At 40.6% G+C, this 144,179-nt stretch overlaps 1 protein-coding gene across 1 annotated transcript; it reads left to right on the top strand.

Moving 5' to 3' along the window:
* The first annotated feature begins 35,043 nt into the window (after nt 1–35,043).
* Nucleotides 35,044–133,831, top strand: WLS (Wnt ligand secretion mediator). The gene is made up of 12 exons (XM_033115477.1): nt 35,044–35,426; nt 74,058–74,330; nt 98,612–98,736; nt 103,639–103,800; nt 104,851–104,987; nt 112,390–112,558; nt 113,826–113,923; nt 114,285–114,348; nt 116,316–116,459; nt 117,700–117,783; nt 124,228–124,381; nt 132,892–133,831. Exons 1-12 carry the CDS (start codon nt 35,321–35,323, stop codon nt 132,999–133,001), a joined length of 1,626 nt encoding a protein of 541 aa, XP_032971368.1. The 5' UTR covers nt 35,044–35,320; the 3' UTR covers nt 133,002–133,831.
* Nucleotides 133,832–144,179: the final 10,348 nt, after the last annotated feature.

Genomic DNA, 144,179 nt, shown 5'->3' with positions numbered 1-144,179 from the left:
AATTTATCTTTAATGCTTCTCTCTCCAGGGGGTCCCCTTTTGATGTGTTTCTGCCCTCATCTTCCAATAATTAAACCTAAACTTGTGTTTCTTAGAAAATTCATCATTCTCCTTTGGAGTCTGAGATTTGCAAGCGAGGACCATGGCTCCTGGATATGAGAACCCAGAGTTTCATTCTTAGATCCCACCACCTATTTGTATTTAATAAACCTATCTAGATTATAATCCTTAGATTCATGCCTCTGAGAATTTTATTTTAAATGGCCCTGTCATCCTGCTTGAGCATGTTACATTTAGGTCAGAATCTCTGAAAGGCAAAAAGACATTTCCCCATAGTCTATAAGGGGAGTACGTGAATATTTTTAATGCCATAGTACTTACTCCTATTTTATGACTTAAAAAAACTAAGCTTTTAGATTTTTTAATATAAAAATCAAGTAATATGCCAATCGTCATTTGCAAACCCACTGCTGACCTCTACACCTATTCCTCGCACTCAGTTCACCTCTGACCTCAGACTCCGGTAAGAGGGAGCAAGATGATGATGAACAGAAGAAGAAGCAGTTCTCTTTGGAGGCTTTGCTTTTAGGCAGATAAACCAACCATGGATTGAAAACAGTATTTTTTGTCTTTGCTGTAAATTTAATGGTCGGCTTTTTTGGGTTTCCAAATGCCAAGGAGTCAAAAGTACCCTGTCAAAACACCCTGCTTCATTTAAAGTAAGGTATATTCCCAGCATATTTCATAAAGTAGTAAGACGTTATTGCCTTTCCCTTCATTGATGGAACCCAGAATACTCCATCATGGCATAAAAATTATGCTGAGCTGAAGGCATTTGAGAAGGCTTTTTTTCTTAACTCCCTTATCTGCCTAAAAGCAGAGCCTCCAAAGAGAACTCAATTGTCATAAATCCCCTCCCTAGAAACAACCAGGAAAGCTCAACTCCTATCACTGGCAAATAGAAATCAGCACCACACTAAACAGACATTGTCACAAAATTACATCTCCTATCTATTGTCCTAAGGGCCCATTTATCTTTCCTAAAAGTCATGTTTTCCAGTAAGTGCCTTCTCCCCTCCCCTTCCCCTATTGAGATAGTATATAAGCCACAAATTTTAACCACCTCCTTGAGTCACATTTTTCTGTGAACTCTCATGGGTACATCATACATAGATGAACAAACCCACCTATCTTTTCTCTTGCTAATCTGTCTTTTGTCAGTTTAATTCATAGGCCCCCCAATGACTGACCTTCTGAGGGTAGAGGAAAAGTTCTCCTCCCTGACAGTGTGACAATGAGAATGGAATGGTTGGAACCCTCCCACCCCACCCTGCCCCACTTGCTCCAGAGACTGAAGCTAAGATCTCAGAATCTCTGATGATGAAGCAGGTAAGGGTAAGCTTCCCTTACCAGTCTGTCTCCTGGATTTCTGCTTAGAGTCCAGTTGAATGAGGTGGAAAGAGCTTCTCTTTGTCTTTTCTTTCTAAATTCAGACTGGAAGAGAAAGCACTTGAAGGAACTAGATTTGGGGTATTTTGACTCTTGAGTGACTCTCAGTTTTGACTTCTCTTGACTACAGATCCCTTCCCTCTCTGGGATAGCGATTGTATCCGGTTTGTCTCATTTTGTGTCTTGAGAGGTTGACCTGAATTCAGTGAGAGCATTCTCTTTCTGTTTACACCTGGCAGGGGGTGAAGATGGTAGAGCTGGCATCTGCAGGCTGCCAGCCATCAGGTTAGGGGCCCTAGGAATCTGCAGTCAGCTGAACAGAAATGTGGGAACCTAGGCACCCCATTTGCAGATGGTATCCTACTGACCTTTGCCAGCTAGCTTTCAGGCACTTGTCTATCTTTCCTCATTGCCTGGATAGTGGCAGTGAGGGTCTTCCTTCTTTGGCTATCTTTGGAAGTGGACTTTGGATCATGGGGACTGCATCATCTGCACCTTTTGTGAGGACATCTCTTGCATCCATGATTTAAGCTGTGAAAGGCTTATTGGTTTGAGTCACAATTTCCTGTGAACTCCCACATATACCAATGTGAATAAAAATCTGTCATTCTCATGCTAATCTGTCTTTTGTCAATTTAATTCACAGGCCTCCAGTTACTGAACACAGAAGGAAGAAGAAAAGGTTTTCCTCTCTGACAGCATCATAGTCGCCCAGGGATAGAACACTCACCTAGCTGAAAGCTGCATTTTTCCTTCATTAGGAAGTGTTCTCATCTTCTGACTTTCCAAGAAATTTGCTTACCCAGTTGGCCTTTGAACAACATGGGTTTGAACCACGTCCACTTATATTTGAATTTTTCTCAGTAAATTTAGTCGACCCTTTGTATCCCTGGGTTTTGCAGGGGCAGATTCAACCAACCGTGGATTGAAAACACTATTTTCGCATTCCCAGCCACAGTTTCCCAACCACAGATTCCCAGCTCGTATGAAAAATACTATTTTCAATCCTCGGGTGGTTGAATCTGCGCATGCAGAAGGCTCATTGCAAAGTCAAACGTTATTTGCAGACTTTCGACCGCTCAGAGGTAAGTACCCTTAACCCCCGTATTTTTAGAGCATTTCCACAGATATCATAATGATATATGCACTTGTATTTCTCCCTCATATTTTAATATATGTGTTTTAAAGGCAATGAGAGCAGATCTACCTTAGCTTTGGACTCTCGGTAACACTAACAACAGTGTTTTGTGTATGCAATAGATATTGAGTAGGAATGAAAACTTACCTAATGGCCGCAGCATTGTGGATCTGAAGTTCCTGGAAGGTGGTAAGTTCTTAACTGTGAGCCAGAGGCAAGTTCCTTTCCAAGCTCAGCCTTAGCTTCCTCATTTGTAAAATGAGATTCACAGCACCCATGTGGAAACTTTTATTTCATGGTAATTAGATGAGCTAATTTAATCTAGCTCATTTAAACATCTAGCAGAATGTCTGGGACATCAAAAACACACTGTAAGATGAGTTCCTCTGCTCCCTCACACCTACCTGAACACAGAGGAAGCTCAGAGGTCTTCACATCTGAATCCTATCTGAGTTTCTTTTTCAGGAGCCTGCCATCCCTTCCCCTGCCCAGGTGAAAATTCCCCCAAATAAGAGTTTCTCTTAATAGAAAACAAATGCTGGGCAAAATTTCTTCCAGGGCCATATAGAGTCAAAATGGCAAGACATCTGAAAGCTGCCATGGTCCTGTTCTAGGCACACTGTTAGATTAGCTTACAGTAAGCTTAGTGTCTCTTGTATCAGCTGAGAGAGGGAGATTTGAATGGTGGTGCTGGTGGTGTGATTGTGCTGGTCGAATAGGACTTGGAGGTGGAATGGGGATGGAAGAGGTGACCACATAAGATGTCTGGGAGCAGTAATGAGAACAGTGTCCTCACGTCTCTGAAAATATATATTAATATGTGTGATTTTTGTCCTTTGTGTGAATCAGTGTACTCGTGCTTATGTGTGCAGGAGAATTGTCCAAGAGAAATGCATGCAGCCATTTGTTCATTCATCTGTTCATTTTAATCAAATAAGCTTTTGAAAATCCTCCAGGTACTAGGGGGAAAAAAAGATAAGTAAGATCCTCTCCACCTATAAAGAATGTGGGGACAAAGTCCCAGAGAGCAGTTTCCAGGCTCTCGGCCTCACGTGGAAGGGTTCTGGCTCGGTTATTAGATGGCCATCAGCTGTAATCAGATGGCCATTCACTGTGGCTGAGTGGCCGTCAGCTGTTACCAGTTAGCCATTAGCCACTAATATAACTGTCGTGGCTATGCCAAGGGGTTGGTTGGTAGAGTGGGTTGGCAGAAAACTGGACTGCGGACTGCGGCTAGCAAGTGCTGTTAGTAAGCCAATGGCGGGTTGTGGATCATGTGGATCCTACTTCCTGTGTCTCCCCCAGGCGCCAATGAAACTGGGGTGCAGGAAGACCCCTCGTTGGTGTACTGGCAGATGTTTGCTTTTGTGTCTCGACCAGCCATCGAGAATACAGTGGTATGACTCCCCTATCTATGGCTCCATTGGTGTTCCTTTTTAGCCTCACCATATCTTGTGTTCTTGTGTGGGGAGCAGGAGCTAAGACCCTGAATGACAAGGAATCTGACTACAATTTGTTTACAGTCTGTTGGAGAGAGACAAGTAAGTGCTTTACAAGTGACGGTTAGTAGGAAGTGCTAGGAAGCAGACCAAGGAAAGAGTGCTGGAAAAAGGGAAAGAAGTACTAAGTTGCTTGTTTGTTTTTTCTCCTCTGTGGGTTCTACAAATACATTTAGTTTCATGTATTCTCCCCCCTATTCTCTCCCACCCCATGGGTTTGTTTGGAAATAGAAACAAATTTAATGAGACTCCACCCCACTTTTGACATGTGCTGAAAAGCTAGTACTCTGCAGCATTTCCTCTCTGGTTGCGAGGGCACCCTTTTCCTCCACCAGTTTCAAGTGAGCAAAATAAAAACGTGACATTTAGTTCCAGCATTTCCCCTTATTAGTTGTGGTGGATTGTGAGCTCTTTGAGGTACCAGCACAGGGCCTAGCACACAGAAAAGGCTCAGAAAATGTTCTTTGAATGGTCAGAGAGTGAGTGACTGAGTGAGTGAAGCAAGCTAGTTCTCATTTGTAAAATGGAGATATGTCCTGATTCTCCGGGCTGTCCTTGAGTAGCCTGAAGCTGGGCATGGCACTAGAGAAGCACTTAACACGTGGGCTTATTATAATCATTACCAATACTAATAATTATAGTTAATACCAAAACGGTGAAACTATTTATTTTTGCTTTTAAAGTAAAGAGAGAGATGTGGGGGACAGAGCCAGGAGTGCAGTTTTCCAGGCTCTCAGCCTCACGTGGAAAGTTGCTGGCTCAGGTACTAAATGGTCATCAATTGTGATTGGATGGCCGTCAGCTGTAACCAGTGAGCCATTGGCCACTAATATAACTGCTGTGGCTATGCTAGCAGAAAATGGGGCCTAGCAAGATGGGGGCTGGCAAGCGCGGATTGCAGTTAGCACGGCAGATTGCAGTCGAGTCGAGTTGGTCAGTTGGCAGAAAAGCGGACAGCAGGTTGCACGTCGTGTGAATCCAGCCTCCAGTGAGACTATAGTGGTGTGGACTCCCTTACCTATGGCTCCTTGGGTGTTCCTTTTTGGCCTCGCCACATCCTGCGTTCTTATGTGGGGAACGGGAGCAGAGACCCCGCAGGCCGCCCTGCACGACAGAGAGAAAGAAAGAAAATGCTCAGGCCATAATTGAAACCGTGTGGGGCTATTCCACAGCTCTGTTTTCCAGACCTCCATAAGAGCACTACATATTGTTTCCTCCTCTCAGACAAATTCTAAGATCTAAGAGTTATCCCAGGAGAGAACATATTATTCTGGGCAGTGGCTATTATCTTGTAACCCCTGTTATCCAAACTGTCTTCTTGTCTCCCTTGGATGAGTAGCTAACCATATCTGAGGGTGTCCTGCCATTCATATAAGGTTCCAGTCCCTGGGTCACAGCCTAGTGCTAGAGCAGCCCCGAGCTTCCAAGGGCTTGCCTCACTCAGTGCTTGACTTTCTCTCCTTTGCCCACCACAGAAGTCTCCACTCCCAGAACGCTTGGCAGTATGCAAACCAGTGTGGTTCCCAGGTCTGATCACAACTTCCTTTGCTGAGATCTACACTCAAAAGGCAAAAGGACTGAGTCCTCTGCAAATGCCACCACTGGATTTGTTATTGATAGGGGAAGTGGGTCATTCATTAGCATTTGTGAGAAACATCTGGAATGCCATCTAGACATGGCAGCAGATTTAACTCACTTCAGCTCCCTGGATTTTCATTTCGAAGAGCTAACTTTGTACCTGGCACTACAGTTCTGCTCTCAGTATAAAAATATCCCCACACAGTAAAATATTGTTTCAATTAATGGAGATGTTATTTGGTCTTAACCTGAATGAGGACATTTACCTTGCTTTGCAGGATGGCTAGTCTGTCAGGTATTCAGAAAGAGTACCTCTAAGGAAATTATACCTGGCAGGCAATAAGCACTTTAAAAGGTTTGCTTCACATGGTAAGGCTGGAGGTATAGAGAAAACAGAAGGGCGCATGTGTACATATGTTACCGTATAATTGAAAATCTTTATACATTAAAAAAAGACTAAAGCAAAATGCTAACATAAATTAGCTTTTCGTCTTGTGGGAATATATATATGTACATTCTTTTCTATATTCTATTTCAATATATCCTATATTTTTCAAAATTCCCAGTTAAAAAAAACGCATGTGCCTGGATTTGGTCAACTAGAAGATGTGGATTCACAGGCACTAAAACTCACCAAAAGGCACGAGTGTCTTCTGCTGACTCTTGTTCTTAAAATGTAGGCCAGGTCCTACATCTCTCACAATAAACCTTAAGAGTCAGCCACTGCATATTCATTTTACAAATGAAAAAAAAAAAATGAGGCACAGAGAAATTAGTTAATTAGCTCAAGATCACACAGATATACATGGTTGAACTGGACTTCAAATCCAGCAGCCTGTCTGCAGAGCCCTTCCCTTTAACCGCTTTCATAATGAATTGGACCCACTGAAACTGCCATTCTAGAATGGGGCACCAACAATAGTCCTGTCTCCTGTCTTCTTCCTGGAGTTAAAAACAGCTGGAGAATTTTATGTTTTCTCAAAGACAGTGTTTCTCAACATTTTTCATTATTATCTCCTTCCAAGAGCCTTTTTCAGACATTCTTTTATTTTCCTAACTGCCCCCTCTTCATGAACTTTGAATACCACAAATATTTTGTACGTCTAGCTATGTACTGTGAAGGGTCACAAACCATGTAATATCTGATTTTTCTCGTCCTCTAAGAACTAATTTTCACCTCTTTGGCAATAATATTTTTTCTCCATTAAGAATATGTGTTCTAAGGAAGACAATATCAAGGATTTCTGTAAGACCTTTTATTATACATTGCTTTGTTGCAAAAATATGGTATGAAACAAAAGCTCCCACATAGGCTGAGATCACAGAAAATACAGTAATGGAAGAATTCAGTTTTCCTCCCCAGCTTCTGAGGTTGTATGTTTGAGGGGTGGCTGCTGGTAGGTTTTGAGAGAATGAGGAAAAATAACACCAAAGTACTGCCTTCAGCTGGAGATTCCAGTTGTCCTTATTATACAGAGTCAGTTTCAATTATGTGTGCTAATGAGGACCAGCAATAGGATGGGTAATTGAAATCCACAAAGAATTCCCAACCTCATTAGAAACTATTTCCAAGCTCCTTCTGTGAGCCGGTGAACATGTAAGAACCAGACTGGGACAACTGTTCATTTCCTTCTATTGTTTTCAGCCTCAGATAGAGTGGGGATAACGATCATGTCATGTTCGCTTTTCCTTGGGGACTTCTCCCTAACAGGAGCTTGGTGAGTCCCATTCACAGAGGTGTCCAGTTCAAGACTGAAGGTTCCTTACGGGGTAGGTATCATCCTTTCTATTTTAAAGATGTGAAAAGTGACCTGCTCCAAGTGCTGCCGGTAGGAAATGGCAGAGTCAGGATTCAAACTCAGGTATTTCTAATTCCACGTATATTCCTTTGTGGTATCTTCAAAGCTTATGAACATGCTAGGAAGACCTGGAAAATGTTCAATTCAATTGAATCCAGTGTACTTTGAATTGTTAATCCATTCAAATGTTAATTGCTTGGACTTTAAAGTTAGAGAAACTAGATTTCTTTCTTTCTAATATGTCCAAAAGTGAGTTTCTTATCAGGTCTTGTATTTCACTCATATTCATTCTAATAAGTAAAACTGTGTTGTAGGGAGGATTAAATGAGACAATGTTTTTGAATACCTACTACAGCACCTGCATCAAAACATCCCGTTCCCTGCCCATCCATCAGTGTAGTTCACATATCATTTATTGAGCTTTTGTCCTATGCAGCCCTGTGTTATGGTATCTGTCTGGCCTTCTTGGCTGAATTACAAGAACTTTGGGTCACAAGCTTTTCTCATAAAGGTAGTCCTCAAATTCAATCTTTCAAGGTATGAAATTGTATACATTTTACATTACATTCCAAATAAGACAGTTCTAAGATAATTTTAGATCTCTACATACCACCCAATGAGTAAGCATATGAATTCTCAAATGGTGGTACCTCTTGCCAGAATGGTAACAACTTTTTTTGTTCTATTATATGAAGAGTTTATTACATTTGCTCTTCTAATTTTATAATGAATGAAACACAGTAATAAAAAAAGTGATAAATAAAATTGTGCAGCGATGGAAGATATCCACCCAATGGATAATCAATACCCTCAAATGGATGATTATTGGACTTTAGTCTATTTATATCTGTGTTCAACTTTGAAGGGTAAAAATAAATGAAAGGTCACGCATGAAACATGGGGAGTCTATTTTCTGACTCTTCCTAACAGGAGAGGAGTGGTAGTGGAAGACATGAAGAAATCTTTAGATTGTAAATTGTGATATGTAAAAATCATGCTATCATTCAAATGCCCAGAGGAGTTGAAGGCTGAGAGAGATATTGTCAGGGATAAAGCTCAGATTTCTTATTCAAGGAGAAAATGCCAGACTTCAATTTCCTTTGACAAAAATTTCAAAAAACAAAAGATACCATAAAAATGATCATTGTAAACTCCTTCAATCTCCTATACAATCACATTTGCAAATCCTTTCTCTCCCAATGAAATGATTGTTTTTTTTTTTTTTTTTTCTGTTTACAAGATGCCAATTTTTAGGAAAGTAAGTTCTTCACAGCCAGGAGTATCTGTTTTGTTCACTTATGTGCTCCAAGCACACAATCCAGTACCTGGTACAAAGTAATCACTTAATAAGTATTTACTGAATTTAATTCAAGTAAACTAGTTGAAATAAGTTATTACTTTATAAAATTATTCAGTTTCCTCTGTGTTTAATAATCATGTGAGTCTTGTACGGTCCAGGAGTTTAAGGAAACCTGAAATGGAGAATACAATTAAGATTTTATTACTTTAGCTCTCTCAGGTCCAGAAAAGTTAAGTGTCACGTTCTGTCTTGCATTAAGTGTGTAATAAATGGTTTCTAAACCTCCCTGAACTTAATTTAAGGTAGATAAATAGTAACATATTTATGTAGCAAACTATTTATCTACATATCCACCTCACATAATTAGGACAGCTTATAAGAATACATACAATGAACCAAAATAAATTAATTAAACTGAATAAAGAAATATATAAGTACAGATAAGTTCCAAAGAAAATATCGGTTAAATGAGAAAATATGACAAAGAAAAAAAGCTTCAGGTTTTCACTTGTAAGGAATAGTGCTAACCTCGCAGGTTGATGAGTATCAAATGATTCAATGTGATATTAAACTTGTTAGGGTTAACACATTTTAGACCTTTTAGTTGCGGCAGTTGTTGTAATCGTAATCTTAAAGATGAGTAAGGTAACTTTATGTTTCCTACCCACACATCACTTGTGGCATTAATCTCTCCTCTCCAGTGTAATCTTCACGATGATTGCAGATGTTCAGTGGGTATTTGAGGGTGACACACAGTATGTGGTAGGTGACATGCAGAGATGGCCACCAACAACCGCTCTTATTCTTAATGTCTGGTGGGCCTCTCATCTAGACGTGGAGTGTAGCTCTTTCCTTTAATTCAGAGACGGCCTTGTGACTTGTTTTGACCAAGAGAATGGAACAGAAGTAACACAGCACCAAGCTTTGTGAAGCCCCGAAACTTGTATTTTCACTCTTCTGAGAGCCCTGAGCCACCATGTAAAGGAGTCCATTTACCCTGGTGGACAGAGAGGCCGTATGGGCAGAGACAGGCCTAGCCATCCCTGGCCATTCCAGCCATCCCAGCTAGAGCTCCAGCCGTGTGAGTGAAGCCATCTGAGATTCTCCAGCCCAGGTGAGCCACCCCAGCCAATGGAGAAAGATGAGCTGCCCCCACCCAGCCCTACCCAAATTGGGGAATCCTGGGCAAAAGAATGGCTCTTGTTGTAAGCCACTAATTTGGGGGATGGTTTATTACACAGAAGTAGATTAACAGTGTGGTTTTCTCTGGGCAGAACTCCAGCTTCAGAAGTGCCCTATCCAAGAGTAGTTTGTTTTGTTTGTCTCACCTTTTATCTCCTGTCCTGAGCAACTTCCTTGTTATTTCAGCAATTTCAACTCCACTGTCTGACCTATCTGCTGTCCATGGATTTTCAAGGAAAATCAGTGATGTTGTAAAAAAAAAAAAGGCCTTGACCTTTGATTGATGCCTCAGAGAAGGCTACCAGGTGTGAGCATTAGGTGAAGGTAATATTTAAAACTCAGTTGTGGCAATACAGAAATGGAAATATGGGCCCTCTGTAGACCAGGAATCAGACATTGCAGTGGCTTGTTTGCATTAGGCAAGAAGGAGGGAAAAGGGCAATAGTCCCAGCAGCCCCCAGTGCGATACTGGTATTGCACAGGAAATGCAACTTCACTTCACTTATGAGATGATAAAGAAGATTAACACACAAACATGCCCTTTTTGTTCCCAATTTTAATGTATTGTTCAATCAATATTTTAATGACAGGAAAAGAATAAACTAAACCACAGTTTTACCACCAAATGCAAGTATTTTCATTTTGCTAAGTTCCTTTCCAGTCATTTTTCTATATGTATTAACTGTAAACCCTTATTTTTAGCTGGCTCATTATCCAGCTTCTCTTGCACAGGCTCAAAGACCAATATAAACGCAAAGCAATGAGGGAGGCAAGAAAGGGAAAATAAAGGAACTGTGCTCTTTATCTCCATGGAGGCTTGGAGACAAGGTGTTAATGGTTAATTTATTTTTTCATTTGTTCAGTCAATGAACATTATTGCAAGTATTTTAAGTGCTTTCCATTTCTTAACAATTCTTCAGCCGTGTAATTGTTCGTTTGTCTTCTGCCCAATTAGACTGTAAGCTACATATGGCCAGATCGGTTTTAATTTATTTGCTACTATTTTTCTAGCATATAATATAAGGTCTAGCACTTCAGAGGCATTAAGTAAATATTTGTTGGATTGAAGCAAGGGAATTGCCAGTCTAGAGAACATGTTTACCAAACTAGAGATGCAAAGAAGGAAGACAGAGAAATGGTTGTTGTTAAAATAAATAGTGGGTGGGAGTCTATATATTAAAAGGAGAGCATGCATGCCGTAATGTACTTTTAAATTAATGTGGTCTATTTGATTAATGCTGATAGTAGGATTTGGGTTTTTTGGGGGAAAAATGATGAAACCATCTCTGGAGACATTGTGCATTCACTTCGTTAAATATTTATATTCAGCTTCTTAACTCAGCATCCTTAAGAAGACCAACAATGATCATTGGAATGTGCAAAATGATACTCAGGAGGATCGGGTAAGAGCACTCCCCACTCTCCCAGTCACAGATAAATCAACACAGATTGAGTTAAATTTAGGTACTCTTCTAAAGGGTGAAGGGAGTTTCTAGAATATTCAGAAAGGAAATATCCTTTCTCATCTCTTTCTCCACAAGATTCTGGCAGAGATTTAAAAAGTAGGTTTGCTATTACAAGGACAAAAAACTATGTAAGTTAGGGTAGTAGTAAAAAAAAAAAAAAACAAACACCATAATTCAATGGCTTAAATAAGATAAAATGTTACTGTGTTCTCTCATAGTACTCTACAGTGAACAGACCAGGCTGGCAGACAGCTCTGCTCAACAAATACCCTGTTGGTCCATCATGCCCTACTATGGTAGTTCTTCTCAAGTGTTAAGTGCATTTACATCATCTGTGGATCTTGCTACAATGCGGATTCTGGTTCAGTGGACCTAGCATGGAGCCCAAGATTCTGTATTTCGAAAAAGCATCCAATGACGCTGATGCTGCTAGTCCAAGGCCCTAGGCTGCTATGATTATCTGCGTGGTCAGAGCTGGGTAACTGACACATCTCGAGTCTAGTTCCCAGGAAGGGGAAAGAGAACAAGTCAAGGGCAAGAAGTTTTCTTTAAGCAAAAAATGTAGAAATAATATACATACGTGCTGCTTACATTCAAAAGTCAAAGACTTAGATGACCATGCCTGGCTCCTAGAGGGCTGGCAGATGTGCTTAGTCTCTAACTGGCAGCATGTTACAAGCAAAAACGTGTGGAGTAGAGGGAAAAAGCACTATTACCATAGGAAAAGAGAGAATGGATATTGGGGAAGAGTTAGCAGTCTGTACCACAAAAACTAAGGAGGCGGGAGCTTATAATTAAGCAATAGGGATGAAATGAAACACCAAGAAATAGGATGTATGAGCGAGATATTATTCTGAAACCTATGAAGAGGGCTTTAGCAAAAAGCTATTGAATCAGAAGTCAAGAGCCATTAGTAGCATTTCATTTTCAGTTTTCAACCCCTGGCGTGCTTTGCTTGCATGTCCTCTGTGATTTGTTCTTGGGAATGCTGACATTATGACAACTGGGAATGACTCAGACTGTTTTAGAGACACCGAGTGGACTCTGATGTCTGCCTATGGTTTGAGAAAATAAATGTAATCAAAAGTCAAGAAGATAGCTAAGATTTCATTAAAAACATTAGGCTGAATATTAAGATAATCCAAGTGTAAGTTAGGAAACTTCTGGACATATTTAACATGAGTTTATATCCCTAGGGCCATCAGTTTCCCCAGGACATGCTTTGGAATTTGTGTGTTTATGAAAGCATCATAACAAAATTCATTGTCCAGCCCTTTGGATATGACACATTTTCTTAGAACATTCAGTTGAGTAATACAGTTTAGTACTATATATATATATATATATATATATATATATATATATATATATATATATATATATATATATAATAGGAAGTCTGACAATTATGTTCGTGAACTTGTTGCTAACTTTTTTTGATATGAGAGGGATTATTCATTATGAATTTATACCAACCAGACAAGCAATTAACCAAGTTTACTATTTGGAGGTGCTGAAAAGGCTGTGTGAAAAAGTCAGACGACCTGAACTTTTTGCCAACAATTCATGGCTCTTGCATCATGACAATGCACCAGCTCACGGCACTGTCTGTGAGGGAGTTTTCAGCCAAAAAACAAATAACTATATTGGAACACCCTCCCTACTCACCTGATCTGGCCCCCAATGACTTCTTTCTTTACCCAGTGATAAAGGAAATATTGAAAGGAAGACATTTTGATGACATTCAGGACATCAAGGGTAATACAATGACAGCTCTGATGGCGATTCCAGAAAAGGAGTTCCAGAGTTGCTTTGAAGGGTGGACTAGGCTCTGGCATCGGTGCATAGCTTCCCAAGGGGAGTACTTCGAAGGTGACCTTAGTGATATTCAGCAATAAGGTATGTAACACTTTTTCTAGGATGAGTTCATGAACTTAATTGTCTGACCTCGTATAATATGTAATGCTAAGTAATTATATAAATGTACATATATAGAAAGGAAGAAAGAAAAAGAAAGAAAGAATAAACATGATAGGTATTACCTAGAGAGATATATATATATATATATATATATATATATATATATATATATATATATATATATATATATATATATAAATGTAATTTCTTGGGTAGAAGTAGGGGGCATTAATTGTATTAGTAAGGCTCTTTAAGATTGCAAAGAATCAGTTGCAGATTACCTTTTGGAATGAGAGTTTGTTCCAAGTATTTTAGGTAGAAAAGTAACACAGGGGCGTGACGAGAGAACCATGTAATCAGTCACTGTTGACTCTAATCCTGTACTTTCAAGAGTGGAATGTACACTAGGCTTGAGTTCAACATCATTCAGGATATAGTTTGGGTTCCACCGACTCCCCCTCTCTGTGTGCCTTTGTTGGACAGAGATATTGCCAAGTCCTCTCAAGGTACTTGGCCTTCCTCATATGAGGACTGTGCATTTATCCATTGTATACTTGCAAAATATCAGGCTCTGCAGGATGCTACATTGTATATAAAAGATAAACAAGCCACAGGTCCTTCACTCGATGAAGTCTCAGACCTGTGTGTTTGATAAAACATGTACACAAATAATTAACTGGCCACCAACCAACCATAGGAGCAAACTGACTATCAGTCATAACTAGCATATGTTTAAGTTTATAATTATAATTTCCTGCTATGGGACCACATGTTTGTTTAAATCCATAGAGAATCAGTGTCACTACAAAGAACAGACAAGTTGAATTAAAGAAAGGCCAACTGAAATACAGTTGGGGAAAGTAAAATAAACCTGGTTTTCCCTCACAATTCCAAATTCCAACTTTGCTAAAACAAAAGTCCAACTTACCAAAAGTAGTTTAAACAAGATAAAAGTGTATCTCTCTCTTAGAACATTCTAACAATAAGGGATAGCAAGGCAACTTCATAACATAAAAGACCTGAGTTCCTTCTATTTCTGCCATTCCCGATGGTGGTGCCTTTTCCTTGTTGAAGGTGGATTGACAATACATGTCCTTGGTCAACATTTCAGCAAGCAGAAACGGGGAAAGGTTCAAGGGTAGTACATGCTTTTTGCTTTTACAAGTGTAATCCTGACGTGGCAAACGTCACTTCTGGTTACATCCCGTTGACTACACGGTATGCTGGGGAATATCTTTGTAACTGGGAGTTCTGGTAGAAGGCCAAGAGTGTGGACACCAAGAAACTACTAGCAACCATGCCACACATAGAAACAGTGATTTAATTTATTAATGATTAGAACATATAGGCGTTATTTAGTCAACTTGTATTATAGGAAACCAAGGGTCAGAGAGGTTGAGTGATTTTTCTAAGGTTACATAGCAAATTATTGAGGGAGTCAGATACCACAAACTGGTATCCACTGATGTTACTATTACCCTGTGCTGCCTTTCAAAGTGCTTTTCCACATAAAGTTGTAAAAAGGGAAGTAACAATGCAATATGTCAATGAGAGTTTTTACAAGAAATGTCAAAAGACGGAATACTAATTTTTCATTGCACAGCTGATAGAGCTTATATAGATTTTAAAGTATGTAGTTGTGTTATTTATTGCACACTTATATGTAATCGTAAAAATTCAAATACTTCAGAAGTGGTTAAAAGTATCTCCTACTTCCCAAGGGTAACCACTGTTAACAATTTGTGCAGATCTTCTTATGTAGATTTCTAAAGATTCTTTTACCTATTTCCAAAGTGATGGGATTCCCAACCTTATACTTTTTAGTAGGACCAAAGGAAAAGGAAAGGCAAGTAAATCAGCAGAACCATTCCCAGTCATTGCAAATTGGGGTGATTCTTTGATTAGGAAACTTTGGGGGCACCCAAGTCCAGGCAGCAGAGAATAAGAGCCAGCATTAGAGAAGAGGTGGGGCATACCTATACTTGCCAACTATTGGAAGCTTTTCCCTGTGTCATGACAAACATATAAAAATACTTCTCTATCCCCTTTTCAGTACTATATGAGTGAAATGAGACTACAGGTGATTAGATGACATAATTATAGATTGTAATGATGCCTAAATATTTATTCATTTTAACTTATCTATTTTACAGTTTTCTTTTTGAATGTTGAAGCCAGTAATATTTCTTTAAACCTGAAATACATAAATGTAAACATAGCAGTGCTTACTATGAGTCAGGCACCACTAAAGTTCACCAGTGTAGCTAATTGAATCCCCATAACCACTTTTCGAGTTAGGCACTGTTGTTATCCTCCGTTTGATATTCTCTGAGACAGAAACTTGGAGCAAAGACATTCTAAACCTTGAATCAACTTCATATACCTAGGAAGTTACCGAATAGGGATTCAAATCCAGGGGGACACCCACTCTTTCTCCTTTCTCATAATCGGGTGCTACACATTTTATAAACCACAGTTTATATGAAACCACAGTTTATACAAAGAAGTTCATAGTTCCACAACACTGGACCAAGAATCCATTGTGGGGAAAAGAAAAGTCCCTGTTTGTGCAGGAATCTAGGACTTCTCCAGCTATCCTCTAAGATATGGAAAACCTAGTCTTAGTTTTTCTGTCAATGCCATTTATCTGTGAGGTCCTGAAAGTAAGGAACGCCATGTGATATATCATTTTATTCCAAGTGTCTGGCACAATGTCAGGCATATTATAGGTACCAAATAAATATTTGTTGAACAAAATGACCAAATAAGCTGCACATACGTAAGTAATGTATCCTAAACATGAGCCTTTGAGGAAATAGTTTATAAAATCTCCATCAATTCACATGATATTTCCTCTCTTGTCGTTTTACTCTACAAGTTTTATTTCTGAGACTAAGGATAGCCTCCCGTCAGCCCAAGGCCGGTTAAAAGCTACTACTGGTACCAGGTATCTAAACTTCTCCATGGTCTTTCAAAACAAATTTGAAATTTGTTTCAAATTTCATCTCTTTCTTTTGTTGCCCTCATAGGACCTAACAGAAGCTTCAGGCCCATAGGAGGCCCAGAAGAGAAATGCTTATTCAACTGGGTTATAATGTCAATGAAGTGTAGACCCCGCGCAAACTAATTTTGAGGAGACTTGAGGAGTTAAGCCCCAGGGACATTCCAGCCGTTCAGTTAATGCACCTCATCCACTCCTACTCTGTAATCTCTCTGCTTAAAGAACATCTGAGCACTTTGCAGGTGTGTTAATTAAACTTGACATTCTTCATTTATTAACTAATTCATATTATCATGTTTTTAACCAGAGTGAGATGGTTACTTAGACTTCAGTAATATTCTTCTAAAATGAAGAAAAAAATGTTATTAGAGTTGTACTAACATCTAACGTCAACCAATAATTAGTGACTAGACAATTTTCCTTGTCCCTTAGTTATCTGAGAATCATGTTTCTAAGGAGATTTGAAGTAACGCTGTTGACTTGTGTTTAAACTGGAATATTGCCCAATAACATTGCTGTCTACTATATATTTATCCCTAGCCTTTTCTGGCCTAGATTATAATTAAAAGAGAGGGTTATTACAACTGCATGGTTATCATTTATTTCATGTTACAGTAGGTTGGTTTGTAGTGTATTCATGAAAATAACTCAAGTTAAAGCTGAGGAATTTTTCTAACAACGTCAGTGCAATTCTCGAGCATACAAAATTATGATTTCTTAAGTTTTGGAAGATGAAAAATCCAAATATATATGAAAGAAAAACAATAGAAAACAATACTGCTAAATTACTAGCAACTGAACCAAACAAAAGAGTAAAAATGAATTGTATTTATTTTTAAAGCTAGATCATGAAGAAATAGCAAATTAAGATATATAAAAAAAGAAAAATTTTGTGGTCTTAAAGGAGATTTCTGGACATTTTTCTAGAACTTTAAAAATTGACACATGCATACAAACAAAATTGACACAAATTCTCCATCACTTTAAAAAATTAACTAGTTTATGGGGCAGCCGGATGACTCAGTTGGTTAGAGCGTGAGCTCTGAACAACAGGGTTGCTGGTTCCCATGTGGGAATCCACATGGGCCAGTGAGCTGTGCTCTTTACAACTAGATTGAAGGACAATGACTTGGAGCTTATGGGCCCTGGAGAAACACACTGTTCCCCAATATTTCCCAACAACAACAACAAAAATTAGTTTATTTTTTTTTGTTGTGGTAATACAGTTTCAATACTTAAAAATTAAGATAATAGAAAGGTATAAGGTAAAACATCAAATTTCCTTGTCTTCTATCCTGCCTAGTCTGTAATCCCACTTTCTGGAGACAACCACTTGTCACATTTTCTTTTACAGTCATTGAAAAGATTTTACTTTTATTATTCCTATTAGTTTGCCAGTGTTGCTATAACAAAATACCAAAGACTGGGTGGCTTAAACATCAGAAATTCATTTTCAAACAGTTCTAGAGGCTGGAAATTGGAGATCAAGGTGTCAACAGGGTTGATGTATTTGCAAGCCTCTCTCCTTGTGTTGGAAATGGCCATTTCCATCCTGTCTTCACATGGTTTTCCTCTGTGCATCTCTGCATCCTAATCTCCTCTTCTTATTGGGATACCAGTCAAATTGGATTAGCGCTCAAACCAACAACCTCAACTAAATTTAGTCACTTCTTTAAAAGCCCTGTCTCCAAATACAGTCACATTTTGGGGTACTGGGCATTGGGGCTTCAACATATGAATTTTGGGGAGACACAATTTGGCCCATAACACTATTAGAAACAATGCTGCAACAAAATTGGAATTCCTGTGCATATATCTCTGAAAACTTTTGCAGGTATATAAATAGGATTAATTTCAAGATAGAGGTCAAGGATATGCTCATTAGTAATTTGGAAAGATGTCGATAAATTTCTCATAAAAGGTTTGTAATAATTTATAGTATCAATACCTATAGGTAAGCCTTGGGCTTACCTAACCTTTCAATTTTTCAATAGGATAGAAAAAAATGACAATTTTTGTTTTAATTTGTACACATTAAAATATAAATATGGTTAAATATCTTTCCATATGTTAACTATTCATGTTTTTTGGTGAATTCCCTTGCCCATTTCCTCTAATGGGTTATTTATTTATTTGCTGATTTGTGAGAATTTATTTGCTTATTTGTATATTAAGGATGCTTCATCATATTTATTGCAAATACTTTTTCCAATCTGCTCTTGTCTTTTATTGCTTTTTTTTATTGCATAAGTTTTAAAATTGACAAAAATTTAAAATATCACGATATAAATTTGGATGTTACCTTTTCCTGTATAGCCTAAGGGTTCTGGGAATGCTTAGAATGGCTTTTCCCATGTCAAAATTATTTTTGAATTAATATTATCCCATGTTCTCTTCTAGGTATTTTATGCTTTCTTTTTTTAAAATTAAATTTATTTGGGTAACATTGGTTAATAAGGTCATCTGCCCACTTTTTAATCAGATTGTTTATTTTTGTTGTTGTTGAGTTGTATGAGTTCTTTACGTATTTTGATATTAGCCCCTATGGTTTCCTTTTTTTATATATTTAAGCTTTTTTGTTGTTGTTTTATGTTTACAGTTTAGTACAGAAGAAATAAGATGAAAATTCAGCTTTATGTTCTTCAAATGTTTGTCAAGTCTTACAATCAATATTTATTCAACAATTCATATTTTTTCTTATTTATTTGTATAATCTGAGGTCAGGGAAACACAGTTTAAAATATTTTGTTTGTTACTCTCCTCATGGTTCTTCTCTTCTAGAATTTTCTCTTACATGTATATTATTCATTTGAATTTTAGTATCATTTAATTCAAGTTTCAAAAACAACCCCCAAAACCATGTTCATATTTTTGACTGATTCAAAGATAACTGCCATCTTTTTAAAATATTGGCTTCTCCAAATTAATGATTTATTTCATCTATTTAACTCTTATTTTAGGTATCCCGAGGAATTTTAAATTTCTGTGCTTTCTTATTACATTCATTCCTAGAATTTCAACTTTTTATAGTAATTGTGAATGAGACATTACCTTCCCTTCTACTTTCTGACAGATAATCATCATTCTAAAGTAAAGTAACTGACTTTTATGTTAAATTTGTGATTAGCCATATTAATGAATCCTTTTATTGCTTGAAATAATTTTTATTAGAATTGTTTGTCTTTTTTAAGTTTGTAATTATGTCAATTACAAATAATTATAAGTTTGTTTCCTTATTGCTTTTCTTTTTATTCTCTTGTCTAACAGCACTGGCTAGCATTTCCAAAACAAACAACAATAATAGTGGTGACTTTTCAATTCTACAGTGTACTGGAGGAATTAGCCATTATAATAAGGCAAGAAAACAAATGAAAGCTATAAAGTATGGAAAGAAAGAAGTAAAATTATTATTCATATATGACATGATTGTTCATGTGAAAAATCAAAAGAATGTACAAATAAATTACAGTATCAAATTAATTTTGCAAGGCCACTCGATCAATATAAAAAATCAGTTGTGTTTATACATACCAGTACCAAACTAGAAAAAAAAAATTAATTACCATTTATAATAGCACCAAAAAGTTAAATATTTAAGAGTAAATCTAGCAAAAGAAGTACAAGACCTCTTCCCTAAAAATTATATGACTGAGAGAAACTAAAGATAACCAAAATCAATAGAATAAATCCTATGTGTTATTGACTGGAAATATCAATATGTTAAGATGTCAGTTCTTGCCAATTGATTCAGTGCAATCCTAGTCAAAACCCAACAAATTTTTTTTCATGTAAATTGACAAGATGATTGTAAATTTACATGAAATTCAGAGAACCTAGAAGAGTCAAGGCAATTTTGAAGAAGAATAAATCTGGTAGATTTTCTGTATATCAAGTCTTAGCATAAAGCTTCAATAATTAAAACAGTCTGGTGTTACCACAAGTTGAGATAAATAGACAAGAGGAAAAGAACAGAGATCTCAGAAGAACACCTGCACAAATATGGTCACCTGATTTCCTCCAAGAACTGATTTCCTACTGTAATTTAGTGGAAAAGAAATAGTGCTGGGTCAATTGACTAGATATATAGAAAAATTAATTGAGATGAATCATAATCTTTTATATAAAAGTAAAATAATCAAGCTTCTAGATGAAACAAAAGACTGTCTTCATGACCTTGGGGAAGAAAAGATTTCTTAAATGGAATATCAACAAAAATCATAAAAGGAAAGTTTGATACATTGGACTTAACATTAAGGATGTCTGTTCATGAGACGATACCATTAAAAGAACAAAAAGATAAACCACAGGGCAATAGATGATATTTGCAATACAAATCCTGAACAATGGCCTGTATCCAGAATATAAAAAGAACTTCAGCAAATAAGAAAAAAAAAGTCAACCATTTTCAAAATAGAAAAAAGAGTTGAACACTCACTTCACAAAAGCGGATTTTCAAGTGGCCAAAAATCAACAGCATTTGTTATCAAGGAAATATACATTAAAACTCCAGTGATATACTCATCAACCCCCACTAGAATGGCTAAAATTAAAAAGACTGATGATGCTAAGTGCTGGTGAAGATGTGGAACAACTGGAAGAGTGAGTGAATATTGGCAAGCCTACTTTGGAAAACTGGTATCTCTTAATATTAAATATACCTATATATCTACAATCCAGCAATTTCACTTTTGCACATATATCTAACAGAAAGGAATGACTATGTCCACCAAAAGACATATACAAGAATGCTTACAACAGCTTTATTCATAACAGCCAAAAACTGGAAGCAACTCAAATATCATAGAAATTATATTTACAGAATGAAAATAAAAATAATACATAAAATAATATGCAGACATTATGTTGGGGGTGAAAAGCACTAGTCCAAAAACAAATTTTCAATAACAGGAAAAAAAATCATCAATGGTGATGTGAAAAGGGATTATCACTGGATTAATTGACTGGGAGAGAGCACAGAGGAGCCTTTTGGGATGACGGAAATATTCTTTGTCTTAATCTGGGTGGTTCTGTATTTTTTTTTTCTTTAAGATTTTTTTTTAATTGGGGGAGGGGAACAGGACTTTTTTGGGGAACAGTGTGTACGTCCAGGACTTTTTTCCCAGTCAAGTTGTTGTGCTTTCAATCTTAGTTGTGGAGGGTGCCATTCAGCTTCAAGTTGTCCTTTCAGTCTTAGTTGTGGAGGGCGCAGCTCAGCTCCAGGTCCAGTTGCCATTGCTAGTTGCAGGGGGTGCAACCCACCAGCCCTTGTGGTAGTTGAACTGGCAACCTTGTGGTTGAGAGCCAGAGCTTCAAGCAACTGAGCCATTCAGGAGGCAGCTCAGCTCAGGGTGCCGTGTTCAATCTTAGTTGCATGGGGTGGAGCCCACCATCCCTTTCCGGGACTCGAGGAGTTGAACCGACAACCTTGTGGTTGAGAGCCCACTGGCCCATGTGGGAATCGAACCGGCAGCCTTCGGAGTTAGGAGCATGGAGCTCCAACCGCCTGAGCCACCGGGCAGGCCCAGTTCTGTATTTTATATAAGCATTTGTTATGCCTGAATTGTGCTCCCCCACCCCCCGCCACCATTCATATGTTGAAGTCACAACCCCCAGTACCTCAGAATGTAACTGTATTTGGAGATAACGTCTTTCAAGAGGTGATCTAATTGAAAGAGACCATTAGGGAGAGAAACGAATCTAATATGACTGATGTCCTTATAAGAAGAGGAAGAGACAGATACCATGGGTTCAAGACCCTATAAAGAAGCAGTAAGAGAGTGGCCATCTGCTAGCCATGAGACAGACTTCAGAGGAATCCAACCCTGCCAGCATCTTGATGTTGTACTTCCAGCCTCCAGAACTGTGAGAAAATAAATTTCTGTTGCTTAAGCCACATAGTTTATGGTATTTTGCTATGGCATCTCTAGCAAACAAATATAGTATTTGTAGAAATTCATCAACATGTATATGTATAATTTGTGTAGTTTATGTAAGTTATATATCAATGGAAAGAGAGGAAGAGGAAGGGGGAGGGAGGGAAAAAGGAAAGAAGGAAGGAAGGAAGGAAAGAAGGAAGGGAAGAAATTTACTTTTGGCAAATAGTCCAACTTATTCCCAAAACGTCCTTTCTACTCTTCATCAAAAACCTCATAGTTCGTCCATTTTCTGCATTCCCCTTCACTATTTCTGATTGTTTTTTAACTTCACCCTAGCCTTTTAGCCACAGTATTTTGATCTATTTGTCTAAGACAAGGAGAGAAATGGGGGGAGGGTATGGAATTAGTTTGATCTTGTTATTTGGACACAGCTGCAAATTATAGAGTCCCATTTCTAGATTCACCAATAACTTTTTGAGCAACCCTGGATTTCTGCCTTCCCCTCCTTATACTTCTGCTTTCCCATACAGAAAATAGAACTATAATTGGCCAGACCTCCAAAGTTGTGAAGATTACTGAGATATTATCTTTAAATTGTACAGAATTGCTGCTATACAAACGTAGGAGGTGTTATTATTTCCAGTCCAGTAATAAACATGGTTTCAAATGATAGCTTTCAAAGATCTATAATGAGAACATCACTTCTCCACCCTTCTTATGTTCCTATCTCCCATGGCTATAGGTCTCCAAAAGAATATGCTAGAAACACAAAGACACATTATACCAACCCCTTAGCCAGATGTATGAACTTTAGGAGTTACTGTTCCCTGATCTTAAGCTTGTCCATCTATATTTTTCCTTTTTGTCTACCAGGAGAATACCTACTCATTTTTTATTTTATTTTTCAATTGTAGTTGACGTTCACTATTATTTTGTATTAGCTTCAGGTGTACAGCATAGTGGTTACACATTTATGTAACTCATGACGTGATCCCCCGATAAGTCTAGTACCCACCCAGCATTATACAGTTATTACAATATTATTGACTATATTCCCCATACTCATCTTTCAAAACTCATCTAGAGTTATCTTTTGTTCCAAAGACTTATCTGAACTCCTTTCCTTTCTCTACTATAAAATAAGCACTCTCTTTATTCCTACTTACCAAAGCCATTGTACCTGGCATTGGTAATACCTTATGTGGTGATACCATGATTACTTCTGACTACAGCTGCCCTTTGTTTAGTGTTACCATGTTCCAGGCACAGATCAAAGTCCTTTATGTATATTAAAACTTAAAATTTTGACAGCAATCATACGATGTAGCTACTATGAAAAAACTGAGGCATAAATCGTTTAAATGAATTTTCTAAGGTCGTACGTGAAGTAAGTAGCAAAGCCAAGCTATGAACAAAGTGTGTCTGGTTCTACAGTCTGTTCTCTTACCCTGCAATTCTGTCACACACACTTCATTATCCTCATTGTTTTTTAATGTCCTTTTCATTGTCTAGATATTTATGTTCTTGAGATAAGAAACTCTCTGAAGTGTTAGGTTGGTGCAAAAGTAATTGCGATTTTTGCAATCATTTTTAACCTTTTAAACCGCAATTATAATACTTTTGCACCAACCTAATATTTAGTGTCTTGCATGTAGTAGGTTCTCAATACATATTTGCTGAATGGGTGGATGGCTGAATTAATAAAAAGACTCCTGCTTTCATACTGGAAAGGTACCTGAAAGTTTGTGATCAATGATATGAGAAATCTAAAATTCCAAAGAATTCTGAAGGCTTTTAGAAGAGTAAATGCATACTCTTTTGAAGTCAGTATTCACTTCCAAATTTTTCTGGGTTTTCAGTATGAAATTTTATTGGTTTTTTTAAGCAAAGTTCATTTGTGTAGGAAATCAAGGGAAAAAATAGCACCTACCTCATAGCAGGTGTTGTGGAGATCAAGTGCAGTAATACATGTAATATATTCAGAGCAGCACCTTGTACTTAGAAAACTTTAAGTGATGTTACCATTATTGCTATTTTAATCAAATGCAGAAGAGAGTAACTGTTAATTGCATGAACTTTGGTGTTACACTGTTTGGGTTCAAAGCCCAGCTCCACTGTTTATAAGCTGTGTGACCTTGGGTGAATTACTAAACTTCTCTAAACCAAAGTTTCCCCCCCGTGTCTAAAATTGAATACTAGCATGTGTCTTAAATGGTTGTGGTGAGGGTTAAATGTCCTAAGTCATATATACAAGAGTACGCTTAGAACATTTAATCCTCACCACAACCATTTAAGTACATACTTTAATTATACTATTTTAATTCTGTGTTATTTTTTATGTAATCTGTCTATCTCACTTCAAACAGTGCCTTTCACATAATAAGTATGATATAAGTGTCTCGTGTTATTATGATGATGTATTTATGATGTCTGGCAGATAATATGCTTAGTATCTGTTGACTACACTTACAAAGGAGATGTCTAGGATGATTTCTAGGTTTCCATGTGTGTCTCGGGATAGCCAACACTTTGAAATAGGTAATACAAGAAGAGGAATACCATAGAATCATAGCTTGGTGGCACTCCCTTAGGGGTCAACTAGTCTATCCCAATGATCCTATTGCAAGGAGAAAGACATGAGCTGGACTGTGAATTATACACAGTGAGGAACAAAGAAGTGCCTTGCTGAGTCTAGGAACAAAAGGTATTCACAAGCATCTAGATTTTAGAGCACTCAGTGAGCTTCTGCTAGATATGGGCTTTAAAATGTAGGCTTTATTTGTAGGCAATGGGAAGCTAATGCAGAGTTATAGTCAGAAAGTTAAGAAGACAGATCTGTGTTTTATAGTGATCTTTGGAAACTGTGTACAGACTAGCTTATTTATAGTAAGAAACCAGAGATTGAAGACTTGTTATGAAAGGTCTTCAACAGTCCAAGTTAGATGATGAGGATCTGGACTTGCAGAGATGTGGGGAGGATGGAGAGGAGAGGTTAGCTCATTATGAGTAAGAGAGGTAGGATCTGGTCTGGATAACTGATGGGATGTGTGGGTAATGAAATAAGGATGGCCTGGAGATGTGTAACAGGCGAATGGTTGGAAAGTTGAGCCACTAAATGAGACAGGGGTTGATTTGGAGATGCATGTGGTTTGTCCAGGCAGAGACATCTAGGAAGCAACTGGCTGCATGAGTCTAAGGTTCAGCCAAGAGATCAAGTCTGAAGATACAGATTTTCCCACCAACTTTATAAGAAAGAAGAGATGAGGTAAAGGAGAGGACACTCAAGAATACTAACATTCAGTGGAGCCAATGAAAGAGAGAGAAGGGAATATTAGAGAAATAAAAGGAAAGTCAAGAGTAAGGTGGGGGAGATTTTTCCAAAAGGAGAAGTGTTAAATTTCAGAAACATCAAGGTGGTAAGATGAACACCAAAGAGGTCACTGGTGGCCTTTGTCAGAATAAGACAGTGGTATGTTGGGTCTGGAATCTAGATTGTCTGCAGGGGGTCAGGGAAGGAACGGGAAGAGAGGTTATAAAATCAGGAAATGTGAACTGTTCATTCCAGAAGTTTGATTTACAATCAAAGAAAAGAATCTAGTGTGTACGCTGAATTATGTAGAATGCAAGGTTGAGAAATATATTTTTAAATGGGGAACACTTAAGAGTAAGATTTAGGATAGGGATGAAAGGAGATAATTGAACCAAGTCATAGAAGGTGACAGAAGGTAATTAATAATAATAGCTAACATTTACTGAGTGTATACCATGTGCTAAGTACTCTATCCAGTAAGGACCATTTACCTGCTAACTCATTTAATCCTTACTCTCACCCTGGAGGCAAGGGGTAAACAGAGCACATGCTCTTAACCTGAACCTATGCTGACCAGCTCTCTAAAATAGGTGTAAGAGCATAAGTAAATGAATATGTGCATAAGTAAATAGGTATGCTTTTCCCAAAAGGTCGTTCATTGCTTCCTTGGAGACCAGGCATAGGAAAGTGATCAGTTTGGAGGCTGAAAGTGTTTATACTTTATGGCTCCTTCCCCCAACTTTTCCCGTAAAACAGAACATCTGTTTTGAAGGGGAAACGAAGAGGCAACGATCTGGGAGAATCACTACAGAGCCTGGGATTCTACTAGAATTAAACAAAAAGACTTCCGAGCAAAACATAGCTCTTTTATCTTAAAAAACAAAACAACAAAACAAAAACTGTGATCTGCTGGAGCAGATATGACAAGTGTCCAGATAACTGCAATATCGTGTAACGTGTAAAGGGGCATAATAGACATAGCTGTATATGAGGGTTGACCCAAGGGAGATACTGTATCTGCTTAGGAAGAAGGAAGATCAAAAAGCATCTCAAAGTATGTGTGATACTTGAGAGAGAGTCAGTTTCCATAGGCAGTCCTGGATGCTTAGTATCCCATTCTTTCCAACTCACAGTCATAGCTCCCTAAGAACAGGGTTGTTCAATGAGAGAGAGTTGTCAACACGGATTACAGGAGACTGGAGTTGTGGGGAACCTAGCACATGGGGAAGAAGAGTCCCTGAAGAGTGCAGAATTGGGGGGAGGTCAGGAATTGAGGGCACTGAACCTCAGTTTTCTAACTAAACAATGCCTGCCTCTTCTACATTAATCCTACTCCTCTTCCTCCCTTTCTTCCTCTAGTTCCTCCTTGCTATACTGAGGGCATATCAACTGCCTGGCCCTTTGCTAAGCTCTTTATACACTGGATGTATTCAATCTTCCCCACAGCTCTGTGAATATACCATCATCTCCCTTTTACCGGTGACTTAGCTGAAGCTCTGAGAGGTCAAGTAACTTGCCCAAGGTCCCAGAATTCCATCCAGATCTCTTTAATGCTATATCCTTGCTTCTCACACTGCCTGCCATAATTATGTAATACACCTGGCATATAGGAGATGCTTAATAAATTAATAATGGATACTAATAATGATTAATAATGAATATATGTCCAACAACATGTGGTGCTTTGGGGTTTATCAAGATGTTTAAAGTGAACCGAACCCAAGGTGTCCTTGTGGCAGTGTTACCGTAGACTCAAAGGGTCCTCTTGCCTGCACGCATCCAAGCCAAACAAGGCAGGAACAGGAGATTGCAGCAAAGAGAGTAAAGGCTTATTTAAGGAGGTGGCGCCAAGCCCAGACACAGGTAAGCCAGTGCTCTCAAACACCTGGCTCCCTGCTGGCCTCTAGTGGCCGGGTTATATCAGGGAAAATCATTAATCGTGGCGGCTGTGGGAGTGGGGCTGTGGGCTCTACTGATTGGTCGGGGCTAAGGAAGAGGGCAATCGGTCATGGCTCCGGGTCCTGGTGTCAGTTGTGACATTGTTCTGCCCATTTTTCAGGGAATGCAGTCGGTGGTGCCGTTCCTCTTTCATGAGTCCAGAGCTGAAACATGACTGAGGCCAAGGTGTTATCTTTGTTTTATTAAAACCTTATTTTAGTTTGAGGTTTAGTTATTATATTCTGGTCATGGTTGATAGACCTGAAGCTTATTCTTAAGTGAGTTTGACACTGAGCAGAACCTAATGTCCTAAGGGCTTAATGATTAAAAGGAGTGGATATATAGTATAGTACAGGTAGGAGGACCTGGGGGGAAAGAATGCAAGTGAGTTATAGTTCTATCAGGCTAAACAAAGCAAGCTTGGATTAAAGCAGAATGCATGCTAAAGAAATGAAGTTCATGTGTGGTTTCAGCAGTGGTAGAAGAGGGAAAAACTAATTTAAAAAAAATTCTTTATTGGGGAATATTGGGGAACAGTGTGTTTCTCCAGGGCCCATCAGCTCCAAGTCATTGTCCTTCAATCTAGTTGTGGAGGGCGCAGCTCACTGGCCCATGTGGATTCCCACATGGGAACCAGCAACCCTGTTGTTCAGAGCTCGCATTCTAACCAACTGAGCCATCCAGCCACCCGAGGGGAAAAAATTGTTTTAAGCAAGCACATTAAACTTACTACGTTTCAGGCACTGTTTTAAATACTTGACACACATTATCCCATTTCATCTTCGTAACAATCATATTTGGGGAGACTATTATTATTCCCATCTTATAGAGGAGGGCCCTAAGTGACAAAACAACTACCCTAACTAGCCCAGGCTTACAACTAGTACGCAGCAAAGCTAGATTCAGACCTCAGGTAGTCTGGCCCCACAGCCCATGCTCTTTACTGCTACATGGTACTGACACTGTGAGGTCAAATGAAGGCCGAATGGGAATACCTGTGCACCCAGCCCCGGAGAGCACCCCATGTCCTGTCCCTTTCTCAGCCCTGAGGTCCCTTCCATGCCTCTTACACCAGTGATTCTTTAGGACTCTCCATCTTGGCTAACAGAACCATGGCATCGCCAAGACACTTTTACGTACCTGAGATTATAAACCTTGTGAGAGTAAAAGCGTGCCTGTCTTTTTTTGTTTCTGTTTGTTTTGTTTGTTTTATGTATAGCCCAGCACTTGCCAGATACCTGGCATATGGTCAACACATACTAAATATTTATGAAATAAAGGAAAGAAAATACCATCAAATCTGTCAGGCTTCCCGTATCAAATTTCTTAGAAAGGTAAGACATATCAGAAACTGGGAAACTTTATCCTCTTTAATTGTCACATTAAGATGAATAATATTGATAAAGCAACTTGAAATCTTTGGTAAAGAGGGTCTTTAATAGGGATTCATACCATGACGACGGAATAAACAAAAATATTTTAGGAATCAGTTTGCAGATTAGGTAAGCCAAAATTAATTTTGTGCACTGGATGTCTTTTGCTAACACATATTCTTCAAGAATGTCCTCAAAACACTCTGAAATGGTGCTTAACAATCACTTTCATGAGTCGTTTGACTTGAAAATTGATCTTCAATTTAGAAAAGCCTTAGTGGCAAAAACCTGCAAGAAAGACTTTCAAAGATTTAAGGCTTAATTGGATGGTGTTTGATCGGAGTGGGAGGAAGTTGCTGCAAAAGAAAACACTGCTCTTTATATGAACAAAAGAGCAGCCAAAAGACACTAACACAGTGCCTGTCCCAGAATTGGCAGGAACAAGGGTTTCAAAATGAGTGTCTCAAGGGCACAGCTGACATAAAGGAGATAAGAACTGAGACTCTGAAGTAGGCTTTCTAATGTAGGCTCCATGAGGGCAAGGCCTCGTTGGGTCCACTAGTCTTCCCGAGCTTCTAGATCAGTGCCTGGCACTCACAGCCATGCAATGAATATGTGGTGAGTGAATGAATGGTCTGTTGCATCTACTTTAGAATCACAACTCCCCAGTTTACTAGCAGTGTGGGCAAGGGAATATGACTTCTCTGAACTGGCTTTCCTCTTTTTCAGATGACAGAAGTAGTACCTATCTCGTAGGACTGTTGTATGTATGAATGGTGATAATATAAGTAAAGCATTTAGCCTAGCACTAGGTACATAGGAAGTGATCAGTATAACTTCTTCTTGTTACTGCTGTTGTAATTATTGACCTTATTATTAGGGGCTATCAAGTGCTATTAGTTCTGACATTTGGGGGGTTACCTGCGCTCCCTCACTCCCAGCCTTCCCAGCTTCCTTTAATGCAAAATAAATATTAAAGGTCCTTGATGTTCATGTAGTTTATCCTCACACAACCTTTCCTTTCCCACATTGTGTATAGACACCCGAAGCTGCTTTTATTGGGAGATTATCCTTCATCCTGAGCCATTTAGTGATGACTCCGAGCTAATTTACAATTAGCATAGAGTAAGGATTGGGCTTTGGCCCAAGTCAGGGCCTGTTCTCACCTGAGATGGTCTAGGGCTGAGGTTAAGTCTGAGCCCCTCCTCCTGCCATTGGCCATCTGTGGGGGTCGTTCCTGAACCCCCAGACAGCCAGGGGCTGGAATGTGTTCGTTCATTATTCATTCAGTCAACAAAATGTGTGTGCTGATTCTGTGCCATGGTGTTCGGTGTTGTCCACATATCACAGGATCACCCAGGACAGGAGTGTCATGGCCTGTCCAGGCTCTCTTCCCACTGCCACTCTCCGTGGAGAGGAGCAGATGGAGAGGAGCTTATGACCATGCAAAAGTACAAGGTGAGATGGGGAGGAAGGCAGTCATGGGGTGCGGGGAGCAGTCAACTCAGACACCATTAGCCTTATGCTATGAAAAAGGGCCAAGAGAAGAGGCCCTTTCCCCCTACCTCTGCTCCAGAAACCAAACACATGCCATTTCAGAGGTTTCAACCCTGGAGGCATCCCAGCTCTCTGCTGCAGCCTCTTTCAAGCCTGGAAACAACAGGGGGCTGGCTGGCTACTTCAAGTTGTCAGCTGTCTCCCACCAGAGGCCTCTGGAAACCTATAAAGGTTTTTACTTGCGCCTTCCAAGTTGCCTGGGTTCAAAGAGGCAATTTCATAAGAAACAATCCTTAGGAGTTTTATAGTTCTTTGTTTTGTTTTGCTATTTGAGAACAGAAACCTACCTCTTATAACATGCAAAACATTTGTTGAGAGCCCACTTTGTGTCAGGCTCTGTGCTAGGCACTTTGTAACATTTTTTAAATGCTCACCACAATTTATGAGGTTGATATTATCTTTAAAAAAAATAAGAAAAGTAAGTCTCTAAAAGGTAATTCTCTCAGCTTTACATACACAACTAGTAAGACTTAAAGTTGTGACTAAATAAGCCTAATGTGTGAAATGTATGCAGAATGTTAAAGAAAAGGTGAAATGGAATTGATTAGGGAGGGGGCAATATGTAAAGTGTGTGTGGGGGGGGTGGTTTATTTATGAAACAGTTTCATCTAAAGATCAAGTTGAAGTACCTGTCTTCCCAGCCCTGGATTCTCAATAGTTCCTACCCAAGGTTAATGTGCAAAAGAAGCTGCTAGAAAGGTCTTGTATGTACACACAAAGCAAGATAATTGGGCTCATAGAAAGAGAAGAGAAGGATGGTTCCATTTGGAATAATAATAATAATAAAATAAAAAGAATAAGCATTTTAAAAGAAGCTGTGAATACACACACATACATATACCAAGAGAGAGAGAGAGAGAGAGAGAGAGAGAGAGAGAACACTGTATAATAAAGTGTGAGCCCAAAGTGCCTGCTCACGTTCGCAGGCACTAAGAGAATTATTAGGGGTTTATTAAGAGAAAATACTAACAAAGGGTGGGGGAAAGCCACGGGGATGCCATTTATAGATAAAAGCTATTTATGAGAATGAGAAGGCTCGGAGTGGGATTGTTACTCTGGTTCCGTCCCTCTGGGTAGTAAATTAGGTGTTTGAGAAGGTATATGCAATTCTTTTAGATCTCTACATTGCACTTCCTGCGATGACGATAATGATGTGCTGCCCTTGGTTCCAAAGGGGGCTTTCTCAACTCCGGGAACTGAGCCCTCCTCTGTGCAAGGCGCTGTGCTGGGGCTGTGAGGGAGACAAAGGCTCAGGTCATACTCTCTTTAGTCTTGCAAACCAGGGATGACGACACGGCCCCTGTACAGATACAGGTGCAAGCCATAACCCAGGATATATGTGCCAGGTAGGCATTTAGTCAGTACATGCTATACAGGAATGGGGTGGGGGGAGGAGTGGCAGTTAATCCACCTTCAGTTAGATATTCATTTATTCATATATTAATTCATCCATTCAATAAACATGCATTGAACATCATTCTGACCTTGCACATGCCAACCCCTTCAAATAAAAGGATGGGTAAGTTAGGATCCCCAGTCTAGTAAAATTGGAGTTGGAATGATCAATTTCTGTTGGCAGAGTTGGATTACATCCTTGCATTATCCCAGTCTCTGGGACAATCTACATGGTGACCCCCAAACAAGTGTTTTATTGGTGATTGGGAACCATTTTTAGAGAAGAATGTTTCTATGTTTAAAGCTCACTGGCCTTATTAGCACCCTTGTTAGTTAGACTTAACCACTCAGAGGGCTCCTAACATATGTTTCAAAAAATTAATTATAACACGATACAATTTGAGAGCTGAGAAAGAAAGAACCAAGTAATGATCAGATTTACTAGTGTTTTTTTTAGCGTAAGATTATTGATTTCCCTTAAGCGTTCCTAATTATAATAATTAATATTAATACTTTGTAAGAACCCCATGAACTAGGAGGTACTATTATTATCTCCATCTTACAGATGAGAAAACAGAGCCTCCGAGTGGGTAGGTGATTGTGTAATGGCCCATGTTCACACATGCAAAGGACAGAGCTGGAAACTAAGCTGCAGCCCAGATCCCGCCAATTCACTCATGCTCTTTTCTACTTGACTGTTTTATTCCCTTGGGAAATAAGCATCCAACAGTCCGTCACTTCTGGTATTTGAAAAGACAGGAAAAATTGTAATTTTTTAAAGCAGTTCGTGGTGATGAATGCTGCATGTGTCTGCCACACTCTCAGTTTGGCAATCTGGTAATCTCGTGCAAGTTAAAAGTACTAGTTAGCAATCAGAAATATCTCTTTTTAATTAAAATGTTTATATAACGTATCCTTTCAAAATAGAGGATCATCTTGATGGGGAACCAGTATTTCATTCCAAGCTTCTCGTTTCCAGATATGGACGCTGGAACCCCCAGGGAGTTAGGGTAGGTATTCTGAAGACATACATTTGGGAGCCAAGGGGATGGGGTGTGTTGTAGCAGTTGACAGAAATACGAGTTTAGGAGCTCACTAATCTTAAATAAACCAATCCAACTAGTCAAGAATTTCTTAGGGATCCAATTCATATTTGAAGTGCATGGGACACCAGTTTTCTTCCTAAGGAGGGAAAAGTAGAACCAAATTGAGAATAAATATTGATGTTGAATCCTATCAACCTTACGTTAAAAAAAAGTCCCTTGGTATTTAAAAAAAGAAATTCTAACCCTAAGGCATAAATCAGTATTTAAATATGTGGAAGTTGGCAGCTTGCTGAGATGAGAACACAGAATGTAGAGTCAACTAGCAGTGGAGATAAGAAGGACATTCTTACATACTTCTCTTTATGATGCCCTGGAACCTACTCCTGTCAGGAAAAGAAAAAATGATGTAAGCTTCTGAAAAGGTAAAGAAGGAAGACAAATAACCCACACTAGCCTATCTATGTGTGCGTACCAGTCAAACACTGCTGACCACTCCTGTTGACAAGAATTTTTTTCGGCTTCTTCCCTTCTGATCTGGTGTTCTCAAAAATAAAGGTTGTTAAGCACTTCTCAGTGAATAAAAGCTAGACTGGGGCTCCTCCAGGATAGGGGCAAGTGTCTTCACATCTTGGTATCCTCCAGTGCTTAGAAAAGAAAGCCTGGAACAGGTTAAGGGTTCAATAAGTGACTGTTGGTTAAAAGGTTTAAGGAAAGAATGAATAAATAACAACTATATCCCCAGAACTGTTAACGAATTGTTAGATGCCAAGGATATGGCGTTTTATATACATAAAGTTTGGTACCGGTCCTTAAGAAGTGTCTACTCCAGTTGGACACTAGAAATGAGCACCTATGAAGTGTAACCTGCATGGCATCTTCTATAAGGGCAGTGAAAGTTCAGGAACAGAATAGAGGAGGAGACAGGACTAAGGATAGTCCCTTAGTATGAAGAGGGTGTAGATGTAGGGGTGGGGCAAGAAACCAGGTGGGTAAGAGTGGTGGAAACTGTGTTATGTGTGGGAATGGGGGCTGTTACCAGACCCAGGGTCTATTGAGCAATATGTGTTGTGTTGGCCAAGTGACCAGTTTGTGAAACATGGAAAAACCAGGCACAAGAATGTAGGCTTGATAGAGCAAGAAATCTCTAAAATCCTACCTCTCTTCTCAGATGGAAGGTAAGTGTAAATGCAAATATATCCTCACAAAGAAACAACAAACATTGCTACTTACTATGTATACCATCTAAATCAAATATCTCTTGTAGGCTTTTGAAAGGCAAACTGTGGGCTTGCTTTCACATTCATTTATTTATTCTGTCCACAAAAATGTATGGAGGACCTTCTAGAGCTAGAATTTTGTTAGGCACCATGGGGGAGGAGGGGCCATGTACAAAGATGAATAAAGCCTGGTTCCTATCTCCCCAGGAGTTTACTCCTCTGCGGTGGAGACACACATGTACACACAAGTCCTTACAATAGGAGCTAACAATGTAAACACAGGAACTGTAGGGATTCAGTGTCCAGAGATATTACATGGAGGTGGTTTGGAAAATTAGCAGTATTTTTCAGATGAGTTGGGTTTTAAATGAGGTTTAAAACTCTGATGGAGTAAAAAGTGTGTGTGTGTGTGTGTGTGTGTGTGTGTGTGCATTTTTTAAAGGCAAAAGCCAGGGTCAAGGCTCTGGAAACACATGGAGTGGAGGATAATGTGGGAATGAACTGGAGTCTGATTTGGTTGGAGTGCGGGGTCCCTGAGGGGTGCAGTGGAATAACCCAGGCTGGGATAAGGTAGAGGGAAGCCGAACTAAGACTTTATTCTGCATCTTTGGTATTTGACTTAAGCATCTTTGGGTCCCTTTAAAAATTCTCCTCTTTCTCTAAGGAGAGTTCTAGCAGTTGAGGGGTGTGGACCATTTTCTAAAGTCTAAGCGTTTAAGTTAAAGGTCTGCAATGCTGTCCACCGGTGATTTAAACCTCGCACCAGAAAAGGAAACGCGTGAGAGGCGGGATAGGGGGAATCCACTTAACAGCAACAGCAACCCCCAAACAACACCAGCCCCTCGCGGGACAGGCTGCCTGCCAGACCCACAAGCGCCAGCGCCCGCCGGAGCTCGGAGCCCCGCACTGGCGGGCAAGGGGGAGAGGAAGAGAGGGAGGGAGGGAGGGAGAGAGGGAGGAAGCGCGAGAGGGAGGGAGGAAGAAAGGGAGGGAGGCGGCGTCATGTGATCCGCTTTCCTGCTCCTTTAAGCGTCCACAGGCGGCGGAGCGGCCACAATCACAGCTCCGGGCACTCGGGGAACCCGAGCCGGCTGCGCCGGGGGAATCCGTGCGGGCGCCTTCGGTCCCGGTCCCATCCCCGCCGCACTCCCGCAACCCTGAAGTTTTGCGGCGCCCAGAAAGGAGGCGAGGGAGGAGGGAGCGTGAGAAGAGCGGGAGCAAAAAGCACACCCTAAAACATTTATTTCCAAGAGAAAAGGAAAAGGGGGGCGCAAAAATGGCTGGGGCAATTATAGAAAACATGAGCACCAAGAAGCTGTGCATTGTTGGTGGGATTCTGCTCGTGTTCCAAATCATCGCCTTTCTGGTGGGAGGCTTGATTGGTAAGTGCAAGAGCTGCAAACTTTTCCCCCTTTCTCTCTTTTCGGGCCCCTTCCCTCTTTGCCTCTCCGGCTACTTGTTACAGTATCGCTGCCTTGCTTCTATGATCTAATTAGTCCGGCTATTGTGCTTAAGAAAGCAGAGCTCCATGGGGCACAATCCAGTCTAGTGGCTAAGAGAAAAGGAGGGGGAAAAGTTTTGGCCTAGTTTCAGTATCCACTTGAAAGGAAGGAGGGGGGTGGCGGGGGTGGGAATCTTAAGCATGGCGACGGATCGCGCGAGGAAGCGCTGGATTACAAAGTTGATTGCTGCTCACCCCCCGCTTTTTCCCGCGTTCCCCCCGGTTTCCTTTCGGTTCCCTCCCAATCAGCTCCGGAGAGCAACCTAATCGACTTTATTAGGAACAACAGAAGAATCGGGGAACTGCGCCCAGCGCAAACCCGGAGCCCTGTTACAGGGCTGTTTGTTGCTTGTGTAAACGCATTTGGTCGTCTCAGCCAGGGGCTAAGAGTTCGTATTTCGGGTCCCAGCCTTAGTGCCCTCCGCTTCCTCGCCGCACGCCAACGACACCCCCTGCGGTGGCTGTCTACAGGTCCCAGCCGAAGGCCAGGAGGCGGGATGGGGTGGGGTGCAGTGGGAGAAAGTCCTTGTCTGGCGCTGCGGGAAGTTGAGGAGGTCGGAGGGAACAGCGTATCCGAAAGGTGTTGCTTTTGGCCTCCTGCCCTTTCTCGAATCTCCCCTCCCCCATTTCTTAGAGCCCCCGAGAGCGAGTGAATGTGGAGCCTCTGCTCCACCCTTGGTATCTTGGAAATAGGTCCCCTGCTCCGGCCTCAGCCCCGCGCAGGTGACAGCTCCCTGGGCCCCCGGCGATGGTGCCCGTCCTGGGAGGACTTCCCCTGGCGTACGCCCCTGGGACCTCTCGGAGCCAAAGAGCCTTCCGGGTGAAGATTGTCTTGGATCTTCCACTCGGAAACTCCCCTTTTCTCGCTGTGTCTCCATCTTCATCTGTCCTCCCGCCTTTCCACACACGCGCGTCCCCTTCCCCTCGAGATTGAGGACATCCCGGCACAAACTTCAGCGCCAACTTTGCAACCCGCGCGGATGGGAGGTTTTGCTTCCTTTTCGGATTTGTAAAACTTTGCGGAGTGGGGAGTCCACGGAGGAGCTTTCTCCGCGCTTACCTTTCTCCGCGAGTGTCCGCCCGGCACGGGCGTCCTAGTTATCCTAGAGATGAGAGCTCGGACACCTCGAGTCGTATGCGGGGCATTTTGTCTCCAGACTTGGATTTGATGGGAACAAATTAAAGGGAGTCTGTTTCTGTAAATCACTGTAACCTCCAGAGTAATTGTTTAAACAAAAGAGAGTGGGCGAAGCTTCACTGAGGAGAGAAATTTCTGGAGAAGATCACGCCTTTTTGTATGTATCCACAAAGCAGAAAGGGATTCAGAGTTTCCCAAGTTCATATTCTCAGTTTGGGCCAAACAGCTGAACCATTTTATTCCCAGAACCCCCATCCCTACCCCCAACACTCTCTCTCTCTCTCTCTCTCTCTCTCTCTCTCTCTCTCTCTCTCTCTCTCTCTCTCTCTCTCTCTCTCTCTCTCTCTCTCTTCGGTTGAGCTTTCTAGTTATAAGCTCCTGTCTGGCTACGTGCAATCTCTCCCTGTTTCCTTGTATTGGGTTTTTTTGAGGCTCTTAATACATTCTCTCTGGGAGCTGAAAGCAGCCTTCCCGGTGCCCTCACAGTGATTATGCAGCGGTTACAATTACACCTCTTGTCTCCCTTGATGAGCAGTTGCAGTTAGATGCCATTGGATCTTGTGTGATTTCAGTGGCAGACCATAATTAAAATTTCTTGCACCTTGTGCTTTCAGAATTAAATTGGCCTATTATCCCTGTCTGACCTTCATCCTCTTTGAGGTTTTTGCACAGGCAGGGAACCATTACACATAGTTCCCTGGTGTGTGTTGGTGTGTGTTTCTTTTTCTTTTCCTGAAGCTAATTTCCTAACTTTGAAGTGCCCATCATCCAGTGTTGTAGGTTTCTAAGGGCACTTCAGGAACTAGTATCATTTCTGTAACCTTAGTACTAGGGAGATGGTCCAAGGTCACTGGTGAGTGGCTGCTGCACATTGAAGTTGATCTAGGATCAGAACAGTTGTGTGTTGAGAGAGGGGTTTGTCTGGAGTGTTGCCAAGGGTTGTTTTCCCCAGAGAACTTGGTGAGTAACCATACTTGGTAAAGTCTCAGAAAGTTAGTGATAAGTGCCAACTGTAATTAGATTCCCTTCAATAAATGCTTTATTTCCAACTTTTCTTGAAAAAGAAAATGTCTATGTATAGCACTTCTTGGGGAAAAATTTTGTGTAAATTTACTGCTTAGCTGCCCTCCCTCCTCAGTTATCACAACTGTATCCCTACTTCTGGCTAGAAGACTGAAAAGATCAGATCGAGTCCATGTTAAACACTTTGTACAGTGATTTAGCCTTTATCTAGTCAATTTAGAGATTTTTTTTTTTTTGCTGTTAAAGATATCCAAAAATGTGGGTATGCTATACCATCCAAATATGGAAATAAATACAAACAAAAAGTAAGTGATGTTTTTCCACCAAACTTCCCTAAATTGGAAAGCAGATGAAATTGAGCAAAAAATAGATCTTCAACAAAGTGGGCAAATGGAATCAGTAGATGAAGGACCAGTTTGTAGGCTGGAAAGTTGAAATAAAGTTCAGAAACCTCCTGCTCCACTCTCCCCAGTGAAAAGAGGATGCCTTCACTGCTTACTTCTATGGATACATTAGAAGTTATGTGTCCTGGGTGGGAAGTGTCTTTCTAATACATTTGCAGAGGCCAAGGGAGAAAATGAAATTTTTGCTTTCAATTGGTCATAATATATGTTCCTTTTTGATTACCATCATCCCTGATGAAAGGAAACATGGCAACCTAGGAAGGGGAGGATCTGAATGGCAAAGCTCCTCATTACAAGAGTGTAAGTACTACACCCATATACATAAAACAAAATCAAACAACCACCCCCAAACAATAATGACAAACCATGCACCCCAAAGTGACCAGGCAAATCAGCTAACCAACAGGCTTCAGTCTCCTCATTGGTAGACTGAGTTTAAGGTTCATTTTAGTTATAAAATTGTATGAAATTTTCAATATTTAGAGAATTTTATATGACATGTAGAGTGCTGTTCGGTTGCAGCCTTCCAGAATTGATGGGGAAAATTTAAATGTTAGATAAAAAAAGCAAATGGGAGGGATTGGGTTTTGGTTAGCCAGCTGAAATTCTCCCCTGCCCCAATGGCCTTAGAACCAAGTTGTGGCGTGTGTACGTGTGCACATGTACATTCTCGTTTTATTTGTTTTTCTTATTCCAGTGTCTGTATACAGCTAAACCTTTAATGGGATTTTGCAAAAAAGATCTGGAAAGCAATATCCTGTATGGTAGAATTTGGGATATTTAAAATTTCTCTGAATTATGCCATGGTTTTTGGAAAAATTTTGAGCCATTATAAAATTTTGCATCTGATTGTTTTCTTATGTATTGAGAAGATTTCTTAAGTGGCTAGCTTCTTTAGTATATAGAATTCATTTAAAAATGTAAGAACCCCCAAAGAAAAAGAAAAATGTTTAAAGATACAGCTTAATCTTTATCTTCCTTAAAAATAAGCCTGAGGAAAATTTTTAAAAAATAATAAATTTCCTTTGATTTCATGTTTGGTGAATTTAGTTCATGGAGAGGCAGTTGCAGAGGTGAAGGAAGGAGGGGGAGGAAGCCATGTGCCCTGAAACAAGAGTGCCGCAGACTAAAAATCATGAACTCGAATCCCTGGCCCATTATGTGCAATTTGCTCAGCTTCAAATTAGTCATGTCTGGGGGATATAATGGTTGAAAAAGCAGGTCACTGTTCCCACCTGTTCTAAACCTGTTAAGAGTATGAAGATCACTGGATGAATAAAAAATTATTGCATTGTTTTAAACATACCCATAAAAGAGAATATTTCAAACTTAAACTACAAATAAGTATCAACAAATTACCAATTATTTCTTTAGGAAAGATTGTTCTTTCTTTCAAAAGCTCACTATGTGAGCAGCCTTTTTTTAATGCTGAGAGTAGTGTGTGTGTGTGTGTGTGTGTGTGTGTAAAACACACACATATATATAACCATTTTTCTCAGTTTTCACATGGACTTATCTACTGCCTTTCAGTGATACAACCCGTACTATTGTGCTATTATTGTTTAAATGAGAGCTATTGGTGGTCTTGATTGTGGTTTATTCATGTGTGTTTCTGTTTCTGCTACTATGGTTTATTTAGAAGTTTCAGGATTTTAAGAAATTAAATCCAATTATAGTTATGCAGAGTGTATAAAGGTTTGCTTCCCAATACATTAGGTGTTAAGCTTGTTGTGGTATTATATTTTAGCATACATTAATAATGCAATACTTGTAATCCTGCCGTGTTGGATTTCTGGTAAGACTCCTGAAAAGAACTAATCGGTTAATGTTAGCCCACATTTTTCTGTATTTGATTCTCCTTTTTATTTTGTAAAATTTCGTATCTGACTAAACCGTGTCTTTTTTTCTCTTTGTTAGCTACTAAAGTGTAATGATTCTAGGAGTACTATGCAACCTCAAAAATTTTTGTAAAACTTTTTATAATTGACATTTCATATTTGACTTTTTAAAAACTAAGCTATTTGTTTATTGCAACAAAATCATCCTTGTCCTAACAGTCTCTAATAATGTTTTCATCTAAAAATTGTTCACTACAGCCTGTCTAGCCTTCTTTTGGAACTTGCACTTTCCCTGTTAAAACTGAGAAATATTTCCTTGAGATAATAGTGTGATGTGTGGCTTTGTAACATTCTCAAGTCCCTGCCTGCAACCTATATCTAGACTCAAAGCCTTTCCTACCTAGTTGACATTTTTCAATAAGTCGGACTTTAGTTTAAAAAAATTAAAAGAAAAGAAAAGAAAAATCCGTATAGACTGAAGAAAGATTCTTACCTTATCTTCCTCGTAAAGGCGTTTCTATGGAGATTTCAAATTTGAGATTGTATGAAGGTCCTTAGCTTAGAGCTCATGTGTGTCACCAGTCTAATGTGCAAAATATTGATTAGATCCTACTGTGTGCCCAAGGTAGGGCTGACTGGGGGTTAGGAAAGGGAGGAATTGAAGCCTGAGTAACCTCGGGAAGCCAGAGGTAGAAAAGAACCCCTCTTAGTCCAAGTTCACCAAGCAAAAGATTTCCTATGATGAGGTTTCTAGCACCAAGATAATTCTCACTCATTTACTAGGAATTTGAGAACATGTAAAATGAGAAACCCTGTTAATTATACTGTCAAATAATTATATTAACATTTCATATTGAAATAAATATAGTAATAGAATAATATAAATGTTAAACATGTGTTAAATGTGCACTATGTGCCAGATGTTATCTAATTTAATCCACATAGATCCTTGCCAGAGTGGTACTGTCATACCCAATTTACATGTGACTAAGCTGAGGTGGAGAAAGGTCTGTAAAATTGCTTCAGATTATCTAGCAAGTCAGGGTCAAAGCTAGGTCTCCAGTCAGTCTGACAATAGAGCCAGAATTCTTAGCCCTTATTAGGTGATCCTGCCCCCACCTCCCAAAGCCTTGACTTTAAGCACTGAATAAAAATGGTTTGAATGCAGGAAGACATGATGAGTAACACTAGAAAAGCAATTAATTTCTCATTTTTAATCATTGGGTAATACATAAAAAGGAAAAGATATTAAATATTATGATAAATGAAATGGAGTCCAGGTGTACCTAGCAAAACAGTGCCTTGCCAAGGCTAAGGGAGGACACCTTTTGATATGTCTGCATATGCCAGCCAGTCCAACCAATTTCTTACAGGTTCTAACCAGTCTCCATAATTGTATGAATCATCCAACTGGCTGAGCAGCCAAATTCATTAACCATAATGTGTTTGAGTTCTGCTACTTTAAGGAAGATTACTTGGACTTGTTTTCTCTAGTTAATGGTTTTAACATACTTAAAATAGTTATGTAAGTCTGGACTTTTTCAAAGGAAGAGGATAGGAGTCAACGGAGGTTGGAGAGGATTTTTAGAGGATGTGAATTAGCAGTGCTGGTACAGCAATTGAAAGAGCCTCCTACTGAAAATTGAAAATTCTATTCCCCAAAGGATAATTTTTGTTTATATACACACCCATGCATAATAATGAGAGCATTTCAAATTGTGGCTTCCATGTTGACACCATGAGTGGGTATATTTTGTTCTTTGGAGAAGGTACTGATAGACTTTCTCCATTGAAAGATTTGTTGCCCTCAATTATGATAGAGAATCTTAAGAGATGATGGCAGCTGGAGAGCATCAAGACATGAAATGATCATGTCTATCCTATGTAGGCCTTGTGTCTTCTCTGAAGTGTCGTAATGATGCTCTAATAGACAAATGAGCTGGATCTGAATAGTTCCCAGAGAAAGTGCCTGGATGGGGATGGAGATGGGAGTGGAGAAGAAGAGCTTGAGGCATTGAAGTTGTCAAATTTGATGATGAAATATTTTGCAATTTCCCTTTTCGTAATGGAGTTAACTAAAAGGATTGCTAAATAACAGAAAGAGCAGCTCACATGTTTTAGAATACAAAAATACTAAGGTTCTTTAGCCTTTTAGCACTCCCTCTCACCCCCGCCCCTCCCCCACACACCACACACACACCTTTAATTAAATCTTGTAGGGGAGCAAAAGCAATAATCAGATTGTCTTCTGACCAGTAGTGAGAGATTTGGCTTATTAATTTGTTGCTGTTTGAGAATTTAATCATTGACCATGAAAAATATTTTATGTGTGTTAATTCATTTAATGATCATAAAAACCTAGAGAAGCAGGTACTTTTTCCAGTTTTTCCGATGAATCTGGGGCTCATTTAAGGCACTTTTCAGAGGTTGCAGATACAGTTAATAAGAGGACTAACACTCAAGGCCATGTTCTTTGAATGAATCCTAAGCCATGGTCTTAAGTCTAACGCCACTCTCCTCCTATTGTCCTTTCAATTTCTGTGGGAAACAGAGGGTTGGAGTGATAAAACTGATTTTGCACAGATTTAATAGAAGATGAAAGCTCAGTCTGCTTTCTTTCTTTCTCTCTCTCTCTCTCTCTCTCTCTCTCTCTCTCTCTCTCTCTCTCTCTCTCTCTCTCTCTCTCTTTCCTTCTTCCTTTCCTTTTCATTGGGGAATAGTGTGTTTATCCAGGGCCAATCAGCTCCAAATCATTGTCCTTCAATCTAGTTGTGGAATACGTAGCTCAGCTCCAAGTCCAGTCGCCATTTTCAATCTTTAGTTGCAGGGGGCGCAATTGAACCAGCAACCTTGTTGTTGAGAGCTCGCGCTCTAACCAACTGAGCCATTTGGCCATCCGTCCCTTCTTTCTGCTTCAACCCTTTGGCCAAACCACATGGTCTTAGCACTGCATGGGTACTAATCGTTAATCTAGTTAATTCCCAAACAGATTATCCCAATTCCAAGCACATATTAACCCCTTGTACTAGCCATTGTAAATGTTGACCACTGCTTATAAGCCATGCTGGGGAGGGCTGAACCTGAGAAAATGATACCCAGATACCCCCCAAAAGAAATTATTACACGCAGAGAAGAGTGACAAAGAGTTGTAATTGAAAACATGTCAAAATAACCAACCTCCTGAATGTTTCCTGGACTTGGCATCCATAGTGGGTCCTGAATATAACTGTTAAATACAGGAGATGGGAGCATAGATATGGAGAAGGGAGATGAGAGTATAATATGGACTCAGGAAAAAAAAACTAAGGACTTTGTAAACATATGAGACTATCTCTTTGGGGCACAGCTTGTACCTGGACTTCCAAGACCTACTTCTGATGCCATCCACCCCTCATACCCCAAATGGAGCTCTAGTGTTTCTGTCTGCTGTGCCTCTTTAAATCCTGGACTTCAAGTACAATTATTTTCCTTTCTCTTTTTTCTTCCTACTCTATTCTTTTAATATTCCCTGATAAAAGGTGTTCTTTCTTTGCTGACCCAATGAAATTATAGGGTCTTCTTAACCTTCTGGTTAATTCCCTGGGTTAACTCAGAGGCTTTATCTACTAAACACATTTCCAAGAAAGCAGAGGTCATTGAAAGAAGAGGCCAAGTTATTGCATTTGTTTTGGCAAGGTGTCATGGATTCTCTTTAACAAGAAGGTCTGTAAATGATGGGCTCAGTTTTTTGTAAGCCCAGGTTAATAAGGCTAAGCTCATGGGAGGTGGTTGGGGGCCGGCGAACTGCTGCGTTATCCTTGCTGAGCCCCTCCCAAAAAGAGAGCTCCTAGTCTCAAGGCAGCATCAGATACTGAAGACACTTGGCTGAGACTGCAGATGACTTGTCTCAGTGATCTCAAATAAGTCACAAAAGATCCTTGATGCCGACCCTCAACTGTGAGGGAGACAGAGCCCTCCTATGCCATAGATGATTGTTGCGAGGGATTCACTATCTTGAGGACAAGGCGCCCACTGGGAGTCTCATTGAACCAGGGCTACCAGAGATGTAATTCCCAGAGGACTATCCTCTGAAACTATCTGCTTAACCCCATATCCGTCAGTCCTACTTTTCTTTATCTGTCCCTCTCTGTTCTTAGATCTAGAGGGAACTTAACCGTGAAATTGTTTATATGAGGTTGGTGCAAAAGTAATTGCAGTTTTTGCAATTATTTTTAACCTTTGAAACCACAATTACTTTTGCACCAACCTAATATTCTACTCTTTTTCTCCCTTGAGTCACCACCACTTTGCTGAACACCTCCAAATTCATGGGTCTGTGGAGGCAGAAGGAATGGGAATGACCCAAAGCGTTACTCAGTTTGGGTTTGAAAGTACAAAAGGGGTCATCCCCTCCTGCTTCCCAGCATGAATTCCCATGCTACCACTGAATGCCGCATACTGAGCCTTCCTCAAACAGTAGATACTGTTGCAGAAAACTAGTAAATAAGAACGCAAGTCTAAATCATTCTAAAACTTTTTACTCCCAAGAGAATCCCTCAGCTGTTGCTCAAGATCTATCTATCATTTTTGCTTTATACACAATTGTCATAGAGCTTGGTTATACCAGATCTAAGTCTACAACCATTGGGATTCTTTGCCACCGAAACTCGGAGAGAACACAGAGAGATGTAGGAGTGACTATGGTAGGTGACATGAGGACAAAGGAAGAACAAGAATGCCCAGGATTCTGATGTCTCTGTGATATGAGCAGGTCATTTCACACCTCAGGAGCCCCATTGGCAGCATCGTCACATTATAGGCTGATAATGATAATTGATTCTACTCTAAAGCTGTGTGATCTTTTTACTGGCCCTGAGTGCAGGTTTTTGATCCATACATTTTGATCCAAATGTATGTATCCATATATTTTGGTGTTTATTGTTTGGCCTGAACAGAAACCGTGGAGCTTGTTGGTTGCTATTAAATTATAAAGATGAAAAGGCCTTAAAGATCATGTAATCCTACCTCCTTTAAGGAGGAATCAGAGTCCCGGGAAAGGGGAGGGACTCAGTTTACAAAATTAGAGGCACATCCATGACTCGAACTCAAGTTCTGATGCCAGTCAGCCCTCTAAACATGTATCTCCTTCTGAGTTTCAGCTTGGAGATTATTTGATTTCTATCTGAAGGCATACAGTTAATGTGCAGAAAATTCCCCACTTGCAGTTCTTATAGCTCTATTGGCTTTTATGTTACCTGAAAATAAAATTGCAATAACTTTCATGTTTTCTTCTTGTCTTTGTATACTTGGTATTCTTAGCTAACCTCTTACAGAACAATAGGATTATGTACAGTGTTAAGCTGTTCTGTGTGGATTTTAAAGGATACTACAGAATTCACAAAACAAAACAAAACTAAATTCCTTTTTGCTTGCTTAGGGTGTGGTACATTCCCTTTCTCTTGCTTGAGAAAATGTTGTAAATTTAAAACTTTAAAAAAAAAAAAATCCCATGACTATGGTCCTTTCTAATCCAACCAACGAACCATTCTCACCTTTGGGTTTAAGACTTCATCAATCTGAGGCTTCTTTTTATTTTATTTTATATTTTTTATTTTTAAAGATTTTATTGGGGAAGGGGAACAGGACTTTATTGGGGAACAGTACATACTTCCAGGACTTTTTTCCAAGTCAAGTTGTTGTGCTTTCAATCTTAGTTGTGGAGGGTGCCGTTCAGCTTCAAGTTGTTGTCCTTTCAGTCTTAGTTGTGGAGGGCGAAGCTCAGCTCCAGGTCCAGTTGCCGTTGCTGGTTGCAGGGGGTGCAGCCCACCATCCCTTGCGCAAGTCAAACCGGCCACCTTGTGGTTGAGAGGATGTGCTCCAACCAACTGAGCCATCGGGGAGCTCAGCGGCAGCTCAGCTCAGGCTGCCTTGTTCAATCTTAGTTGCAGGGGGTGGAGCCCACCATCCCTTGCGGGAGTCAAGGAATTGAACTGGCAACCTTGTGATTGAGAGCCCACTGGCCCATGTGGGAATCCAACCTGCAGCCTTCGAAGTTAGGAACATGGAGCTCTAACCGCCTGAGCCACCGGGCCAGCCCCAATCTGGGGCTTTTTTGACTAACAGTCTGTGACTAACTTTTGTGCTTTCAGGGGAGTCTGTGGCAAGCATAATTCTGAAGGTTTAGTGACTTTCTGGGAAATGATGTGCTCTATATTTTTTGGTCTGATTTGCATACAAAGAAACAACAAAACTGCTCATCTTTTATCTTTCCCATTTCTTCACTCGAGATAATTGCAAACAGAAAGTTCAAATTGCCAAATAGGGCTTAACATGTTGAGGGCTCCGTGCCACTGCTCCTGACAAGCATAGTTTTGTGATTCCAGAGGTGCAAGTATTACCCTGTAAATTCTTCCTCCTCTGCCTTTCTTTTTGTTGAAACTAAGCAGAGTCACAAAGCACTACCCTTTTCTGCACCCTCTGATTTAGCCAGAATGAATCTTGACTTTTAAGTCTCTGTTTAACATGCTTGCTTTCAGGTGATCACAACCAAAAAGCTGAGCTCCATAGTTATTAAATCCAGTCCTCTCTCAAGGCAGATGAGGTCTTTTTGAGGCCCTCTTCCTTTTACTCTGGGTTCTTATATGTTTCATCTACTCTCAACTGGTTGTAACTTGCAAGAGAACGGAATGCTTCCAATGTAGAAAAGACATGTCCCCACATTCCTTTCTTTTCTCTGTTCTGTAGAGCTAGTTCTGGCTTGTGTGAAACGCTTCAACTTTAGCCCCTGCTTGCTGTCACTTGGAGACCACACCTCTACTTAGAAAGGATCAGTTTTTTAAGAATTGTAAGGTGGGGTGGGGCCAGGTGGGATGGGGCGGGGCTTGGCTGTGACAGGCAACTCTGGGATCTTAGACAGTTTTAGTCACCCTTCCTCCTAATTTCACAGAATGTGCAAGTCCATGAGAGAGAGCCAGTGTTAAATCCTCGGCACCTTTCTTTGAACATGCCCAAACAGAGCAGAATTTTGCTTTAAGAGAACATGGTATTTCTGGATAGTAGCTGATGAAAGAGAAAGAAACAGGATAATTTGTAGACACTCAAGATTTTTAAACTCAAAGGATACCAATTAGCATTTATCTCCTTTTTTAAAAGATATCAGAATTCCCCAATTCCTCTCCTCCCCTATCCCACTAACCTGTTTAAATAAAGTAAGAGAAAATATAGTTTGGGAGAAGGATGAGCAGTATGTTTGGGGATTCAAACAAAAGTAGCATTAATATATAGTTCAGGTGATAATATTTCTGGGTCAGGCCTCGGGTTAGATACTGATAACCAGCTCTGTCCACTAACTCTCTCAGCATGTCACTTGAGAATAACTCCTGTCTAAGCAGAACTACTACAGTAACTTTGAAAGTTGCCCTTGACAACTTGGGCTCCTCACAGGACTCCTAGGAAATGGTCATTCTGTAAAACAACATGCTGCTGCCTCGAGGTTTTCCATGTGATATTTCTGTTTAATGATAATCTTACTGATCCTTCTATCCAAAGCAATCAGATTTCTGACTGATACCATGTGGTTTTATGGTTGATCAGGTTCGTTATCAAACTTGCTTTGTAATCTGGACAATGCACTTACACACTTTAAACCTCAGCTTCCTCCTCTAAAGATTTCTCCTTCACGTGGATGTTGTTGGGTTCAAATGAGAGAATGTAAGTGATTTGCGCATATGTGTTAGATCAATCAATATATATTTACCATTTCCCTGAATTAGAAGTTGTCACTAATTAACTTTTTAAGGCTTTTTTTTGAGTCATTCTGTATCTGGTTAGGTTAAAGGCAGGTTATTTCTGCCTTTTAGGGGATACATAAAGTTAAAAACCCAGCAACCCTGGTTGATAGCTTTCTATTAGGCATAATCCATGCTAACTAACAGTTAAAGAAGCATGTCATATACACCTTTGGTGAATTAGAGTAATTAACTTACTTTTTGATCCAATTAAGTGATAGTTTTCATCAAGGTTTAATTCAAATGTTAAATTTTGCATTTTAAAATGCTGGACCTGTATGACCCTTTATAGCATAGATAAACCAAGTAGCAAGATTTTTAATTGGATCTCACTCAATTCAGGGAAGAAATATATATATTCCATCCATGCGTGCTGTAGAGCGAATCCCACTTGTTCTTCTGTTTTACATTATAAAATTGAAGTCTTCATCCATTGGGAAATATTTTGCTTCTAGATATAATGTAAATGACAAAGACTTTTGAAAGTCAAGCTTTAAGGAAAAAAAGATCTCAAATTCTTCTGAAATATTAGCTAGAATTATAGTGCTCTATTCTAAGAAATTATAAACAAAAAATAAAAGTGAAAATATAACTGTAAGCTACCTGAGAGCAAGGATGGTCTGATTTGCTCACCTTTCTCTCCAGTGGTTACCTAGATAATGCAATGCAGGTGCCTAGTAATACTTGTGGAAGAAATAAATATGTAAATGCCTTGTATTTTGAATCTACTGCAAAGGTAGGTCAAATACTTCTACTTCAAGGTCTGTCCTAAGATTTGTAATAATTGTATTGTGGGCTATACTTCTATAATTTAAGTGAGGAGAGGTTTCTTATTATTCACTTGAACTTAAAAGATTGTGTCACTTTCATGGTTTGCATGCTTAGATTTATAAAAGTATGTAATTTTTGGAGTTTTGGAAAGGGATTTCCTATTTTATCGTGGAAACTAAGGCCCAGAGAAGACACAGTGGGTGACTAAGACTTGAACCAAGTTTCCTGACAACTAATGGTGGGTTTCATTACTTATGCCTACAGTTTCACTGATTACTATTATGTCTGATATATATTTGGTCTTTACTTGGCCATAAAGGCAGGGGAATGACTGTGACTGGCTGTCTATACTGTCTAGGAGGAAGGGGACACACACAAGAATATGTATTTCCAAATTTTGAATATTCAAGTGAGAATGTTGAATGACGATGGAAATTTTGTGATTTATTGTCTTTAAGAAGTAAATATGTTACTTCTCCATGTGGGCTGTTTTTCAAAGACCACATAGTTTGCTTAATTTTCTATAAATTTTCATTTATTTTTATTATTTATTTATTTATTTATTTATTTTTTAAGGAGGGCGCAGTTCACCGTGGCCCATGCGGAGATCGAACCACCAACCTAGGTGTTCTTAGCACCACGCTCTAACCAGCGGAGCTAACCGGCCACCCCAATTTTCTATAAATTTTTAAAGATGGAAAATTCATCTTTCAGAGTTTCCCTTCTAAGAATTTTGTAGATGTATTTACAGTTCTTAGAGATCAATAATATATTTATGATGCCAACTTTTATAACTACCCTTGGCAAGAAAGCATAATGCATTCAAATAACCACCTCTGCATTCCATTGTGTTCAGCTTGTGCATCGGGTGGGTGGGAATGAATTCATCCACACAGTCTTCCAGGTTCCTGAATGGTACTGAACACGCTGTGCTGAATGTGCAGAGAGGAAGGCAGAGAGGAACTTTGCCTGCAGGCAGAGAGGAACTTGGGCCTGCTGACTTTCTAGTGGAGCCAGGTGGAGAAGCAGGAAAAGAGATTTAAGAAGCATATGTACGCTGAAAGAGAAGGAAGCAAAAGCCCAGGAGACAGTCATACAAAAGGTGGACTTGGACTTGTTTTAGCCAGACCTTCCAACTAGAGGAGGTGGGAGTATGGGAAGGGGGAGGGGACACAGAGCTGGCATAAAGTAAAGGGAGAGGGAGGTGGTGGTATTGGAGGAAAAATAGGAGCTTGAAAGAAAGGTGACAGAAATTCCTCCTCAGCCTACACTCCCTCCCTCCAAAATCTGGACTTTTTTTTTTGTATGGACACATCCACTGCTCTAAAGCCTAGATAAAACCCTGCTGGAAATGGGAGTTTCCGATTCTACATGTAAGCTAGAGCTTTGGGGTCAGAAGGACTGGATACAAATCCTGGCTCTACCACTTCCTGGCTGTGTGGCCTTGAACAAATGACTTAATCTCAGAGTCTGAGTTTCCTGGACTCTCAAATGGGTAAAATGGTACGGTAATAAGGCTCGTGACATTGCCCTGAGGATCAAACAACATAATATGTGACTAGATTAGATGAAATAATATGTGTACAGTGCTTGGCAAACAGTACACACTTAGAATAGGCTAGATACTAATTTATTATTACTTTTATTCATTTAACCCAGGAATGAGTTCCTGGAGTTAAAATCAATTAAATCACCCAGAGTCCTTTGGGAGGCCAGCATAAAAGGTTTTCTGCCTGCTCTGAATCTAGCTATACTGGTTCAGAGAGATGTAGATGCTTCTAGAGTCAGGTTTAGAATTGCTTGTACAAATTTAAAATCTGGTAACTGGAAACATGCATTTTTATCCCCTCCCAATGTTTATTTATGGTTTTGAACAAGCATACAATGGGGTTAACGGACTTAAAAACAGAGGAAAACGGGGCTGGTTAGCTCAGTTGGTTAGAGCACGATGCTCTTAAGAACAAGGCTGCCGGTTAGATCCCCACATGGGCCACTGTGAGCTACGCCCTCCACAACTAGATTGATACAACTACTTGGCTTGGAGCTGATGGGTCCTAGAAAAACATACTTAAAAAAAAAAAAAACGGCGAAAAAATTCCTCCCGAAATCCACCATTTTAATACAATACAATTCCATGTTAATTTTTTATTCTTTCACCTTCTGTGACTATTTCCAATTTTATGTAAAAGAAATGTAAAAGCCTAGTTAGCAGAGGCTCAGAAGTTTATTGTTTATACCTCTACCAATTGTATGTTTACTTTGGAAATTCAGCAGTCAGTTCTTCCTCTCCTCCTTCTAAACTCTTCTCTGATACTTAACTCAAGATTGCTTGTTGAACCATTGAACCATGGGAAATTCATTTTCAAAATCTGCTTAATTGCTGTGAGACTTTTAATTTGTTCTGGATGATGGTGCTAATGTCTGGGAACTGGGACTGGAGCCCTCCAAAGTTGTTAATTCAATCAGCCGCTGTGCCCTTGCCATGGCTAATGAAGGGGGGCCATCCAGATCCTTCTCACAAAGAGGGGCTGGGGCTCTCCTGGCCACCTTGTCAAAAATGAATAAGAGGGGCCCCACAGTTAGGTTGAACACTTGGGGCAAATTACCAGGGTGTCAGTCCACATTATCCAAAACCCTGGGTTGTGCTTCCCCAAGTAATTCTTCAGTAGGTTTTATGTAGGACCCCAGAATTCTAAGGCATGGGTTTTGGGTACATGTTGTTCACACCTGCTAATCTGCAAAATGCTTTAATTACTGAGGTTCTGTCGTGGCTCTGACTGTAATCTGTAAGATCATAAACATTATCCTCAGACTATTGATATTCCCGTTAACCACTGAAGTTTTCCATGGCGAGATTGGTGAAAGCTTGCTCTGTCCTCATGATAAATTAGCTTGTTTATTCCTCTTCTGCTTATTTCTATCCTGCTGTTGGTTAGTGTAATGAAGCAGAAATCCATTGTGTATGTTCATTGGGTAGCAATCCTCTGGCACCAAAGGGGGTAATTGAGTAGAAAGGCAGAATGCTGTTGGTGCATGGGAGAAGTTAACACCACATGAGGTCACCAGGCTTCGAGCTTTAATCAGTGTGGACACAATGCAATTGAGATTTTGAAAAGGGTTTGTTTATAGTGTGAGAGTAAGGGTCAGTAGTTAATTTGAAATGCTGTAGGTGTGTTTTCCTTGAACCAAGAAGGTACAGAGCATGTGTCATAGATGATTGTAAATATCCTCAAGGGAAGGATGTAATTGGGGTGGGGTTTTAAAAAGAAGGGCACTTAAGAACTTAAATGTGCTTATTATTGCCCCAGCTGTATTTTATTTAAACTTTACCTTTCTTCAAAATGGGAAAGAGACTGTAGGAGAAACACAATATGAGTCCATATTGAGTCCACACGATATTGAGGCACAACCCTATCAAGAAACAACTTTTTTTAAAACAATGATTTCCTTTGGGGAGATAATTGAAGTGCTAGAAAATATTGCTAATAGTAGTACTGTGTGGTAATTCTGAAAGAATTCTCACTCTCAGAAGTTTATGTCTTCTAGGATTTTGAATTGCTGTGGTTTGAATGAGATAATATGACAACCATTAACCTCTCTCCTTGTTCATGCTGCTGCCCTTTTCCATTTCAGGCTCCAATCTATACCAGGCATGTCTGTCTGCTTTTTGGATTATCTTTGGCATTTCCCCCCATTATTTAATTAGATAAATTTCAACAGCTAGAAATACTATGCTTTTATAAACACTCTTTGGCCAATTGGAAAGTAGAGAGGGCCTGTTCTTTTGTTGCAGGGAAACTTTATAGAGCAACACCCAGTTTTCAGAAATGACTGTAGGAAAAAAATGTGAAGGTTATGGTAAAGCCAAAGGCTCGACGTGGGCTCTCAGTTGCTTTTTTAAATCTAGGTGATGAATTCATACTCCTCAATATTGACACACTTGTGTAGTGCTTTTACCCAACTTCAAAGCACTTTCATCGGAATCATCTCAATTAATACTACCAACAGTACTCTAAGATAGGCCAGTCCACTAGGGATAGTCACATTTAAAGTTTATGGAAACTGAGATGGAGAATAGCTGTGTTTGTGGTGAGCTTTGTTTGAGAAGGTAGTTGATTTTGTTTGTGGTGGCAGTTACTCTAGGGATTTGAAGATTAACTGCTGTATGATGATAGGGTGAAGAACAGGAAATAAGCTTTTTTTTAATATATATAGAGAGAATTATTTACTATAAAAGTCACTGTGCATTAACCAAACATTAGTTTTTGAGCTATCTTCTAAGACAAAGAAATGCCATCTGTGGTCCATTTTCTTCACCTTCCTTCAGGTACCACTCAGCTAGTCCCATAAACAGTTGTTAAATATGTAAAGAATATTGCCTTGAAGGAACAACAAATTTTAGCCTGCCGAGGGCGTACAGATGTTTTGATCTTTCCCAGGAGAAAGTCTTTAGAACTCTATGGTAAATCTTAAAGAAGGAGCCAGGGAGTGCCTAGAAGATGAGAGTGAAACTAATTTTCTAGTTTCTGTGGTATGGTAAGCCATTATTTTAACTCTTCTTTGTGTGCCTTTCTCCATTATTCAAGTCATGCCAATAAATAGGCATTGAAAGGTCATTTTGGGTGCCAACATGATGGCCCATAGCATGGACGTACCATAATTAAATTATCCAATCTATTGTTGGACATTGATATTATTTCCATTTTGGGGTTATATTATAGCAATACTGGGAAAACCCTTCTTATAGTTAAATTATTACTCCTATCCTTAATTATTTCCTTAGCAATTTTACTTCTGTGAATTTATCTCAGGTCAAAAAGCATGCCCATTTTTAAAGATTTTGATAATAATTGCCAACTTGCCCCTCGGATCAGTGATAACCACCATATACCCCCGAGTCAAGTCTGGAAGTGTTCATCTTGCTGCATCTTGGCCAGTACCTGGCCTTACTTTTAATTTTATGATTTTTGCCAATTTGCCAAGAATATCCTTTTCTTTTAATTTACATTTCTTGACTAGTGAGGGTGAACCTGTTTTCATATGCTTACTGGCTATTTATGTGCTTTTGTGACTTGCTTGGTTGTTCCTTTAGTATACTATTTTCAAAGTTGATCATCCCTATAATACAACTTCTTAGAAATTAGGGAAAGAGAGAAGACTTATTGGGAGGATGGTTCACCTGAATTCTATTGATAAAAGGACTCTGGATTTCCTTTGTGGCACTTCCGCTTCCCCACTCTCAGTCCATATGGTTGAAGAGAATCCTGACCTCTGACTCCAGTGATGGGCGTGTGACAAGCTGCAGTGGACATGTGGCTTCAATTAGTCTGGTCAGATAAATTCTGAGGCTTGGGTGGAGGCTACCAGGAAGGGATGTCCTCTCTTTTTCTTACTGAACTTGAACCCTGGTAATATGAGCCTGGAACTACTAGAGGCTTTCCAATGAAGCCTGATAATGAAGCTAACAAAATATAAGGTAGAATTCAGTGACTGGAGAGAAGATCTGTTGACATAATTCGATTTCTCAAAAGAACCAGTATCTAAAGACTGCTCTGTTTCTGAACACTGTTCAGCTTCCCCTTATTAAATGTTTGATGAATTTAATTTTTGCTCAAGCAGCTTGGAGCATGGTTTCCTTTCTCTTGCAACCAAAATACCTCGGCTGATGCACTTAATACTATGTCTTTGGTTTAAAGATAGGTTGATGGAGACCACTAACTACTATATTGCAGGAAGTGTATTTAGAGATTTTGTTCATGTTTGATGGAGTAGATCTTCTGTAACAATTAAAATATAAAATCGGGTATGGGACCAAGCTCTGTTAGGCACAGTTCTTCCAACTAGTAGTTGAAATGGCATGTGTGTGTGTTGTTTCACTGTTGAAGCACCAGTTGGCTGGTGAAGATCATTAGTGACAATTCCTGGAACTAGGCCAGGCTGCTGGCTTTGAAGTGAAGCTCATTGCAATACGTACTCCTACTGAGCTGGATGTCTATGTGAAATGGATGGCAACAGGATGTCCCAGCAGCTAAAATGAAGTTCTTGAAGGCACAGGAGAAGCTTTAATGACTGCCTAAGCAGAGCAGTATTTCTGAGGATGGTTGGGAAAGTTGAGTAGATGTTACGATGGCTTGAGGTTTCTTTGGAACATCCAGGAGTCTGTGAGGTAGAACAAGGAATGAACCAGCACATGTTACTACCATCCCTGAAACTGGGTTAGTCATGGACTACAGAAGGAGGGCACACATGGATCTTGCCTTTGAGCGACTTAAATTTGATTGGAGAGATAAGATCAGTAAAATAAGAGTTTGTTGTTAAGGTCAGAATTGGTTGAAATAGACTAAGTGTTCTAAGCATTTTTTTAGATCAGATAAAAAGATTTTTTTTAAAAAAAATTTTATTGGGGAATATTGGGGAACAGTGTGTTTCTCCAGGGCCCATCAGCTCCAAGTTGTTGTCCTTCAATCTAGTTGTAGAGGGTGCAGCTTAGCTCCAAGTCCAGTCACCGTTTTCAGTCTTTGGTTGCAGGGAGCACAGCCCACCATCCCATGCAGGAATCGAACCAGCCACCTTGTTGTTGAGAGCTCATGCTCTAACCAACTGAGCCATCCGGCCACCCCTTTGGCAGGTCAGCGGAAGCTCATTGTCTTCAATCTAGTTTTGGAGGGTGCAGCTCACTGGCCCATGTGGAAATCGAACTGGCAACCCTGTTGTTCAGAGCTCGTGCTCAAACCAATTGAGCCATCCAGCCATCCAAAAATATTTTTTTTGTTGTTGAAGATTTAGGGAGTTTGACCTGGGCCTTTAAAGTTTAGGGTGATCATTTGAAGCATGATTTTTGATGTGCATAATCCAAGACAAGATTCACCTTATTCAAGGCATTGAATTAAAAACAGGCTTAATAGAAAAACCCCTGAGCAGAGTAGAGTATCGGTAGATCTGGCTGTAGCCCCATTTGTCTCCTTCAACATATCATTCAATCCCTCATGCTTCTTTTTGCCTTTATTATTTGCTAAGTGAATATGGTAATGCTTTCCCTTGGCAAATAAAAACAGCGGCATGTCTTTCTCAAAGCCGAGTATGTTGGCATTTTCTACCCATTTATTTTTGTTAAAGGCACTAAGGTAAATTCTCTGAGTCTTTAAGTTACCTACAGAATAGAAATGTGTTTAAACGGTGATTAGGGTATATCTTAGCACTTTGCTAAATTCTGGGGAGTATGAAGAGGCACAAGACGTGATAATCTCAGCTGCGGTGTTATGGAAAGAAAGCACTGGATCTGAAATTAACAAGTTGAGATCTGAGGGCATCTACCACTTGCCAGCTGTGAGGTTAGTTTTGCCTTTAGTGTCTCGTCCATGACCTACCATAGATCTGTAGGCTTAAAGAAGATGAGGTATATGAAGTCACTTACCTTTTGTAATGCACCAAAGACAAATAAAGTGGTACCTTTTTCCCTGATAAGCAGAACATATATAAGAATATTAATAAAACAGAGAAGCATATGATAATATTAGGTTATATTAATTGTTTAATGTGCCAGGCAATGTGCTGTTTTATATGCATTATCTCAATTCACACAGTAGTAGAGTTGGATCTAGAATCTTTATCTTATTTGCTGTTTTCATATTTAAAAGTCTTGAGAGACTGAAGGATCCTCAAAGCTATGATTTGGACTTCCTTAACTTGTTAATTGTATTTTCTTTAAAAACCCTCTGTTCTAAAAGCAATAGAGTTTGGGGTACAAAACATGGAGGTGGCTGTAAATTGACCAGAAGGTTTACAAATACCCATAAGGATGGGCATTGTGTTAGACATTGTGGGCAAATCCATTCAGTCCAGGGCCTTCTGTCTGTATTTTCCTTTGTGAACTCTCTTGCTGAATGTCCCATCATCCTTTGTCCAGATGGAGGTCCTGTTCATCCTGCCTGTTTTCACAACATAAATGTTTTAGGAACTCTCCACAGACTGGCTGGATTGTCTCTTTGGGCTATGAACAGACTGCATGAGTGATGAGACAAGTAGGAAAAGACTCAGCAATGAAAAAAAGAGGTGGAAAGCTCTTTTTCTGGCTTTCAGAATGGAGCTTGGACACAAAGGGAACTTCGTTAATCATGCCTCCTTTGTAATCAGAATGGTGGAGGACAATTATTTTGTCCTCTGTCTCATCTGAGTTAAACCAATTGTTAATAGCTAATTGAGGGTTTAAAAATTTCCCAGACATGGCAAGGCAGAGTCAACTAACTTCACTTGATAAAGGAGTGGGTCAATTCTGATTGGAAAACCAAGTTCGGTGAGGTACCAGGCTTCCTGCAGACATGACGCTAGTCTGGAAAGATACCCTTGTCCAAGATCTAAAGTTTTGCTTAGATGGTGAAAATTTCATGTGTGTGTGAGAAATAGGGTTGAGATGAGTAAGACTTGGGGATTCTGGTGAGTTTACAATATTCAATCACTTTGTTCTGAGCCACTAAAATAAATACTGAATGGAAAAGTCCAAGCATCTCACCTTACTGAGCAACCTCGGATAACTTGTTGTTTAATCATTCTGTAGTTGCCTTCTTAGAAATCAAAGGAGGATAATAATCTTTTGTACCCATTTAACAGGTGTTGTATAAAATAATGAGAGGCCGTAAATGTTTTGAGTGCCCTGGAGATGAAGAGATAGGGAAATTTCTCTTAAGTATTATTCATATTTAATGTGAAGAGATGAATCAGTATAGCTTGTTTTTTTTTTGTTTTGTTTTGTTTTGTTTTGAAAACCTGTTATGCTTTCAGCAAAGGGAGATTGTTTTGCCTTAGCAGAAGTTGACTTTATAACAATTTTGTTTTCCAAGACAGGACCTGCAAGTTTACAATGTTAGTTTTCTAAGAGGAAAGTTCGAGGATAGCCTTGTCCTCTCTCCATTCTGTGAATCTAGTAGTGAGGCGGTTTATAATGAGTTGTTGGTTGAGGGTAAATCAAGGGTAGTAAACCATTGGGAATGTTAGTGTTTAGGAGAGAGCTAATCAACTATTACTCTAGGTATCCCCTAGCTGCATGTTTTTCGATTTTCTTTTAAGAATTAAATGGAGTTTTGAAGTCAAAATAGTGAGAACTGGCTCTACAGTCCAAGAAAGAGGCATCATCGTACCTTAGGTTTGGAAGAGAGAAGAAAGAGCTGCTTGATTCTTGGTCTTTTTTCTTTTATAACCCTTATTGCCCCCATCCTCTGGTCATCTATTCAGAGCAAAAGGGAAAAATTACCCAGACTGTGTTTTCCTCTTATATGTAGTATCTCCTAAATGATATTTTTTCTTCCCGGGCAAGATTGGAGTGCTGATGCTCTCTCTGCCCAGTGGAGACCCTACTTCCACCACCTTCCATTTGTCTGTTTTCAATAAGAATTCACAATTTCCCAATTCTTTAGAGAAACAGATCCTTGTTTTGTAAGGGACTGTGAATTTGTCTAGTCCAACTGGGGTCTCCCAATAGAGATGGGAGTCATTTTTCTATCATTCTTCCTGCCGTCATTTTTCTATCCCAGTGATAAGTTGCTGTCTAGACAGCTTGTTTAATTTTTCCATCCAGTTGAAACACTGTTAAAGGCTCTTATCATTCAGTGGAAAATTGGCTTCCATTACCACATTGTAATTTCCACTCATGAATCCTGGATTTTCCTTTTGGAATAATCCAGATCATATGCTTCCCTTCTGTTATATGGTGGTCTTTCAAATAATTAAAGATGACTATCATTTCTTTCTTTTGACTTTCTCTTTTCCAGTTGAAAAACACCCCTTGTCTGGTTGAGACTCCTTACCATACTTGCTGTCCCTGTCTGATAATTGTATTCCCAGTCAAGATTAAGTTTACCTCTGCTACCATGGCAACCAGCTACTGCTTGTTGTTTCTACTTAGAGGAAACCACCATTTTCCTGTTTTCAGTAGAATATCCATAATTCAAAATTCAACTTCTTCGTGTCCTTAGAACAAAAATATCTATATTGCTAATGGTCAGCTTATTCAGAAAATACTGAGCTCCAGAGCAACCTATATACTGCCTCAACATTTTAACTCATATCATTTATACCAAATGCATTTCCCATTTATTGCTGCATTGGTTTTTCTCAGTAGGAGAAATAGTGTGGCCTAAGACAAAGAGAGACTCTGGGCTCAGATATATTTAGGTTCAAATCAGTTTGACTACTTGTTGACCCTAGAAGAGGTATTTACATCTTCAGAGCCTCATTTTACTTATCTCTAAGTGTAGATAATATTATCTACCCCTCACTGCTGCGTAAGAATGAATATCACTCCAGTTAAATCCCCAAGCCTAATGCCTGTCATATAACAAAGAGCCAACAAATGGTAGCTGTGATAATCATTTATAATTTGTAGATGACAACCTGATACCTGCCAGTCCAGCAGGTAATGGTTACGGATCATTGAAAATTTGGAACCCCTATAGTTACAAACTCTGAAAAGGGAGTATCACAGACTAACTTAGTGGGGTATGAATTTTTTTTCTAAGCCAGGTTGTCAGGATAAAGTAGGGGTTCTCAACCGGGAACACTTTTGCTCCCAGGGGTTATTTGGCAATGTCTGGAGACAGTTTTGATTTCCCTGACTTGCTGGGGGAGGAGGGAAGGTGCTACTGGAAACTAGTGGGTAGGGCTGCTGCTAAACACCCTACAACGCACAAGATAGCCCCCCACAATAGTTACCCAATTCAAAATGTCAATAGTGGTGAGGTTGAAAAACCTTGGATAGAGAGATAGGGGCAGGGCAGCCAGAATACTGAGAGGGAATTGGCAAGTGTAGCTCTCTGATTTTGAGGAGCCCAGACTTTAGGCGCGATATTGAAATAGGATGATGATCTAGTAACTCTAACCTCATATAATCTAGCCCCATAATCCTATTGTGCCTTTCTAAGAGGTCAATCCTTTCCATCTTCCCAATGTCATGTGCTAACTAAATAAATCCTGCCAAAGGCTTATATGCAGGTTGGGCACCTATTGCCTTGTTTTCTTATGTCTCCCCTATTAAAGACATGACTAACCTCCTCCAGCAAAGCCCATCTCTGCTACCTGGCCTCTGTTTCTTGATTGTGTATCATGGAAACCCAAAGAATCCATCTAACAATAGTTGAACCTTTGCTGAGGGACAGGTGAGGGCATGCAACAGACCAGGCAAAACCAGCATTCTCTTTATCTGTAGGGAGGAAGGGAAGAAGTAGGGAAGACCCATGTTAATATTGTTGGCTATAATTATTTTATAATATTTGTAAAAATAATTGTGGGAAAAAAGGATGCTCTAATCCCATTTCACTGAAGAGAAAATAAGGGCTAATTCTGTGTTCCCTCAAACAACAGGCTGACTAGGGTATCCCTGGGCTATTTCTCGGGGAAAGGCCTCTGAGATGTTCGAGTTAACATTTTTATAGAATCATCTCTGATTACTGCGACTGTTCACTGAGAGACAAGGAGAATTGCTGTTTTTAATGACCCAAGATCCAGACCTCCTAGTACCTTGCGATTAACATATTCCTAGGAGGAGGAAGACAGGATAAAGAGCAGAAATTATGTCACCATGTCCCACCAGATTCTTCTTCTTCTCCATTTGCGGGTAGCATTGTTGTTGTCAATAGTTAACATTTATTAGGGCCTCACTCACTATATGCAAAGTGCTGTGGTAGGATCTTTCTGTTAAATTATTTTATTTCCACAACCAACCTGTGAGATGGGTACTCATTGTAAAATTTTACAATGAGGAAACTGGTATTCTGTAAGGCTATGTAAATTGCCCAACTAAACTGCTAGTAAGTAACAGAGGAGGCCTTGAACCCAAGTATTTCTGAGTCTAGAGCCCTCACCTCACTTTTAATTTTTCTTATTCTGCTTTTGTAGATGCCTATGGCAATATGAAGAACTCTTCCTGTGAAAGCTACACTGTAATCATTGTTTTCTCTTATGAAATGTTTTTAGTAGGGGGTCAACTGGGTAAATTTGAACTATATTAAGAATCCAGCAGTTTAAAATGAAAATCTGAATAAATGTTATGAATTGATGTCTCATTAGCAAATTTTGTCAATGATCTTTTTTGGCTTAGGGAAGTGTGTGCCACGACTTCCATTTCTTCTGAATAGTAATAGACAGCTCTGTTGAGCGTATTTCTGTCATCCTGCAAAATAGAGGTTGGTCATGCCCCACGCTATTTCATTGTACTGGAATGTGTTTGTGTTGTATTATACTGTGAGTGCATGGGTCATTGTCTGGACATCCTTTAGAAGCTCCATGTGTCATCTCAAGACTTCTGATACCCTCCTATGCTCCACAGTTCCTTCAATACCAGAAGTCTTCCGTTGCTTTTATTTACTAGTTCTTTGAGAACTTTCATATGTAATTCATCAGACCAGAAGAGAACCTCATTTAGAACTGCAGGGTAAATAACAACATACATGAAGCAGAGGGTTCCTTTGCCCAGGTTTCTATTTGAGCCTGTTTTGTAGATTTGATCTGAAAAGTAATATCTGATGCCTTTAGAAGGGGGTGTTTGCTTTTCTCTCTGGTAGGACCTGTTTGAAGATGTTAATGAAATAACCAGATTTTTCCCTTTGTGTATTCTTTGTGAATATAGATTTTGTCAAAAAAATATTTGAATATGTAGCCACTGATTATATACATTTAAGGCTAAGAGATGAACATTTTGTCTCTTGTTTTATTTCTATCACGCAGACCTTGATCCCCTCAGAGCTGTGCTGGAATAGGATACATAACTAAGTCCAACCTTTGAGAACCTCCATCTCCAGGAAATAGGCTGAAGAGTAGTTATCTAAATATGCTCCCACGATTTAATATTAGCTATAAACCCTTTGGGAGAAACTCAAAAATGATCGTGTTTTTGCTTGCCTGTTGTCTGTCTCATACACATTCTTTTGATGTGTAAATTTACTTTTTTTTCTGTAAAAGTAATGGAAGAGCGGGATGGTAGTGTTTCGGTTTAGAAGTGCATTTTGATCTTCAAATTTCATTAATCATTTTATATATAGGTTGACACAGATCTGTACGAGCCATCATAAATGGAAATGAGCCTCAACTGGGGCACATGTGAACATTAGAGATTGGCCTCAAGGAAGTCGGCATGGCTCCTTCCCAAACTCTCTCTGAATGTCAGTCTTAATTGTAGTTTGATGTAGGCAGGCCATGCATCTAATCCACTATGGCATTTTTTTTTTTATGGTGCCTAATACATGTTTGATAAAAGTTTGTTAGGTAAGTCAAGCTTACCTTAATATCAATGTGTTTATTGTGACATAAATACCCTTTAATGTAAATAGTTCACTTCAGGCTTAGAGGATTTGCATGTTCAAATCTCTATGTTTGGTGCCATAAGGAGGAATGACATAGTCCCTCTTCTCAGAAGCTTATAATTTTGTGGAGTTCAGAAGCTATGTTTGCAAATAAAGTAGAATGCTATAATAAAGACATAGGCCAGGTGACATTGGCGTTGGAGTAAAGATCATTCTTTCTTTAGGAACATTGGTGAAGATCTCAGACGCTGGTACATTATAGGCATTTAACAAATTGAGTGAAGGATATGGCACTTGAGCTAGAAATGATGAGTATATCAACCAGAACTGATCAGTATATTAAAATACTTAACAAGTACATAGTGATTTTACTTAATTTAATTTCAGTGTGTTTTTTTTTTAAAAAAACCAAACAATTTCTAAGAATGTGATGGTTGAAACTGCGGTTTCTTCTTAAATTGTACTTCTACCTCCAATTCTAGAGAATTTTGAAATTATAAGCTTCTACCTTTACTTTGAATAATCAGAAAAGGAGCTATGATTAGTCCTGGTATTTGTAAAATTCCAGATAAAGTCATTAACAGACCTTCGCCTCAGCTTGCATTGTCTAACATTAAATGTTTGGCCCTATGATTTTGTGCCTTTAATTGCTTTTATCTGTTTTTCTGAAATGGGTAAGAATATGGAGAAAAGTTAAGCTCCTAAACTGCCTGAAGCTCTTTATTGGGCCTTAAGGTCTCCATTCCTAGTATCCCACATGAGCAGATAGGAGACTATCATTTTACTGTCACTGAGAAAAACTCACTTAGTTCAGGCTCTTATCTGTTCTGTTACTTCCTTAATGTTTCCATGAATGGGGAACTCACCCTTTCCTGAGTCAAATTGTGCCATTGTTTGCCTACCTGAATTGTCAGTGAATTCTTCCTTAGGGAGCTCTGAAGTCAGCCTATCTCTAACTTGTATCCTTGGCCCTTATTCTGCTCACAAGATCTGGCACAGACTCTTCCACGGCAGCTCTATCATGTGTTCCTGAGTTGGATCTCCTCTAGGTTAATATCCCAGACTGCCAGCCTGGAATTTGAAGTGACAACCCAAACTCTAGTAAATTATGAGATAGAAGCCATTCGTTTTAAGTGAGTTCAGTGCATTTTCGGGAACCTATTATTCCACCATCCCTCTGTGGAAGTCTGTAGCTGACTGAGTCTCCCAAAAAAGCTATCCTGCTGGTTTCCTTTGTGTGAAGCCCAGCTTAGGGCTGGGTAGGGTGTTGTCTAAAGAGCTTGGGCAAGTTCCTGATGGCCCCACTCAGTCTTCCTCATCCATCCCTCTGCTAGTATACATTACTGCTCAGGTAATTTAAGAAAGCTAATAAAGAAATGGGCAATTGAGAGGCAGTGTGGTATATTGGAAGGAGCACTGGATGTCAAGTCAGACTGAGGTTCTAGTTCTAGCTCTGCCACTTAGCAGTGGGACAAAACCCAGCAATCTTCTGCGTGTGCAATGGGACAATCATTATAAGGACGTTACCTGTTTATGATGAGGGTCAGATGATGCAGGTGTGTGCAAGTGCTTTGTAAATGTAAGGCGCAGTAGGCATTTATTTTATTTTTAATGTTGATAATACCATGTTGCCCCGAAAATAAGACCTGGCCGGACCATCAGCTCCAATGCGTCTTTTAGAGCAAAACTTAATATAAGACCCGGTCTTATATAAGACCCAGTATATTATTATATTATATTATATTATAGACTTGGTCTTATATTAAAAGAAGACCAGGTCTTATATTAATTTTTGCTCCAAAAGACGCAGTAGAGCTGATGGTCTGGCTAGGTCTTATTTTCGGGGCAACATGGTATTGATAAAAGTAGATAGCTGTAATTTAAATGATAAAATGTCCGATAATAAATTATAAATAACAAATGTGTGAAATTTATAGTTTAACAAGTATTTCAGAACAAAGCAACTTACTGTTTCTTTTAGAGAAAGTTTGGGGTTTCCTAACACTACAATTTTAGTACAAAAGTGTGCTGGTGGCAAGCTTGCTCACAAAGTAGAGCCAGTTGTCCACCTTTCTGTTGCCCTACCCTCCTCTCCCGCCAAGCTCTGCCAGAGCAGCTTTGGGGGCCTCTACAAGGGCTCTGTGAGATTCCCCACACAAGGACTGGTTCACCCTCCATGCTGGGTTTACGAAAGATCATAGCCAAGGTGTAAATTATAAGGTGCTGTAATCCACTTTCCATAGGTGGTCCTGGCTGCATTCCACAGCCGTTTGGCTGAAAGGTTTGCAGCACTGGCACAAAGTCAGAAATTCAGCCCAGGTGACTGGTTTGCTGAGCAGTGAGCAAGAGTCTCCACAGATGAGCCATTTGATTTTTCTCTGGAGGTCTTTTGTGTTCACTTCATGTGTATTTAATTTTTACTGTTTTCAGTATATCTGGAGTGATGGAGAAACAGTAATTGCAAGTAGTTTTTAAGGAGAGAAGTTAGAATTAGTGATTTGATGTACTTCTGTTGAACTTCTTGATTTAGTCTTTCTTTGCAGCTGCACACCAAAGGTGAGGGTCAGTTTTTTTTTTTTATCTGAATTCAGGATTCAGGATTGTTCCCCCAATTAGCGTGTCTAATGGTTGGCAGATTTTATGTGCTAAATCTCTGGCAGGACCCTTTATGTGCATTTTATTATTTTTTTTTCAAAATTAGAAAAAAACAAAACTGGCACCAATCTTGAGCCGAAAGTAATTTCATGTTTACCACAGCATTTCAAATACTATGTAAGAGTTTGGCTCAGTGTCCCAAAGCACTCTAATTTTTTTCCTCGTGGTTCCAGCGTTCCTCAATTCAACGGGATCCAAGCCAGGCAAGTAATGGAAGCCAAGCGGTGCTGCTTGTTTGCCGCGTAGATTCTGACAAATACAGAGTAATTCTTCTATTCTTCAAAGCTGTTACATCTTTGGCTCCAGAACAATTGAGGCTGCAGGCCAAGCATTTAAAATCCTCATCAGCCTATGATGTAAACATATAATATTTTTTCAATAGTTTTTAAGTCAGAATGAATTATACAAGTGTTTGCTACAATTTCTGAAACTTTGCTGTCAAAATGCCCATGTCATGTATTCATAAGTTTATGTTGTAGGGAACTATTTTTAAATAAGTGCTTAACTTTTGTGTGTACAGTATGAATTATTTTGCATTCAACTCTGCTATGTGGTGTGTGTATGTTTGTGTGTTTTACTGGTAGTGGTTTAGTGTAGAGGAGTGTTCTGCCGTGTTTAAAAATTTAGTTTTCCTAGAACAGATGTTAGCATAATGAACTACTTACTGAAAATTGCTGACGAGAATAAATTACATTTCATTTAGTGCACCCCCTTACACACACTAGGACATAGCTAGGGTAATTCCAAACATCACTTCTCCAGGTCTTAGTCCTGTAGACCTATGTTCAGTTCTCCAGTAATTGAGATGAAATTATGAAATAATATTTCACTTAGTAATCTAGTAAGATTTAACTGGTATGGTTGAAACAGGAGAACTTTATCTTCAAAGTCAGTGGCAGAGGTAGCATGAATGTCTGACCATTGTAACTTCAGAGTAATTTCAGTAAAGGAATGAACAGACTGGGTCAGTTCGTTCCCAAGCATTAAGTCAGTTTTACACAAGTATTTACACTTTCTTTAGTTGAAAATTTTGAAGTTATTATAATGAGAGAACCTAAAACTTAGACACGTGCTGTGACAGATACTAAGAAATCTTTTTAGAAACTGACCTGGAGGGAACAGTCAGCAGAATTGGCAAAAGGCATTGCTAGTTGTCTAAAATGTCACAATTCAACCAGGTAATATGATCTGGCTACATCAGTTGTACAGTATATCCCATGTGTTTCCTGTTAACTAGAATTAAAGTAGGAGATTTTCAATCTTAAGAAAGGCAGGCAGAATCTCTGAGGGAACTCAGTTTAACACATTTAAAAACTAATTTCTAAATTTAGATGAAGATCCTTCTATGTTAAATGAGCGCTTGGGGTGGTGTGGAGGCTTTGAATAAAAATGGTAGTTGTATAAATAAAAGGAATTCATCTGATCTCCTTGGTTTCTGCCACCTATATTCCTTTTCCCCACTTCTCCTCCCCACCCCTCTCCTTGAGGCACACCAAAAAATCCTGAGCAAACCCTGGAATTATCCACCGGCCTAAATGCTCAATACATTTCATATAAATTCTCACTGAGGCAAGCACAGTTTGGAACCAAGTTGAGTACTGTAGACCCCCCTTATCCACGGTTTCAGTTACCTGCAATCAACCACGGTCCAAAAATATTACATGGAAAATTCCAGAAATAAACAATTCAGAAGTTTTAAATTGTGCGCCATTCTGAGTAGTGTGATGAAATCTCCTGCGGTCCTGTTCTGTCCTGCCTGGGACAAGAATCTTCACTTTGTACCTTGTATGCGTGCTATATACACTCCCTGCCCGTCAGTCACTTGGTAGCAGTCTGAGTGATCAGATGAACTGTCTCAGTATCACAGTGCTTATGTTCAGGTAACTCTTATTTTACTTAATAATGGTCCTAAAGCTCAAGAGTGGTGATGCTGACAATCAGATATGCCCAAGAGAAGCCATAAATGCTTCCTTTAAGTGAAAAGATATGTATTAGGCTGATGCAAAAGTAATTGCGGATTAACAGGTTAAAAATAATTGCAAACACCGCAATTACTTTTGCACCGACCTAATATGTATAGGAAAAAACAGTATATATAGGGTTCAGTACTATCCGCGGTCTCAGGCATCCACTGGGGGTCTTGGACCACATTCCCCGTGGATAAGAAGGGATTGCTGTACATAATCTCATAAATACCATTAATAGCCAAGCAATGGAAGTTTTCTGTACGTTACAAAGTGAAATGGATACTGAGTCACATAGCTTTACATTTAAGTGCAAGTTGCGAGGGCTTACATTACCCAGCTGTTGCTTTTGTTCTCTACTTTTGTAGATATACCCATAGGCCAAATAATTCTTAGCCCCCAAACATTAATTCTGTCTTTTAAAATCAGCTTCAATTCTTTTTAAAAATAAAATCTAATATTTTCTTTCTAGTAAGATAAAATCTTTCAGGGAAAAAAAGTAGAGACTATACCAGGGGTGTACAAACTGCAGCCCGCGGGCCAACTGCGGCCCGCAATCCATTGTTAATTGGCCCGCAGCAAATTCCAAAAATATATTTAGTTTACTTAAATAAACCAGGTGAGGCAATACGTACTTCACCTCAAGTGAGTGGCCCGGCTGTTTGTGTATTTTATCGCATATGGCCCTTGGTGAAAACCGTTGAGAAACGTTTGGACACCCCTGGACTATACAAGTTAAATAAGAAAAAAAAATACATTAATAAATCAACCACTTGTTTTTTTACAGGTTCAGAGATCATGACAGCAGCTTTTTAACTGAGACTAAGTTTTAAGAGTTACATCAACCTCCCTCTTGAGTCAGTAGAAAAAAGTATCTCCTAGCAATTCTCAGGATGATATTAATGCTTATAAACATGAATTACCCTTTTAACTGGTCTGTTCTCCACATTCCTCCCCCTTGTAGCTCAAAGCAGATTAATCTTTTAAATATCATCTTTGTTGCAAGGCAGACATTCTTCCTCTTATTTAGGTGAAGGCTATTACCTGATCATCCAGACTTCAAAGGCTCTTTGGAGGCCCAGTTGCCAGAATAGGAGGTGGGGCTTCTGCAGTCCCTCCCCACTACTCTTTTGCTTTCCCATCAGAGCTCATGCTTCTTCCAGCAGAGCTCATGTCTAGCCTTGTGGAAACCTACAGGACAGAGTTAGGTAGGTTTCTTAGAAAGAGAGATCCCCCAAGTACAAATTCTTTGTTATTTGTAGGTCTCTATGATTGTTCTTCATGTTGCTCTATAGAGTAGAGCAGAGACTGTTGGAAGCAGAAGTCAAGGCCCCCTATTATAACTGTGCTACAGGTTAGAAAAAGCAAAGGGCTGACACCAAGTTAGGAGTGGTGCTACATTTTCACCTGTTAAATGATCTTTTTAAAAATTTTAATGCTCAAACACAGACATCTGCAGAACATACTGTGATTGTCTAGGTATCCTGTGACCCAGCATGCACTCTTCTTCAGTGCCTTCCGCACTTGGCTCTCTGCCCCCTTTTTTCCCCCCCGGCTAACAAATACCAGTTCTCTTTCAAGGCTAAGTCCATGCTTTCTGCAAGCAGCTCCCTAGCCCCCAGCCCTTTTTCCAACTGATGCGTCCTGTACGTACACCTCTGTCAGAGCAAGTTTCAATCAGGATGTACTTCTCTGCCAACTTCTCAGCCTCCCACACTAGACTGTGAGCAACTTGGGGTCTGGGACTGTCATTGTCTCTATCTTTAGTTAGCACAGTGCTTGCCATAATAGTAATACTTCTAGATAATTGCTAAAGGAATTGTTTTCACTTGAATAAAGCAAAGAAATAAATAGTCTGTGTTGGCCTAAATGGAGACCATGTGTCATGTCAGCATGTTGTTTTAATTTTAACTTTTCTAGGAGACAACCAAGTCTTGCATCTCTGTCCAACTCTTTAATTACAGGTTCTGAAGGGAGTAGGGGCTAATGATTTGATGTTGACTCAACTTTGAGCATGATAGCGGTAGTGGTTGGCTAGATAGTAATTTATAAACTGGACAGCCATTTGAGATGCCATAACAGGAAGCTGACTGGAGTCAATGAATATCCTTCCTAAAGAAGTACAGGTTTAGTCATTGTTCACTTACATTTTTATTCAAGGTTACATTGTAATGATGAATGGAATTTTTGCCTCATTCTCGTGAATTCATTTTCTCTACTTTCCAAATATCTGACTGTAGCCCTTTCTCAGGTAATGTCAGGATAAATGTAGCATTCACCACAATTATAATTATTTTTTCCTATAATTATTTATTTTTTTTAAATCTATTTTCCCCATTATTTATATATTCCACATGGCTGGTGTTTGTTCATTTCACTTCAGCCCCTAACAGTGCATAGCACATAGTAGGTACTCAAGACATACTATTGAATGCAGTATGAGCCTTAATAATGTATGTAACTGAAGGGTCACTGAATTTTCAAAGGTGCTTCAAGTTGTATTTGTGCAGTTTTTCACAACCTAGAATTTAAGTCTTACTGATTTAATATTACTTTAAAATTAAATGTCATGTAGTGTCATATTTCATAATTCTTGTACTGTACTGGAAAGGTAAAGACCAAAAATACAGATAAGGAAAGAAAAAATGCCTATGTTTGACATAATAAAGAGAACGTAATTCAAAATGGGCCAGAGGTTTCAATGAGTAGTTTGTGGTTTTATGACTTCTGAATATACTGTAAATGCTATCTAAACATACCAGAAGTGAACCAATCCACAGTGCCTGGACATATTCATTTTTGGCTAGATCGCTCTGTCTAATAAATTATACTGATGCAGAAGTAGCTTTAGCCCACTCTTTTTCAACTAAATGCCACAGGTGGGGTAGAGGGGACATTTATGAATATGCTGAGGCCCCTGAGTGATATTACATTGTACTACCCTAGGAGGACTGAGCAGTGGTTATTTTTAGCTTTCACCTGAGCAAACATGACTCAGTTTGTTGACCTGAATCCATCTAGCCCCTTCTTAAACATTCAAACTCTGTTAATCCCTAGAACCATCCTGGTTTCTATGTAAGGCTTTCATTCCATATACCTGTCAGTTGACTGTGTCTTCTTCAACGGTTTCAGATAATTTCAATTTCTTCCATTTCACTCTTTTCTTACAATAAAATGCCTCACTCACACTTTTAAAAAATTTAACAATAGAAATCAAACTTTGTTTGATTTTAGACACTGTTTTGTGATACATGTAGTCACAATTTTGACTACAATTTAATGAAAGCACCTTCTAACCAGCTATTAGCTATAAGCTTTATTTGTAGTTTGATAAGTTTTCTACATGAAAGAACACCTAGAACACTCTTAACTGGGATAGGAGTCTTAAGCTATAAATACATTATTGGGGGAACATTTACTGTCCATGTTTGAATATCTGTTTACTTTCTCAAACAGTACAAATATTTTGAGCACTACTAGAAAAATTTAAAATATTGAATATATTTTCACGTTTTTAAGGTATGCAAATATTTTTGAGACTAGAGGACTAATAAGTGAAGAAACATGTTTGTAATACTCATAATATAGCTTGAAATGCATTTGAGGCTTTTCCAAGTTCATTGCCATGATCTTTATGAAACTATTAGTATTCCTGGGATTTTTTTCCTTTATGTAAGAAACACTAGACTAATGAAAGAATGAAAATAATTCAGGCCTCTACAAAGGCAGGCGTTCACTGTGTCCATTAAAAATGCAGCCTTTATGCCCGTAAAGTGTTCAGCTTCTCTGTTATTAAGTTTGGAATGTGGTTTTGGAGCTTAGCTTGAGGAACTCAGCTAGTTGTTTTTCATTTTGGTCTAAGGAGGGAGAGACTTGTTTTTCAAAAGGAAAAAAAAAAAGAAGAAATGAAGAAAGGTTAGGTTCATTTTGGAAGAATAGAAGTTTTAAAATGCAGTAACTATTTTCTACCACAAATAGTCAGTTTGAGCATGTTAGCCAAAAATAGAATTCATGACTTTTGTCTCCCTGTTTATTTCTCCAACCACATTAAAAAGGATTGAGTTAAATGTGCCATTTGGTCTTTTTAATGTCAGTGGGCTATTTAGCTGAGTCAGGATAACCAATGTTTGATGGATTCATATTTCTAATAATAAGTCCAATGTCTCAGTATAGATGGATTACGTGTAAAATGTCTTCGTGATACAGTTCTGAGTTTTAAAGAAAAACTTCCCTGGCATGGATCATGGTGAGTCCATGTTGCAGTGTTCAGGACTTGACTCTACATTAAAGAACTTTCAGCTAGAGTTTAGTAGTGCTGTGTTTTCGGGTACATTTTAGGAGGTGTTGTCACAATTTTCTGCAAACATAACCTTTTACTACTCAAAATTTACCATTAGGGTATATTTTTAGGGGTAGAAAAAAATGTGTATCTGAACATTAAAAGAAGGGCAAAATATTAATAATACTTTTCCTTCTAAGTGACTTTCCTCTTGCATTACATATTTCTTCAGTTGCTGCCTGCTCTCTATTAAATAAGAGCTGATTTCTGCTCATAAATGGTCTTAAAGCACAGTATGCAAAGAATATGCACAGAATTTAATATATTTAAACCATGCACATAAATCGTAATTTATAATGTATTCCTTTACTACTAACTTTCAGAAAAAAATTTATTAATTGATTTAAAAAATATATGGCACTAGCAGAACCCACACGAAGAAAACTATGAAATTTTCAAAGAAATATAAAAAAAAATCAGTTTTTGGATGGGAACACTAAATATTGGGAAAGGATGCTGATTCTGTCCACATTAATTTATAGATTTAATGTAATTTCAATGAAAATCCCAACAATAGGATATAAATTGGAAATGGATTGGGGGAGGGGATTTACTCTGTCAGACATTGATACAAACCATGAATTTACAAGATTCAAAACAATTACAAGATTCAAAACAAAATTAACAGTTTAATACATGAAATGGAGCAAATTGTCCAGAAACCTCTATTGTTATATATAAGATAAAGGTGATGTCATAAATCAACAAGAAAGGAGAGTCTGTCCAGTAAAGAAAATTTAAATATTTAGAATATTTAAGAAAGTAGGACCTCACTTCATCTCTTATAGCAAAGCAAATTCCAGATGGATCAGCTATTTAAATATTTTTAAAAATGAAATTGTTAAAAATAACTAAAAGTTAATGAAGGTCATTGTTTTTTGAATTTGAAGATGTAAATAAGGTCTCTTTAAGGACAAAAACATGGAAAAAGCATAAATGAAAAGAGAGATTCTATATAAAATCTGAAACTTCTCTATATTAAAGTAAGCCATAAATAAATTTAGACAGCAAATAGAAAAGTGAAAATAAATTACTAACAAATAATATTAGACAAAGAATTACTCTTATTTATAGACAACCTTTACAAACTAAGGGGTGTGTAGGTAAATTAAATTTGGTATATCATGTGACTGATTATATAGAAAGCATTTATGATAGCTAACACTGGTTTTTATACTTTTTATGTGCTCAAGCACTATTCTGAGTACTTTTCATATGTTAACTTGTTTAATGTATACAATGACTCAGAAAGGTAGGTATTATTATTATTGCCATTTAAGAGATGATAAAACTAATATGCAGACAGGTTTAGTAATTCACCTCAAACTTTCCTAGAGTGGATTAGTGGTAAAACAACTAGAAATAAGAGAACCAGGATTTGACATCAGGCAAGTTGGCTCCAGAGCTGGTGTTATTTATCACAGTGCTACTCTGCTTCTCTAAGTGAATAAAAAGAAAAAGCTACAAAACTGTGAGGTGTGATCCAACAGTACAATGAATGTTTAAATAGAAAAATATTTTATTACAGTAAAAGACACATTGCCATTAATCCCCCTCAAAATGCTCCCCCTTGCTTTGAACACACTTATCCCATTGTTCTTGCCACTTTCTAAAGCAGTTCTGGGAGTCCTCTTTCGTGAGCGTCTTTAGTTGCGCTGTCGTGGCTGCCTCTATGTTCTGAATCATTTTGACTTTGGGGAAGAGCCAGAAGAATCACAGTGCCAGAGCCAGTGAATAGGGTGGATGAGGACACACCGTAATGTTTTTATTTCACAGAAATTGCCATATACCAAAAGCGATGTGTGACATGGAGCGTTGTCATGATGAAGGATGATTTACGGCACACTTTAAAACACATTGTCTCTCAACCATAGTTCACACCCAACTGACTGCACCAAACAAGTTGAAACTTGTCACATACTGTTACTAAGGTTCGACACACCACTTCTTCTATTGAAGATCCCTGCCTTTCTGTTGGGTGGCACTGGGCAGCAGCATTCACTGTACTTGTGATCACAGCGGAAAGGCTCTGTACCACACATCGCTTTTGGTATGGCAGTTTCTGTCAAATAAAAACATTATAGTGTGTCCTCATCCACCTTATTCACTGGATCTGGCACCGTGCGACTTCAGGCTCTTTCTCAAAGTCAAAATTATCAGGACAGAGGCAGTCATGACAGCGCAACTAAAGATACTTGCAAAAAAGGACTTACAGAACTGCTTCAGAAAGTAGCAAGAACGATGGGATAAGTGTGCTCAAAGCCAGGGGGAGTATTTTGAGGGGGATTAATGCCAATGCATCTTTTACTGTAATTTTTTTTCTTTTTAATTAAAACATTCACCATATTTTGTGATCACACCTTGTATGTAATGTATGGTATGATCCTATTTTGTAAAAATACGTATTAATATTAATATGTATTTTAAAGTCATACAATTTAATTCACATACAGTTTTTATTTAATTATACGCTCATGGAAAAGATAGCTAGTACTGTGATATTTTCTTAACAGTGGTTACTTCCCTCTAGTGGGATTTTGGGTAAATGTTGTTTTCCACTTTAAAATTTCTGTATTTTACAGATTTTTTAATAATTATACAACCATTTTATAATCACAAAATAGTGTTTTTTAATGTTATACTGTTCAATTGTGATGTTCTCTCTTGAAATGTATAGATTATATTTTAGTACACCTTGGAAGTATCAATGTTTGAGTTTTCACCCTCTAATAGATAATGCTCTAAGTGGGGATCTGTGGCTAACATAGCTCTTTCTCTCAATCAAAAGCAATGGTGTAAAATTTTAAAGTTAAGAATCTTAGAAACCAGCTATCTTGGTTGAATCTTAGAAACCAACCATCTTGTTTCTCAGATGAGGGTCCTGAAGATACTAGAGATTTAAACAATTTACCCAAGATTAACTGAGAGTCAGTTGTTCATCCAGGCTTCAGACCAGGTCTTCTGACTTCAGACACTGTGTTCTATGGAACATGAGAGCTCTCCAAGTCCTCAGGTAGGTGGGAACTGGAGCTCCATTTATTTTTGTGACATTTGTTTGGAGTGAGGAGGTAATTGAACCAAACAGATTACAAATATATTCTTTCCATAAATAACAACAAGAAGGCTCTTGGGGATACTTGATGACACTTCTGGAGGTCACTGAAAGACCCTCACCCATATTTGGGAGATCCCCAGGTATTACTGATCCCGAATTATAGAAGGCAGTACGAAAAATGGAGAGAAGATAGTAGTGGAAAGAATGTTAGCCACACATGAGCACTTCAGTGGATTTTTCTAAAACAGAAATTCAAAATTCTCTTTTCAGCTCCAGGGCCCACAGCAGCGGTGTCCTACCTGTCAGTGAAATGCGTGGACGTCCATAAAAACCATCACAAGACAAAATGGTTAATTCCTTGGGGAGACAACCACTGCGAAAAGATCCGAGACATCGATGAAGCAATTCCAAGGGAAATAGAAGCCAATGACATTGTGTTTTCTGTCCACATTCCTCTCCCCAACATGGAGATGAGTCCTTGGTTCCAATTCATGCTGTTTATTCTGCAGCTGGACATTGCATTCAAGCTGAACAACCAAATCAGTAAGTGCACTGTCCTCTCTTCCCTCTCCCACCTTAAGGATTTTCTCTCTTCAGGTTCTGTCAGAGCCAGATCTACTAACAGTCAAATGATAATATTAATCGCCAACAAGTATTGATGACTTACTAGGCACTTTTCTGAGTACTCTACTTATATTAACCCATTTCATCTTCCCACCAATTTCTAGAGTGAAGTCATTTATTTCATTTTGCAATTATAAATCTTGGACATCAGCAAGGTTGCCCAAGGTCAGAAGGCTACAGAGGATTCAAACCCAAGCAGCCTGGCTTCAGAACCCTCCCCTAACCACCAAACTTTGTCACCTCTGGGGTGGAAAGTATTCCTTTCTTCCCTTGGCTGGTCTAATGATTAAATTGCCATAAGACAGATTAACAGGAGAGAAACACACACACATACACGCAAAAACAAATTTAATTTCATACATGTGGAAGCCCCAAAGATATGAGACTCATGGGAAAGCTGGGTAATTGATGCTTATATGCTATCCCAAGCTAAGGAGTGGGATAGAGGTCTGGGGTTTAAAAGGGAAGGAAGGTAATTCACAGGATGATAAGATACAGCAGGTGTTCAGTAATTAGAAGTTTGCCCTTCTGTGCAGATAAGGTTTTCAGATAAATAGTTATCTTTGATAAAGTTCTCTTTTTATGCCAGGCCCCCTATCTAAATTCTTTTAGGCAGTTAAGGGAGAGGTAAAAGTTTTTCTTGAGTCTTCTGGGTTTCGATTGCCTTCAGCTCAAAATAATCCACATGCCAAAATGGCACATTGTAGGGTGACCTATCCTGTTCCCCTTCACCTCTCTGGCGCCACGACAGAGCTCACTCAAATAGAGTGATTTAAGGATTTCTAAAGGTCCTGTGTTTCAAAATGTCTTTTCCCAGTGGGCTTTGAGTAAAGCCATCCCCTTAGAAAAAGATCCCTGTCAAAATGGGAACTAACCCGTGAGCATCCATTTTCCCATAAAACCAGGTTTTTGTGTTTCGTTTTGTCTTGGTTTGGTTCGGTTTTTTAGCTTACCCAGTTGTGACTAAAACTCTTGAGGGCATGGGGCATACAAGCATTTTGTGAGAAGGAGATGATTGGGTGATTTTTGAGAGTCGGATCCACATGTGGCATCCGGGGATTGTATAGGTAATCCTTCTCAATCCTAGGTTGAGAAGGATGAAAGCATTTTTTATTGAAGCAGGATCAAGGGTCAGAGGGATAGAAAAAAAGGTGTGTTTGAAGACAACTCTGCCTGGGGCCTACCCGTGGATTAAAATACTTTGTCTAATTGTAATTTTCCTATATTCTCAATAATCTTGATATACAATCATATTGATTTACTCTGTTTAGAAGTTGTAGCAGTTATGTACCCAACTTATCAAACAGATTACGTTGAGATAATTTTCCAGAATGCAGGCTTTCCCCTCCTCATTCATTTAAGATTTTACCCATTACTTCAAAATGTTTTTTAAGTGCCCACTACTTCCAGGCAGTGTGCTGATGGCTAGACATGCATTTACAGATGAAGATGCTGCCCTTCAAGGGGCTTACAGTCAAGTGGAAACGACTGGGAAACAACCAGTCATTATAGCATGATGTGCTAGGTGCTGCATCTAAGGTATGCCCAGGAGGCTGTGGCAGCACAGAGAAAGGGCTTTAGAGCAGGGAAAGGGAAAGGTACCTTGATGTGTGTGCGTGAGGGTGTGTGGTGTAAAGGTAAGCAGATACGTATTTGAGGTGAGTGTTGAAGAGTGAAAACCCTGACAAGAAGGTGAGGGTGAGAGTGTGGGCAAACAGAAAGCAGTCTTGCTGAAAGGAACAGGGAACAGATGATATGATGGTCCAGATTTGCACAACAGCCTGAAGCCTGCAAGTGGTATTTCCCTGTCCCATTCTCTTGCCTGTTGACTTAAGTCATTCGTTGGTTACATAGCACGTTTATTCATTCATTCACTCAAATGTTATTAAGTCCCAACTGTGTGTTAAACACTAGGTACTGAGGATACAAGACTGAACAAAAAATGTTCTTGTAAATGGTTAGGTATGATGGTGGTTGGGAACAGACACAAACCTACCAAAAAAAAGATCCCATGCTATAATGGCTCGGAGACATAAAGGTGATACCAGTGTCTTGTTATTCACAGTAAGCCCCTTTCCACCACAACTGGGCTTATGTTAATGACGTGACTTTTGGAAAACACCTAAGGATAGGGACAGATTGCCAAGGAAACCAACCAAGGATAGAGGGGTGAAACTTTCTTCCACCCCTCACCCCCACTACTGGGGAAGAAAGAGGGACTAGAGGTTGAATGAATCAATAATGGCCAGGGATTTAATCAATCGTGCCTATGTAATGGAGCCTCTATAAAAACCCAAAAGGAGGGGGGTTGGAAAGCTTCCAGGTTGGGGAAGTAAAACACTTCCACTTACCGGGCCCCAAATTCTACAAATTCTACGAGGACAGAAGCTCTTTTGTTCTGGACCTCACCCTAAGTATCTTTTCATCTGGCTGTTGATTCATATCCTTTGTAATAAATTGATAATCTAGTGAGTAAATGGGTTTCCTGACTTCTGTGAGCTGCTCTAGAAAATTAATTGAACACAACGAGGTGATCGTGGGAACCTCTGATCTATAACCAGTGAGTCAGAAGCATAGGTGACAATCTGGGCTTGTGATTGGCATCTGAAGTCTTGTGGGACCGCGCCATTAATCTGTGGAAGCTGATTCTATCTCCAGATAGATTGTGTAAGAATTGAGTTAAATAGTAAGACACTCTGCTGGTGTCTGAGAATTGTTGGATGTGTAGGCAACCCACCCCTGCCATACACATTCTAATTGGTGGTCAGAAATGTTACTTACATATCTTAGTAACTTCACAGATGAATTACTTCCTATCAAATATCCTAAACATCAAAAACACCTATGTTGGTGACGCTTTAACTGAAACATTTCTATATGTAAATGAAGTGTGAATGTGTAGTTAGGCTCCGAAATGTGTTTTATCTTCATCTAGACAAAGAGTGTGGTGAAAAAGTTCTTAAAGTTCTTGTTACATGAGGGGCCTTTAATAATGGCATACTAAAAAAGTAACAAGATAGATAATAGTCCCTTCAATAAATGTATAAAAGAGCTGAAACCATAGGGCCATGAAGAAAACCAGATCAAAAAATACTTTTTTGAGCAGTAGCAGTGGGTGGGGGCTATTAATTTCAGTATGAGATGATGTGTTGGGTTTGTGGGAATATTTTTTTCCTTAAATTTATTCTCTATACCTTTGTTTATGGACAATGAAAAAGGCATCCATTAAAGAGTGATGTTATGTCCGTGCTCACTGATATAGATACATACCTATATTTTAAATATAATGATATGTGTAAGGGATGATAGGTTTTCTTCTTATCCATATATTAGGAATGCATGAGACGGCTTGTCCACTTTTTGTATTTTATTATTGTTTGATGCCTTTCTGACAGCAATAAATGAATGGTACAGGAGAAAAAAGCCTGGGAGTGTGATAAATAATATCCTATTATATGTGGATGAATTCCTATTTATCAAAGATTCAGCTGTAATAATATTATTTCAAATGTAAGGAAAAGGCAGGACCAGTCCTATTCTTCCTTTAAGCATTCCTAGGCAGTCACTGAGTTTCACATTCCAAATAATGAAAAGAGATTTCACGTATGGATTACGAAATTAAAGTTGGCATTTCATATATGTATGTACATGTTTATACACACACACAAACACACACACCCCACACCCACTGGGTGTGCCAAAAAAATGTATACAAGTGGACACTTTGGTCACTGTTGCTAAAGCAGTAGTTTGCCATAATCAGAGGTGTCTGGATGCTGATGGTAACCACTTTGAGCACCTCTTGTATTGGCAGAAGTCAAGCGTGACTTGTATTCATCTTTGTTATCGGTATATATTGAGTATTACAATTTTAAAACAGTTTCCTTTCTTAAAATGTGTATAATTTGTTTGGCACTATATACACACACACACACACACACACACACAGGCACACACACACGTACTCATCCTAGAAAAAGTGCTACATACCTCCTTGCTGAATATCATTACGGTCACCTTTGAAGTACTCCCCTTGGGAAGCTATGCACCAATGCCAGTGCCTAGTCCACCCTTCAAAGCAATTTTGGAACTCTTCTTCTGCAATGGCCACTAGAGCTGTTGTCATATTATCCGATGTCCTGAATGTCATCCAAATGTCTTCCTTTCAATATTTTCTTTATCTTCGGGTAAAGAAAGAAGTAATTGGGGGCCCGATCAGGTGAGTAGGGAGGGTGTTCCAAAACAGTTATTTTTTACTGGCTAAAAACTCCCTCACAGACAGTGCCGTGTAAGCTGTGCATTGTCGTGATGCAAGAGCCGGAATTGTTGGCGGAAAGTTCAGGTCATCTAACTTTTTCACGCAGCTTTTTCAGCACTTCCAAATAGTAAACTTGGTTAACTGTCTAGTTGGTACAAATTCATAATGAATAATCCCTCTGATATCAAAAAAGTTTGACAACATCATTACAGCAAGTTCATGATATGGTCAGAGTAGTTTTCACCTATTTTTAAAAGATCTTTGAGCAGATAAATTAGTCTAAGGACTGCATATTTTAAATGACTCTTTGTTATTTGGAGTTAAATGTTTATTCCTTTTAAGCCTTTTAATTGAAGGTGGTACAACCCCTTTGAAACTAGATCCTGGCAAGCCCTTAGAAACTAGAAAAGCATTGACTTACCATTTAAAAGCTGGTGCTTGTTTCATTAGTTCCAAGATTTAATCAGGCTGATCCTTTGGGGGAGAAATGATTCGATTGTAGGGTAATTTACAGTAACAAAAGTGGCTAGAGAATGTGTATATATTATTATTGAGAAAGAAGATATTCCATGCATATTATGCAAAAAAGTAACCTATATTTGAAAAAGTAATTTTTAACAAAACCCCTACTTTTCACCTTTTAAAAATAAACATTTTTAATCCCTACAATTGTCATCGGTGATAAGTATGAAAAGTAGTAGCCAGTTCAACTTTTTAATGGTGATAGTTTTAAAATAATAGTCTGTCTGCAAGATCTGGGGAAGGAAGGCAAATTGAAGAGAATCTAGAGACTTAGAGCTGCTTGAAAATAGGAGTAATTGACCTTTCAGTGAATACCAATTACAAATTCTGAGCAGACCCATCTGTCGAAATCTATGATTGGGTAGGTCATTGCTGACTTTTTCTTGAATGTTTAAGAGGCATGGAATTAACCAATTTGTCAAGGGCACAAACATGTTGTTCCTGTAGAATTATAAGGGACACAGGACTTCAGTTTTTACTCCAAAGAGTTAGAAGATGGAGGGAGTGTGAGTAGACTGAAAAGGACATCAGAAAAATGTCAGCCTAGACATCTGATGTCTGGTTAATCACTGGGAAAAATGAATGCTTATCTATGTGAGGGGCTAGATTTTTCTGTAATACCAAATTCTGTTATTTGAAATATCCTCCAGAGTGGGTGTATCTCATTCTTTTTAAAGTGTTATGTCAGTCACTCAATTTATGTATGTATTTGTGAAACATGTGCTTGGGTTGGCTAACATGGTACCCACTTGTACTGTCACTGTACTGATTACAACTGCAAGTCACATACTGAGCATAACCTCCTACTCTCCATGGGGTTTCTTTTGAGGAACTTGGGTGCAGAGATCAAAGAAGGAGGTTTTTCTTTTATTTTTCCTTCTTTTTTTTTTTGACATATCTCTATGCAGCTTTCAAATCTACAGGCTGTTGAAATAGAAGCACTGAGATTCATTGGCAGAAAGCCTCAAGATGGATTGCTCTGTCTTGAGTAGTAAATCTAGGATTTTCAGGGGTATAAAAATCTCTTGGCTGAAGAAATACTGGTAAATTGTGTCTGGTGGGTGAAGCCAGGGAGTCTATTCTGTTCTTAGGTAATGAAGTTGTTATGTTTTGCTTTGAGCCCTGTGCTATACTCCACAATAGAGTGTTGTCTTGCTTGCTTCATTATTGCAAATGACTATACACGAAATGATGGAATTATGTATTTCTGCATCTGATGAGTGATTTTTCTTCTCTCAAACTGAAGACATCTCTTAAAACATAATCCTAATCAAAAAATAATTAGAATGATATTATTACCCAGTCAATTTTCAACTTAGGTGGCTGCATGTTTGGGGATAAAATTGCATAACTTTTTATGAAATGATTCTGCTCTTCCATTTGTGCATCTATAATGGAATGTTAAGTAGACTCTATGTGAAGACAGTTAGAATAAGGGAACAATCTGTTAACTGTAAAAAATAAGTGGTCACATTGTCCAAAATGATTAGAGGTGAATTTATAGAAGGAAGAAAGTCAGGGGATCTTTCGGTGAACTTATCATTAGCCATCAGCAAGAGTCATGGTTCTTAATTCTGTGTTTCCAGATGCCTCTTTGGAAGGGTCCACAAAGAGACCTGAATGGGGCAGAGGATTCTGTACACCATAAAACTACAAATGCTATGATGGAACAGATCACTGGTAACATGGTATTCACACAACTGGAATGTCATGCTTCATCAGATAAATCCCCTTTAACAAAATATGTTGGAACAACTACTGAGAAGAAATCTAGTTCTACCTCCCACTCCCCCACCTTCCCTCAAAAGAGACCTTCTTTGATTCATGACTATGTTATAGTCTCTGTTTATAAGAAACATTTCTGATTGGATATTTTTATTGCAGGCTTGAGTCACCAAGATTTTCAAAGTTACTTCTTAAATTTCTTTACTTACCTCTATCAGTCAATGTGAGCAGAAATAAAAACTTCAAATTTTCCTTTTACCCTCTCTCCCTGAAAAAGAGATAAGCTGAATAAACTCAGAATATACCAGAAAGATCCAGGAGATTTAAATGGAGTTGGGTTTGGGATGGTGGGAAAAGGTAAGGAGCTTGTCAGTATTCAGCATGGGTTTACATGTCTTTTTTCTTATGGCGTCATGTGCCCATTGAAACCAAGGCTAGAACCTGGAATTTACTAGTAAGAATCAGTCTTATCTACTGCCTTGGAATAGAAAGAAACTGAAATCGTGGGAGAAGACTGTATTTTGATGATTAACCCAACATAGTGAAGATTAAGGACATCATGTTTGATCCCTCTCGTTCATAGATTATCTTCCCTTTGAGGGAATCTTCAGGCCCAACTTTAGAATTAACCCTTGTGAACATGTTTATATTGGCAGGAGCATGGGAACTTTGTTTTATTTCGGTGTGATGATTGGTAAGCCCCTTACTTGGACAGCATCACTATAAAGCCATCTGGATCTTTCTATTTGGCTCAGTGGTTTTGTGTTATGTATTTCCAAATGAAAAAATCCAATCGAGAAACAGAGTTGGGCGCCTCTAAAACCTTCCCAATATTTTTTTTATTAATGTTTATGGTTTACTGTATCCAGTCCCTCCCACTTCCTTTCTGTCATCCATTGGCTTATTAGTCAATTTAACATTGGAAAGTAAATCGTATTGGTCTCTAGTCTTAACAAAAACACGAATCTATTGTTCTGAATCATTTGCAGTAGTTGTTACTAAACGTCCGCTGTGTGATCACAGACGTTGAGCCCTGGAAGGAATGTTAGAGTACTGCTGTTCTTATCTTCAACCAAGAGTCGGTGGGTAGAGTTCAAGAGCCAAGTGAGCCTCATACATGTGCTATGTAAAATTTGAGCCTTATTTACTTATATGCATTTTTGGAGTAAGAGGGCTTGTGACTTTTGTCAGGTTTTCAAATAGGTGCTTGACCTCAAAATGCTAAAAATTCTAGTCCTTTAATTTGCCCTATGAAGAAACCTTACAATCAGGGATACTTGTCCTCTGTAGCACAGCTGGCTGGAGACAAAGCAGGATCCTCTAGTTGTATATCAGCTACGTAGGTAGGTGGATGGTACAGAGCCGCAAGTACACGACCCTATCCAGGTTGGCGAGCCTGCTACCAAACAACAACTTCTAATTTCTTGGACAGAAGTTACTCTGTTCTTTCTTAAATGGTGTATTTTTCTTTCTTCTTCTTCTTTTTTTTTAATCTCCCAATCTGCAGTTTAGGGAATGTAGTGTAGTCTCAAATCTAGACTAAGGGGTAGGCAGGTCCTGTTTATAGTGCTACAGCTGCAGATCACCCACGTGTCTCATTTCCTGCTCTGAGTTTAGAATATAAATGAGGAGATTCTCTTTGCATCCATAACAAGTATACCCTGGTTACTAAAATAAAAGCCGGGTGACATCAATGAAAAATGTGAACAGCAAAGTAGCCAGCAGCAGCAGATTCCTGGATGGTGCCCCCAGTATATATACATAAGGTATTTTTGTTTTTTTACCTCTTCTTCTAATTTTGGGTTTTCTTATCACTGTTTAAATGTCAGTCAATCATGACATAGCTAATGTGAAGTTATTTTATGGGGAATCATCCCTTTATTTTGGGTAACCTAAGAAAATATGAAGTGAAATTGTTTTCTGGAATATGCTTTCCAAAGCAAAAGAAAGTTAGAAGCGAGAAGGAAAGTCCTTTGTTAAGCAAGGCAGAATTCTGCTTTCAAAAGTGCCAGGGGCTCTATATTGGAAAAAACCATTTCTCTCCACTTCTACTTACTGTCTACACACTGACGCTAGAAATGATTCCAGTTTCTCTTTGGCTTTACTAAGTTAATGTTAATGGTGTTAGTAGGAGAGCTAGTAGTAATTCTTTAAAAGAAGAAGAGGTTCTGGTTTTTTAATTGTTCTGGTCAAGGTTGTTTCCTAAAATGTCCAATGAATCTTCCTTTCCTGCCTTACTGGTTATGCATATTATGACCACAAAGGAAAGCCCAGGCCTGACCTACAAACAAAACTGTACCTTCTTTAAAGGTAAAGTTTTGGGGGAAGATTGAAAATATTTAAATTTAGTATCTTAACAAAAAAAGTTGCTGTCACATAGAAAAGAGTTCTAATAATTGGAGTTCAACAATGAAAAGGCTGCTGTGTCTTCAAGTAGTGAGCAGCCTGTCACTGGTAGTAATCAAGCAGAAGCTGGTTGGTAGTGGAGGGGAATCAAAATGATGATGACCACAGAGACAGCTTGCATTGGGCTGTAATTTCTTTATGAAGTACTTTTGTACCAGAGATGCTGGTGGTTGTCTTTGTTGCCAGCCATTAGCTTTGACCTCATAACATTTTCTTGCTTATCTCTCTTCCCTCAGAGTGGGCTTCCACAATGACTACTGAATGGGCAGCTGGCCACATGGTCAGTCCCTTAGCCACAGGTGATTGCATTAAGATGGGCCCTTGACCCATGGGCCCATCTCATTTTTTTCAGAAGTTGGGATTCAATATTTCTAGGCCCACCTTCACTGGCACTTAAACTGAAAAGCCCTGAGGGCTGTCCGGGCAGCCTTCATTCACCACATGCATAGAGGAGTGGAGAAAAATGGTTGGCAGAGTGGGAAAACCAAACTCCAAGAGAAAGTGGAGATGAAAGACCACAAGGTATAATTATGATTGACTGTAAGTGATGACTTTCTTCCTGACAGTTTTCTCTTTCTGGTTCCAGGCCATCAAGTGTGTCAGTACTTTCTATCCATGAGTTTCTTGAGGGACCCTTGTGTCCTTCCAGCTAATTTCTGCCTAAGCTAGTGTGGGTAAAATTCTGTTACTTGCAGTCAAAGCATCTCTGATTAAGACAACTTGACTTTTATTTCATCTGATCATCTCAACAATTCTTCCTGGCAGAATGAGGAAACTGAGGATGAGAGCGGTTAAATGATTTGTCCAAAGTCGCCCAGCTGGGAATTAGAAGGGTTATAAATGAAAGTGATCTTGTGGCCCCAATAGCTGGATCCCACCACAAGTCTTTCAATGGTGCTATAGTGTGGCTTCCTATTCCAAGCGGGAACCCCTGGAGCCCCTAAGGTTCCATTTATTCTAACTCTCTTTTGCCGAGAGCCTGTGACTCACTTAAGAGTCTGTGGCTCTATAAAAATCTCATGAGTATCCCTTCAGCTTTGTAAATAGGTGACTTCAGAGACCCTCAAGTGTGAACCATTTTAGAAGACGCCTCTCAGTTGGGATGGACGCACGCCCCTTTGTCAGTGGATAAGCTTAGTGTTGAAATGAGTGAGTTCTCCTGTATTTTATTTTGTTACATGTCACCGTGTGTTCATTTCTAGTCCTTGGGTAGGCAGACAGGGTTGGTGTACTGGAAGTGTATTTTTAGTCTGACATTAAAAAATGTATCATAGACACCAACACAGGAAGCAGTTTTTAGGTGAGTCAGTGTATAAATAACCAAAGAGTTTTCATAAAAGGATGGTAGATCTTTTAATTTAACAGTGCAGCTTCTGAGCCCTCCTTCCCAATTTCCTCACTCATTCAGTAGTCATGTACTGGGTATCTACTAGGTGCTAGCATTTTTTTAAATTTAGGATTTAAGATATAGCGCTATGTCCTTCATAAGAGCAGTTTCAAAAAACCTCACAGCCCATCTATGTTTACTTCTCTCTACCGTGCAAGACTGAAATTTGAGGGCAGGGACTGTATCTTGTTCATCTTTGTGTCCCCATACTTAGCACAGCCTTAGGCATAGTAAATACTCAAGATGTACTCAGAATAATTAGTTAGGAGCTCACAGGCTAGTTCACAGAGAAAGAAACAAAAAAATTACACTAATGTGTTCAGTGCCAAGTGCCCAAAGTATTATATGAACACAGAAGGGGGAATGATTAGCTCACTAAGAAGGTAATTTTTTAATAGCGCCTGTATGGGGGGTGTCTTAAAGTAGATGGTGGAATTTGTGACTATCTACTATCTGATGGCAAATAAACAGTCCAAGGGCAGCCTTTTTTTGGTAAAGGGAAACCTGAGGGTTTGGGCTGAATCCCCGACCTACCACTTACAAATTATGTGAGCCTTGGTAAGTTTCTGAACTTCTTTGTCCTTCATTTTCTTCATCTATAAAATAGAGATAACTGTAGTACCACTCTTATACGATTGTTTTAAGGATTAAACTAGACGAATGCAGATGAGGCTTTTCCATACTAAGTGCTCGGTATGTAGTAAATACCCACTAAAGGTGAGTTGTTATTACTCTTGGATTTGAGCAGAGAGGAGGACTGTGAGTTCTAGAGAAAGTGGAAGCCCAGAATGGGAGGCAGGAGGGACCTGGGCCGATGCTGGGGACCTGGGCCTTTCATTCCTTCAGGACAGGGGTTCTGAACTTTGTATCAAGGACCTTAACCTTGGAAGAACAATGTGTATAGGCCTCATTCACACACATTGTATTCATGTGTCTACTGAAGTCCTGAAAGTCATCTATGGGATTGGAGGTTCGTGAATCTCAGAGTAAGGGCTCCAACTTCATGATATAGGTAGACCCCATGAGTGACAACTATCATGTTGATCAGCACTTGAAAAGGGTGAAGAACACCCTTTTAAAAGAGAAGATGTGGGAAATTTTTAGCATCCTTAGGAGAATATTCTTACAAGGCATGATTTAATTTTATTTGACTATAAACATATTAAGATATAAATTATAATATTTGAGAGTAGAATAGTAATTCAGGATGGGAGCAGAGAATGTACCTCTTGAAGCTCTGAAAACTGAAATTATAGAAGTTAAGTGACTTCTCCAAGGTCACCTGGTTTGCAGGTGAGAAATTCAGAACTAACACCCATCTTTTCTACAGTGAAAATCTGTGAAATAACATGTTGTTTGCAAAGGACAGTAAGCCCATTTATTATTAGGGTGTAGAAGAAATCCATACTGGAGAGAAAAGGTAAGCTCCTGAAAGACAGAGGGGCCAGTTGGTGAGTTACCTTGATGACCAGGCAAAGAAATTTGTAGTTTGATCCTTAAGAAAGGGAATTGAAAAATCACGTATCTAGTGCTGAAATGAAATGTGGAATTCAGGATTTGAGACTCATAGCTTGTCCTTTGAATTATATAGCAGCTGGAAATCGCATTTCTCGCGCTCTCTCTCTCTCTTTTTTCCCCATCTGGACTTCTCACCTGGTGGTATTCCCAACGGGAGGGCATCTGTGAACTTTTTAATGGGAGAAGTCGTAAAGCTGGGTTAGGGCTATGTTAGCACAAGGCTGGTTTCGGAGGCAGGTAAAATCTGACTCCCCTTTTGCTTTTCAGCTACAGACACAGCCATCGCTGCCACCACCAGCTGAGTGACTCGGAATCTAGGGGTTGCCAGTAATTGTGGGTTTAAGTCACAGAGGAAAAAGATAAGAGGCTAGCAAGGCTGGTTTTTCCACAATTAAATGTTGCCTCTCAGGCTTCTCTGACGGCAGGAATCCAGGAGGTCAGGAACCACCAGCCATATTATTTTTCTCCCTGGCTGCCTGCTCTCATTTGTATCCCCTCCTCATTCATGGGAATGAAGAAAAGGTGGGTTGGAAATAAAAAGCTTGTTCTAGCCTACTTTTTCCTTTACGAAACTTGTCAGAAACAAAGCTTTCCTGTGAAACAGATGTGATCCCTTCTGGTAGCTGATTTTTCCTGCCCGCAGCACAGAGATATTTTGGGGCGAGGAAGAGAAACCATTGTTGAAATACACTATTGTCCTTTTATAACTATGACAGTGTTTTTTCTCAGGTACTGTCATGTACTCTGGTATTTTGTATTTGTTACTGTTTAACTCTTACATGAGTCGAACTCAAGTTTTTATCCCTTGTCACTTTGACACTATTATAAGTGCCCTGAGGGCAGGAATTGTTTTACTCTTTGTTTTTGTCATCATGCCTCAAATATAGAAGGCAGTTCATCAGATGGTGGTGTTTTAAATTTCTACATTCGTGGAATGTGAGGAATAGAAGGACCTTAGTCATCATATGATTCCACTTCAGTATTTAAGGAAAGAATATGTAAAGCAACGTACTCAAGTTGTACAGCTAATTAGTGGCTTTCCTAGAGCAAGAAACAGGTCTCCTAACTCTCTTTACTTATGACATAATGGGAAAAAAGCTTGAGTCGTGGAGTCAGGCAAACCCGAGTTAATAGTTTGCCTCCCTGCCATACTAGCAACGTGACCATGGCCTTCGTTTTCCTCATTTTGAGACTGTAGATGCTCATTTATAACTGGCTGTCATCTATGTGTCCTTGAAAATGTCTGTACATAGTAGGCACTCAAAAATGTGAGCTTTTAAGGATCATTGTTTTGTTTTAAATACAAGACTTCCTTCATAAGAAAACTCACATTTCTGCAGTGTCTTCAATATCAGAAAATGTCGCCCGATGGCTTTTGGTGAGAACTTAGGAGGGAGAGCAGGGTAATAGGGCTCTTAGGTGGATGCAGCCTAGAATGGACTAGAAAGAAAAACTGGTGCTCCCCACAGGTGCAATGCCTTTTCCCTTCTCCATCCCTCCTCGGTGTAGGAGTCGGGTTGATTAGTTCAGCAGTTAGTAATAGAGTATCTACCATGCTGAGCAAGAGACTAGTAATATGGAGATATGGGGTGGTGTGGGGTGGGGAGGGAAGCAACGGGCCCATCTTGCTTCAGAAGTGATAGCAATATAAATGACCGCAAGTGACGTGATGACAGGGGAAGGCCAGCGGCTGAGGAGGAGCGACCAGGAGGACGCTGCCTAGACCTGATAGTCAGGGGCAAGTTTGTGGAGAGATGCATAGAGAAGCCAACGGAGGCAAAGGGGGTGCCAATGTTACCAGCAAAGAAAGATGTTCTTTTACGGGCAAGACTGAAGGAGATGGGAAGAAAGAAGAAAAGGGAACCAGCTTAACACTCCTGTTAGTGGGGATGGCTTGTACTGAGGGAGGAGCAGTGGAGGTGTTCCAGGGGCTCAACCGAGGGTCGTGGCTTTCATTTTTGCTTCCTTCTCGCTTTCACACAGATGCGCGTGCCTTCTCCACCCTCTTTGTGGCATGATGAATTTGTCCATCTTTTGGAAACCCAGGAGGGAGCCCAATATTGTCCTGTTGCTGCTCAGAGCTTGGGTTCAGGGAATGCCCTGACTGATTGATTGATCATGGGAGGACCTGATCTGCAAATAGAACCCCAAACCCCGAGTGCAGTAATTCCCCACATAAGCTGTGTGAAACAAATACTCTGTGTGAGTAACACTGGCCTGACTCCAGCAATAACACAGCTGTTGAAACAGCTTAGTCACCAGGGCAATGGAGGTAGTGTGGCATGGGAATGCTGGACTGCCGTGATCTGACATTTAGCCGGTTGGCAGCAGCCCTGAGAGCCTACCCAGATCTGTGGGAGAGCTGCAGAGAGGATCTGCTTCCTGTCCACAAGCATTCCCTTGTTTCTTTTGAAGCCCAACCATAATCCCCTCCCTGGGCAGGGCAGACTGAGGGGAGGAAGAGAAATGGTTCAGTCCTTTGAGACACCTGGTTTCTCCCCCTTAATGATCCACGTTTATTTCCTGAATAACTTTTTTTTTTTCTGCCCCAGGCTAAGCAGAGTGTAATTTAGATATGGTGAAGGGGGAAAAACAGTACCCATTTATCTTATCTAGTAAATGTAGTGACTTTCTTAGCTTGGGGGTATCAGGTGATATATGAAGAAGTTACAAGGGCAAATCCAGCCCTTCTGTCTGACCTTGCTTAGAATCCTTTCGCAGGTTCATCTACCACAGCTCTTGTCGGAAGGACTCTGGGCAGATCTGGGCAAAATACTTAGCCTGTTTCATCAGGATTTGGGGAGGACTAATAAATTGCCACAGGGTGACCCCATTCCTCTTCCAGTTCTTTGAAGAAGTGACTTTTGTGTTTTCTCTTTATCCTGGACTTCTCTGCACTGTTTGTTTTGGGAGTTGTTAAATTAGCCACCCCCTCTCCTTTCCTGGTTACTGTATGAGAATGCAGCTGTCAGTCTGTGAAATCCGCCATCGTCTATTTTTAGATTCAGTGTGAATGAAGCTCTCTTCTCTAATTGCATTCAGAGAGAGAGAGAGAGAGAGAGAGAGAGAGAGAGAGAGAGAGAGAGAGAGAGAGAGAAGCAGGTAGATTTTCATAACCATCAAATCAGCCATTCTAAATACACTGTGCACTGATGGTGTCCTGGGGAGAAAGCAAAGAAGCCACTGTGTGTTTTCCTCCCTTGGCTGTCAAGTTTGTTTTCTCTCCACATTTATGTTGATTGTGGTCAAAATAGGAAAGAGCTGTCACCACATTTGTTTCCCAGTGTTTTAACACTTGCCAGCTTGGATGGTTCTGATTTCTCTAGCTTTGTTAGGAAAAGATTGGTTCATTGTTGAGTTTCAATTCCTTGGAAAACAGGCAAGGTCGTTCTGTTCTATGAGATTAAATAATCTTAAACATGCTTGAGAACTGTGTAAGTCCAGTGGGCTCAGTTTCCTGTCGATCTCTCTGTCCCACCCCAAACCCCAGTCTGCCTTTCACACAGCTGCCAGACCTCCGTGCTTACACAGCCTTCTAAATAAAATGCTGCAGCATTCAAAGCAAACTTCTTCCCTTTGTCATCAGACCCTGCTCTCCAGCCTTCAGTGCTCCGTCCACTCCTTGTCCCTGATGACACTATGCCATTTTGTGCTTCCGTGACGTTTTATCCATGTGGCTTCCTCTGCCTGTAGTTCCTTCCCCTACTTTGTTACCTAGTGAACTCTTTCTTACTCATCCTGTGATTCACAGTTAAACATCCTCTCTTCTGGATGAGGTGCTCCAGAGCATCATGTATTCTCTGCTACATTCCTTGTCCCCCTGCCTAGCACTCCTGGCGTCTTTGTGCTGAGTATACACTTTATATGGGCTTCTAGCGTAGCATTACCCACATGGGAGTATGCTGATTTATGTATATGCCTGCCTTCCCCACTTCACTGTGAACACTGGTTTTGCCTCCTACGTTTTTTCTACCCCCACTATTGTGCATGGAAACTCATAGGTGCTTAAAAATATCTGGTGGAGGGAAAAATGAACTGAATTGGATAGTCTGTCTAGAGTTAGGGTTTGCAGAGGTACATTGATGCCATCTTGGTGGCAGTGCCAGCTATTATGGCTTCGCAGTTCCGCACGGCCTGCTTCTCTAGTCCTGGAAAAGTAGGCTTGGGTAGATTACCAGAGACCTGACATGTTATCCCCAAATGAGCACTGCACAGTTTTTCTTCCCTTGAAGCTCTCACCAGTAGTTCCATCTATTCTCTTATCCCTATAGTCTTAGGTAGGCATGATACAGACCTCACAGGCCCACCCTTTTATTGCTTTATTTAACCCTTAAACTCGAGACCAGGTCAGAAAACTCTTTGGTTTCTTGCCCCTGTCATTCAATGCTGGCTCCTCCCATGTACCCACTAGTCCTCTCAAGCAGAACACTAGGGCAAACCCATGTTGTAATTTAGATGCAAGGGAAAGCAAGACAATGCCTCCCTCAGGGTCACTTCCCTTAAACACCCCCCTTCTGCCCTGTGTGTGTGTGTGTGTGTGTGTGTGTAGGGAAAGGAAAACAGGCAGTGGGGCAAGAAGGTGAATGCCACCGAAATGGAGCAAACGATAGACAACCCATGTATGGTGTAGAGGTGATGGAGCAACAGGGGAGATTTGGGGTTGCGAGAGTATTTAGAGAAAGAAAGATGATATTTGTTAATTTGGCAAATATTTAATGAGCATCTGTTGTGTAAAGACAGGGGTGATATATTTGCGAACAAGATTGAGGCAGTCCCTGGCTTTCAAGCACCCTCTCCATCTAAGTGGGAGGTGGGTAGGGAGAGATACACCTCAGTAGTCAGGTAGTTGCCCTGCAGTAGGATAAGTGCTGGACCCACAGGGTGCTGTGGGAGCAAGAGCAGGGCCACTTCATCAAGTTTTAGGGATGGGGGAAGGTGGGAGTGAATCTCTGGAATTCTAGAAGATGAACAGGAGTTAGTTGGGTACTGGTGGAATTTGCCAAGCACTGTCTGCAGCGGACTGTCTTCAGCCCAGAGGAAAAGAAACCCTTTTGTAATTCACCCTTGCAAAAATGGACACTTTTTAAAAAGTTAGTGTGCCAGCAAGGATCCTGAGTGTACCAAGTGTAGGCAGCCTAGAGTAGCAGTGTTACAACAGCAGTCAGCGTTTATGGAGTGCTTACTGTATGCCAGGGCTGTGCTGAGTGGTTCACACGTTCTCTCATTTTATCCTCACAACCATAGGACACGGTCGTTACTGTTATCTCCATTTTATATAGAGAGAAATTCAGTGACTTGCCCACATTGCACAGGTACCAAGTCTCCAAGCTGGGCCACAGTCCCAAGCTGTGTCTCTCCAGAGCCTGAGCTCTTACCCATCTTCCATGGCTGGAGTCGGGATGGCAGGCTACATTTAAGGTGGCCAGCCTGCGTGACAGGAGGAGGGAGCCAGGTGTTAGTATTTTATGCCATCTAAGAAATTTCAACCTTAGCCTGAGGACAATGATAACGGCATTGAAAGTATTCTAGAAATCATCTCTCTGGCTACAGTGTGAAAAACAGAGAGGAATGGGCCATGCGTTTGAGTCCTCTAGGCCTGAGACGAAAGTGGCCCTGAACAAGGGAAGTAGCATTGGGAGGGTGGGGGAGAATAAACCTACAATATTTGATGAGCAAAGAGAATTGACCAAACTGAGTCGTTAGGCTTTCTGAAACACTGAAGTACAGTAGAGACATTCAGTGGGAAGTGAGCATGCAGATTTGCAGCTCAGGAGGGAAATTTGAACTTGAGAAGGTGACTGGTGTCCTAGGAGCAGATGAGAGCCCTCAGGGCAAGGGTGCTGAGTTAGAAGGGGACAGACATACTCTACAACCTGGTGAACACCAACAGATGTAGTTTTTCTATATTCTGTGGTACCTCAGATTCCTTTGTTTGCAAAACAATTGATGTCCTGGCTACCTGTCCAAATGGATAGCCTTTAAGCAAGACAGTAGGGTACGACAGGGATAAGTGGATGTTTCCTAACTGAGCTGATGTCACTTTGCAAAGGGCCTGATGTGAGAAGTGTCCCCCCTTGTCCCAATCATGTTTCATAGATTGGTGTTGTATTACATGCAGCTGACTGTACCTAGGAAATAATGGCTTCAGAATATAGCAAGGGACCATTTTGACGATACTCAGAAAATGTTTTCTTACACATGGAAAATATTTCTCCACAATGCGAATGCTTGACGCGATGGGGAAAAGCGCGAGAGGTAATGTGAACTACACTGTTAGGCTGGTTTGCGAAATAATTGTACTCATTCATTTTTATAACTACTCACACCCAGGCCTGTAGGGCATCTTAAGAAAACAGCCAGAGCCAAATTTATAATTAGCTGAGTCCATTTTTGCCAGACCTAACCATGGATATAGGACAGAGTTTGTTTTGTTATTTCCTTAATTAAAAGCGTCAAGAAAATACAAGCCAGGTCAGAGAGTTTTTGATTGGGGAAGGAATGCTGGCATAAATAACCCCAGATTATATGTCTGCTGGAGGCTGGGAGGAGACTGGTCTGCGCGGCCTCCTTCTGAGGTTACCCAAATAAACCCTGGTGACTGGCAGGGCCCCTATGGGATGTAGGAATGCATATGAGCATGTTGAAAGCTCTTTAACTTTTACCCCAGGCAAGGGCCCCAGGGAACCTTTGACAACCATAAAATAATTCTTTATTTCCTCTTAATGTGACTTCCCTCCCCTCTTTCCCCTTTACGTCCAGTTAATTGGTCAACAATATACCCTAACCATTCTGGGACTGCACGGAACATGAACTGGTATTTTAAGTGCCTGTGTGCCAACTGGTCCTGTCAATAGCCTTGGGAAGTAGGTCCCACTGTTTCTATCTTGCAGAGGTGGAAACTGAGACTTGTTCAAGGTCACTTAACTAGAAGGACATAAAGATAGTATTCTAAAGCTGATCTCTTTGGTCCTCATACTCTTTGTACTATCCTGGCTTGCAAATGCCCATTTCGAAAAAGTATAAGTGAGAAGCATTCTGATGACTTCCTTGGTGAAGCTCATCTTTCATCACTTCACCTCCCCACCCCCAGGGGCCATTCTTCCATTAAGCAGCTGCCATAAGTTCTTGGGGGTGCTTAGACTCTCCTAGCCTTTTTGCCCCCACCATTTTTGGCTTATTCAAAGGACTCGCTCTCATCTCTGACTGTCCACTTAGCTTCAGAAAACTGATTGGCAAATGCTTTTCTCATGCAGGGCAGGGCTGTTTAACTAGTGCAGAAATAAATGCTTCCTAAGGATATAATTGGTTGATGCTTCTTCCCCATATGGAAAGACACAGGTCTTTCCACCTGGAATGATACTCTGCCATCTGGGTCTGCTCCTACAGAACCCTGGAGCGCAGGCTGCCTCATGTCAGAGCACCACTCCTGTAACAGGATGGAAAGAGTAAGTGTAAAGAACCGCAATGCCTTTCCACGCTTCCCTCCCCAGTGCCTTTCCACACCTCTCTTCCCAGTATTCCAAATGAATGTTCCACCCAAACAAAAGGTGTCTACAAAGCCATTTGAGAAACGTGAAGCTTGGACAGCGCACAGAATAGCCACGCTGCTGGTCGGGCATATTGTGCAAAACCCTGCATTTTGAATCTGTAAACGCCCTATGTTGATACCTCACAACTTTACCGCCATGGAACTGGTATAACCAGTGTCCTTGTTTTATAGGGAAGGTTCTCCAGGAGCCTTGGCCTTCCTGCCATTCTCCCAGGGAGTTCAAATTGGATTCTTCACTTTCATTATCTCCGGGGGTGATGATAGGGAGGAGGGAAGTATTGCCCACGCAGTATCCCAGGAGTCGTGAAAGTGGTGTTTTATTACATGCAACATAGTCATTAAAGCTGAACTTTATTTCCGAGTCCATTGGAGGCAGAAGAGAAAATGATGCAGGTGGCTGACTTCACAGCTTTGCTGGGTTCCTCTGCCAAGTGCTTTCCTGTTTCTGGGTTTTATACTCCGGGTTCCTGGAACCTGGTAATTATTTTGAGTTAAAGGTCTGTATGAGGGTTCACTTCCCTAATAAAAGTGATAATAACAATAGCTAATCCTTCATTGCTTTTTGTACTGTTCTAAGAATTTTTGATGCAGTAGCTAAGTTAGTGATCACAAAAGACAGCAAAGGCTATAAGACTGTAGGCCATGAAGTTCTGGAAGGTTAAGTCCAATGTTTCTAGGGGTGGGGCTTTCTGTGCCTTGACTTCTCAACCTCACAAACAGGAATGGTAACCCGTGCCTCAAACTATATAGGAAATAAGTAGGTGATGTGTGAGGGTTAGGCAGAACATGTGATAAAGTTCATGAACAATAACAGAAATCTTTAGAAAAAAACTTCACTTGATAGTGGGATGGAAAGAAAAAAAATGGCAGTGTGGGTGCAATATGAAAAATGTTGCCTCCACAGAGTGACTCAGGTCACGTGATGTTTTATTAGCTGACCTGCACAGAGATTTTGTTTCATTTTCTTTTAGTTTAGTATCTGGTTTTTAGTAAATTAGTTACTGACATTTAAAAATTGAGAGATGTTTCATAACAATCTGAATTTCTGTCTTCTCTTGAAAAAAAGCAGGTCTGGTAAGAGCAACCCATGCTGCCTCATGATGGCTATGAGCTGGAGCTAAAAGCAGCTGCCTCCAGCAGACGCGGCTTATTCCCCTATCCAAACTCAGCCTGTCCTTGTTCACACATGTAGTTAGGGGCAGAACCATGGCATGAACCCAGGTGTCTCTCAGCTTCCAGCTGCATGCTATTGGGATCACATCACACTTCTCCAGTCAGTTTCTGAAATGGTGCTGTGTAGGTTTCAGCAACTCTTCCCCTCAAAGCTCAGGTTAGGAAATTCCAGACATATTACAAGTCATGCTTGCAGCCCTCCCAAGAACACTGCATATTTCTCTCTGGTAGAAAACTGCGAAGGGTATCTGGTCAGAGTTGAATGACCCCTTGCACGCAGGGTGCTTCATTCAGCTGTTGACGTTCCTTTTGAATTCTGTTTTCTACCAACAAACGTTGTAGAGGATAATGGGTGGCGCTTTGGGGTGATGCAGACCAAGATTTAAGTCCCAGCTCTGCCATGGTATTACTAAAACTGTATCCTGTTCCTACAATGTCTTCCTATGTATTATTGGACACCTATTCTCGGGCAATTTATATAACCTCTACATAGGATGGGTGTGAGGAACGAAGGTGAGAATGTTTACACAGAACTTTTGTTTTTATTAAAGACTTACATATTCATATTTTGTGGTTACTTTGAGGGGCTTCTTTCATCACAAGTTAGCCAGTTTTCTTTAACCAATACAAAAAAGATGATTAGCTGTTAAGACAATTTAAAAATAGTTGTCTCCCTCATGTTACCAGCAACAATATGACTTTAAGCAAGTTACTTAATGTCTGAGGACCTCAGTTTACTCCCTAACCAAAAGGAAATATCCATGTCCCCTTCATAGAGTTGTTGGGAAAATTAAAGGAAGTAATTTAAATGAAAGCATGGAAGTCACAGGGGCTTCAGATGGAATAGTTATAGATGAACACTCTTTTAAAGTTTTGTTTAACAAAATATTTTTCAACCAGTTGGGGGATTCCCAACAGATGGGAATATCTCTTCAAGCTGGGAGCGGGCCAGGAGGCAAACCTGTCTGGCCTTCTCACTTCCTGAGGCCCTTGCTCTAACCAGGCCCACACTAACATTTGCGGTGCCCAGGGCACCTATGAAGGTATGGCTGCCATATGTCTAAATATTTAAAAGTTATAAATAAGGCCAACAAATTGTTGATCTAAATAAATTCTATGATTTGTAACATTTACCTTGATAATGAACTAGAAAGCCAGGTTTGAATTTGAGATTCTTTTTTATTTTTTTTAATTTAAGCATCTGATTGGCTTTATTGAATGATTCATGAATCGAACAGCATCCCATCCAGTAAAATAAAACGGTGCTCCCTAAATTTAAGATTCATGGACTCCTTGGAATTCTGTGCCCGAATGTGATTGATCCTAGATGCCATGTCTTCCCATTCTTGGCTCCATCTTACAAAGAGAGGGGCCTTGTGTGCTTGTGTGTGGACACCCCAACCTCCAAGCCCCATCTGTTCATAGCCTCTTACAAATAGGAGCCTTTGACCACTCCTGAGCCCAAGGGTGCACAAGTACTTTTGTAGTTCCCCTTGGGAGGCTAAATCTGGGTAAGAGTCTCCCCCAGGCTGTGGAAGTAAGCTCAGAGTTGTCTAAGTAGGGAATTCTGGGGTCCTGAGTTCTTGGGACATGGCCTAAAGGTTGGGTAGACACATCTCTATGAAGAAGGGAACAGCTGGAAAAGGGCCAGACAGGGACCCTTTAAAAATGTGGGACTAATGGCTAAGGCCAGTGCTGTTCTGAACCCTAGTGCTCAAGGATCATAATATGTGAACTGATAATTTTTACAGCTTTTCAGATTTTTATTCTTACGTTGTATGGTTCTGGAAGTGCCCCTTTCAGCAGAGTTGAAAGTCCCGATTCCTAATCCGTGTTAGAAATAAAACGGATGTCCCTTGGGGCCTAGTACTGGAGCTCTGGCCAGTTCTTTCTGTTGACCACTGAGGCTGCCCAGCGAGGAGAGGTTGTAGCCATCCTGGCGTCTAATCAGGAGGGTATAAAACTCCAAGTGTTGCTTCTGCCAAGCTGGGTGTCCCATAGTTTCTTTTACAGACTCTTCCCCATTTTCAGCCCTGGGTCTCTGCACTGCTTGCTATATTCAAGTCGAGAGTCTCTCCTCAGACTGTGTGGAGATGGGAAGGTGTAGGAGAACCGGGGAGTCCAATGATTCTGTGCGCAGTCTTTGACTCAGTCACCCTGTTGTCAATGCCATGCCTCACCTCTGTCTTCTGCAACACCTGGTGCTTTCAGATTCTGAGTGGCTCGAGGGTCTATTGGACATGTTGGCTCACTTTTCCAAAATATCCCTTCTGTGGGAGTTTAGACTGTGCCTGTCTGTGGCTGTCAGGAAACCCTACTTTATTCATTTTTCATCTATAAGAAATTTGTTGAAATCTCTGGTCCGCTCATTTATCTACAATTTTTCCCCCTTCTGATTCAATAGCCCTGTTTTCCTTTGTCTTTTTTTGTAGAGTTTCAGGAGGGAGAGAAAGAAAAGACAAGTAGCCAATACACCATGTTAGAGAATTTAAATAACTAATAAAATAGCAGGCTCCAGTGTTCACTGAGGAGTTTATCTACATGAGATTGGCCTCAGATTCTTTCTTTTGAGCATCATTTCTTTCTCTTGCTGGATTTCCTCAGGATTCCCCACGCTGTCCAATCAGCTTCAAGCCACACTGGGCCAGAGGATAGAAAAGCCTTAAATTTCCAGACAGCAGTTATTCTCATCTGTTCCTCTTATAACCTGTGTGTGTTCCGGTTTCGGAGCCTAGAATCGAGTACAGGCTCATAACTCCAGTTGGAGCTGGCTCTCCATTCATCTTGGAAATGTGGTCTGTGCTTTTTTTTTTATTATTCTCCCTTTACCCATTCTCTTCTTGAACTTGGCTCAACATAGTATTAAACAGACAAATGGGTACAAGCAACTTTTATTCACCTAATCTCCTTAATGTTTTGTGGTGAATGAAACCCGTTCTTGGTCCTTACTGATGTGGAAGAATGTGTGAACGTTTGTTTGCGCAATCATTATATTCCTTATTATATTCCTATCTGTGTATAAGGCTTTAATTTTGGAAAAAGCCTTCATCTTGTAGATTAACATTGTCCACCATAGGAGAAATCGGTTTTGAGTTTTAGAGAACAGGCATATCCTATATTTGACAGCTTCTTGGAGGTAATTTTAAGAAGGGTACTTTCAGACCAGAGTATGTCCGGAAGAGAGCACCAAAGGTACTTAATTCATGACTCTGAGAGGGGCCGAAAAACCTGGTCATGTGTCTCAGAGAGGATACTCAGGCAGATGAGGTATGGGTTTTAGTACTTAAGGCACTTTTGTGGAAGAAGGACCTCACCTTCCGTGTCCTATGGGCAGACCTAGGACCAGTGGTGCCAGTTATAGGAGGATAAGTGCTGACCATGAGTCGGAATCTGACATCTGAGCTGTCTCTGAAGGAGTTGAAGTAGAAGCTCTTTGACTCCATGACAGAGCGGTTTTAGGAGGGGACCCAACATCCAGCCAGACTTGCATCCTATGAATTCTAAGTCTTCAGGTTTGGAGTGTCAGATTTGGAGTTTGATAGGCACTCATATATTTCTTTTGTCTTGTTGGTTTCCATGGAATAGTCTATAAAAATTTTTGATCTGTTCCCTAAGTATCTTCCCAGAAACCATTTCTGAATCGTGAGTCCTTTCTCTTGCAGGAGAAAATGCAGAGGTTTCCATGGACGTTGCCCTGGCTTACCGTGATGATACGTCTGCCGAATGGACTGAAATGGCCCATGAGAGAGTGCCCCGGAAACTCAAATGTACCTTTACATCCCCCAAGGTAGGATTCTTTGACGTCTAAGTTGATGGAGTTTTTATTTGGTTTCCAGGTATGTGGGAAGATTTGCTTTACAGTTAACAGACGTGTTCCTTATTTCGTAGCATGCATAACCCATATTATCCTTTGATTTAGTAGAGAAAATGACCATATAAATATATATATATATATATATATATGCATATATATACATACATATACATATATGCATATATATACATATACATATATGCATATACATATATATATATATATATATATATATTTCATGTCTCTGAAAGGGAGGAAAGAACAGAAGAGGGAATGATTTAGTTGTTTCTCTGAAATACCCCCATAAAAATAAACTCTTGGTTCTTTGGTTAATAGCTGAATGAGTCTGAAGAATATTGCTGAGTTATTTTGAGGTGTGAGAATCTGTTCATATTGGATCAAGGCTTCTGTCTACTTCTCTGTTTCTTAGGCATCTCTTTGTTGCCAAAGTTAATGTACAGGTATGAGGACTAAAAGTCCCAGTGATACCACAGACAAAAAGAAGACCTGAAGGAGGAAATCTAGTTTTATTTGAGGCCTCAGTCTTCTAACCCATCTTTAAGAGTCCTCCTCATCTGATTCTTCTAGGAGGACTCATTCAACCACCATGGGAGGGAGGTTGCCACCTTGTAACGAAAATAGGGAGACCTCTTTTGGGGGTCAAAGGCTTTGGATTCCTTAAATGTGAAAATGCAGGGGTTGACTCAGTGATCCTCAGAAGGTAGTGGGATTTGATAGTTTAAAGGACCAAGAAGGAGCCAGGGGCCCTTTTCAAAAGCCAAGTGCTGCCCTCACCCATGCCTCCCTGATATTCTGATCCCTGACCCCTGTTAACCCACCCTCACTTGAAAGTCTCTGTGAAGATGAAATGGAACCATACTTAATGTTACTATGGTTACTCGTTCCTGACATGGAGCACCATCAGTTAGGTGATCTCTGACGTATCTTCTGGCACAGAAATGGTCTCATTTTCTTTGTGTGAAGTGCATGAGAGTCCAAACCACACCGAAGCACATTCTTGATTCTATCATTTGTCACATGACATCTTCAGATTAGTTGCTCCAGAAGGACTTCGATAGCTTTGTAGTACCCGCTCCGTTGTTTGATTTAGTTCCTCTCCTCTCCTAGCATTAGCCTTTCCTAACTTTGCTTTTGCCTGTAAATGTAAAGTTGGGGTTTCCTGTGGAATGGTAAGAACAGCAGGCTGAAGCCTCTGAGTACAATGCCCAGCCCTGACCATCCTATCCTGAAGAGGAGTAAGATAGGTTGGGGCGGGTTCCCAGCAGTAACATTCGTTCAAAGTGTGGATTTGGAGTAACACATACGTGGCTTCAATTCAAGGTTGTATCATTTGCTGTCTGCATGACCTTAGGCAAGCTTACTTAATCTGTCTGAACTTTAGTTTCTCTTCTGTGAAATGGGATAATAATACCTGCCATGGAGTCTTTATAAAAACCAGATGAGATAATGAATATCTGCAGGGTGACTTTATCATTTAACATCTAGTCTGGGACATGATTGAGAATGAAAGGGAATGGCCCACCAGGACTCCCATGGGCAAACCATACACCCTACACATAAGCACCTACTGGGGCACCTGGCATTTATTAAGTGTCCCTTCTCTGGTTCCCTAGACCAGGGCTACAGAAAATGTGGTCTAAGAACCAATAGCATCAGCGTCACTTGAGAGCTTGTAGGACATGCAGATTCCCAGGTCATACCCTAAACCTCCTTAATCAAAATCTCAGGGTGTGGGACCAAGGAATCTGTTTTAACAGAATTTCAGTTCTTTCTCTTAAGCTGGATAAAGTTTGAGAGCCAACCTTTTGCTGAGTGCCAAATGGAGCCCCACCCCACCCCCAACAAAAAAGCCTCTGGAGTTATTTTGGGTAAGACCTTGGGGGGCAATCTGTAGGTAAAAATGAATGGTAGAGAGAAACTAGAGGTAGCAGAAGAGGAGAATAGCTAACATTTTCAGATCTCTGTACGCAACGGAGGAAATTAATTAAAACCTTTCTAGCTGTCGCTGCAAATTGATTGCATCTTTCAGAGGTGACACTGGTTGGATACCTAAGCTAAAGGATACAAAGCTTTCGGATATGGAATTTCATCCTCAGAAAAGGGAAAAGTCGTTTCTCACCTTACTTACACATTGGAGGGCGCTGAGCAGCAGCGTGAGGGGGAGGCCAAGAAGAAGCCTGCAATTGCTCCTTAATGATGGTTGCTTAATTATCTTTAGGAGGTGTTCATCCCTTTCGAGAAAGATTAAACCTCGAAAAGTGTGAAGGAAATGAATCATCAAATCTATGCTTTTTGATTGCAGTGAAATTTAGTCTTGAGTATGAAGATTAAATGAGAAATTGCTTTAAAGCTTTTTAGTCCCTGGTGAATTGTGAAGTTAAAAAAAAAAAAAAAAGTCAAGTTGCCACCCGCTGTAATTTGTCCTAATTAGTCAGTCTCATACTGGAGTTGGGGGTGGCTTGAGGGGGATGGGAGAAAGCAAAGAGAGGTAGGGGGAGTGTCCTTTTATCCTAAATGCCCTAAATATCAGCAAAGGCATAACTTTAGTGCATAAGGAAAAGTCCCCAATAGGATACAGTGAATTTGCCTTTGAGACATGTAGGCCAGGCTACGATCCCAGAATCCAGTGTGTCTAATTTGTTGAACTTAGGTTAATTTGTCTCATGGTTTGGTAGTGTTACCCTCTCTGTAGGGACAGGGGAGTGGAAGACACTCAGAGACCCATGACAGGGAGCTAGATGGGACCCTGGAGATTATCTTATTTAACCTTCTTGTTTTGCTTAGGAGGAAAGTGAGGCCAAATGAGGTGGGTGACCTTCACAAGGTACCCAGCAAGAAGCAAGGTCAGGACGAGACTCTAAGTGTCCTGGCTTGGAGTTCAGTGCCCTCCTTATCACAGCACCGTGCCTGGCTTCGGGCATGTCGGAGTGCAGCAGTTCCTGCTGAACTCTAGTATCCTCTTCCCCATCAGAGCCACAGGCTGGACTTGGAAGACCCATGCCCGGAAGCCATTACTACTACTACTTTTGGGACCATGGGTGAGATGCATAATCAAGTCAGCGGCATTATACTAAATACGTTTTGTTCCCTTTCCCCCGCAAACTCTCAATTTCTAGAAATAAAACAAGACTCTGACTGGAAACATATTAGAAAAACCCTCCTCTTGTTACTGCAGCAGGTAATCGCCTCCTCAATGCAGCTTAATTTGAGGCTGAATTAGAGCCTGTAATATATTTTCAGTAGTGCCTACAGAGGCCTAATACTCACCCTAATTTGTAAGGATAAGAGAGAAAGGAGGAGAGGGGAGAGAAAGCCAACCTATACAGAAAGAATCATCCAGCCTGCAGCTGAAGTTTGAAAAAGACGCAGGATTCTTTCTACAGAAAAATTTTGTTTAAATCTCACAAGCCAAGTCTAATCAACTGGTAGCTCCAATAAGAGGCCCTCAAACCTCTTAGAGGATGAAAAACTATCATGATCGATTAGTTATGTCTGCTATGAGTAGGGAAGGGAAGAATGGAAACACATAAGCCAGCTATTTGCCTGTTCTACCTCTACTTTGTCAATGTGTCTTTCGTCTATATTCAAAGTTCTGTTTTTTGAACGCTAAGCTCTGACTTTCTTAATAAAGAAAGCGAGAACTTCCCAAGGTCATAGAAAAACTTCCCAAGGTCATAGAAGGTACAGAAGATTCTTCATACACTAGTTAGACTACATACTCCTTGTTATCTTCCTTCTGATTTCTCCATTGCACTCTTTACTCTGAAGATATTTATAAACTTATAGAGATCCTGAGAATTCAGGATTAAGGACAACAAATTAGGTCTCCCCTATCACTTGATCAGGAGATGTATACCCAGCAAATATTGGAGCTGGCATATAAACCCAACATTGACGGCAGACTTTCATCTCTTTTCTCAGGAGAAAATCCTTGGCTGCTAAAGCTCATGCCTCTACATGCACATATTTACCCTGCTACCTCTACCCCTCGATAAGGACACAGAGCCAGGAGTCCTGGTGAGGGAGAGCAGAATTTAGTTTTCAAAAACAACCTGTACCCCTGCTCTCCAATCTCCCACTGCCATGCTCTGGGCAGTGCCTCTTCAGTTGTTTGGCAGGAAATTCAAGAAGCTTTTTTAGAAACTGGGATTAATTTTTGTTTAATAAAAATATCTGCTTCCTTCTGCCATCTTGCCTCTTGGGTAGTTAAGAAGCTCTGGAGACAGAAAATTCCAAGTGGGCATCTCTAACAACTAATCCCATTTTTACCTTTCATTCCTTTCTGTCTTCTCCAAATTCTAAGGGTTCCCAGAGTTGTTTCTTTTTCTGTCAAATCAATAAAAAGTAGATATTTTCTGCTGCTTGTAGCTTCTCCTCCTGGCCAAAGCCATGCAAGTAGTTAGTCATCATCCAAGACTGTGATAAACATCAGCAAGGGCTTCCTCCTGAACATTTAAGAATTTGACTGTTTCACAGAGCCCTACAGGTTGCCAGTGATATGCTCAGATAAAAAGCCTGCACTCCTGGTAGACCAGGTTAATCTGTTATGATGGTCAAATAAGGATTGAAGAGCTGAGAAAAGTGTAAAGAGATAGAAGAGATTTCTGCCTTTTACCTAACATTTCTGGTTCTACTTCAAATGTGGTGGGTCTTTTGTGTTTTGTGTGTGTGTGTGTTGTTTTTTTTTGGAGGGGGACAGGTGGGGAGAATAGCCAGTGGATACCATACCTCCAGTGTACCGTTAAGGTATACCTTTAAGTGTTAGCTTTTTAGAATTGCTGATAGGAGGCAAAAAGTTCAGACCGTCTACTGGAAATAGTGGCCCTGTCTCAAAAACCTTTGTTCTTCTTCTAGACCCCAGAGCATGAGGGCCGTTACTATGAGTGTGATGTTCTTCCTTTCATGGAAATCGGGTCTGTGGCCCATAAGTTTTACCTTCTAAATATCCGACTGCCTGTGAATGAGAAGAAGAAAATCAATGTTGGGATCGGGGAGATAAAAGATATTCGGTTGGTGGTAAGTGAGTCTAATTGATCCAGGCAACCTGTGACACTAGAACATTGGCTAAGAACACTGGTTACTGAGCATGTGTTTTGGGAGGGAACTAGCATCTCACTGTAAGCATCTCCATGCCTCAGTTGCCTCATCTGAGGAACAGAAATAGTAACACATACTCGTGACGGCTGAGATCATAAACTTGTATGAGAGATTACAGAAATGGAAAATAATGCAATTATTGTGCCCATTTAAGATGTTACAAGGATCATGATTGCATAATGAATACCACCAAGATAATTTTTTCCCCCATGTTTCCCCTTGCAAGCACAAATGTTAAAGGGAGTAGTGGTGTTTTAGGTTCTTTCCATTTTGTTTAACAGGGGAAAAAGTAGAACTTGGAGTAAGGAGACCATTTTTTTAATCTAAAAATAATCACCAAAGAAATACATATTTATTTCAGAAAATTAGAATGCACAAGTAAACACACAGAACACATCCTATCGTCTAGAGAACATATGCTCGTAATATCCTACCGTCTAGAGAAATAACCACTGTTGAGGTTTTGATTTCAGATTTTTCTATACATATATACATACAAAATCCTTCACTTAACAAAAAATGGGATCATACTCAATGTACTCTTTTTATTCCTTGCATTTTCACTTTAATGGTTATTGTGAATATAATACATACAGATTTTGGAATTCCGCTTAGCATTCCACTGTATAGATTTACCTTAACACATTTTATCAATCTCAGCCTCTTGGACATCTAAGATATCTCCAATTTTACAATGAAAACCTTACAGAAAAATCTTTGATCATGTTCCTAATCATTTCCTCAGTATAATACAGTGGATCCATATTTATGCCTTTTTATTTATAGTTCTACAATGCCTGAGAACAGGCTGGGAGAGTGTGAAGAAAGTACATGCTGTGAATGTGAGAGCTCTTGATCTTGAAAATTCAGCAGACAAGGTCTCCCCTCACCTCTCTCCAAAATGCATTTGCTGGTAGAAAATAACAGTAAGATTTATTCATCTTCAAAATTATGTTGGTCTGTCTCTAGGGAATCCATCAGAATGGAGGCTTCACCAAGGTGTGGTTTGCCATGAAGACCTTCCTTACGCCCAGTATCTTCATCATTATGGTGTGGTATTGGAGGAGAATCACCATGATGTCCCGACCCCCAGTGCTTCTGGAAAAGTAAGAACTGATTTGGGAGCACTCTGAAGGAACACAACATCACATGATCTGCCTGCCATGCTCCTCGTTTTGTTGGGGTCTAGTTCACGTGGTCAGTGTGTTACCTGGGCTAGTGATTTGACCTGGAGTCATTTTGGACTACTTTTTCTCCTCCAGCTTTCACATGCAAATTATTTGTGAATCCTACAGGTTCTTTCTCTTTGGGCTCTTTATTGTGTCCTTGTCCCTTATTTCCCATGGTCTGAATCAGATACTTCTCTCTGTTACCGTGGGTGAACTACCTTTCTCCGAGCTAAGCGCAACCACTCTGACCCCCAGAAGGCTGTTGCTCCTCTGGATATATCCCCTTTTCTCCCATATCATTGACTTTCTCCTTTTTGCTGGATTATTTTGATTAATGTACAAACACTCTATACCATCTCCCATTCTTAAACAAAATCCTTCCTTTTCCCACTTCCCCCTGAAGCTACCAGACCATTTTTCTGCTGTTTTCTTTTCTTTACAAAACTCTTCAAAAAACCTTCTGTATGTCTTTTTCCTCCTATTTATTTTATTTTTTTTTTTGGAGTCCATTTCACCCTCACCCCCACTAACTGCTCTTGACAGGGTCACCAGTGACCTCCGCAGTCCAAATCCAACGGTCGTTTCTCAGTCCTCACTTTTCTGGATTCATCAGCATTTGACATCATCGATCACGCCCCCTTTTTTCACAGAGCCTCCTCCCCCCTATGTGATTATCCTCCTCCTCTGCTATCGCTCAGTCTCCATTGCTGTTTCTAATCATCTTTCCAACCTCTTACACTTTGAAGCCGGAGCTCAAACTTTGGCACTTTTTATTAGCTATGCTTATTCCTTGGGTTGATCTCATCCAGTTTCACGATTTAAAAAATCATCTAAATGATGACTCTTAATTTATAATAAGCAACTCAGCTGCTCCCCAACTCTAGACCCAAATATTCCATCTGTTTATTCAATATCTTCACTTGCACGAAAATGTCACATGTGCAAAGAACACTTGATTTCCTCTTACTTCAAACTTGCTCCTCTTCCAGGCATTCCCATCTTAGGAAATATCAACTCCATTCTGTGCCCTGCTCAGGCTAGACATGTAGGAGGCATCCTTTACTTCTCATCTAACCCATAGGGAACTCGCACCATTTTCATTGCTACCACCCTCATTTACCACCATCATTTCTCACCGAGATTATTGGAAATAACCTCTCAACTGCTCTCTTTGCTTCCACCATTTCCTTCCCTATAATCTGTTCACAGCGCAGCCAGATTGCTCTCTTTTCAGTGTAAATCAGATCATGTCACTCCTCTGCTCAAAATTTTCTATTGGCTTTGCATCTCCTTCGCCTTGACCTGAAAGCCTTCTCTGCTCTGGACCCTTGTCACCTCTGATGTCATTGCCCATTCTCTCTGTCACCCACCATTCCCCTTGATGGTGCTCAAACATGCCTGGCATGCTCTCACCTCAGGGCCTTTGCACTTGCTGTTCTCTTTATCTGAAATGTTCTTTCCCAGATATCTCTGTGGCTCAATTCCTCAGTTCCTTCAGGCCTTGCTCTAATGTCTCTTACCTTAGAGGCTTTTCCCTATCCACCATGTATAAAATAGCACCCCATCACTCTCCATTCTTTTACCTTGCTTTATAAGACTCATTCTCTATTTGTTATCTTTCCTCCCATACCCCTCCTGTTCACCCCATCTGAATGCAAGTATCACTAGAGTGGGATCCTTGTCTGTTTTGTTTGTTACTGTATCCCTAGCATCTAGAATAGTGACAGGCACATACTAGGAGCTCAATAAATACGATTTTTTTTTTGATTGAATGAACAAATGAATGAATGAATGAATCTTGTCACTATATTGTTTAACCTTTTTTATTGGATCATCAGTTCTTTCATGATAAATTGCAAATTCTCTAATGAGGTATGTAGGTTTCCTCATGAGCGCTTTTCACTTCTCTGGTATCATACCCTGTCATTTCCTGATATGTGCTACATGCAGATCCCCAAATGCTTCAGGCTTTTCCAGGCTTTTCTGCCTCCATCCAGACTTTTCCCTCTGTTTGGAACACCCTTCTACCTCCCTAACTTTGACTCACAACTCAGCTCAATTTCTGTCTCTGTCAAAGTTACATGTCCTGGTAGCAGCCTGTGCACACCTCGATCATACTGCTTATCACACTTCATCACTCTTTATCTGGCTCAGCCACTAAATGTATCTCCACGAGTGAAAAGAACTGGTTCTATTCATTTAGGTATCTATAGCCCTAACAAAATGCTGTGGGTGTGTGATCTGTGTTAATAAACATATGTATTTCATTGGTATGAATGAAAGTAGAAATAAATCAGTGACTAAATGAATGATATTTTGATAGAGAAGTGACAATTAACAGTGTGACAGGGAAAAGCAAAATAAAAACTAAACAAGCAGCTAAAATTTGAATTTCATATTGTTTGGAGTCATTTATTATGGAAACAAATATGCTTATATAATTCATAGTTGCTGAGGATATCATAATAATAATGAGTGTTCGTAATGATCAAGTTAATGTAACCTGAACATGTAAGAGAGGATAATTATGTTCAATGAAGTCTGATTAAGAAGGCAATGGAGGGGAATGCTGGTCAAGATGGTGGAGTAGGTAAATGCTGTGCTTGCCTCCTCCCACAACCACATCAAAATTACAACTAAACTACAAAACAACCATCATTGAAAATCACCTGGTATCTAGATGAACCAAAGTCGTACAGATAAGGACATACAGAAGAAGCCACTTTGTGACTGGTAGAAGGGGCAGAGACACGGAACAGGCTCGTCCCCCATCCACATGTGACTGTTAAAAATCAGGAGGAGCCGGCCTGTATGTTGACTGTGGCTCAAGCGGTTGGAGCTCCATGCTCCTAACTCCGAAGGCTGCCGGTTCGATTCCCACATGGGCCAGTGGGCTCTCAAGCACAAGGTTGCCGGTTCAACTCTTCGAGTCCCGCAAAGGATGTTGGGCAGTGCCCCCTGCAACTAAGATTGAACATGGGCACCTTGAGCTGAGCTGCCTCCTGGATGGCTCAGTTGGTTGGAGCGCGTCCTCTCAATCACAAAGTTGCCAGTTCGACTCCTGCAAGGGATGGTGGGCTGCTCCCCCTGCAACTAACAAAGGCAACTGGACCTGGAGCTGAGCTGCGCCCTCCACAGCTAAGACTGAAAGGACAACAACTTGAAGCTGAATGGCACCCTCCACAACTAAGATTGAAAGGACAACTACTTGACTTAGGAAAAAAAAAAACATCCTGAAAGTACACACTGTTCCGCAATAAAGTCCTGTTCCCCTTCCCCAATAATAAAAAAATAAAATTGGGAGGGATATCTGACATCTCAGCTGTGGAGGTTCCCCCCAGGGGAGTGAAGGGTTCCAGCCCCACACCAGACTCCCCAGCACAGGGTTCCAGTGCCGGGGAGAGAAGTCCCCACAACTTCTGGCTGTGAAAACCAGTGGAAATTGTGGCGGAGTGACGCTAGGGCAACTGGAGATCCAAGAACTCTTCTTAAAGAGTCCACACATGGACTTACTGACTGACAGCCTCATTAGCTCTGCGCTCCAGAGCTGGTGCAGCAGCTGGAAAGGCACCAGGGACATATGGGGAGGAACTGAGTTGTCTGACTTCAGACCAAGGGTTGGAGGGGCATCTTTCTACCAGACAGAAGTTCTGGCCCTCCCCACTCCAGAGTGCAGATGCTGATGGCCACCAACCTCAGTCTCCATCAACCTGACTAACACCTTTTGTCCACCTCACCCTGGTGATTCTCTGAGACCCCACTCCAACTCCACCCAACTTTTTTGCATACTTCCAGTAGCTTTTCCATACAAGTGGTCTGTCTTGGCTCATACTGCAGAATTTCCTGAAATCTCTCAGAGGTTCACAAAACCCAAACAAACAGCATCTGAATTCAGTGTGTTCCATACCTCTTACTGAGCAGCCCCAAGCCCAGCACTAGTGAGCCAGCCTCAGTTTGTGGCTTGACCTCTTGAGGTACCTCCAAGCCCAGCACAGGTGGTAGCTATCTGAGGATTGCTTTGTGGCTCATGCCATGTGGCCCCGGGAAGGCCACAGGCTGTAGCTGAACTTGGCCTGCACCAGGGCCCTTTTCTACCATGTTTCCCCGAAAATAAGACTTACCCGGACAGTCAGCTGTAATGAGTCTTTTGGAGCAAAAATTAATATAAGACCCGGTCTTATTGTACTATAAGACCGGGTCTTTAATAATATAATATAATATGATATAATATAATAATACAATATAATATAATATAATACTGGGTCTTATATATTATATTAATTTTTGCTCCAAAAGACACATTGGAGCTGATTGTCCGGCTAGGTTTTATTTTTGGGGAAACATGATAGGAAGCTCCAGGGCTGGCACACATGGTGGCCAGCTTCAGATTCAGCCAGAGCATCACCCAGCCACCTTCAAGGATGACACATCCAAAAAGCAGACTGTGCAGGCACCAGATCCTTGCTAAAGCGAATCCTGTTCTGTACAGTCAGCCTTTGCACCACAGCTCCTCCACTGTAGTTACAGCCAGTCCTCACAACCAGTCAACTCAAGGGTCGGTCCCTCTCATTGACGTGCAAACGGCTACCAAGGCTCAACTGTGACTGGAGGGCACATACAACCCACACAAGGGACACCTGCAGCACCCAGCTCAAGTGACCAGGAAGAATGCACCACTGGATCCCACAGCACACCTACTACATAAGGCCATTCTACTAAGACCAAGTGACATAGCAGCAATACCTAATACATAGAAACAAACACAAGGTGGCAGCCATAATGGCAAAACAAACATATCCTGAATGAAAATCAAAGAAAAGCTCCAGAAAAAGAACTAAACAAAATGGAGACAAGCAATCTACCTAATGCAGAGTTCAAAACACTGGTTATAAGGATGCTCAGTGATATCCTCAAGAAAAAGATAGGAAACTTAAAAATGGGGATAGAAAATGTAAAAGAGAATCAGTCAGAAATAAAGACTATAATAACTGAAATGAAGAATATATTAGAGGAAATCAACAGTAGATTAAGTGAAGCAGAGGTTCTCATCAGCGATTTGGAAAATAAGGTATCAGAAAACATCCAATCAGAATGGCAAAAAGAAAACAGAATCCAAAAATTGAGGTTAATTTAAGAGGCCTTTGAAACAATATCAAGAATACCAACATTCATATCATGGGTGTACCAGAAGGAGAAGAGAGAGCAAGGAATTGAAAAACTATTTGAAGAAATAATGATGGAAAACTTCCTTAATCTGGCGAAAGAAATACACACACAAACACAGGAAGTGCAGAGAGTCCCAAACAAGATAAACCCAAAGAGACCCACACCAAAATGCCAGAGGTTAAAGGCAAAGAAAGAATCTTAAAAACAGCAAGAGAAAAGCAGTTACCTACAAGGAAGCTCCCATAAGAGTATAAACTGATTTCCCAGCAGAAACTTTGCAGGCCAGAAGGGACTGGCAAGAAATGTACAACATGATGAAAAGTAAGGACCTACAACCAAGATTACTCTACCCAGCAAAGCTATCATTTAGAATCAAATGACATAAAAAGAACTTTCCAGACAAGAAAAAGCTAAAGGAGTTCATCACCACCAAACCAGTATTATAAGAAATGTCAGAGGGACTTCTTGAAGACAAAAAAAAAAACGGGGAAAAAATGAATAAAATGGTCATAACTATGTATCTACCAACAATTACTTTCAATGTAAATGGATTAAATGCTCCAATAAAAGATAGGGTGTCTGAATGGATAAGAAAACAAGACCTTACATATGCTGCTACAAGAGATCCACTTCAGATCAAAAGACATACAGAGACTGAAAGTAAAGGGATGAAAAAAGATATTTCATGATAATGCAAATGGAAAAAATTAAAATGAAAGCTGGCATAGCAACACTTACACTAGACAAAATAGACATTAAAACAAAAGCTGTAACAAGAGACAAAGAAATATCCAGTAATCCCACTTCTGAGTATTTATGCAAGTAAACCCAAAATGCTTCTTCGAGGGGACATTTGCATCCATATGTTCATTGCAGCATTGTTAACAATGGCCAAGATGTGGGGGAAGCCTGGGTGTCCGTTGATGGGTTAATCAAAAGAAAGGAGGTGGTACATACACGCAATGTAATATTGCTCTACCATTGAAAGGAATAGGTTTTTGCCATCTGTGGAAGCATAGATGGACCTGGAGGGTACTAGGCTGAGTGGAGTATGTCAGACAGAGAAAGACCGATGCAGTGTGATTTTGCTTATATGTGGAATCTAAAGAAGAAAATAAACAAAACTGGAACAAACTTATAGATACAGAGAACATTTTGATGGGTGCTAGATGGGAAGGGGGGTTCGGAGGGATAGGTGAAAAAGTAGAAGGGATTAAGGACAAATTGGTTGTTACAAAGTAGTCAGGGGGATGTAGGGTATAGCATAAGGAATGTAGTCAATAATACTGTAATAACTGTGTATGGTGTCAGATGGGTGCTAGAGTTATCAGGGTGTTAGATGTGAGAGGTATTGGGGGGCAGATGAAAAGTGAAGGGATTAAGAAGTACAAATTGGTAGTTACAAAATAATCATGGGATTGTAAAATAAAATATAAGGAATATAGATAGTCAACGATATGATAATAACTAAGTGTAGTGCCAGGTGAGTACTAGACTAGTCAGGGGGATCACTTCTTAAATTATGTAAATATCTAACCACTGATGTACACCTGAAATTAATGTAAAATAATATTGAATGTCAACTGTAATTGAAAAATTACAAAAGGGGGGAAAAGGTGAAGGGGAATAAGAGAGAGGTTCAAAGTTCCAGGTATAAAAGAAATAAGTCATGGGGATGTAATGCATTCATGAACATAGGGAATATAGTCAGTAATATTGTGATAGCATAGTGTGGTGTTAGATGGTTGCTGGACTAATCATGGTGATTGGTTACTTAGGCATATAAATGCTGAATAACTATGGTGTACACCTGAAACTAATATAATATTGTATGTGAACTATATTTTAATACAAATCTTTTTTAAAAGGAGGGTTAAAACATTGTAGGAAACTCTTAATCTGAGATGGTACCAAAATGAAATTCCAGAGATTAAGGAGGTTAGGTTCAATTATATAGATAAATTAATGTAACAGTCCTTTATTCTGCAGTGGTGCCAACAAAATAATGCATTTTTGCATTTCTGTGTAGAAACTCATTAAGAGAGCTACGAAACTGATTATATTACTTCAGTCCCAATAAGTAACCTCTTAATCCCCCAAACTGGCTTTTGATCTTTGAGGATCTGCCTCCCAAATGACTAAAGTTGTTTTCCTGATATTTTCTCACCATCAGAGTCATCTTCGCCCTTGGGATTTCCATGACTTTCATCAATATCCCAGTGGAATGGTTTTCCATTGGGTTTGACTGGACCTGGATGCTATTGTTTGGTGATATCCGACAGGGCATCTTCTATGCAATGCTTCTCTCCTTCTGGATCATCTTCTGTGGCGAGCACATGATGGTAAGAGCCCCTGGGAAGGGGCAGCGGATGAGGCAGAATAAATTAGCGGTTACAGGAGTGAGCTCTGGAGTCAGACCCTCAGTTCAAAGTCCTACTTCACCACTTACTAGCCGACCTTTGGCAAGTGACTTGATCTCTCTGAATCTCAGGTTCCCCATCTATAAAATGGGATTTATGTATAGGGTTTTTGTGAGATTTAAACGATTTAAACATACTTAGCAGAAAGTAAACACAAATATTAATGATTATCGTTATTTCTTGTCCTTGGGCTTCTGATCGACCTCTCTCCAGAACCAAAGTAACCACCAGAGAATGTGGGCCCAGTTCTTTCCAGCGGGCAATTTGTCCAGGTGTCCAGGTAACCCCTATTACCCTGGAATACTGACCTCCTTGGTCAGTTTGCACAGACACCAAATCATATTTCAAGAGGAATTGAAGGGACCGTGGATAAAAATAAGAATGGTGCCATCATCACGTGGCTAAAATGATACGCCAGCTGGAGCTTGGGCCCCACATCAGGCAAATGTGCTTCATAGTTGAGTGGACTGTATTTAAACTCCATTGTGGTTTGATCATTGCTTCTGAAGTCTTGCAGTCCTTTCAGGAGAGCAGTGAGAGGAGAAAAAGCCTTTTGCCTACTGCTAGGGTGGATAAGGGATCCACCAGCTGTGACACACTGAGAATATGTCCTAAGCAGCAAGGACTGGACACAGAGGGGACTCAGCTGTAGAAGGAGGAAAGCCTGCCAAGGGTGGATTGCCAAGAGTGAATTGGTGTGGACTATCCACATGGTCCCAGCCTGGATGCTAAGATAGATCTTTGGCTTTTCTCCGTTTTCTCACTTTAAAGACAGGGAAAACATGTATCTATTTTCCTAACCATAAGAGACCTCTTACACTTGACACACTTTATGGCTTAGAGTCTTTATTTTTTCCTCTGGGGACAACCCCACCTTAACAAACACAAGTGATAACTCACATAGGAATTTAATTCTGAATGAGTGGTTCTGTGGACCACTAAGCTGCAAGGTCTGTGTTCCTGTAGCATCCTTTTGTTGTTACTTCGAGAGCCCTTAAGGATGGGCTGACAAAAGTGAGTGCCTTAGGAACAGAGATTTTGGTGTTACTCATTCTCATATGCCTAGAGTTTACCATGATGCTTGATACACAACAGTTTGTCAGCAAGGATTGTTTGAATGACTGACTCACCTGTAGAATTGCTTTGCTCTTCCCATGTTTATTTCATTTCTCAATTCGGCTTCCCTCAGGATCAGCATGAGCGGAATCACATAGCAGGGTATTGGAAGCAAGTCGGACCCATTGCTGTTGGCTCTTTCTGCCTCTTCATATTTGATATGTGTGAGAGGTGAGCAGATGCCTGTGGGACTCTGAGCTGAAATGTGTATCACCATGTCCACTCCCAGCTCTTTACAAGTATTCAAAAGGGAGAAGGGTGGTTGGAAGCCCGTGGAATAGAAGCGTTGGGCATGGTCCCATCCTCAGATAAGGATTGGGATTAAATCGAAGCCAAAGCTCTTCATAGATGCAAAATATTTGGGCTGATCATATTCTTCAAACTCTTTCTCTTGAAATCCTCTGTGACTTTTGTTAGTCTAAATAGAGCCCCCACCCCTCCTGCTGAAAAGCGAAGAATATGTAAAAAGGAAAGTTCCCCATTGCCTGTGTATTAATTTTGTCTTACCTTTCTATCTCTTTTCTCTTTGTAGAGGGGTACAACTCATGAATCCCTTCTACAGTATCTGGACTACAGATGTTGGAACAGAGCTGGCTGTATCCTTCCTGGATGGGCTCAGGGTTTTATTTCTTCCCATCACCCCCCTAGTCCCCAAGATCCTTTGCTAATGATGTTCTCCATATGTGTTCAGCCAGAGCTTTGATCCTTAGACAAATGATAACAGCACAATTAAGGACACTAATGAGAAGAATTAATGCTTGCTTTCAAGCCTGGGTGAGAGCCCACAAAATACGAATGTTGCAGCACGTCCCCACAGCAGAGGGATCAGAGTTGCTGTTTTTATTGCACCCTGTCTAGCTATTTTACACTTGCTTACTGCAGACTGAAGCATGACTAGCTTTTCCCTGGAGCCACAGAGGTTCATATGTGGGCCCCTGTGAGAGAGCCTATTTCTGAAGTCATGTGTGTGTGAGACTTTGTACAGTAACCTTGGTGTGCTGGCATACCATGCGGTTGCTATTAATTTCTGAGACCAAGTGGGGATAAGGCTAAGGTGATTAGTTCCAGAGGCGTCTCCAAAGCTTCTGGTTGGTTGGTATAAATTCTGTCTCAGTCATCTGCAGGAAGCAGAAGTGACAGTCTTAGCTTATCCCTTTTAGGATGCTGGATTTAAATATTTTATCTTTCTGAATAATATGTTAAATACTTTGGGAGAAAAATACTGTCCTCTGGAAAAGGGACAGAGGCTTGAGTTGTTTTCTTTCTTGATGGATAATATCTTGTCATGTGCTGGTAAATATGCTTTGTTCGGCCATGATGTTTATATTGGCTTCTCAGTATCCCAAGAACTTTGTGAGCAAGTTAAATCAGTAGTATCATTATCTTAAAGACGAGAGAGTTGAGCTTTTCCATTCCCCCACTCCTCCCCCCAACCAAAAAATGTTAGTTTCACCACAAGGGGAATATTTATAATGTTAAGTCTACTCCAACCCTTTTGTTCTACAGATATGATGGAGGTCCTGGGAGGCAAATAAAATTTCAAGTCTTGCAGCAAATAACGATAGTTCCTTCATTCCAAGGTAATATTGATTTTAGGGACAGAAGGCAAAACTTCATTAAATGTATTAGTTAATGAAATAATACATGCTGAGTTCACACATATTAAAATATTTTAAAATATGCAGCTTGAGGTAGAGTTGTAGCAGACTCCAAGCCTTGGTGGTTCTCAGATTGAGCTTTGAAGAGGTGTCAAGAGTCGCCCTAATCCATCTCAAAGTATATAGCCACTACCCTCCACTTCCACCTTGGCCATGTGTCCTTCTGCTCCCTGTTCCATTTCACAAGATTTTTCTGGTGGTGGACAGAAGATTGCAAACAGAACTTCATCCCTGGTTTTACTTCAAGACCTTCAGTCCCATGGCAAGCATCCCTTAGCAGCTGCTGCTACTGTACCCAACCCCCACTCCATTCCCTTCCATTTCCAGGCTGTCTCAATCACCTTATAAAAATCCAGAGACTCACCCAGTGGATTCCAAACGTGGTTATAATTGGATTCCTTGCCCTTGCAAAATCTGATTTTGTATATTTGCCGTGACAGACCTGGGCCACCTGTATTGTAACTCCTCCAGTGATTTTAATGCAGCTTTCCACCTGATCAGTATTTTGCAACCAATATCCAATATTTTAGTGCTTTTCAAATTTATTCTGTATATGAATTTCCCAAGGACCTTGTGAAAAAGCAAATTCTGATTCAGTAGGTCTAGGGTGGGCCCCAGCGTCTGCATTTTTAACAAGCAAATCTTCGTTTCTCTTCTTACTTGGCTTAGAGAGCAATTTGGAACATTCCTCTCCATGGTGCTTTTGTGTCAGAAAACCTCTATCACTAGGAAAACAAAACTAAACTAAAAAACCTCTGTCACTGGCGTTAGCATGCCAGGTTTTAATATCTTTTCCCCCCTGAAAATTGCCTGAACGTTTGGAGACAAAGGGTATTGCCAGCAGAGCTGAGGAGAGTGCTTGTATCCTTGGCTCACCTGCCACTTCCTTTACTGGACACTGTCAGATGGCCTTCATCATTGTGGCTGGCATCTGCCTCTGCCTCTACTTCCTGTTTCTGTGCTTCATGGTATTTCAGGTGTTTCGGAACATCAATGGGAAGCAGTCTAGCCTGCCAGCCATGAGCAAAGTCCGGCGTCTGCACTACGAGGTAAGCAAATCTCTCAGGTCATTCAGGAGCTGGTTGGTACTCGCTATCTCCTGCTTGATGTGTAAACACACACACATACACACACACACCCATACACCTGGAGATTGGAAGCATTTCCTTCAAATACACGTTGAGAGATGCACATGTAATATAGGATCTCTGGGCAAAATAAGAGGCTAAATCCTGCTCTGAGAAGCATCTAGCTGGCCTGTCTGAATTTTGGAGTTTTCTGTGGTATAAATGTCTTTCTATCCCCAGTGAGGAGTAAACTTGTCCAGCAGGTTCTTCAGCTTTGGGATGGAATGTAGGTGCATACTAGATGGGAGATCTGAGTATGGTAGAATTGGGATTTGGCTTGGGATGAGGCATTAGTTAAGGTTCCTTTGCTGAGAATCAGCCTTAAGACTGGGGTTCAGCCCAGGTGATCTGATTTCCAGACCCCAGAGGACCCCTGAAACATCCAGCAGGTGCTCAGAGTTCAGTAACCTCTGCTTAAAGATTATGTGCCTCATTCAAGTAAAACACTCCACATTCTCCAATCTCTAATGCAGGCAACACATTCTTAATTTCTCAAGGGTGCCTTGGGCTCATGCCTAAGTGGCTTTCCTTAGAGACATGGGCCTAATTCCTCTGTGAAAAGAAACAGAAACTGCAGAACCACGGGGTTTCTATACACAGTGGATCTGCAAATAAGAGCCCCTGCATAACAGGCGCCCCTCCCCAAAACACAGGTTCCCTTCAGTCCTACTCTCAGGAAGCCCTGGGCACTTTCTGAAGCTTTGCCTGTCTCTAGAGTTGGAGTGACACATGAAAAAATTCAACCAAATCCACTTCATGTTGATTAATATGCACATTTCTTTTTGTTCACTGAAGCAGAATTTTATTACAACCGCAGAAAACTTGGATTTGGTAACTTTGAACCCTTGCAGAGAAGCATAACCAGCTTAGCAGGGAAATTAGCAGCCTCATGACGTGCTGTGAATATAATTTCCCAGGCTCTGGTATCACTGTTTCAAGAGAGATAAGAACATAGGAAATATCTGGCCCGATAACATTTTTCAGCCACATTCACCTCTGCGGGAGAAATGTTACTATATGAAATTATTTTTACCATCATTCTTAGGGATTTGATTTTACAGATTTTTTTTTTTTAATGAGCTTTTTATAGGTTTATATATTGAGAAAAGAATTGATGGGAGCTGGTAGAATGTTAAACTACTCTTTCTCTCTTTCCTAATAGGGGCTAATTTTCAGGTTCAAGTTTCTCATGCTTATCACTTTGGCCTGTGCTGCCATGACTGTCATCTTCTTCATTGTTAGTCAGGTAAGTGGACCCTGAGAGGTCAGGGAGAGAATAGTCCTGGTGAGGTCCAGTTGCACTGTGCAGAAAATTCTATAGAGCTACTGAGAAAGCATGAGGGAAGCTGTAATTCTGGACGGCTGATTAAGCCATGTTTTCTTAGACTGCTCCAATCTGGGACTTGTTATTATCTGGCCGGAGGTTGACTGAATTTTCCCATTCAGTACAGCCTCATACGAGGAAAAAGTTGCTAAGTAAATTAAAAGCCTACAGCCAGGTTGAAGGGTGCTTGTGTCATTTACTTAAGAGAATAAACTTTTCATGCCCTGTAGCAGAACACCAACAAGCGAGTATTAATTTGATTTGATCCTTATCTAGCATTCACATAGCTCCATTTACAGTCCATCAGCCATTCTTTATAGTAATTATATTGCCACTTAAACATGAAATGAAATTCAAAAGTCCCCTTGATAGAATCTTATCTTTCTGCTGGTTATTTTCCAAACGCAACACTTTGCTGCACTTGAAAATCTCAATAATACTAATAATTTTAAAATATTGGTAATTTATTTTGTATAGTGGACGGTACTGTTGATATCTAATGTATTACATATTTGTCATTCATTTGAGCTTCACAAAAATCCTATGGGGAGGTAGGGTAGGAATTCTTATCCTCATTTGCTAGAATATGAACTAATGGCCTCAAAGACATGTCCCATTTATGCTGTTTTCCAGCTGAGTGGCATAGTGGATGGATGACTTCACAGTTCTAAGGTTTAAGTTCCTTATCTGTAAAATGGATATGGTAATAGTACTACCTGCAGAAGGTGGCTGTAAGTATCACGGGAAGTAATGCTTGCAAAATGCTCCACAGTGTGGCTGACACGTTGTGAGCATGAAAAGCTGTGCCCTTATGAGCAGCAAGAAAGGCGGATATTGTGCCAAAGGACTACAGACAGTTAGGGACCAGAACCCAGTCCTTTTAACTTTTTGTGCCTACTGCTCTATTATCCCTGTATTAGGCCAAAATTGAGAATGTGAGTAGTGCAGATAGAGCCTTAGGACAAGACTTGTCCCATTCTGCTAGCAAGTTTCCTTCTAGTACATGGGCTTCTAAGCTTTTTTGTGCCATGGACCCCTGGGGCAAGCTGGGGAGGGTGATGGGCCTCTTCTTTGAATGTTTTTAAATCAGCAAAATAAAAAAACTTTGGATTTCAAATGGAATCAGATAGATGATATAGATAGCTATGTACATACATATATACGTACATACTTGCAAGTGTACGTATTACAGACACATATAACTGTATTGATATGAAAATATCATGATTTCTATTGGTGACAAAATTACAGGTAGGGCTCATAGTACAGGGATTTGTTTTCTCTATTCGTAACTGAAAGAACTGATAACTTCCAGTTAGAGACTGGTGAATATAAAGATATCAGTTTTTTCTTATTCCAGTTCACAGACCCCATGAATTCTATCCAAGGACACCCAAGGGTGTCTCTAACCCAAAGCAGGAGCCCCTAGCGGCCTGTTGGCTATGCCCCCAGGCAGTGTTAGTGTAGCTGCTGAAGGCGAAGTGAACGTGGAAAGAAATCAAACAAATACACATATACGTCTTCATCAGTTCTGTTCACCACATGTGCCTGACCTACAACACTGCTGTGTTTGTAGCAGACTGTTTGTTTATAAAACCTTGGAAACATCATTCTCCACTCCAAATGCAGTAAAAATATTTTAAATTCTGAATGACTTTTTTATTCAACCAGCTGAAGCTCCAACAAGGATGTCTGAGGCCTGAGTTATCCCTTGACTGATTCCCTCGTGTGACAAAAATGCTTTCCAGTCCTCCAGTGTCTCGGTAATGTCCTGTGACACTTAATACAGTTCTGCCAGGCCAAGCAAGCCGGGCACACTGCTTCGAGAAAAAGAACCTCAGTAAGGTGGGCTGAGGAATAAAAGGCAATAATACCAAGATAGGTTCTCAGGAAGGGCACTGTTGGTCCTCACACAGGTTTCTGCCACTTTAGAAAGCTGCAGTCATTCTCCCACAGCCTCATCCCGCTTCTGAGTCCCTCCCACCTGAAGTCAAGAAGGGACATTTAGCTGATCTTTAAAGCGGTTATGTGTCGTCCGAATTTAACCTTGTACATGTTTAATTAGTGCATCTTTTTAAAGCAAAGGAGGTCAGTCTTCCAAGAAGCAGCGTTTGTGGCATTTCTTTTGAGAAAAAGATTGATATTCCATTGCCCCAGTATTTTCTAACACAGCTCCAGCCTGTGGCTGGCTTTTTATATCTGCTGTGACAGTCGGCCGGGAGTGGATTTCAACTCCAAGGGGGAAGCAATGAGGTCTTTTGGATTCCATTAGCTCCTCACATTCCTCCTGCTGGGTTATTTTTTTAAGGTTTATTTATAGATATATAAGACGTTTTCAGGCATAACTCTCAGTGTCCCAGGTACTGTATTAATATAGTCATCAGAGGATTTATTTTTTAATGTCATTTTGGAATGTCTCAGCAATGAGCTCACCTGAAAGAAAACCTATTGGGTAACTTTTTGAAATAGATCCCAGCCTTAGGTAAAAGGAATGTATTAAAACTCCCATTATACTCTCGGGCTTGCTGGGAGAGCTTGCATTTAAGCCCCATGAAATATAATGCGAGGGGATCTCGCCAGGATATTGAAGCTCTGAGGCCAGGAATGAAAGGCCGATGGGAAGCTGTGGAATGCAGTGACCTTCAGGCTTTGTAGCTGGGTACTGAGGTGCAGTCTTTTAATGCCTGCCATTTTAATGACCTCAGTCCTAGCAACCAAGAGATGGCACATCACAGTCTGGTATTTTAGCCTCTTTCCTCTGGAAAAGAAAGAGGCGTTGCATTTAGAGGTGACGAGCAGTAGGTAACAGTAGTGCAATGCAGGGGAGGAGGTCACCAACCTTCACTAAGGGGACCCCCAGGTGCCTGACATTGAGGTTAAGCCACAAGCAGCAAACTCCCAGAGAGCTGTCCCTAGCCCTTTGTGTGTGTGTGTGTGTGTGTGTGTGTGTGTGTGTGTGTGTGTGTGTGATCACTTCATTCTGTTCCTTACAGAGGAAATGTTTCCAGTAGGAGAGCCTGTGTCTGGGATTTGGAAATCTTGTTGTTAAGTGGAATGTTGGTTGTCAAGACTACTGGGTGTAAAGGGATTTGACCTTCACTTGGCTCCAGGGGTGTAATTGGGTGGTTTCACACAAAAGTAAATTGTTCAAATGTTAAATCAGGAAAAACAGGAACTTTTAGAAATAAGATTTACGCAGAAGGGAGATGATTTTTTTTTTTCCTTTTTATTTTGGTTGGGGCTACCTGATTTTTCTCTCTGAAAGTTAAAACAGAATGACTGTCACCATTCTGCCTTGGCATTAATGAGATTTTGGATTTACAAGGGCTGCTCTGTCGAGGCTGCTTACTGTGGTACATATTGGTGGGAATGTACTCAGAGCCTGGGAGGGCTGAGGCATGAATAATTGAGAGAGGAGAGGGAAAAACACAATTGAGTCTCTGAACAGCAGAGTGACACTGTATATAGTTTATTTATGCAAATTCAACTCTTTGCCCTCAGCAGAAAATAATACATTTACAGATTACAAATTAAGTAGTATGGGTATTCTGCAACCCCATTCTAAACAGCGTCCATGTGTCTCAAAGTAAACATGAGAGGGGGGCATGAAAATGCTATTTGCTCAGTCAGTCTGAGCTTCTCTGTGTCCTTCTGCGTATGTGCATCTCATTTCAGTGGCTCTACTGTAAGACTGTGTTTTGCATGTATAGAGTGGATTATATATCGTACGTAATTATGTCTAGGATATATAGTGCATACATATTATTCTACAGATTTAAATGAACAAAACCCGTGTGTACATATACTGTATAAATAATGTGCATTATGGTCAGTTAAATGAATTTCCACAAGAAATTTGACCTTACACAATAGTTGCCTCATATGTGAACTTAAGAGACTCTCTCTGTTCAATTCCTACTCTCGGGTTGTATAATGGTTAAGGACACCGTCTTTTGGAGTCAGAGCCATGACTTTGTGGCTGAGCAGTCTTGGGCGAGGTATCGTACCTCTCTGTGTCACAGTTTACCCATGTGTTGAGTGGAAATATTACCTACCTGACTCGTAGAGTTGTTATTGAGACTAAATAATGTCTTCATATACACTTCTCAGTATAGTACCTGACAAACCATTAGCATTGAATAAATGTTAACTGTTATTATCCTTGTTATTATTTTTAAAAATCTTAGCTTTGCTAATATCTGTGTTAAGCAGTTATGGACTGCTTGTTTTAAGTGATAATAAAGGAATATAATAGATAGTAGTATTTAAATGAAATAACACTTACTCCCACCTCTTACTTTTAAGTGCAATTACTATGACTTGGTATGGACTGCAATAATTTTTCTTTACTTTTCAATCAGATATTTCCTAAGAGTGTTTCTGTGCCCCCTTTCTATCTTCATGTATTTGCACTGGCCTTCCTGCACATCCCTACACTCTTGCCCATATTCATTCAGCAGACTTCTGCCTGTGATACCATTGTGTACCAGGCATTCAGGTATGTGTTTCCTTGGATCAGTCATGCCAATCCCTACAAGAATCAATTTTAGCAAAATTGCCAGTCCTGAGTATCCCTAGCTTACATCACAGGAAGTAGGGTCTGTTACAGGCCCACTCTCTTAACAGAGTAGAGTAAAATAAGAACTGCCTTCCTTCTTCTTACCTATATTTCACCCAGCCTCGCCTCTCCTCCTTAATCACATGCAGAAGAGTTCCCTGTGTAATGACAGCAGGCACATCCATTTCCAAGAACCATCTTGAAGCTTCCTTTCCCCTTCTATTATATGCACTAAAAAAAGTCATCTTAAGTATGTTCTTTTATAAAGTTACGGTATTCTGCACTTAAAAGTAAGAAGAGTGACATCGGGAGACATTTCTAAGTGAGTCCCAAGTCGCGTGAATGCTGGTGACATTGTTCTAAAATCAATAATGGTTATGAAATCCTTCATTGCCAAAAACATTGCTGAGCATGTCCTATAAAATACATTATTTTCCAAAATAGATAAGAGTTCATGGTGGTGGTTTGTTTAGGAACTACAAAAATGAAAAATTACACATCACCAATGTGAAACTCAAACTGGTGCATCTATATAATCTGTTAACCTGGTTAAGTGACACTCCAGTTCTTTCCAAAGAAAATACTGTACTTAGAGCTATATTATGCCTTGGTATCCCAATGGATCATGGGTTTTAAAGAGGGTACCAAATGAATATAGACCCACTATTTGTAAACAGGAGATTAAATAAACCTGTTTGTTAGTCATTCGTATTTAGAGATAGTTGCCATCTTATACTTTAGCTCCTAGAAGAAGGGGCTCCTCGGTATGGTTTATAAAACCCAGCCTCACAAAGCTATCACTAAAACAGCTGTCCAGTGTTTTTTTTTATTCCCATTTAAGATTTCCTATAGTAAGCAAAAGTGATCAAAATCATTTCGTTGATCTCAGAGCTGGCACAAATTATCAGTCACTCAGCTCAACAGTTTTGTTGACAGTTCTTAACGTAATCCATAGGTCATCAGGTAGCCCTTAGGACAATTACCAAGTCATTAACAGACAAAAGCAGCCTCAAAGCATTCTTGCAGAATTGTAAAACACATAAAAGCTTCATAATTACCTGTGTCACTGACTTACATAGTGACATGATATAAATAAGATTTATTGAGTGTTGACTACATACCAGGAAATTTCTAGAAATATTTTTACTTAGTTCTCTTCAGTAACCCTGCAAGTTTTTATTTTGCACTTAAAGAAACCAAAGTTCAGAGTCTTAATCTTACTTCTCTTACGTTAAACAGATACTGAGTGGTGGAGTCTGGATTTGAATCCAGGTCTCTGACTTCAAGCCTGTGTCTTTCTGCTTCCCCACACTGCCCCACTAAGGGAAACTCCCCGCTCTAGGGTTTCATTTGTTTATTTAATCAATCTGTCTTCAAGGAGCCCCTGTGGCGCCTCAGGCACTGCAGATATGTCTGGAAATGAACCAGAGCTGGTCTCTGCCTGTAGGGAGTTTACGGCTGGCTGAGAAGACAGAGGAGGAATTATACTTGTAGATAAGTGTTAGACACAAACACGATGTCTTTAAATTAGGGGTAACGATGAACGGCTGTTTTAGGAAGAGATACTCCCCAGGTGACTCTGAAGTGCCGCCAGGATGAGAAGCAGACTTTGTGCCTGACACAGATAGATAGTAAGCCCTTCATTAATTTGTTCACACTAGTATGATTCACATTACAAAATGGAGTCTTACGTGGCCCTTCACTTTTCCCATGTGGAGAAGAAACTTGGTTGTTGTGTAGGTTGGTTCCTGTATTGGTGTTGTGTTTCTTCTTGGCTCGAACTCAGTGTCCCTGTCCTTTGTCCATAGGTGACTGAAGGCCATTGGAAGTGGGGCGGTGTCACAGTCCAAGTGAACAGTGCCTTTTTCACAGGCATCTATGGGATGTGGAACCTGTACGTCTTTGCGTTGATGTTCTTGTATGCACCATCCCATAAGAACTATGGGGATGACCAGTCCAATGGTGAGTTCCAATGTCTTTCGTACAGCGCTCTTAGGATAAGTAGGCTCCTGTCTCTACCAGACTTACATATCAAAGGCTCTGCCCCCACCCTCCCCAATCAAACTTTCCCTCCAAGTGTAAATGAGTACCCCTAGGGATTCTAGAGCCAAAAGCCAGCAAAGGGGCAGATATTTCTTTAAGTCTTCATTTTTTTAATCTTTCAAATCCATGGGGAATATTACAGTCTAGTCTAAAACATGTCCCACTTTTAACACAAAAATTCAATTTGCTTTCCTCAAGTGTTTCAAGGAAAATTGACTGTTAGAAAGTACATCGCATTCATTCTTATAGTTTGAGAAGAGAAATCCTACAACATCAGGTGGAATGGGACTGGGCCCTGAGAGTCAAAGATGCAGCGGGCTTCATTTTTCTCCTGCTGATTTTTTTTTCTGCAAGGCTGTGGACATGTGTCCAAACCAATAGCTGTTCTGTCCTCATAGCCTTCCTCTCCTTAAGTGCCGATAGGTGCTGTCTTAGATGTTGATATGCTGCAAGGAAACTTAGAGAACTTAGCCAGTCCGATCATTTCAGAGGTGAGGAAACTGAGGCCCAGCGAAGGGAAGGGCTGGCCTGGGGTTTCTCTACCAGCCTTGCAGAGAGAGATCAACATCACTGCCGAGGACCCTGCTGTTAACTTGGAATGGGTGGTCTGGTAAACATCAGATGTGATAGTGCCTTTGTCTTTGCATACTTAGTCCTACACTGTTGGGCTCCACCAGTGTAGATCCTTTCTGCTCTTTTTCACACTTGCTTTACCCTAGCCACAGACTTGCTATTCCCCAAATATAGGGCACTTTTTCTCAAATCAGAGCCAGTGCCCTTCACTGTGCCTCGGAACAGAGACCAGGGCTTTAAGGTCTGCATGTCCCCCGTGGCCCCGACAGTTGGCTGTGCTCATACCATGTTTCCTCAAAAATAAGACCTAGCCGGACCATCAGCTTTAATGTGTCTTTTGGAACAAAAATTAATATAAGACCTGGTGTTATATTATGTTATATTATATTATATTATATCATATCAGATCCAGTATTATATTACATTATATTATATTATATTATATTATACCCAGTCTTATATTAACATAAGACGGGGTCTTATATTAATTTTTGCTCCAAAAGACAAGTCAGAGCTGATGGTCTGGCCAGGTCTTATTTCCGGGGAAACACGGTAGGAAGTGCTCAGCAAGGTGTGTTGAATGAATGGATTCACGTCCTGCCTCCATCTTTTGGGCCCATTCAAAATGCTTCCTCCTTCCTGAAACATTTTCCTGATCACACCATTTGGAGTTCAGCAAAATTACATTCAATAGAGTATAATTGCCGTGGGATGATGATGGGTTTTAGTAGTCCGATAAGGTTCAGAATCATTGGATTTTTTATTCAACATTGAGGTTTTTAGTATAAGACATCTTAATGCTTTCAGTACATTAATGTGTACTGTGCGTCTTCTACAATGGGTGAGGATAACAGCATTTCCCCCAATTTTTTAATAATTTGGCCCTGGATCCTTTTTCCAGGCAGTGTATCTTTTAGAACTAGTGTTCTAGGGAACGTGCCTGGGGGACACGATTACACTTTTCATGTCACTCACTACGTAGATGTGGACGAGTTTGCCTGTCCCTTCTGTCTCCTGCTGGAATAGTCACTCCTTATGGGCAAGGACTGGTTCACAAGAGTGCTTGGAAAATGGTGAGTGAATTAGTACGAGTTCTAGATTAGCTTTCATATTTCATAGATGAATGATGTTGAGAGGGGGCTAAAATCAAGGGGGTGATAACATGAGAGATGAAGCAGGGAAAGGAGGGCACCTGTTCTCAGGGTCAGCGATAGAGGAATGGTCTCAACCACCACCTGTCTCCAGTACCGTGCCTGCCACTTCTGTGCAAGAGCGTCTTAGACATCAGGACTCTCTTCCTTCCTACCTCTTGACTTTTTGTCACACACACTATCAGGTCCATCTTTGTCCATGAGTTATGGGCAAGAAAAAAGACTTGCTTAGCTGCCCATCTCTTGGTTTGATTGACATTCTTTCTAGAGAGCTTGTTGGAGCTAGGCAGCCTTCATTGTTTATTGCTAGTACACAGTGTGTTACTACATGCATGGGAAATAAAAGCATGCCGCCTCTCTAACAGTGGACCTTCATAACACCAGCAGGAAGGGATTCTGGGCTTGTGAACAAGAATCGTGATTTCATTTCATGGCCATGTGCTGGACTTTGACAGAAACTACATGGACCTGTCCTTGACTTGAGAACATTAAGCAGGAACCCAAAAGATAGAGCTCCTACCTTCCAGGGAAACACCACATAAGCAATCACTGGACTTCCTGGGATGTTGGAATGATCATTTTCATGGCTAATAGTTATTGAATACTGACCTGTGCTAGAGCACTTCATGTACATAAACTATTCTGGTGGTTTTTGCTGTGTGACTATTAGCAAACTGCTTAACCTTTCTGTGCACTTCTTCTTCCAACTCTAAGTGATCCCTTAAAGTCTTTTAGAACTATGAAAGTCTTGGACTTTTCTTTTTTTTCTGTTAGCAAGGAAGGGACAGAAATGCACCTCTATCATACAGTGACAGCCCAAGAGGTAATTGTGTCCCAGGTGAGGGGTTTCCAGACACTGGTGAGAATTTGCCCAGCTCCAGCACTTTCAAGTATGTGGGAGGCCAGAGCTGGGGCCAACCCTGCAGAGGCAGGGTGACTGACTGCCACCTTGTTGGGCCAGGAGAGTGAGCTTCAGCCAGATGTTAGGCAGCTCCCATTAAGTCTTCTTTCCCTGTACAACAGCCACCCTCCTAGGCTTGAAACCTTACAATTGAGAATAGCACTTGACCAGTTCCTCATCAGATTTTTTGTTGTTGAAGATAGTGTGTATGGCAATTCACAGAAACTCAAAAGCTAGTTCTCAGCAGGTTACGTCTCCTGAATCTTTTGCTAAGTGGTGTTTGGAAATGTTCGTGGTTTTGTGACTGGTACATGCCATTGGCATTTTGTGACCAGATTAGATTCAAGGGATGCTAAATGTCCTGCAATGAACAAAAACAGTTCTTTGTAGTAAAGAACTGTCCTACCCCGAATGCCAATAGGGCCCCTTTTGAAAAACATTCTTCAAGCAGTTTAGTGGGCAGACTCTTTTGGGACCCTGTTCTGATCATAAACATAGAAGTCACACAATTTAACGATTCTATGATGGTGACATCCTCAGCTGTGACTTCACAGCAGCCTCTGAGCCCTGGAAGCTGGTTGTGTGCTTATTCTCGTATGGTGCGGTGACCTTGTGCATTTGGAAGGGGGCTCTTCCACGTTGGGTTCTCTGATCATTTTCTTTCTGTGCTCTCTTTCACTTTTCATCTCTTCATCTGCTGCCAGACCACACCATGTTTCCTAGGAATCATGGCACATTTGCCAAGATTCTGAAGCTCCTTGGGAAAAGTTAGTTTGGAATCTTACGTGGAAACCTAGAAAAATGAACTCTCAGGGGGATACACTGTATTTTGACATTGTCTGAGTTTCTGGATAGGATTTCTTCTCCTCCCCCAGCCTTTTCATGCTCCTTTTCCTTTTTTGTGGAAAGTTTTTATTTTTAAGTTGGCTTGGACCCCTTCCCCTACCCCTTGCTTTCAAGGTCCGGAGCCAAAAATTCAGATCTCTTGCTGTGGAGAATGAATCCCAGGTGTGTGTGGTGCTTCTTGCCTTCGTGAGATGGATCCTGGATGAACCTCTGGACAAAGCTCATTTCCTAGAACTCGGCATGCAGTTTCTGATGCAGCAGAGGCTAAAGGGAATGAGGAAAGAGAAAGAACCGTTCAGAAGTGTTGTTTTGTTTGGGAGATAGAGAGAGATGCCTAGAGGTGTCAGGAGGGAGTGAGTAGGAAGAAATGGAAGCACAGCATAGACTTTTGCTCTGTGCTAGGTTGGTAAGATTGAGCGAAGTGAAGCCCAAAGGAGTGACACAGGCCTCGCTTTCAGGATGCTAGTAACCTGGTCTGGGAGACAAGACTTCCTCAGCTGCCTCCTGCAACATGGGACATGGCAAAGCACCTCCAACCCAGCCTGTTTTCATGTTTTTAGTAGCTGATTGGTGCAGCAGGGGTGTGGAGCTTTGGCTTCCTTCTTGGTTGGTTTACCATAGCTGCAGTTGTGATGTGAACACATTCACTTAAATTATTGTGTGTTTGTGTGTGTGTGTGTGTGTGTTTATATATATATAATCATTGTATGTGTTTATGTGTGTCTATGTGTGGGGACAGAGCCAGGAGTGCAGCTTCCAGGCTCTTGGCCTCACGTGGAAAGGTTCTGGCTCAGGTAGTAAATGGCCATCAGCTTTGGCTAGTTGGCCGTCAGCTGTAACCAGTGAGCCATTGGCCACTAATATAACTGCCATGGCTACGCTAGCAGCAAATGGGGGCCAGCAAGAAGATGGTGGCTGGCAAGTGCGGATTGCAGTTAGGACGGCGGGAGTGTAGCGAATCCTGTGGCTCCTGCTTCCTGTGTCTCCAACCCAGCTGCCAGCGAGACTATAGTGGTATGTCTCCCCTATCTATGACGCCGTGGGTGTTTCTTTTTGGCCTAGCCACATCCTGCATTCTTATGTTAGGAGCAGGAGCAGAGACCCCGCAGGCCACCCTGCATGACACTATGTATATGCAAACATGCATATAATTTTTTACTTTAGTGAAGGTATTTTAGACCTCTTTCCTGCAAGGACTGTGCACATTTTCTGCTCTGTTCTTGCTGCCTTTTCATTAAAGTTGTTCTTTTTACCTGTTTCCATAACCAATTTGTGAATCATTCTGGATGTCTCCCCAGGCAGAAACAAATTGCTGATTTTAACCTTAGCTCAGAGTGAAGGCACTGCCTCCCAGGGGTACAATATCAATGCCCTCTGCACATGACAAACTGTCCACACCCCCTCAGTCACCAATTCATGTGGGAAAAATAAGTTGGAGCTGCTAATGAAGTCAGACAATTCTGGATTAAAGGTTTCATGTTTGTGTTCTTTGGTCTATAGAATTCTTGTCAGAAGGTTTTAGAAAAGAAGCGAGAAATGGAATTCCTGATGGATGATTATGACGAAGGGAACAGGAAACCCTGCTTGCCCACTGGTTCCTTTCTGTGTCTTTTCACACTACATGTCTCCTGCCTGGTGCACTTATTCTGCTGGAGGCCACAGCAGCAACCCTGGGTCTCATGTCTTGGTAGCTAGCTACCATGCTGTGTCAGTTTTACTTCTGGAGGCTTCCAAGGTGTCCTGTTGCTTGTTTCACAGGAAAGGTGGCTTTGGTTTCTGTTGCCTCAGTGAATGTTTGGCTTGAGTCATGAGGCTTTGACAGTGGCTGCCTTTTATTGAGCTCTTTCCCGTGGTTGCGTGTTAGATGGCTCACCCATGGCCAGCCTAGCGTCTCCTTGATGTCTGTGAGCAGTGATGGAGTTGGTCTTAGCACCACGGAGGACTCACACTCTGAAGTGGATCTCAACAGCCTTTTCCCATTCCTTCATGAAGATGAGAAACAGGTGACCTGCCATCGCTAGCCTGGCACCTCCTGCTCTGCTATTTTAGTCGGGCACTTTCTGCTCCCGCCTCACCCAGGCCTGCTGTCCTACTAGGTCCTACTAGTGACCCGATCTTTCTTTGTCCTTGCAATTAAAAACATATTTACTGAGTGTTAGAATTACTGTCACTCCACTGTGATAGGAGGTACCTCAGTCACCTTCTTGAGACGACCTTTCTGCTTCCTAAAGACATTAGTTTGGTAGGTCTGCTATAACAAATACCACAGAATGGGTGTCTTAAACAACAGAAATCTTGTTTTCTCACAATTCTGGAGGCTGGAATTCTAGTCCAAGATCAAGGTGTCAGCAGGGTTGGTTTCTTCTGAGGCTTCTTTCTTTCTTTGGCTCATAGATGGCTGTCTTCTCCCTGTGTCTTCACATGGTCTTCCCTCTGCGTGCCTGTATCCTAGTCTCCTTTTCTTATAAAGACACTGGTCATATTGGATTAGGGCCCCTCACCATACTTCATTTGAACTTAATTACCTCGTTAAAGACCCTGCCTCCCAATACAATCACATTCTGCGGTATTGGGAATTAGGACTTCAACAGATGATTTTTTTGTGTGTGTGGCGGGGGGTGAGGGAGGGTTGGAGAATTCAACTCAGCCCACAAAACTAAGATTTCACTCAGCATTTCTGGGCTTTGTTGTGTCCTCCTCCTTGCGGCTGCCTGGCGTTGAGTGTCTGGAGATGCTGTGGAGGTGGGTGGGGATGGCTCCCTCCGAGCCTGTTATACCCCACCCTGAAGGCTGAAAGGGATTGAAAGATGGCTGGACCAGGATTCCCGAACCCTGTCCCACCAAGGCTGAGGCTTTGTCCCCAAACCCAGTGGGGAACACCAGTATTGGTACCCCAGGCTGGACCTAGCCATCTGGGGGGCAGAAGGGAGGAGCTAGTCTGGCCTGTTCCAGACAAGCCTTGGACTTTAATGAATACTTATTACTATACCAGGTACTGTGCTGAGTATTTGCATTCTTTAGGGGAAAATAAAAGAATTTTAAAACCTACTATCCACTGTTTTATCAAGACCCAAAATGTAGGAAGGATGTAATCTTAAAGGAAAGCACAATCATTTGGATGGAAATAATTTAGCTTTACAAGTATTGCACTCTCCTTGGTTTTCTCATTCTTCCATGAACCAGGGACTTTGTTACAGAGAGTTAATGTTTGAACTTAGTTAGCTTTGCAGGTGAATAGGGAGGAGGTCAGTGTGGGTCTAGGAAAAATTTCACAGAAAAGTATGAAGTCAAGAATGTTATGGAAAGAACATAAGCTTTGGAGGTACACACAGATGATTTGGAATCTTTGTTCCGGGATATATTGTGTGTGACCTTGAGAAACAAATATGAACTCATGGTGTGGGACCTCTCTGGCTTCCATATCTGGGCAATGGGGTGTTACTTTGCCTTAGTGGTTGTGAGGGCAAAATTAGGTAGTCTTTATTAATATTAGAAGATCTCTCCCAGGTTCTGTGAAACAATCTTGGAATTTTCCTTCTTTTTACCAAAATAGTCTCAGAGACACAAATGATTGTCATTAAAATGCTCCCAGTCTTTAGGAGCTGTGCTGATCGTTATATCATTATGGTGCAGTTTGTGTAGCTTTGTGGCCGCCCAGTATGCATTCCAGGTGGTTAGCCTCAAGCTACACGTCCCTGTGGTCATCATACCATAGATACGGATCCATCCGTAGTCCTTGGAGATTAAATCTAATGCCAGAGATTGGTCTCATTTCGCAATGGTTAGAAAGAAACAAGCCTTTCTTTATCTTATTGATAATTAGCTGAGATGAATTGACATTTTAACCAGAGAAAGAGACATATTACAAACTGAAGAATTTTTTCTTTTCCTTCATTTATTATTTTTCCTTTTCTTCTGCCCCTCCCCTCTAAGTAAGAAACATATCACATTTTTGGAGGTGTTTTGTTTTGTTTTTTTCTCTTGGAATGCAAGACACTGAGCGTGTTTGTGCACTGAGCAATAGGCTTGGAGCCGAGACGGAGAATAACGCATGAGCAAGACCTGGGCAGATGGAGTTGATGGAATTTGGAGACAAATGGAGGGACGCCCTCTCCTGCAATGTTACTGTCCTATTCCCACATCCATTCCCTAAGGGGGAAAAGTTGGCCTTCAAGGTACAATAGAACCACACACAAATCATAGATTTTACTAGCCAGAGTCCCATAGGTCTGGGTCCTCATCCCAGCTCTGCTGGGAGCAAGCTGCATCATATTAGAGAAATTAATTGCCTAGTTGAGCCTTGGTGTCTTCATATCTTATAAGGAAATGCAGGACATGTGAAGCCCCCAGTAGTGCGTATGGTAAATACTCATATGTAACAGCTGTCCTTACTATTAGGCACTTTGTAAATTACCCACAGCAAATGTGTGTGTGGCTGTCCTCCCGTCGCCGGGGAGGCAAGTTGTGCTGGCTTAGCTCCTAGCAGGGGCTTTCCTTCCTCCACGTAGCTCCTGGCTCTGTCGTGTGTCTTCTCTGCCACCTGGGGCAGTCACCTTACTTTCCTCCCAGTTTCCTCATCTATAAAGCTGGCCTGAACAGAGTGCCGCCTTGGAGGGCTTTTGTGAGGATTAAATACAATCAATCATAAAGCATTGAGAATAGTGTCAGTTACCATGTAAGCTTACATTAAACGTTAGTAATTACTACAAATTATATAAGCAGTAAGTTAACTCATCTCTCATAAATATCTCTTTTCTGAGAGACAAAAATAGATGAAATTACTGCCAAGTCCAAGTGAAAAGGTTGGGACTGATCCCCAGGTATTTGTGTCCTGGTTTTTCTCTATAAACTCAGAATGTGAAAGAGGGCTGGCATCAGGTGATGGCTACTCAGATGAACCCCCAGCTTTCTTCTCCTTTCTCCTTGAACACGTCTAATACCAAAAAACACTGTTTCAGGTGATCTGGGTGTCCACAGTGGGGAAGAACTCCAGCTCACCACCACGATCACCCACGTGGACGGACCCACCGAGATCTATAAGTTGACCCGCAAGGAGGCCCAGGAGTAGGCAGCTGCAGCACCTGGCTGGGACTGTCCCCCACATCCCAGCCCCTCTAACTAGAGTGGGGAACGTGCCAGAGAAAGCTCACTGTGCAAACGAATGCTCCTGTCTCTTCGCTGTGGTTTCTTGGACCAGCAGCATGGACGTTGTCAGCTTGCCTTCTGACCGTAGCTCGTGGAGGAAGATTCCTGCAGCTACTAATGCATTGTGTATGATAACAAAACCTCTGGTATGACACATTTTCTGTGATCGATCATTGTTAATTAGTGACATAGTAACATCTGTAGCAGGTGGTTAGTAAACCTCATGTGTTGGGGGCATACTCCTTGGGGGATGATTTGGGCCAGATGGGGTCTATATGGAGTGGAACATTTGACTCTTTTTCCTGTTTTAGATTCTAGGATAGATTTTAACATCCTTTACAGTCCAAGATAGGCTGGTGTCATAGTCTTTTCACTCCTAGTTCATGACCACTTTTTTTCTATTTATATCGCCAACTAGCCTATTGAGTTAATATTTAAGTTGTCAATAGATATGTGTCCCTATTTTTTATGGCATAAGATAAAATAACTGAATTTCATGAGAAGGTCTGTTACACCAGGGGCATTTCAGCTTTGAAACCAAATCTGTATATCCAATACTAACCAGTCCGTTGGATGTGGGTTTTAAAAATGTTTGCTAAACTACCCAAGTAGGATTTATTGTATTAAATGGCCTTTGGGTCTGAAAAGCTTTTTTTAACCTCTTGCTTAAAATGTGTTTTCTTTTGATAAGATGCTTCACACAGCCTCCAAAAGTGTAGATCTGATCATTTAAATAAACCTGTCTGTATATGCCTAGATGTATACGCACACGTCGTCCTCCTGCTCAGCTAGTCCATATGCATACGCATGCCAGTTCTTTTCCATGTTGAATCTGTGGGGTGGGCAGTGGGTGGGAAAATAGCTTTATGAGAAATTAAAATATTTTGCCATGAAATTAAAGTGTTTGGGGTGGTATCTATTTCTGGGAATTAGATAACATTTTCTGTCCTGGGTGATTAACCTCCTTAGGCGACATGTCATGTGTGGCAACTGAGGCTGGGAAAAAAGTTACATGATTTAGAAGCCTATTATCACCCCCCTGAACACACACCTATTCCCACTTCCACAGATAGTCTGTTTGATTGTATTTGAACTCTGCCATTTGGAGAGGCAACCCGGCATAGCAGAGAGAAAAGAACACGGGATCTGAGGGGAGAAGGCCATTTCCTGTCAAAAGTCTATTATTTACTAGTGTGGACCTGTTGAAGCCACCTGACCTGGCTGTTCCCTCACCTACAAACTGGCATTCGTAAACTTTAACTGCTCCGTGCAGGTCAGTGCCAATTAAGTCAGTTAATGTATACGGAAATGAATTTTAAACTCCAAAGCCATATACATGTGTTTTTCCTGGAGTCCAAAAACAACTTCGTGAGCATCCTGTTTTTCAGACACTGAGGCCTGGATGTCTGGGTCCCCATCTGTTGAATTCACCCACTCAGCATCCCCTATCCTTTCTTTTCTCTGATTTTGGCTAAAACCATGGTAAGCAGGGACAGAAGGAAATACTTGAACTTGGGCTCTGCTCTCCAGCCTTTTCCTATCCAGTGAACATCTGATGGTATATGAACTGATTCATGTGACATCCAGTTCTGATGAGCCACTATGATGCCAGGAATTAAAGGTAGCTTGTGCCTCACAGTCTGGAAGGGAAGATGAGCTTAAAACATGGCAAATGATCTCCTGTCCCAGGTGATGGAGGGGCAGATTCTCCTAGGGAGATGGGGAAAGGGCCTGAAATAGGCCGAAGAGGAGAAGTAAGACTTTACCAGGGCCAAAGGGCAAAGGGAACAGGAACACAAACATCATAGAGGAAGGGAAGAACACAGCATGTTTGGATAAGGTTGGTCATCAGGCCTGGCTGGCACATAGCAGGAGTGGAAATAACAGAAGAGAAGCCCCATGTACCTGTGATCAGAATGAGAAGGGTTCTTTATGCTATGGCAAGAGCTGTAAGACTTAGCTTAGGGTTTAGACAGAGAAGTGACAAGATCCAAATTACCCCTGGAACATGGAGAAGCTGGAAAAGCCCAGCACAGAGATCACCAAGGCCGGAACCAGGGCAATAGTAGAGGACATGGAAAGGAGGGGACTTATTTTGGAGATAAAAGTGACAAGGTTTGAGCGTTCTGAGTGTGAGCCTGAAGAAAAGCAAGAGCAGAGTCATATTTCAAGGACATGCTGGGGGGTGACAAAATGGTAGGACCTTCGACAGAATTAGAGATTCCTGGAGGAGAAGTGTAGGTGGTTCTGTTACCTAAAGGAGGAAAAGCTAACTCAGCCAATAGAGGGACTTTCCTATAATTTTCCTAGTGTATCTCCATGAATCCATAGGACAGTTGAATTACCCAGAAAGACTGGGAACTGGGATAGCTCTAAGGGACCTCAGCACCAGGAATCCATGGAACTTTCCCCTTCAGTAGTACCAGTTACAACTCGTCCAAGTCTTTGTCTCTCTCCAAAACTAGGAGAGAGTACGTGAGTGGCTCAGCCTCAGGCAGGTGCCTATTCTCCTGCTGGTTAACTGTGATCAGGATGTCACGTCACATGGCTGCCAGCAGCTTACCTTGTGGATTGGGGTCCATTTCCAAAGAATGGAGAATCCATTCTGAGCTGGGCAAACAATCAGAAAAGATCTACCACAATGGGCAAGATGATAGGTTTGGATTTGCCTGGGCTGGGTTTTAAAAGCCATCTTCTGGAGGAATTGACAAGCTAACAATTAGAAACGAGAGGTTGAGCAGACCACTCTGGGCAGGAGGTTTGGCAGCCATTATCACTGAGAATGAGAAGTACAGCTTGGCAGAGCATCAAAGCATCAGGGAAGATAAACAGGAGTAGCCACATTCTACGGGTGAGAGGAGGAAAATTCGGTAGATGATTCAGAAAAATGCGAGGTGTTAAAGAAGCCAAAGAAAGTACAAAAGTCCTAGGGGAAAAAAAACGATAGAAACGCTGAGAGATTCAAAAGCATTTTAAGGATTGAATATAAGACCTGTTGTACTTGGTGCTTTGAATGTGTGAGACCTTCTCAAGTGGCAAGGGCAGAAGTCAGACAGAGGTGGAATAGTCAATGGGTGGTCATGATGGGAACAAAGGAGGTAGGGTGGTGGCTCCAGATGGAACCAGAGTAGAAGGAAGCAAGGCTTGTGATTTTCAGTCTTGGAGGAGAACAGGACTGAGTTTGTAAACTTGAGGGGTTACAGCCAGCCAAGAAGTCAAGAGGATGAAGAGTTAACATAAGCCCCAAGGTAGGTGCTCCAAGGAGGAAAGTACCCAATGGAAGGTCACATATTTGGGATCAAGGACGTGAGTTGATGTGTTAGTTTTGAAAGAATAAAAGAGTGCCTTCATTCTGAGATAGGAGAAAAATAACAGATCGATGTTGGAGGAGAAACTTGAGATCAAAAGGAAAAAGGTTACGGTGTCCCTCTGTGTTCTGTCTTCTCCACAAACTTGAAATGAGTATTGGAGTTCTGCTAAAAAAAGTTCTCAGTTTCAAGAATGCAGGTCGAACACAACCATTTTCAGTTAGTAGAAAGTTCAAGAAACTCTTCAAGAGGTGAGTAAAAGCCTTTATTAAGAATCATCAACCTAGACAAAAAAAATTCATTATTGGCCATGTACACCAGTTTTATAAATTGTCCTAAAATTTTTCAGGTAGATTTAAAGAATATTATAGAAGAGATGTGAAAAATTTCCCAATAATCTGCTTTTAAAAAATAAGAATTCAGCAATATACTCAACAAGTAAAATACAATTGCTATTTCAAAGAAAAAAACAAAACTCAGTTTTATGTTGGTAAACCCATTGGGTATTCACTGGGTGTTATTCCTACATTTTACCATTTGGGGAAGAAAATGTCCATAATAATGAAATGAATGGTTCCCTATATGACCTCCTGGTAGTTTTAACCGTTTCGCAGAACTGAGATAAAACACTCACAATTCTGATGCCTGAGCCCTGTAGCTCGTCTCTCAGAGCTGGTGGAGCCCTTGGAAGTCATACCCCTGGAGGTCCACAGGTAGTGTTTGAAAAAGTTGAAAGAAATTCAGAGAGGAGATTGGTCTTGGGTCTCATCCTCATCTTGGTAGCTCTAGAAACTGTGTTTTATCAACTCTTTTAAATTGATCAGGTTCTAAGAGGCTGACTGGTCACATTGGGAATCTCAATAAACTATAGTTCCCATGCAGTCTTTTACAATGCAACACACACATTATCTTGTGGCTCCGTCATCCCAGACACTTTTTGTCAGGTAACCACGGAGACTAAAAGAGGAAACAGAAGAACAAGATAACATCACAACCATGATGATGCCTGAGGGATCATCCCTATGCCTCCAAAGAAAATGGAGGCATTTTCTCTAAAAAGTGCGTTTATTCTACACAGCTCTCTAAAAAGTGCCTCCAATAGTGTGCAAATTCAATGGGAAGCGACTTCAATGGGAAGGGTTCCATTCCGTGAGTGAGCAAGTAGACACACCTCAGCCAACCCCAATCTCTGTCTGACTGTTGTGGAAACAAATTCTTTGGGACCTCCTCCTTTTGTTTTGATTCAAGACAACTTTGCTCCTTTCCTTGACATTCATCCTCAGGATATGTTAGTGCCGCTGACATGGCTTAACTTGCCGGTACAGTCTGACTTTTGTGAACCTATACCTTGTGAACCTGTACCTTTGTCCCCTATATTTCAAGATCCCTTGCATCCTGTGATGCTATAGGAACCATTCTGATGTCTGCAAGCTTGCTCTCGCCCATCACATTTTGATATATGACTGATTTTATTGTATAGGGGCAACCTGGTTTCTGAGGCCACTTTAGCAGCACCTTTTCATCAGCTGACATCAGAGGGGTCTTCCAGGCACTCCTTAAACTGTCTAAGTGTCTGGAGCTTCCTGACCCTCTGATGATTTACTTAGCTTTGATTGTTGAGAGGGCCCTTCAGTATGGAGACCAGACCTTCCTTTGTGATTTTGACCCTCTTATTCTGACTGAACTCCTTCCTATAGGTCCTGTCTCACTCTGTCTCACTATAGGTCCTGCTCTTCTCTAGGCTCGCGGCTCAGTTCCTCAACCTCTCCTCCAGCCATGATTTTATGGACTGTCCCTTCATGACTGCTTGTCTGTCACCTACATTCTACTTCCTCATTGTTCCAAAATATAATACTCAGACTGCAGTATGGCTGGTTGCAACAGATTATTGTGAAAATCATACTTCTACTAGGACTCCACATTTTAAGACAATGGCACTAGATTTTTAAAACGAAAATACTTTTTCGCTTCTCATGATCGCATATGTAACCTCTTAAACACTTACAGTTTTAAAAATTAATATCATCCATACCTTCCTTTGTATTCGGGAGTATTTTTCAACTTAATTATAGGACTTCACATGTATCCCTGTGATATTTCACTTTTCTCATATACAGATTCAATAGGTAAACTCATCTTCAACTATTAAAATGTGCACAGTTTGAAATGTAAGTAAAAGTAGTTGAATCCTTTCCAAGTACAAAATAGGTTGGTGTCAACTGCTGGAGAATTTACAAATATATATTTACTTGTGACCAGAAAAGCCTCCCATGGCCTGGACCTCTCTTCTTTGTCCAGCTGTCTCCTTCACACACAATGCTGTTAAACTTCTTTTTTTCATGTGTATGTGTTTTATCATATAAAACTATAATTTTAAATATTTTCCCCCTAATATCCCCTCATAGTTACGTAGTGGGGATCCTACTGCACTTAATAAAGAATGAGGCTGAGAGAGGTGACATGAAAACGATGGAACTAAGAAGAGATCTTCTCTCTTAGAACTTCACTTTCTTTTAAATAACATATTTGCAGCAAAAGAGTCAAGAATTTTGTTTTGAGCTGCAACTCTTATTAGAGTAGAATGACCTTATTGGGAGATGTTATCCCAGCTTGAAAAAAAGATCTGCCTCAATGCTGTCCACCTCTATCCATGGCAAGTGTCTGCCCTCTTCTGGCCAAAGGGAGGATGACAGCTATCACCGAGCAAATCCTCAGGACAAACAGCAGACCTTGAAATCTGGGCAATTGGAAGTTACTCCATGATAATTATTGCTTTTTGGTGAGTTCTGGTCCTGGCTCTGCATATACCTTTGCACGGGGATCCTCAGGGCAGCCTTACACCCCCGCCCCCACCCCTTCGAATTAGGTGAATTCTGAAGTGCTCACCAGCCCTGGTTCTAATTATGAAGGAGGCTATGTATTAATGGTGTCCTACAGCAGTATAGAGCGCTTGATCATGTCGTCCACTCTGGGCAGATGTGCTGGCATTGCTCTAGGAGCAGTGCTGGTGGGAAAACAAACAAACAACAACAACAAATATATATATTATATATATATATAATATATATATTATATATATATATTATATACATATATATACACACATATATATATATGTGTATATGGTATTATATACAGAAAATTTCTGGAGAATTTCTTTTTAAACAATACATTATATCTAGCAGATCTTTCAATGTCCTGTCATCTACAACATGATTTTAGTGATTTTACTATTGTAGTCTCTAATAAGGATGTATTATAATTTGTTTCTTCATCCCCTACTGTTGGACATTTAAATGATTTGCAACATTTGACGACAACATATGCTGACATGAACCTTTTTGTAGATCTCTGATTGTTGCCTTAGGTTCAATTCCTAAGAGTAGACGGGGTGGCCAAAGTTCAATTATTCACTCACCAAGCGTATGTTGAACATCCTGTTATGGGCCAGGTGCTGTCCTAAGCACCTGGGACAGATCAATAAGCAACATCACTGTCGTCCAGGTGTTTATTGGTCTGATAGGGGAAGGTGGGGAGGGGCAATTGATAATAAATAAATACAGTGATAAGAATAAAGGCTATGGAAAAAAGCGTCATGAATACCTATAAGCTTAAAGTGCCCTCCAGAAATGTGCCACCAGCAGAATGAGGGAACCTGTGGCTTCACAGCCTCAGCATTATTTGCCTCACTATTATTTGCGACTTCAAGAGGCAAACAAACAAAAAAGTTGAATTTTGCATTTATTTCATGACTGCTGAAATTGAACATATTCTATATTCCTCTCAGTTTATGTTTTTAGGTTGTTAGTTCAATATCTTCATCCAATTTCATCTGATATTCTAATTTAGGATATTAATCCTTTGTTATATGTGTAGCCAAATTTTTCCCAATTTCTTGCTTGCTTTTAATTTTTCTTAATGTTTCCTAGGGCATAGAACTTTTTAATTTTTATGTAATTAACTTTGTAAGTCTTTTCTTTTAGAGTTCCTATCTTTGTGTAATGTGTAAGGAAATCTTCCTAATCTAAGACAATAAAATAGGTCACCCATATTCTTTCCAGCTTTTAAATTTTCCTATTTTAGTTTTCCTTAACTCATTAATTCGTATGGAATGTGTTTTTCAGTAGGAAACTCAATTAAATACATTTTTCCAAATAGTTACCCCGGCATGATGGTTTGGATAATAATTGGGGAAGACCAGATCCTAAGCCAGTTGGGGGAGGCTGTGGCAGTGGGCCACCCCTGAGCTGAGATTCTGGAGTGGCCAGGAGCTTGAGTTGGGGGAACCACTCCAGCTGCCAGAACTACGTCAGAAGCTGTCAGTGAGAAGCAGGGCATTCTGGGCTCTGCTACCCAGGGGCTCCCAGGCAACACACTTTTGATTTTACCAGTGTGGGTCCTGTCCTTGTCAAGAAAATGCGCCAACTGGGGAAGATGGAATTGTACTGAGTCACAGGGGAAACGTGAGAGCGATGGGCAGGTGACCAATGAGCTGAGACACAGTCAGCAGTGGCCTCCTCTTCACTGTCCCTGGACCTCCCAGGAAGCTGACCTGGAAGAAGTATGCTCCTCTGTGCCAGACAGAGCACAGGAAAACTGCATCTGGGGCCAGCCGCTGACATCGATTGGATCAGTTCACTGGAACCACTTGAGCCTTGTCTGTGGATAAAAGGGGAAGGAAGCACTTGATAACCTGGAGAGAGCCAAAGGCCCTGGCTAGTGTTCTAACTCTACAACTAATCGTGTGCCCTGAGCCAAGTTACAGTACCTCTCTGGGGCTAATTTTATCAAATCAGATGTGTGTGTGTGTGTGTGTGTGTGTGTGTGTGTGTTTTATTATGCCACATTTAGCATCATTGGTTGGTTGCGAAGAATACTTCATAAGGATATGCACTTCATGGTTTGGAATAAAGCTGCAGTTGTACAGATGAGATTTGGGAGTGTGTACAGTATACTAGCTTGATGCACAGCAGTACGTATGTGTCTATGAGAGAGAAACAGGTAATTAGAGAAAGAATGGAAGAAGGGAGAGAAGGGAGAGAAGGAGGGAGGAAGGGAGAATGGAAGGCAAGAGGGAAAATGAAAATAAATTGGGCCCGTGAGAAAAAAATTGAACCAAGGTGTGTTGTGATTTGGAATTTCTGCCAATCATGCTAACCTAACCTGCACAAAGGTGAGTGGGAAGGGTAGGATCAGGAGCTACTCATGCATTTGCAATGTCAACCTTTCAACCCACCAGCTGTGCTGTTAGCCTTCAAAGTTAACACTTCAAACCACCTTTGCCCAAAATTGGTCAGTCATAGCTATCTGCTGTCCTCTGCTGGCCAAAATAAATAATGTCTGCATTATAAAACACATTTTTCTGATTATAATAATATTCATTTACCCAACAAATATTTGTGGAGTGCCTATCAAGTACCAGGCACTATACTAAAACAGACCAGGAATCAAAACAGAGAAAGATTCCTACCTTCATGGGACTTAATTTAATAACAACAATTATAATATCAAACATTTATAGACTCCTTGCTATGCCAGGTAGTATTTTAATTGCTTGGTATTTATCAATTCATTTTAATCCTCACATCAGTCCTATGAGGTAGGTATGATTATTTTCCATTTTACAGATAAGGAAACTAGTGCACAGAGAGGTTGAACAATTTCCCTGAGGTCACACAGCTGTGAAGTAACTGAGCCTGCTTTAACTTAGCCTGGCTCCAGAGCCTATCCTTAACCACTCCATATAGTATTGTCCTTACTGTCATGTTCTAGTAGATATGCTTCTCTTCCTGCTATAAATATTGTACAGACAGCCTCATTATTAGGTGGAAAGGCAGACATTGACTCGGCTCGTTGGGCTCAGCCACTCACCCATCCCAGCCACTATGTGTGAGTGAGCCAGTCCCTTACCCCATATAGTTGTGGGAAGATGAACGCATGGCGCATGCGTGCTCACAGCAGGCCCTACCAAGTGTTGTCCCTGTTCTTCTCCCTCCGTCAACCGGTCCTCGGACGGGAGGGTCAAGGAAGCCAACCCAGGGGCCGGATCTCTGACCTACCGCTCCAGGCCCCTGTCTTGAGGTCCCTGTGACCCTCATTCTCCAGTTTAACGTTAAAGGGCAGGAGGCAACGTGGAAGTTAATGATGAAAGCGGAAGTTCTTTCCTGCTTGGCCTAGATCTCTGGGGCAAAGGGACAGCGTACAGCAAGAGGGCTTCAGGTAAGCACCGGGGATCTGGCATCTATTGACCCAGGAGATGGAGACCAGCCAGTGTCCAGGGAGGAGGGTACTACAACGCCAGTGGTGGCTGCCAGGAGGGAGAGGGAGAGGGCAGCGGGACATGGAAGGAATGCGGAAGTCCTGGAGTTCTTAGGAGTTCTTGATTTCTTTCTTTCTTTCTTTTTTTTTAATCAAGAGTGCCCAACCTCATACAAATATTAACTAGGGAGAGAAGGATATATTGTTTAAGTCCATTTAGAAATTTGTTGATGTTTTTAAAGGGCAAATTTTAAAAGCATCGTGTGGTGTTGTACCCCAGAATCCCCTCTTGTAACCAATATCCAAATAACAATCATAATAGCTACTCTTTCGGAAGCTCTGATTCTGTGCCAGCACCTCACAGCAGCCCCATAATATAAGGTACTTTTATTTACACCACTTACAGATGAGCATGCTGAAGCCCAGAGAGGTTAAGTCATTTGCCTTGGGTCACACAGCCAACACTCAAGGTTGTGCCTGGATGACTCCATTACCACCACCCTATGCTATGTTTCAAAGTGAGGGAAGCATCATAAACCTAGTGACTCACCTTTAGGTCCCGGGCACTTCTAAGTGTGATCTCAAGAAGCAGAGACAATTTATCCCTGCGTTTGACCACACAACAGGAGTTTTATCCTCATCTTGGCGGTTCTGTCCATGTGATATGGAGGCAGCAGATCTGTGGGTCCCTGAGAGAGGGGTGGTTAGGCCAGCTATCATGTGTTCCTGATCTGCCAGCTGGAGCACCCACAAATGCAAGGGAGCCCCAGAAAGGACCTCTTGAGAAACAGTCAGTGAGTTGAAACGTGAAGTAACAGGCACTGTCCCACTCATTAGGTGAGAAGCTCCCAACAGTCTTATGTGGGGGCAGGGAAGGGGACCATTATTCCAAACACTAAAGAAGAGGACCTGAGACCCAGGGAGAGAGGCTTGCCAGAGACCACACAGCAGCTGGGGGCCAGAGCTGGAACTAGAGCCAAAGACTTGCAGGTGCAAGGTTAGTTCTACCTGCAGTTCAGTACCATGCCCTGCCTTCCAGGACAGCCCCACCAGCAGCTGCATCCCTTGGGACCATGACAGAAATTCAGAATCTCAGGCAAACCGGGCATCCCCTCTAGCCTTGGGCTCACCACTGAGACCACCCCTAGTCTGCACCTGCTACCTCGTGATGCTGACACCTGAAGTGGCACCTTCCAACTAACAATAGGAAATAGTCTTCCAAAGAAAATTCAGCTTTCTTAGTTTATACTATTCTAGAAGGAACGAACCCACAGTATAACTGGCAGTTTTGCTGAGGCACAAATTTGAATCGTGCCCACTGCTGGACTGGGGCTCTGGGGCAAGGCTAAGGCTCTCAGCTCTCGGAAAAGCTGATTAGGGGTTTCAGGGGGGTTGGCTGTGGAGTTGGGGGACACGGGGGTCACCCCCTCATCTGGCTGATTTGATCTCCAGCTAGATCTCAGAAATTACATTCAACGTAAAAGCGATTGAAGTGAGGAAGCGTTCTGTGCCTCAGCTTCCTCACGTGTGATTAC

This window comes from Rhinolophus ferrumequinum, chromosome 9, assembly GCF_004115265.2.
Source record: "Rhinolophus ferrumequinum isolate MPI-CBG mRhiFer1 chromosome 9, mRhiFer1_v1.p, whole genome shotgun sequence".
Taxonomy (NCBI): Eukaryota; Metazoa; Chordata; class Mammalia; order Chiroptera; family Rhinolophidae; genus Rhinolophus; species Rhinolophus ferrumequinum.
This window is presented reverse-complemented; position numbering and strand designations above follow the sequence as displayed.

What these genes read in the sequence shown, in the direction of transcription:
- WLS (XM_033115477.1), top strand. Translation starts at nt 35,321, where the DNA reads ATGGCTGGGGCAATTATAGAAAACATGAGCACCAAGAAGCTGTGCATT. An exon ending in CCCCCAGTGCTTCTGGAAAA is followed by an intron (nt 104,988 to 112,389) that starts GTAAGAACTGAT and finishes TCTCACCATCAG; the next exon opens with AGTCATCTTCGCCCTTGGGA. An exon ending in ATATTTGATATGTGTGAGAG is followed by an intron (nt 113,924 to 114,284) that starts GTGAGCAGATGC and finishes TTCTCTTTGTAG; the next exon opens with AGGGGTACAACTCATGAATC.